Source organism: Ictidomys tridecemlineatus, chromosome 11, assembly GCF_052094955.1.
Source record: "Ictidomys tridecemlineatus isolate mIctTri1 chromosome 11, mIctTri1.hap1, whole genome shotgun sequence".
In the NCBI taxonomy this organism is placed as follows: domain Eukaryota; kingdom Metazoa; phylum Chordata; class Mammalia; order Rodentia; family Sciuridae; genus Ictidomys; species Ictidomys tridecemlineatus.
Genome location: NC_135487.1, coordinates 102,903,070 through 103,042,674, shown reverse-complemented (window position 1 = coordinate 103,042,674; position 139,605 = coordinate 102,903,070). Strand labels below are relative to the sequence as shown.

General features: G+C 47.8%; 6 protein-coding genes and 4 long non-coding RNA genes across 14 annotated transcripts; 3 read left to right on the top strand and 7 right to left on the bottom strand.

Annotated features, from left to right (window-relative positions):
- Positions 1 to 4,931: 4,931 nt before the first annotated feature.
- Positions 4,932 to 8,039, bottom strand: LOC144367761 (uncharacterized). Of its 2 annotated transcripts, none has more exons than XR_013427271.1 (2): positions 7,645 to 8,039; positions 4,932 to 5,607 (listed from the first exon to the last, which is right to left on the bottom strand). It is a non-coding gene; the product is annotated as an uncharacterized LOC144367761 (long non-coding RNA). The 2 variants fall into 2 exon arrangements; XR_013427272.1 differs by lacking the exon at positions 7,645 to 8,039 and adding an exon at positions 6,953 to 7,606.
- An 18,149-nt stretch (positions 8,040 to 26,188) lies between these two features.
- On the top strand, positions 26,189 to 29,362 carry LOC144368234 (uncharacterized). The gene is made up of 2 exons (XR_013428010.1): positions 26,189 to 27,083; positions 28,379 to 29,362. It is a non-coding gene; the product is annotated as an uncharacterized LOC144368234 (long non-coding RNA).
- Positions 29,363 to 38,676: 9,314 nt separating this feature from the next.
- On the bottom strand, positions 38,677 to 78,245 carry LOC120890537 (uncharacterized). 2 transcript variants are annotated; one of them, XR_013428008.1, is made up of 4 exons: positions 78,184 to 78,245; positions 73,766 to 73,901; positions 40,433 to 40,553; positions 38,677 to 38,802 (listed from the first exon to the last, which is right to left on the bottom strand). It is a non-coding gene; the product is annotated as an uncharacterized LOC120890537 (long non-coding RNA). The 2 variants fall into 2 exon arrangements; XR_013428009.1 differs by having other exon boundaries at positions 73,814 to 73,901.
- On the top strand, positions 61,395 to 74,179 carry Eps8l3 (EPS8 signaling adaptor L3). 2 transcript variants are annotated; one of them, XM_040287428.2, is made up of 19 exons: positions 61,395 to 61,558; positions 63,499 to 63,553; positions 63,685 to 63,749; positions 65,472 to 65,630; positions 65,886 to 66,035; positions 66,203 to 66,258; positions 66,352 to 66,491; positions 66,567 to 66,682; positions 66,840 to 66,963; positions 67,045 to 67,106; positions 67,321 to 67,395; positions 67,703 to 67,851; positions 71,185 to 71,266; positions 71,519 to 71,553; positions 72,070 to 72,259; positions 72,473 to 72,601; positions 72,907 to 72,980; positions 73,460 to 73,592; positions 73,851 to 74,179. In XM_040287428.2, the coding sequence occupies exons 2-19, from the start codon at positions 63,523 to 63,525 to the stop codon at positions 73,860 to 73,862; spliced, it is 1,782 nt and encodes a 593-aa protein (XP_040143362.1). In that variant the 5' UTR covers positions 61,395 to 61,558; positions 63,499 to 63,522; the 3' UTR covers positions 73,863 to 74,179. The 2 variants fall into 2 exon arrangements, with proteins under 2 accessions (XP_040143362.1, XP_040143361.1); XM_040287427.2 differs by having other exon boundaries at positions 61,396 to 61,558; positions 66,349 to 66,491.
- Positions 78,246 to 78,276: 31 nt separating the features above from the next.
- Gstm3 (glutathione S-transferase mu 3) lies at positions 78,277 to 81,269 on the top strand. Its single transcript, XM_005338107.4, has 8 exons — positions 78,277 to 78,436; positions 78,781 to 78,856; positions 79,207 to 79,271; positions 79,918 to 79,999; positions 80,085 to 80,185; positions 80,502 to 80,597; positions 80,689 to 80,799; positions 81,085 to 81,269. Exons 1-8 carry the CDS (start codon positions 78,389 to 78,391, stop codon positions 81,181 to 81,183), a joined length of 678 nt encoding a protein of 225 aa, XP_005338164.1. The 5' UTR covers positions 78,277 to 78,388; the 3' UTR covers positions 81,184 to 81,269.
- An 8,345-nt stretch (positions 81,270 to 89,614) lies between these two features.
- On the bottom strand, positions 89,615 to 95,554 carry LOC101960145 (glutathione S-transferase Mu 2). The gene is made up of 9 exons (XM_005338100.5): positions 95,398 to 95,554; positions 95,039 to 95,114; positions 94,829 to 94,927; positions 94,550 to 94,614; positions 94,181 to 94,262; positions 93,981 to 94,081; positions 92,955 to 93,050; positions 92,766 to 92,876; positions 89,615 to 90,818 (listed from the first exon to the last, which is right to left on the bottom strand). The coding sequence occupies exons 1-9, from the start codon at positions 95,431 to 95,433 to the stop codon at positions 90,729 to 90,731; spliced, it is 756 nt and encodes a 251-aa protein (XP_005338157.2). The 5' UTR covers positions 95,434 to 95,554; the 3' UTR covers positions 89,615 to 90,728.
- A 4,070-nt stretch (positions 95,555 to 99,624) lies between these two features.
- Positions 99,625 to 103,992, bottom strand: LOC101975766 (glutathione S-transferase Mu 2). 2 transcript variants are annotated; one of them, XM_078026958.1, is made up of 8 exons: positions 103,839 to 103,992; positions 103,447 to 103,522; positions 102,955 to 103,019; positions 102,599 to 102,680; positions 102,399 to 102,499; positions 101,373 to 101,468; positions 101,184 to 101,294; positions 99,625 to 100,091 (listed from the first exon to the last, which is right to left on the bottom strand). In XM_078026958.1, the coding sequence occupies exons 1-8, from the start codon at positions 103,872 to 103,874 to the stop codon at positions 100,002 to 100,004; spliced, it is 657 nt and encodes a 218-aa protein (XP_077883084.1). In that variant the 5' UTR covers positions 103,875 to 103,992; the 3' UTR covers positions 99,625 to 100,001. The 2 variants fall into 2 exon arrangements, with proteins under 2 accessions (XP_077883084.1, XP_077883085.1); XM_078026959.1 differs by having other exon boundaries at positions 103,899 to 103,922.
- A 5,212-nt stretch (positions 103,993 to 109,204) lies between these two features.
- LOC144368232 (uncharacterized) lies at positions 109,205 to 112,307 on the bottom strand. The gene is made up of 2 exons (XR_013428007.1): positions 111,764 to 112,307; positions 109,205 to 111,158 (listed from the first exon to the last, which is right to left on the bottom strand). It is a non-coding gene; the product is annotated as an uncharacterized LOC144368232 (long non-coding RNA).
- A 2,947-nt stretch (positions 112,308 to 115,254) lies between these two features.
- LOC101959378 (glutathione S-transferase Mu 2) lies at positions 115,255 to 121,061 on the bottom strand. Its single transcript, XM_005338097.5, has 9 exons — positions 120,912 to 121,061; positions 120,745 to 120,823; positions 120,378 to 120,453; positions 119,870 to 119,934; positions 119,453 to 119,534; positions 119,255 to 119,355; positions 118,253 to 118,348; positions 118,063 to 118,173; positions 115,255 to 115,732 (listed from the first exon to the last, which is right to left on the bottom strand). Exons 2-9 carry the CDS (start codon positions 120,778 to 120,780, stop codon positions 115,643 to 115,645), a joined length of 657 nt encoding a protein of 218 aa, XP_005338154.2. The 5' UTR covers positions 120,781 to 120,823; positions 120,912 to 121,061; the 3' UTR covers positions 115,255 to 115,642.
- Positions 121,062 to 127,562: 6,501 nt separating this feature from the next.
- On the bottom strand, positions 127,563 to 132,861 carry LOC101959659 (glutathione S-transferase Mu 1). Its single transcript, XM_005338098.5, has 8 exons — positions 132,704 to 132,861; positions 132,318 to 132,393; positions 131,793 to 131,857; positions 131,425 to 131,506; positions 131,225 to 131,325; positions 130,244 to 130,339; positions 130,054 to 130,164; positions 127,563 to 128,056 (listed from the first exon to the last, which is right to left on the bottom strand). The coding sequence occupies exons 1-8, from the start codon at positions 132,737 to 132,739 to the stop codon at positions 127,967 to 127,969; spliced, it is 657 nt and encodes a 218-aa protein (XP_005338155.2). The 5' UTR covers positions 132,740 to 132,861; the 3' UTR covers positions 127,563 to 127,966.
- Between the last annotated feature and the right edge of the window lie 6,744 nt (positions 132,862 to 139,605).

Genomic DNA, 139,605 nt, shown 5'->3' with positions numbered 1-139,605 from the left:
ATGCAAGCATTTTTTTTTTTTTTTTGCACCAGGGATTGAACTGAGAGGTGCTTTACCACTGAGCCACATCCTTAGCCCTTTTTTATATTTTATTAGAGACAGGGTCTCACTGAGTTGCTTAGGGCCTCACTAAGTTGCTGAGGCTGGCTTTGAACTTAAAGTTCTCCTGCTTCAGCCTCCCAAGCCACTGGGATTACCAGTGTGCACATGCCTGGCTCAAGCATCTTTTTTATTATTTTTATTATTTTTTTTTAATTTACTATGCACTCATTTCCACTGCTGCATTATCCACAGTAGACAAGAAGGGAATCGATGCAAATATGCCTGGAAGGAAGAATGCATAAACAAAAGTTGACATATACATACAAGAGAATATTATTATTGAGACTTTAAAAGGAAGGACATCCTGTCACACGCTACCATGTGGATGAACCTTGGGACATTATGCTAAGTGAAGCAAGCTAATCACAAAAAGACAAATATTGTAGGATTCCACTTAGATAAAGTGTCTACAGTAATTACACTCACAGAAGCAGAAGGTTGAATGGTGGTTGTCAGGGGAGGGAGAAATGGAAAGCTGTTACTCAATGACTATAGTCCCTGTTTTGCAAGATTGAGAAGTTCTAGAGACCTGTTGCACAATCATATGAATATACTTAACACTAATGAACTAGACACTTAAAATGACTAACATAATAAATTTTATATTATGTGTTTTTTTTTTGCCATAATTTAAAATAAACTGGAAAAGAAAAGATGCTACTTTGGAGTCACATCACTTAATAAAATTTGGGTGTCGGATTTGTTAGAGGTGGACATAAACCCCACTCTGCCCCTTCAGAGCTCTGCGACAGGGGTGAGCAGTTAAGTGCCTTTGACTGTAAATAGCTAGTTCTCAGTGCCATTAGGAGAGTCCAAGGAGTAGAGTGCCTGGCAGGAGTTGAGGCACATCCAAAAGGCTAGATCCACGGGTAGCACAGCTCTTCCCGTTGCTCTCCATCGGTCTGTCTCTCTTTTGTTCTGCGGACACCTGTTTGCAGAGCTGTGGCAGTACTGCCTGGAGCTCTCTGTCAATCACAGGGAATCCTCTGAAAGGACAGTCTCCCAGCCTCCTAAAGCTAAGAAGTTACCTCTGAAAACAGAACTTTCTGCTTTGGACACAATCACTGAAGTTCTAAGGGCTCCAGCCTTGGGGCTCCTCCTGAGGGTCTCTTAGCATATCTGTCTGGTGTCTAGATGGCTTCTGACTCATAGGAGGTGGCCAGAGGCCACTTGTGGGATTTTAAATATGTTTCTGTAGAACCAGTGGGGACTTTTTGTGCCCAGGAAAACTCCCTCGCCAGTGAGTCTTTGTCCCTTGGCTCAGGACTTTGCTCTCTCATAAAATACACACATTCCTGAGATGAGACTAATACTATTACAATTAAATAACTTTAGTTTCCTAAGAGCTTCCACCTAAAGAATATTGATCCAATCTTGGCACAGACTGTGAGATTATGATCTGTTTTGGAGATGAGAATTTTAATGAATTCTCTTAGTCAGCTTTTCACCACTGTGACAAAACACCTGAGGTGATCAGCTTATACAGAGGAAAGATTTATTCTGAAACATGTTTCAGAGATTTCAGTCCATGGACACTTGGCTCTTTTGGGTCCATGGCAAGGTAAAACATCCTGGAGAAGCTGAGGCTTAGCAGAGACTTGAACCCAGATCAGTCATTGGAAGAAAACTGCTCATGTCAAATGAGAGAAGGGGCTAGGCTCCCCTAATCCCTTCAAGGGCATGCCCCCCATGACCTCACTTCCTTCCACTAGGTGCCATCTCTTGAAGGTTATACCAGCTCTCAATAGTGCCATTAGTTGGGATCTAAGCCTTCAGCATATGAACCCCTGTGGGACATTTAAGATCCAAACTATAACAAGCACGAAATATATGTCAGGCACTGTTCTAGGTTCTTTTCCCCAAGTTATTTCCTTCCATTTACTGAGTGGCCCAGGGAGGACCAGGTCTTCTGGTGTGGTGCTCTTTCCAGAGAACCTTAGCGGCCTTCTGAATCATTTTTATCTCAGTGTGAATCATCAGTGTGAACCCTTTTAGAAAGCAGAGTTTCCTGGAGAAGAGGGCATTGCAGGAAGGCACCTAAGAGAGGTAGGCTTACCAAATGGAGAAGGATGCAACTGGGTGGCAGGGTGAGGCACCGTGGGAATCAGAAAGCCACACTACTGTGGTCTCTACTCCGGGTGGGCCTGCCTGCCTGTCCCAGTTTTCTTGTCTTTCTTGGACTCCCTTCAGATTCTCCATCTCTGATGTATTGCACAGATCACTGGCTTAGGAATCAGACCCATATGGGTTCAAGTCTCTGCTAAGCCTCAGCTTCCCCATCAATACAATGGGGGTAATGCTAACACCCACCCCTTATGTGGTGGTGGGGTACGACCTATGTAGAGTGCTCTGCATCACTTCTGGTATGTGCTAAGAACTCACAAAGGCCTCTATGCCACTTAGGTCCCCCCCCACCTCCGTGACCGAAATGGTCACTATTTCCAGTCCCACTGTACAGCTGTTTCTTCTTTTCTCATCTAATGCTGCTCCAGTTAAACCTCCACCCTTGGAAAAGCCATGGGGAATTGCATAAGAATCAGAGAGACAATTGGGACAGGAGAGGAGTGTGGCAGAAACAGGGAGTCCCCACCATCTCTTATTCCTCAAGGAGGACAGGCTGAACCCTCAGGCCCAGCCTCAGGAACTGAATTCAAACACTCTCTTTTCTGTTTGCACCTTCAGCACCCTGGTGTTTAATTAGGTCACAGTGAGGGGATCTGTGGCTCAGCCTCTGTCCTTAGAGGCACCAAAGGCTCACTAGTCTGGAGAGGCTAACTCAGAGCTGGCAGGCCAGGGGTAGTCTTGCCAGGCTCACGCTACCCCAAGAGCTCTCTGCAGCGGCTCAGTCTGCTGGATTTCCAACACACTCCTGCTGATGCTGGTTAGTGACATTCCAAAGGATGCCCCCAGTCCTTAGTAAACCTGCCTCTCCCTAACCTCGTACCCCAGAGTAGCCCCTCTCCACATTCCTTGGAATTTTCTCATGCTATGGGGGAATATCCCACATTTTGCTGTCATTCTCAAAGAAATTACTTAATTCATACAGCATTTAGGTCTCTTCAGCAAGAGACCTAAATGGCACTTCCCATGCCTTTCCTGTACAGTGACAGTGTCCTACTTTGATAGGAGCGTGATAATGATGTAAGGACCAAAGGCCTTGGAAGCAACAGAATGTGTTCAAGTCCTAACTATGCTACCTGCTAAGAGTTCCTTAACCCTGGGGAACTTCCCACCTAAAGTGAATTTTTAACCATATAAGGTTATGAGAGGGATTAAATAGTTCAACTTTGAAAGTTCTTGACACATTGGGCACATATAAAAGGTACAAGATAAATGTCATTTCCTCCCACTTCTGGGTGGAGGATCATGGGCCAGAGCTTAATTAACCAGCCAATGAATGCCTTGTTCCTTTCTGAGTACTATTTCGTGCCCTAAGAATTGACTAAAGGGATGAGGAGATACTGTCTGCCCTGGAGTAATTCCCAAAGGATAAGAATTCATAATATAAGCACTCTACCAGCAAACCAAGATGGCGACACCAGCATCTCCTTGGGATCTTGCAGACATCGAGAGGCTACTGCTAATCTCTCCAGTGGCCGGTGTGGCTACAAAAAAGGTGTGGCTGCAAGGAGTTTCTGATAGGTGGACGCTGCAATATTAATTTAAGGCACTCTGTTCTTTTGTTCATGAGAACTCTCCAGATGGGATTTTAATTACAAAAAGGCAAATCAAAGGCCCTCTCCTTAAGTGGAATTGTGACTCTCAAAAGCTCCTGGGTGTGTTTGTTGAAGACAGAGTAGCACTTCTGCAAACCAGGCTGCTGTGGTCAAAGTGTATCCTTGCAAAGGAAGGGACCCACTTATGGTGGGCTATTGAAGTGTTCCTTCTCATGGCGGTGGTCCTGGGCTTGGCCTAAGACCCCTGAGGTTAGCGGCCTCAAGGCCAGAACCTGATAACTACTTTGTGAGAGGCTTTCTGAGACTCTGGTCACAAGCACGGCCTCTATGGGACAGAGGTGACAAAGGCGTCCAGCGAAAAGCCAGCACCTCCGTTTGCTTGGATGACTGGATCTTTCCCTCCTAACATATTTTGTAAGAAGAAATTGCTGGCACACAGGCCAGCTCTTGACAGCAGAGTCACTAAACAAGTAGACACAGCAGCCAAACTGCCGGGGTCTTGTCCAAGCCTCTGAACTTCCCTGTGCCTTCCTTTCCTTGTCTACAAGACGAGGAGCAGGAGAGTGGTGGGGTAGGGACAAGGGAGGGCTTGCAGAGCATTTAGGACAGGGCCTGGACAAGCCATGTTCTACATAAGTGTCAGCTGTTATTTTGTAGCCAGTTAGAAACTCTTATGAGTTATATTTGCCTTTCAGTGAATTCTCTTGGGTTTCCTAGGTATGCAGTTGTATCACCAGTGAATAATAAAAGATTTGCCAATTCTTTTTCCCGTAAATCCTACTTCCTGTCTCTATATCCTGCCTTATCTCATTGGCTGTATGCTAGACCCTTTGGGGGGTCCATTGGGCTGGGGTGAACCCTGTTGAATTTTTGAACAACTATGGGAAGAATGGACGTGAAATAGAAGGGGCTGGAAGCAGAGCGAGAGCTCAGAAGTAATTTAGAGGTGATGTGACAATAGTGTGGCTGTGAACAGTAACTTAAAAAAACAGAAAGGAGTTGACTGGACATGGTGACGAAACTGACCATACAAACAAATAACGAATAGTGACCATCAAAACAATTTTAACTTATTCATCTGAAAAGGAGAGAAAGAAGGATAAGTTTTCATAATCCTAGCTTATGGTGAGTTTTGAAACAACAGATGCCTGATGAGTTTGCAAATACTTTTAATTATTTACTGACAGGAGTTGGCTATTTCGAAAATACTTTACAATTGATTAAATGTTTGCAAAAGTATTTCTCGTTTACAAAAGAACCTTATGTCTTTGGCCCTTATTTTGTCCTCATAAAATCTCTGATAGATTCCACTGAAGCACTGGATGTGAGGAACTGTCATGGTGGTTAAGAGCCTGGTTCTGGAGCCAGAAGGCCAAGGTTTGAAAGGTGGCCCTGACACTCATTTTGTGACATTTGGCAAGTCACATAACCTCTGAGTTGCCCGAGTTTCTGCAGGGTTCCACGATAGATTCTGCAGGAAAACCTCGGGCCTTGTTTTCCTCGGCCAGACCACTGTGACATGTTCAGGGGAAGGAAAAACAATGAGTACACAGAAGGCAGAGGTCAGGAAGTGCACTCCGGGTGTGGCTGACAGAGCTCTCAGGCAGACAAGGGAGGCCACTGCCGTCAGGGAAGAAGACTTCCAGGAGGCGAGGTGATCCGAGGCAATTTGAGGAGCAGTCTGAAGAGGTGTCTACGAGGAGGTAGTAGGGAAGAGAAGGAGCTGAGGAAACAGGGCAGGCTGTGGCAGGGCCAGGAACAACTGTTTGGCTGCGGTGGAAAATCCCAACCAGAGGCAAGAATTCCATTCAACAAATATTTATGACATCTATTCAGTGCAAAAAAAAGAGGGCCAGGTTGAGTCACGGCACACAGCCCTGTCCTGGCATCATGAGGTTGCTGACAGAGGGACCTTGAAGGACCCTGGAGTCGTGGAGGGGCCTGGAGAACATTCAGGAGCCAGACCAGGTGCTGAGGATCTCCTGGCCCCAATGGGATCAGGGCTCAGTAACCAACTCTGGGTCTCACTCTCTAGCAGAGATCTACTAAGTCACAGACCATCTGGGACGTGCCCAGGCAGAGGCAGGGTGACCCTGGGGGCCAAGGGAAACAGAATCTGCCACCTGGTCAGGGAGTGTGGGAGGCCAGGTTGCTAGAGAGGCTTTCCACCCTCCCTCCCCACCCCAAAGCTGAAGATGCTGAGATTGGGGAGAAGGTGGGCGGAGGCAAGATTGCCTTTCTGAGGTCAGATTGTTGGCTGTCTTCTTGGCTCTTTAATTTCCCACTCTGTCCTTTTTCTCCACGTCCTTACCCGCTGCCCCACTGGTCTGCTTTACCCCAGAGTTCTTGTCCCACTTGTGAGTATGCTGACCCTCCCCTCCTGTGTCCCACTGCCCATCTAGGCTCAGATCAGGCTTCATATCCCAACTCCACCCAGCAGACTCTGAGACTCTGACAACAGCTGGTCCCAAATAAAGTGACCCCACAGAAAAATATGGAAAAGGTCAAAAACATCACCCCCATGAGTGAAAACTGATGTGCCTGGGTGAGAGCAGCTTCACCCCCCCTCCCAGGAAATGGGGCCCCAAAAGGTCAGCACAGAAGTGGCTGTTGCTAGAGGTGACACTTGGATGATGTGAGTTTGCAGAGGCATTTACAGCTGCAAATCCCCGTCACATCTGACACTTACAGAAACCCCAGCATCACGGTGATTCCTGTTGCACAGATGAGAAGACTGAGGCTGGGGGTGGTAAGTGCCACCCCCATGGCTCAGCAGCTCCTCTTTGCTAGAACATGGATTCCAGCCCCACCTGCCTGAATCCAGGCCCCACGCTCTTGACATGAGTCCAAGACCCTCTCTCTCCCTCTTCACCCAACATCAAGTAGACTGGCAGATCCTCTGTGTCACAGCATGTAACCCATTCTCCAGGTCCTTTCTCTCTGGTGCCTCCTTTGCTCCTGGGATGTCACCTGCCCTTTGCCTGAACGTCCTTTCCTTGCAGACAGTTAGTGCTCTTTCTGCCAGAAATGCTGCCTCCTTTGTGACACCCTCCCTGTCACAACCCAGCAGAGCCAACCTCTCTCTCTGTGCCCTGTATCTCTCTGTCCCTGGACCTCTGCATGCCAGGACATGGCTAAATGGTAATTAAACATTTGTGCATCAGTGTCCCCACCTCTTAAGTACCCAGAGCACTGCTCCTCTTGCTCCTCAGGGGTTGTTAAATGAATGCATGAATGAAGTCCAAAGAGCCTGGACTTGGATCATCAAGAAGGAGCTTCCTTGGGAGAGCACTCTGTCATCTTGAAGACTGGAAATGCCAAGGCCAGGGGAGTGACTTCACTGGCCCCTGAGCTAAGGGGCATGCATCCTCCTCATTTTGGCTGTCCCCCCCCCCGAAAGGACATTACTCAGCCAGCCCTCAGCTCCACCCACCCTCAGAGCTTTACTCAAGGAAGGGACAGCTCATGGAGTCACCATTCCTGCCCGCCTTGGTCTTTTTTTTTCCCACCACCCATGGAATCTTTCTACAGGCACCTACCCCCTCACCCGTGTCCCTGCACCTGTGTCCCCAGGGAGGCTGCCTGGGCTCTCCCTCAGACATCCTCAGATGAAGCTGGGGAACAGCCACAGTGACGTACACTCTGACCTTTGGGCCCTGAGTCGGGTGAGGACAAAGGCCGCAGCAGCCCTCTCGTACTTCCTCCCTGAAGCTCAGGGCCAACCCTCAGCCCTCCCTCTGCAGAGCCAGCTCACAGGAATCCTTGGGATACCGCTGCAGGAAGCCCAGGAGAAGGCTCTCCCAGCCCGTCATCTGAACCTGCTGGGGCCAGAGCTGGGGTCTGAGACGCCTCCGGTGGTCCCCACCTGCACACTCGTGGCTGGCTTTCCCCTCCAGGCCAATCTTCTTTACTCCTTTGTCAAAGCTCCAGGCTTCACGAGAGGGCCTAGAGGACTTAGTGGGCTAATTACATCTCTCTGAGGAGCCAGTGGGCAGAGACGGATTCTCCTGGGGAGAGGGCACTGACTTCTGGGCAGGGCAGCAGGACCAAGAGTGGCCCCAGGATCTGCAGCCTTGCCTAGCGCTAGGACCTGGAGTAAGGGGGCAGGGGAGGGGCAGGGCATATCATGGTTGGCTCTGGAGGGGCTCACATGGACCCCCAGCCTCTGCCTAGAGAAGTGATCTCCAAGCTGTGCCTGTGGGTCTAAGCAGAGGCCGGAGTCAAAGCCGGCCTGGAGCTTCCTTGTGTGCAGCATCCCCAGGGCACTGCCCCTCCTGCTCCCCCACACCCCCACCCTTCCCTGAATCCTGGTCCCAATCCCAGGAAGCCGCCAGTGCTGGCACTGGGCACAGGCCACTGACTCATCAACGCGTCGACAGCCTCCTTGACCGCACTCACACTGACCACATGTGTTCCTCTTCACGCCTGCTCAATTCTTTGGCCAGTGGGCCCTGCTCCAGCTGCCGGGGAATGACTGTGTGGCCCTGGCTAGGACTGTTGCACCACAGGTCCCAGTTGCTCAGGATGCTCATCATAGAATTCCTCCACGAGGTGTTGGACACTGTGGTCCAACTGGCACCTCCTAGCTGCCCTTCCCACACTACTCTTGGAGCCAGGGCGAACATTTTTTTTTTTTTTTTTTTTTTTGGTACTGAGGATTGAATCCAGGGGTACTTTACCACTGAGCCATATCTCTAGCCATTATTATTATTATTATTATTATTATTATTATTATTATTATTATTATTATTATTGAGATAGGGTCTCAATAAGTTGCTTAGGGCCTAAGTTACCAAGGCTGGTCTCAAATTTGTGGTCCTCCTGCCTCAGCCTTCTGAGTTGCAGAGATTACTGGTAAGTACCATCCTACCCTACCAGGGTGAACTTTTCCAAAAAGCAAGCATGGCCATATGTCCCCTGCTTATCGCCCTTTGGTGCTCCCTGTGGCCCTGACATAGAGGCCTTGCTTTGCAGCCTGTATTCAGATGGTGGGGATGTGATCCACCTCTTCCCCACTTTTCCTCTGCTCTGTCTACCCAGAAGACTCACAAGAGCCTAAAAAGTTTCTGCCTTGCCCACACTTAGTCCATACTGTATTCACTCCCAGAAGGCTTTGTCCCTGTTTCCGGTCTGCCTTCTATATCCTTAAAGGATCTAGGCCCTCTCTGACCTTCTAAGAAGGCATTATGTTTCCCACCACCTCTTCAAAGTGTGGGGGACCACTCCTAGGTAGGTGGGGACCCTGCATCACGGCAGTTTTAGGAGCTGAGCAGGCTTTGCTACAGTCTGCAGGATCCCAGCAAACCACCAGGCCAGCTCTTGGTGGCCTGGGTGTGAAGTGACAAGGACGAGGTTAAGGGACGTTGTGAGGCATGATGGCTGAGTGACCACAGGACCCGAACATCCTGTAGGTTCCAAATGCTCCCCCTCCAGAAAAGCATGTGTCTGACCACCCTCACTCTCTGTGGCCCTGACTCACCCTTCCCTCTTCACCCATCCCTCCCCTGGTCAATATCACTAAATAGGAAACTCCTAGACGCCTCAGTCTAGAATGCAGACCTCCTCCATGCCCACCTAAGACGTTCCCCAAACCTCCCCATCCTTCCCCTGCCCCTCTTTCAAGAGGAGAAGGAGGCCCAGGCCAAATGCGGAGGGAGAAGTCCCTGGATCCTCGTGGACTAAAGCTCTGGCTTGGCTGTGGGAGGATCGCTGAGAAATAAGGGTGACAAAAGCAGCCCAGGGGTCTCCAAGGCCCCAAAGAGAGACCACCTAAATGTCTAGGGAGTGGGAAAGAAGGGAGGAAAGAACAAAGAACGGTGGTGTCGTCATAATAGGAGTTGGTTCTCTGGAGTCAGCCTGGCCTGGGTCAGCTCCTGACCTTGGCCCTGGGTAAGAACTTTCTGGGTCCAGTCTCTTTGTCTGTTAAGTGGGCTAACGATGGTATCCCCAAAGTGCTCAGCCCAGAACCAGGCAGAGGAAAGAGCTCAGTGAATGGCGCACCTCCTACTTGGTCTAGAAGACTCTGGGCAGATCCCTGCCCTGCTGTAGACTGCAGCCATCCAAGCTGTACAACAAGGATGAGTCCTCATACCCCACAAGGCTGTGGCAGGAATCAGTCTGTTCATAGGTAGAGTGTCCCCATGGTGCCCCACTGAGCCTCCATGCCCAGGCACATGTCCAGCCTCACTCCTGACCAGAGCCAAAGAGGAGAGAAAGGCCACCATGGCTCAGTGGCTCATCCCCTTGGGACTGCTCCCCACTGCCCAGATACCTAGGCTTCTAGCTCTTGACCCTCAGCCTCCTACCCAGCCCTCCCATGACTCCCCACGACTCGTGTCCCCAGAGGCTGGCCCCTTGCTCCCCTGCACATCTGCCCTGCTTTTACTTGCCCTGCCTGATGAGGCTGGTGCCATGGGGGCAGTGGGGCACTGCCAAGGTCATGATGACTCCATGTCCCTGTCTTCTGGTCTTACTTGCAAAGACCAAAGTGTTCCATGACAATTCAGGTTCCTCTGTAAGCAAGGTGTGGTGGTGCACGCCTGTAACCCCAGCATCTCAGGAGGCCGAGGCAAGAGGATTGCAAGCTCAAGGCCAGCCTGGCCAGCTTAGTCTGACCCTATCTCAAAATGCGGGAAAAAATGAGGGCTGGGTACATAGCTCAGTGGTCGAGTACTCCTGGGTTTAATCACTAGTACTGAGAAAGAAAGAAAAAAAAGAAAAATAAGCATCATCTAGGGTCCCAGAGGAGACTCTTTAGCCTGGGCTCTGTGTCACTCCCCCTCCCCCCTCCTCAGCTCCCATGATCCTTACTACAGAGGATGGGCTCAGGATGAGCCCAGGGGTTAACCTCTGCCCTATGTCTGAGGCTCAGATTGTCCACATCCAGCTGGGAAACCTCTGTAAAACGGTTACTATCCCCACCCTCAGGATGGATGCAGTGGTTCTGCCCCAAAAGCACAGGGCCCTGCATGGATAGGGAAGGCATATCTGTCACCCTTCTGGGGACTGTCAAGAAGCTTGAGCTCCTGTGTTCAGAACCAGCTGGCACTCCGCTGCCCAGCCTGCCTTCTAAAAGAACAGGCTAGAGCCAGGCAGCAGGGGACACAGGGCCCAGATGGAGGTCACAGGGTAAGGACAACACTGGGAACTCTTGCCCAACAGGCAGAGCCAAGAACATGATCTCTTCATGACATGCTCAGGTTCCCTGGGCTTCTGGCCAGGGTACATCCAGCCCGCCTCCACCTCAGGCCCAGCAGGCTTTGGGAAAAGAGGACAGAGGACCGGCCGCAGCAGACCCTGCCCTCATCTCTGGTGGGAGGGTTAGGAGCCGGGAGCAGAGGGGGGGATCATTTTGGAACTCCCCCATGGCACACCCGCTGGGCTCTGTCAAGCCCTGGATGGGACTGGGGAAGGGAGCAGGATCCATCCTGACCCCTGGAGTATCCAAACCTTCTGGTCAGATTCTCTGAAGGCAGAACCCAACCAGCTCATTGGCCGTGCCCTGCCCAAGACAATGGGAAGGGTAGTTTCATGGGTGACCAGAGAGCAGATCTCACCTTCTCTCATCCATGGCACTCAGGACATTTTTTTAAGTCTTCTATTTTTGATGGACAAAACCATGTGTGGGGCTGTCCATGCCACAACCGCCAGTTTGGGACTCTGCCACCTGGTCCCTCCCTGTCTCTCTGAAAGATCCCAGCATCCCTACTGGGAGGGAATCTGGGTGGCAGGGCCCTCTCTGATGAATTCCTCTGAGGCGGGGCTTGACCCTTTCAAGGAGGAGTTTTTTCCTAAAATCTCTTGAAGTCTCCTAAGGGGTGCATTTGGCTAGTGAGGGCCAGCGGGCTGACAGACAGGAGAGGGCTGGATCTGTTGCTTGGGACTTGCTGCCTCTCCAAGAGGAAACTCAGCCAATCAGGCTGGATCTGCGGGACAATTAGGAGTTTACAAATGGTTTTCACACACCAGAGCACACCCACTCTCTCAGTTCACAGAGAGGAATTCTGTAATATTGAGAACATGATGACCTCACCTCAAACCTGGAAGAAGGAAGACTAGAAGCCAGGTCTCTTGACCCCCAGTTCTCCATTCTGTTCACTTCAACAGCCCGGCCCAGGCCTGCACAGGGCAGCCAGTGGGGGCGCCTGTCCATTTCACCAGGGCTCTTGAGGCTGCTTTTCCTCCAGGCTCCTATCCCACAGCATCTTCCTCTCAAGGAGAGAGAGAGAGGAAGCGAAGCCTCTTGGCTGCCCTCTGGTCTCAATACCCGGGAGCCACCCTCAGCTGGCAGGGGCTATGGATCCACCCACCTGCTCAGTAGAGGCCAGCAGGGTGGAGCTAGGTTTGCCCCATGCCTGAGGACCTTACACTGCTTTTCCTGACGCCCATCCGAGTTCTATGCCTCGGAACTGAAGCCTGCTCACAGACACAATCTTGCAAAGGCCCCGGCAGGAAGGAAAGACAGACGGCACTGAGGTAGGATGTACGCAGTATGCTGCGGGCAGCCCTGACCTCAAGAGGGTGGAGGGCTGCCTGCTGCTGCTCCTTGCCTGGGACACTTCACTGTGGACAGAGAAAAGGCCTCAGCCAACTGCAGCCTCCTTACCCCGACTCCAGCCAGCTAATGCAGGGCAGGAGGTCAGAGCACTGACCCTGGAGCTCTTCTGCTGAGTTCACACCCCAGCTCAGCCACTTGGCAGCTGTGTATGGTTGGGCAAATTCTGAACCTCTCCGTGCCTCAGTTTCCCCATCTGTAATGCAAGGGCAACAGTAGTACCTAGGGCATAGAATAATCAGAAGTGTATGAGTTCCTATGTGTAAAGTGCTTGGGACGGTGCCTGACACATTATAAGAGCTACATAAGTAATTGGCCTATTATTATTGTTATTATTATTTCCTGAATCAAGAAAAACTATGGATATTAGAGCCGGCAAAGACCTCACAACCGGGGCTAGGCTGTAGCTCAGTGGTAGAGCGCCTGCCTAGCAAGTGTGAGGCTCTGGGTTTGAGCTTCAGCACCACATAAAAATAAATAAAGGTATTGTGTCCATTTACAATTTAAAAAACCCAAAACAAAAAAACCTCACAACCTTGAGAAGGGTCTGAGGAGAAGGAGGGGAAGCCCGTGGGGAAAGGGACCCTCAGTCTCCACGGGCAGATGATCCATCAAGAGGTTATAAGAGGTCTTAAGTGCCATTAATAGAAGTTCCCTCTCTGGTCTACAGAGCACAGGGAGTGGGAAATTTTACTATGGCCCAGTGAGAAATAGTACTACTGTGAATTCCATTTTTAGAACCCAGGAAGTTATTTTGAGAGGAGGTTGGGTGTTTTCCCTTTTTTTTTTTTAAATAGCCCCTGCACTTTAATAATTTGCTAGCCTGTGCCCTTCTAGGGAAAAACCAGGGCACAGTGGGGAGCCTCGCCAGGCTTCTGTGGTTGCTAGGCAACCCCTCCTACTCCACGGGGGGTCCAGTGGAGAGCCCAGCACAGGCTCTGCCCACCAGGTCATAGGTGCCAGAGCTCATTAGACATGATGAGCCCATCTCAAAGGTGTCCAGAGAAAGCAACCTCGGTTTCTTTTCAGCCTGAATGGTGTGGGTGTGTAATGCGGGAAGTAATCTGCAAGGAGAGGCTTTTGTACAGTTACAGGCCTGCCTCACTTTCCCAAGCTATATTCACTTCCTGTGGCTACTGTGACAAATCCTGATGACTTTGGTGGCTTACAGTAACAAATTCATGGTTGTGGAGAAAAGACTTTCAAAGTCAACATCACTGGGACCAAATCAGACAGGTAGGGGACAATCTGCACCTTGAGCTTCCGGCTCCTGGTGGCTGCTGGCATCCTTTGGCTTGTGGCCCCATCATTTTCCAATCAGTCTGTGGTCACATGGCCTTCTCTTCTGTGTCAGATTTCCCTCTGCCTCTCTCTGGTAAGGACACCCAGGATTGTATTAAGATCCTACTGGGAGAATCCAAAAGTATCTGTCCATCTCAAGATTCTTAGCTTATATCTGCTGTGGCCTTTTTTCCATATAAGGTAATTTCACAAATACCCAGAGATTAGGAACTGATATCTTTGGGGGTCATTATTCAGCCTACGGTCCATGCTGCTGTCTTCCTTTAACAGAGCCTATCAGTGTCATCACTCAGCTGCCAGGCACCATACGCCAGGGTCAGGATGACTGAGCACATGGCCCTGCCCCTGAGCCCCACCTGTCCTGAGAGTCAGCTTTCCCAGACATACCAACTGGCCAGGCCTGAACTTCCTGGAGCAGTGGGGTATGTTATTGCACACTCCACCGGTCAGAGTCCTCAGGCTTCCAGTTACCATCACTAAAGGAAGTAGGGAGCTCTGGGCCAGAGGCCAGGACTCTCAGAACTCTTAAAAAAAACTTTGTTTTAAAGTGACACTAAAAATTAAAAAAAAAAAAAAAAGAAAGAGAAAATGCAAATCCTTTTTGCATTCTAGCCTCCAGAGATTTTAAAAGAGAGAGAGAACTTGTATAAAGTGACCTTTCCTTCTACATCTTTTTTTTCTATTCAGAAAGGACCATAGATTTTCGTTTTGAAAATAGAAGTAGGGTTGGGTGGGTGGCGCAGGTCTGTAATCCCAGCAGCTCTGGAGGCTGAGGCAGGAGGATTGCGAGTTCAAAACCACCCTCAGCAAAACTGAGGTGCTAAGCAACCCAGTGAGACCCTGTCTCTAAACAAAATAGGGCTGGGGATGGGGCTCAGTGGTCTAGTGCCCCTGAATTCAATCCCCAGTACACCCCCTCCCCGTAAAAAAAATAATCTGGTGCGCTTGCAACCTCCTATAATCCCAGTAATTCAGGAGGTTGATGCAGGAGGATCACAAATTTGAGGCCAGCCAACTCAGGGGGATCCTCAAAATACAATACTAAGAGAGCTGGGGATGTAGCTCACTAATAAAGTGCCCCTGAAATCATTCCCTCATACCAAAAAAAAAAAAAAAAAAAAGAAGAAGAAGAAGAAGAAGAGGAGGAGGAGGATTCATAGTATACATTTTGTTCTTCAATCTGTTATTTCTTAATAAATAAACTGTTTCTTTGTGATACCTGGTAGTACACAGGGATTCGCTACAGAGGCTCCCCCTCCTCCATCATGTGGATGGATGATGACTAATTACCCTGTTGATAAGCATCTGGGTTGCTTCTGATTTTTCAGCTGAAACAAATGTGGTGAGATAATTCAGGGAAAAACTAATATCTGGCTTTTTCACTTCGCTACAGGAGGCTCACAAAGTAGGGGAGGTATTTTTCTAGTACTCTGCACCATCCCAACCCCCAAAGCAAGCGTAGGGTGAAGGAAGTCCGGGCTTCCCTGGCTCCCAAGAAGAATTAACAAGACTTTGTTCTCTGAGGCAGAGCCTCACTGAGACAAGGAACCAGATTGTCTGCTGGGGGAGGGGCTCTGTATTTGTGGAGCGGCTTCTACTACAAGCATACAAATCTCTCTCTCAAACTAGCTGAGGCAGTAGACGGAATGTATTGCCTGCTGCATGACAACAGCCCACAAGCAGCACGAAATTCAGGTGTGATTTGATCTGAGGTTTACAGTATCAGCAGGCTTTACTTTTTTTTTTTTTTTAATACTACATTTTTTTTTTTTCTGCAGCTCTCTTGGTTCAGTCTTGCTCTCTAGGTTAGTTTTGCCCTTAGATTCCTGTTCATCCTTGCAGTAAAAAGAGCTAAAGCACATCTATCCATGCCATCTAGAAAAAAAAAAAAATCTCTGACCTAGGACTTACAACAAAACTTATAACAAAACTCCTGAGATCCATCATGATTGAACCAGTTTAGGTCATGTGCCCACTACTGAGCCATTTGCTGCGGGGGTGGGGTGGGGGGATGCCGGCGGGGATGGAGTGCCCTGAAACACTTAGTTAAGTCAAGTCTCTCTCTAGGGTTGAGGTGGGATTTTTCCAACAAAAATCAGGGATTCATGAAAGCCTAGAAGGATGGATGGGTTAGAGAGAAAGAAGTGGGTTTTCTGGATAATGCAAACTCCATGCTCCAGGAACTGTAGAATCCCCAGAGGAAGAGCCCAAACACAACTGTATGACTCCCCCCAAATGCACAGTGGACATCCTGATGTGATAGTAGATATCCTTATTTTAAAATAAATTCCTGGGTATAGAATTGCTGGGTCAAAGGGTTCGTACATTCCAAACGGTTATCCTCCAAAGGTTTCATTAGTTTCTCCTCCCTTTGCAAATGCATCTTGTTGATGCTAAATCTTTATCTTTTTAATGTTTGTCACCCTGATAGATCTGATCTGATTTTTTTTTAATTACCGGGAAGATAAACATCTTTTCATACACTTATTAGCAAATCGTGATTTTTTTTCTATGCATTCCTTGCTCATGGCCTTTGTCCAGTTTTCTTTTGGATTGTTTATCTTTTTCTTGTTGACTTGTAAAAGCTCTTTGTAGCTTAGGGATACAAACCCTTTGTTTTATCTGTTGCTAATATTTCCCCCAGCTTGTCCTTTGTGTTTTGACTCTGCAGATAGAGCTTTTGTTATCCAGAACTTTTCAAATTTTATGTAGTTAAATGCATCAGGCTTTCCTGAAATTCTGCTCAGAAAAGTCCTTCCCACTTTAAAATTTGAAGGAAAAAAGAAAAGTCACCCCCATTTTCTTTCATGTTTTCTATAAATATCTGGAATTTATTTTATTGTACTATAGATGAGAGGCAGGGTTGACTTGTTTGTCTTTTAAAAATAACAGATTGCTGATTAGGATGCAAGAACTTTGTGAGGTTCCAGAACCTCTGTAGCTTTCCCGTGGTCTGAGTTTTGCTAACATCTTGTTTTCAGGAAGTGATTAGAGGGATTAGAAGGAAAGACAGTCCAATGAAAGAAAGGGATCGAGAAAAGGAAAGAAGGAAAGCTGGTGCTTGTCTTCAATTCAAGGACAGCCAGGAAATGGGGACCCAGTGAGAGTGGGATGCAATCTTCAGGTGATGTTGGGAAGAGGGCTGGGGTACCTAAGCAGATGCAGGTTGATCTCAGCACCAGAGGAAAAAAGGAGGACCAAGGGAGTTACCCTTCTCTCTGGAAGGATCCAAAGAGCAAGAGAGAAAGAACCTAGCAGCAGCACTCACCCCAAACTCAGTGCCAGAGGTTCTGTACTTCTACAGCTTATTTGCTGATATCTCAACCTAGCAAGGTGGCTTATTCGCCTGTGTTGCTTCCACAAGTATTTTTCTTTTGAGTACGTACTTTGAGTCCAAGAAAAGATCTCATATCCTGGTCAAGCAATAATGGAAGTTGGTGATAGTAACTCTGAGACAGAATGACCCTGGGTGGAGTCTGCTTGTGCTATTCGAGGCAGGAAGTCATTGTTCTAGAGAGATTTTATTCAGATGTGGCATTCAAAATTTTATTTTTCAAATCGGAGTGATTCCTGACTCCCAAGTGATAAATGAAAATGGATCTTATTAGAAGTTATGCTCTCCCCCCACAGACCTTCCCTAAGAGGAGCCTGTCTGGCTGGGCCACCTGTCTGGTTCTGGGGAAGTCCAGGGCACTCAGTCAGCAGCCTTCCTGCCCCCACAACAGAGGCTGGATGTGTGGGGGGCACAAAACACTCAGCCCCAGCAGCTTCCACACTGGCATGTGCATGTCTCTGCCTCTGTTAAGTCCACACTGTTCTGCAACCATCTTTAGGTGACCTTCCCCACTTGAAGCCTTGGTCATGCATCTTGGTGCTATAGGTGTTCCCCAAGAGTTGAATGACAGGGTATGGGTCAGGGTGTGGTCAGGGGCTGCAGGGCTGTCCTGGACCAAGTCTAGTTGGGGACCATATTGAGGCAGAGGCCCACAGCAAGTGAGGGATGCACACAGTCCTTTATATCTGCCTCCAGAAGTTTCTCTAAGAACAGAGGCTTTGCATACAGGATTAAGAAGCCATTCTCTCCCCCGGTTGGGTGACCTCCAGTGGACAGCCCCTCCAGTGATTGCAGACCCTGTGGTCACTCACTGCCTGGCATTCCTGAGCCCTTTCCTGCTGACTCACTGCAGCCTGGCTGATCCAAGCTTCCTGCTAGCAACTCAGCAGAGACCAGAGGGAGGAGGGAGGAGGCCCAGGAGACAGCATCAAGACCCAGGAATGCTGTGCTGGGCGAGAAAGGGGACAGCTGCCTTGTACTGCTTCTCTGAAGGGATGACCAGGAAGTGGACTGTCTGGTGGCCTGAGTGCACTCCTCTGTCTCCGACAATCACAGCCAGGTCTCCTCAGCCTCTTTTCAGAGAAGAAGAACCCCCAGCTCCCACCCCCTACTGTGTTCAAGAACCCTTCATGGCCTGCCTGTGACCGCCATCATAGTGGTTGTGTGTGACTGCTGACGAGGCTGTGTTGTTATGTGCTGATGAGTGTGGGTGAATATGATCGTGGTCGTGTAGAGTGGTTTGTGTCTGTGGGTGACTGTGTGTGATTCAGAGTCACTATGTAGCTGTGCCTCGTTGTGTACAATTACTGCAGATGAAATGGCTGAAGGTGATTGTGCACCATTAAGTCACTGTGCCCTGTGTAATTTTCTGTGACTGTGATGGCCTATGAATGCATAATTGCCTGTGGTCGTGTGCTGCTGAGTACAGTGTGTGCCGAGGGTGATTGTGGGTGGGTGGTTGGGGTTTTGGGTGATCCTTCATGACCACGTGTGTGTCCCATGGCCCAGGCCCGCTGCCTATATGCCATGGGAGAGTGAGTTAACGGGTGCCTGTCTCTTGTGTGCTTTCTTCTGTTCTAGGTTCTACCCACGAGCAGCTGTGGGGGGCTGCCATTTATGACAGGAGGTGGAGCAGCCTGCAGGATGCTCCTCCCCTTGGGTCACTAACCATTTTTAGAGTGATTTCTTGGAAGCCAGGCTGGGCTTCTGGGTAATGCCAGCCCATCCGGGCCCTTGCAGCAGTGGACTCCCAAGCTCCGCAGATCTCAGCACCTTCTGGTTCAGGTCCAGTCCCCCCTACCACCACCACCACCATCATGGCAGGGGCAAAGCCCCGGCCACCTGTGCCCATCCTCCCTGTACCTCCTCTGGGTACAGAAGGAACATAGGCTCCCAGCTCCCTTTCTTTTCTAACCCCGAAGACATTCTTTTCAAGGGTTTACCACTAACTCCTTCAGGGAAAGCAGATGAGGTAACAAAAACATCCCACACAAGGGATTGACAATGCTTCAGATGTTTACAGGCGTTTACGGCCCTGGCCATTGGGCTACCATGTCTAGGCTCCTGTCCTGCATTTCTCTACCTGAGGACAGTGAGTGAGTTTCTAGTCCCTCCCAGCCCAGGCAGGACCCCAGGACCCCCTTCTCAGCCCTGCCATAGCTGAGGCAGATTCACAGAAACCATCCCTGAGGACCAGAGTTGGGCAACAGCTACCCAGATGTGCAGGCCTCAAGCTGCTTCTGTCCCTGCTAGGAAAGAATGTCTACCCTCACCGTGTGGACAGTCTGTCTGGCTGGTACTGGACCAGGCTGAGTGGTGTGGTACAAGGTCAGCAGGAGGCTTGAGGACAAGGAGGGAAGAAAGTGCTGGAAAGAAGAACTTAAGGATGGGGAGTCAGCTCCCTGTGTGAGCAGCCAGGCTGAAGCCAAGGTGGGTGTGCCCTGCCAACACCCATAGGCCCACAGACATGGGTAGAGGGCTGTTAGGAGAAGAGGTCCTGGACCAGTGACTCAGGGTGTTTGGCCTCGGGTCCTCACTCTGCCCGCCCAGAGCTGTGTGACTAGGGAAAGTCACTTTCCTTCTCTGAGCTTCAGTTTCAATAACTTGAAGACAGATAAACGGCTAGAAATGAATCATAAAAAAAAAGTGCAGAGCCCTGGGAGACACAAACACTCATAGATCCTCAATGAACACGACTCCCATCTTGATCTTAGAGACGGTTGTTCACCTGGAGTCTCAGATCCTTCCAGCCTAGGAAGTCTATGTCTTTGGAAGGACCAGCTGTCTCTTCCCGTATTAGTAAGGTCAGGCCCCACAATACACAGAGACCCATGAGATCCTGCTCAGAGGCGGCAGGAAGGGAGGGGAGTTGAATGCAAGAAAGTCTGGGGAGGAGGGAGACACTGTCCTGGGCTGCCCACGGCAGGGCCTAGACACTGGCACCTGCCAAGACTCTTCCCGCTCCTCCCAGCACTGTTACCCAATTTATCCTTCCCACCCATGCCTGCCCTCCCCCAACCACCCCAGGTCCCCTGGGACCGCAGCTCTGAACTCAATTAAATCGCTCTGTGGGTGCTGTGAGTCAGCACTCATGAAGCATGCAAACTGACACCCTATCTCCTAAGCGTGACAAGCCAAGCACCAGAGTCCAGAAGCATTAGTAAGATGCGGGCCTTGTCCTTCTAGAACTTTTAATAACGAACACCTATTGAGCACACCGTTCATTACCATGTGGCAAATTCCACTGTCCTCAAGATCCAGAAAGGTGATAGAAATGACTGAAGCACCTTAGCAGAAGCAAGAGTAGGTCATGGTGGGACCTGAGGACCAACTGTGGACCGACATTTCGAAGTGAGACAAAGAAAAGACAGCTGCTTCTGTCTGGCTGCCTTTATGATATTTCCCCACTTCTTACTGAGGGCCAGGAACTGTGTAAGAACATTCTCCCACTTCACCTTCTCAAGAACCATAGGAGCTCGAGATTACATTTGTGTCTTTACCTTTTTTTTGTACCAGGGATTGAACTGAGGGGTACTTAATGACTGAGCCACATCCCCAACCCTTTTTTTGTATTTTATTTAGAGACAGGGCCTCACTGAGTTGCTTAGGGCCTTGCTAAGTTGCTGAGGCTGGCTTTGAACTCTCAATCCTCTTGCCTCAACTTCCTGAGCTGCTGAGATTACAGGTTTGTGCCACCGCACCCAGCTCTCCCGTCTCTACCTTTCTGTGACTTTGACTGTGGACAGGACCTGTGACTTGCCTGGAACTAATAGAATATGACAAGGTAAGGGGACATCACTATCAGGATTGTTACCTAAGACCTGGTCTTGCTGGCAAACTGGTCCTAGAGACTTTCTCCCTTACTGACTTTGAAGAAGTCAGTGGTAGTGATCTGTGAGGGCATATAGAGAAGTCTTCATGGCAAGGAACTATGGGAAACCTCTAGGAACTGGGAGCAGCCCCCAGACAACTGCCAGCAAGGAGACTTCAGTCCTGCAACCACAGGAGAATTCTGCCAACAACCTGCGTAAGCCTAGAAGTAGATCCATTCCCAGTCAAGCCTCCAGATGAGAGCCCAGCTCTGGCTGTAGCTTGACCAAAGCCTTGCAGAGCATGCAACTAAGCATGCCTGGACTCCTGGTCCATAGGAACTGTGGGAGAGCCAATGTATGCTGTCCTAAGTTTCTAAGTTTGTGTTAATTCATTATGAAGCAACAGAAAACCGATATAAGTCTGAGTTCCGTCTTACAGGTGAGGAACCAAAGCTCAGAGACTTTGATCACAGTTACATGCTTAGTAAGAGGCCTAGCAGGGGCCAGAGTCCAGGCCCCAGACTCCACAGGCTGATGCTCTCTCTACAACCCCTAGCTGGTCATTGTTCTTCAGTAGCTGCCTAGATATCAGCAGAGTATCCTGCACCATATTGATTGGAATGCCATTTCTCCACTTCATTTGAGGAAGTGCTGAGCTCCCGTAGCATGGTGTCAGGCAACAGGGGAGGCAATGAGATGTGCACCTGCTTCCAGGCAGCAGAGGGCCCAGGGGAGGACATGGACAGTGGCCAAGGGATCTCAGCGTGATGAGGGTTACAAAGAAAGGAGGAATGAGAAGCACTGGAGCCTGTGGCAGGGCAGCCAGCCTTGGTCCAGGGCCAGGGCCTCTCTGATAGAGTTATGCACAGGTCCCTTGTGGGTAGGCCTGGCCGGAAGCCAGCTCCTCTGCATTGTGAGTGAATGAGTAGATGAGTGAGTGAGCTTTACCGGTCAAGGGTCCCAGAGAAGAGGACTCTCCTGGCAATGTGAGTTCACCCTGCTTGTGAGGACTGACTTCTAGAACACCTGTTCCAAGCAGCCAGTGCCTCTGTGACTGCCCAGTGACTCCTCAGAGCCCATGGAGCATCACTTCCTGGATGCATCATGGGTGGCTGGGGTCAGGGAGGGCTGGCTTAGCGGGCACTGTCATCATCTAAACATCTCCAGACATCTGGCAGGGGGAGACTCGCAGGTAGAGGTAGGAGGCAAAGCAGGGAGATTGGGGAAGAGGATCTGGGGATGAGGCTACAAGCGGAGGCAGAGGAAAGAGTAGGAATTAGAAGGGGAGCCCCCCCCCCCGCCACAGTGGACTCAGACTGCAGCATGATGACTCAGCATCCCCACGGGTCCTCGTGGATGAGCTGGAAGGATGGTATGGACCGGGCTGAGTCTTGGCAGGAGGCAGACAGTACACACAGATCTGGTGATTCGACCATAAAGAGACTATTGTCAATGGCTCGGGCAGGGTTAGAAAGAATCTCAGGAGCCTGGACCAAGAGCAGCAGTCTGACCCACTGCTAGGCCTGATGGGCCAGGGAGGTTAGCAGAACTTCAGAGAGCTGGAACTGAGTGGAGAGGGTCCCCTGGCAGGACTGTGGCCACCCGCAGGAGGTGTAGACTCCCTGACCTCACCCTCCTCTCTGCCTCCCGTGTGGGTCAAGGCACAGGGTAAAGGCACCCATTGATGTGGTCCCCCACAGGGCAGCCTCCTGGGGAGCAGAGCAGGGTGGAGAGATTGAAGGATGACTGAAAATAAGAGACAAATCTTGATTCCCCCCTTCCCAGCTGGAGTCTAGACAAGTCACTCAACCTTCCTGAGCCTCCGTTTCCTTCTGTGAAAGGTGAGCATGGTCCCACCTGGAGCCCAGTGAGCTGCCAGCCTTGGTTTCTAGGAGACAGCAACAAGAACATAAAATTGGGCTACTGAGGAGCCAGATGCCAGCACCAGAACCCCTGGACCTGAGAACAGTGCGGGGATGAGGGCCTGACTAGCCAGGTGTTAGAGTCCTTGCCAACACTGGACCAGAGACCTTCTCTCCACACATGCCCCAGCCTGCAGCTGCAAGAGGGCAGCAGGATCAAATCTCTGAGCCCAGGACCTCCTCCGAGGACGTGTGAGGTGGATGGAGGGGCAGAGAGCTAGGCCAGGTGGAAGGACCCTTGACAGTACCGAGCCCCCCTCCCACAGCATGGGAGACCTCCCCTGCACCTTAGACTGCAGCATGTCATCGAGAAAGCTCCCAGCCTCCCAGGGCACCAGGACAGCTAGGCACTGATTATTAGAAAGCAGCCACCGGCCCTGGATGTCCAAGGAAATAGGGCCCAACAAGCCCTGGTCACAGTGTTCCCCTCAGAACCTCAAGGCCCCCAGAGCTTCTCCAGGCCCACCTGCCTGCCTCCAGTGCCCACAACAAAGGCCCCTGGTGAGACCCACAGGCCTCTGCCCTTTATTTCTTATCACCTGCATCAGAGTTCACAGGAAGAGGGTTTTAAAAGTGTCAGAGTCTGGTTTGCACTGAGTCAGTGTTTTTCAAAAGAAAGGAAACCAAAATGGCTCAAAGAAATGCAGGTGCAGCAGATTAAGGACCTGCCTGTGGTGAGAAGGGGTCCAGAAAAGGGTGTGACCAACTGGGGATGCCCTCTGGCAAGGGCAGGGGAAGGGGCAGAGAGGACAAAGAGCAGTAGGGAGCCTGATTCCCTCATGCTATAGAAGCAGCACCTGCCCTGCCCAGGGCTCCTCCTTGTTGGCCCCACGGCGCTCACAGTTAAGGTGCCCAGCCTCCCTGCCCACCACCCCCCGCCGCCCCCCCCCCGCCTCCCCCCACCTCTCTCCCCTCCCCCCCGCCTCCCCCCCCTCCTCTCCCCCCCTCCCCCACCCCAACTCTGGGCTCTGTTCTCCACCTCTGACTTACTGCACCCAAATCTTAGCTGCACTGTTGAATCACACTTTTTTAAGCAACAGTAGTCTCTCCCTTTCCATTTGAGGAGTATTTAGAGCTAAATATGGGAAACATGAGGTTTCCATATCTCCCAGGAGACTCTGATTAAATTTACTGAGTTGCTTGTAGGATGGTTATCTACCCAATGTGGTGTGCGGGATGTGAAGTCGTTTATTTTACTGGCGTGATTTTCCATTTGCATCATTTTTTCTGGTTTATTTTCCGTTTCTTTTTCTTTCTTTTTTTTATCTTGTTATATTGAATGAGTCTTTCTTAAAGAACTTTTTTTCAAGTTGGGGAATACAATTCGGAAAATCATAGGGAATTATATAATGTACTCATGAACAAGCTTTATCAGTTCTTAACTTGTTACCACATTTGCTTCAATTTCTTATTCTCTTTTCTTTTTCTTTCTTTTTTTAAGTAAAATAAACTATCATGAAATTTTACTGTTTGATCTGTTTCAATTTTCTTTTGAAACAACATATATATCATTGAAGCGCCTATGACCTCTCACTCCTTCCCTAAAGGGAACCAGCATTCTGAATGAATTCTCAGGTAGAAGTGATCAAAAGTGCATCGTAAAACACCTCTAGGGTAGAGAAGGGTGTAAAACAAAAAGCAAAAATCCTCCTGCTGCCCTCAGTTTACATTCACTCTCCCTGGGCTAATCACTCTTAAAACTTTTTAGACATTGTTCATGTTTGCCCAGCATGGTTGTGTGCACCTGTAATCCCAGCAGCTTGGGAGGCTGAGGCAGGAGGATCATCATGAGTTCAAAGCCAGCCTCAGCAGAAGTGAGGTGCTAAGCAACTCAGTGAGACCCTATCTCAAATAAAATACAAAATAGGGCTGGGGATGTGGCTCAGTGGTTGAATGCCCCTAAATTCAATTCCAGGTACAAAAGAAAGAAAGAAAGAAATTGTTCATATTTTTCTCCACCCAGGGTTCTACAATGAATCACAGCCCCAGTCCTTCAGATATATGTATGGAGTATATCAGCTTGTTTTATTTTTTTTTTTTTTTCAGTAATGGGGATTGAACCAGGGAGGTTCCACCACTGAGCCACATCCCCAGCCCTTTTTATTTTTTACTTTGAGACAGGGTCTCACTAAGTTGCTGAGGCTGGACTCAAATTTGGGATCCTCCTGTCTCAGCCTCTAGGCACTGGGGTTATAGGGGCTCATCATGCTGGCTCGCTTGTTTTGTTTCTTAACACAAATGGAATCACACGATACTACATACTATAGTGTCATTCTCCGCTTTGCCTTTTGGGGCGAGTTATCAGTATTCCGTGGACATTTCTCCATGTAAATACTAACAAATCCACCGTATTCCTTTTATCAGTTGCCTGGGATTCGACTTTATTTAATGTTTCCCATGGATGGACATTTAGGTGGTTTCCAGTTACAGTGCTATTCTAAACAAGCCTGCATTGAACACTCTTGCCATGAAGTTTTATTCACTTATCAGAATACTGTAAATCTGCAAAATAAATATGTAGAAGTGGAATTTCTGAATGAAAGGGTATAGATATTGGATATCTTGAAAGACTTGCCAACCCTCCCTCTAAAAGTGATCAACTTAAATACCTACCAAGAATGTAGGAGAGTTTCTGTCCCCCCATAGCCTCAAGAACACCTCTTCTTATATCCCCGTTGGCCTTTTGTTTATGTTCTTCTGTGAACCGACTCTATTTTTCTCCCCTTGCATTTGGTGGGTTTGTTCTTACATTTCAATCTCCATCTACCTAGAATCAATTTTGGATGCAGAGTGAATATCCAAAGTGAGATATTATCTTCGATTAACATTTATTGATATTTCCTATTCTGTCAATAGATCGAATTAATTACCAAGACAAAGGGAAAAAATAGGTTTCCTTCAACTCCTAAGATGCCATAATTACTGAGTTTGCCACAGGATCTGATGCAAACTGGGTGGACATGGAAGTGTCAACCCAAGGGAGTCATGATTGCTTTGAGACCAAAGGGGTGAGTAAAACTTAAGTAGAATAGGAAGGAGGGAAGAGAGGAAGGATGTTCTGCACCAGAGGGGAAGACAGCATGTGCAAAGGCTCTGAGGTTAACAATAGAACATTGCCTCTGCACACCCGACACTCTGCAAATATTCAGTTAGTTGTTCAACAAATATGTAGCTATGGACGCCTTCACTGAGACTTTGGGTTTTTCCCTGGATGAAGTGTATTGAATGTCTGGGAAGAGAGATACGAAGATATTTGATGGCCAGAGAAGTGACTGTGGCAGACGGCTAAGACTCCACCAAAAATCCATCCTCCCTTCTGTTGTAATGGAACCCAAGCTGGGTATATGGCTGCCAACCAGGGACAGCAATGCGCAGCTCTGTCATGTAGTGGAGGCTGTAAGGACTCCATTCTCGCTAGCAGAATGAGATTGAAGCTGGCACGTGAACTTTCAGCCTGTAACCGTTTGAAAATGTGATCACAAATTCTTCAACTCTTTTCTTGTCAAGGGACGGTGGTCTAGGACCCTTCCACTTGAACCTGGGCCGTCTTCAATCAAGAGTACTGTGAGAATACCGTGACTTTGGCGAGGCTAGGCCACAGAAGGCTATGCATGTCCCACCTTGTTCTCTGGGAAGACACACTCTTGGAGCACTGGACCACCATCAAAGCCCAGTTCCACTGAGGCCACCATGTTGCAGAAGCTGGATACCGGGGCTCTGTGCAGGCCCAGTGGAGCCCCGTCTCCCAGCCAAGTGCCGATGAATGACTCCGCTGCAACCACTCTGGGTCTTTATATCTGAGGTCCCAGCATGGTAAAGCAGAAAGACAAGCAGTCTTCTCTGTTTTGTTCAAATTCCCCAGAATTTCACACAGACCCATAGAATCTGTGAGGATGATCACATAAAATGGTTGATATTTTATGGCACTAAAATTTGGCTGGTCTGTTATTATTCAATAACAGGTAATTAGAATTAAACCAAGACCCAGAAAACCTGTCCCCCTTCCCGCTGGCTCCAACCTGAGGTGGCAATGACTACCAGTCTCAACTGTGTAGATGACAGCTCCTTGGGGACACAGCATGGAAAGGACCTGGGTCCCTAGCTAATCAAATGGAGCTGATGTGAAACACTCCCTCCGGAGGAATACATGTAAACATCTTTTTTTTCAGCAAGATGAATGGGATCCTGCCAGCTGAGCTTGTCTTTGGTTGGAAGGAAGGGGGAGGGGTAGCAACAGCCGATCAACAAACAAACAATGCCCAACCGGTTGTTTAATTTCGGTGTGCTCAGTTCTAAGCAGAGACACACGGGGAGCTGTAAAAGCAATCCACAGACGTTCTGACCCACTGAGGGAGCAGTGTTTGCTTTGAGGCCAGAAGGGTGAGTAAAAGTCAAATAGGATGGTCGGGAGGGAGGAGGGGAAGAATGTTCTGGCACCAGGGGGGGTGGAGCATGTACAAAGACTCTGAGTCCGGAGGAGGTGGTGAGTTTTAGAAACTGGAGGGTAAAAAGAAGGAAAAAAGAAGAAGTCGGTGTAGGCTGTCCTGAGGATTTCAGTATAATCTCTATGAAATAAGGACCCATGGGCCAATTCCAGCAGGAGTTGATAATGTCAGAATAGGGCAGGGAGCCATTAGGAGGCGGATGGAGACTCTCTCTGGGGTAGGGCTGTTTGGAGATAGAAATGATTAAGTTTGGAAGATATTTGGGAGGTGATTGGCAAGATTTTGGGGGCCAGGAGAACTTGGTGAGGGAGGGAATAGCCAAGGATGAAGCATCCGTGAGATGATGTCTAGTCTGGGAGAATATTCCGACGTCATGGCCAGAGGAAACCTGAACATGGCCAAGTTCAAAGACAGCTCAGAGCATAGAGAGGAGATTGGATTTGTTAGTGGGAGCCTTTGAGGATGTCACCATTCCCATTTTAATGTCTGTAATATGGAGGTAATCACAGCTCCATTTGCTACACCCGACTGTTTTAAGTCTATGGATGAAGGCTGCATTCATTCACCCAAACATGTTTGTTGAGTGGTTCCTTCGAAGTTTCATAAACAAGGTCAACACATAAAATATGCCGTGTGTTAGTGGAAGGTATTGAGGAGAAAAAAGAAATAAGGTAGGAAAATGGGATAGAAGAGAGTATAAATTTTCTAAATAAAGCTGGTAGGCTAGAAAGAGCAAGCATGGATTGACCTTGCGTCATCCATCTCACGTCCTTACACATTGTTTATAAGGACAGGATGCTCACGCTCACAAGCTCCAAGGAGCCTGGGGTTTATACAATTGGGGAGAGTTCTTTGTAAACAGAATATTTTAAAAAATCTTACTTTTTGCAAATTTTACAGAGCTGTGACCATCTGAATAGATTTTCAGGACCTTGGAAGGGGCTGGCTTGAGTATGGGACCCTACAACACAGGCTTCCAGAGGTTCTCAGTATACCCACCTCTGCTCATGAGCAACAGAGCTGTGGGAAGGGGAGGGAGGCCTGTGGGGCCTTCGAAACTTGAAGCAAGACAGCCAATCACGCCGACCCTCAACTTCCTGATCTGTAAACAGGGACCACATCACATCCTTATAAGATTTTAAGAAGTTAATAAGGGCATATAAGTAAAGTGCCTGGCTCTTCAATAAATAGTAACCATTTGTAAACATTTTTATTTCTACCCCCACACAGTTGGAGAACCACATTTTCAAACTCTGGATGGGACCAGAAAGAACAGGGATAAAAAGGGAATTGAAAACCACCGTCACAGGCAGGCCCCACACTGCCTGCAAGCGCTGACCTCAGTGGCGCCAGATGCATACACTGTTTGTATGACCTTTGACCTGTGGAATCGGTCTGTGGCAATGACCCTTATGTGCTCCGCCCTAGAGCAGAACCTTATGGAAATCAAACATCCCATGAACACCCAGCTGCCCCATAGGCGTGGATGTTTGAATGGACGGAGTAGAAAGAGGCTTCAAGTCCTGCTCAGCCCCTAATGGCCCACGAGAACAGCCAGCGATTCCACCTGCCGGAGCCGGAGCCACCACTCACTGCCTCTCCTGCAGCCTGCAGGGGAATGTTCTGTGTGGCACAGAGGATCCTGAGTATGCAGCAAGGTAACCAGAGCGCCAGGTGCACACAGAGAAGGAAGTCAAAGCTCCTCCCAGTTGGACACAAATTCTAGGATCCACATCCAGGAAAAAACAGGGCTGTGGCAGCCTGGGGCATTGGTAACTCTAAAAGTCCTGCAGCTCCTGGGGATGTGGCTGCCACAGCAAATGCTCTCAGGCATCTAACCAAGCAAGTTTGACCCATGGCAGATGCTGGTGACGTTCAATGACCTACGACAATGAAAGCCATAATCAGAGGGTGCTCTGACTTGGCTGCTGTGGCCTCCTTCGCCCACGGAGTCACAATCATTTGCTAGGATAATACACCAGCCGTTAGACCTCAAAGTCCTGTTGCTAAGAGATTACCAGCCAAATGATGTTTCCAAAAAGAAACCGCTACAGCATGTTCCAAAATAGAGCCATAATAATAGCCCAAACAGAAAGGACATACTATTATTGATAAATCCTTGTGAAATGTTGAGGAAGGGAAGTAGCCTGCCCCTACACATTACTGATTTGCCAAAGTTTTGAATCTAATAAAATGTCAGTGGTAAAATGTTAATAGATATAATAATGTCTTCATAATTCAGAGGTTCTTCAACCAACCAAAATGTATTCATTGGCGGGCGGGGGCTGGGGGTGTCTGCTTTTTCGTGCATGTTTACAACCATCCCAGCCACATTTAGTTGCAGGAATGACTAAGTCTAAAGTGGCTGTAACCACCCCTGTTTGGCACTGTGCCCGTTTTCTGCAATAATTAAGTGATTTAACAGTCATTCGCAGCCACCTCCGTTATTGCTCTGTTGCTAGGGCAACAGCAACCAGTCAACCAACAGAAGCCAGGTTAGAGCAGGACAGAAGGTGACAAACAGGGCACTTTCAGGGAACTGGCTGTCACCAGGCACCTGCCTAAAGCAGTTTGAGTGTGCAGTTTTCCTGGGAAGATACTCCATTCTGTTGTTCTGTGTCCTCACCAAAGACTCCTGGCATAATCCCAGGTGCTTGCACCAGGCAGGTCGTTAGTGCAAAAGAGTTGTCCCTTAATCTGTTAAATTAAAGGAAGTTCTGATCTTTGCTGGCCTCTGTGCCGACCTCTGATACTAGCAGCATGATGCAGCCACAGAGCCTCCCTTCCTGCCCACCTCCCATCACCCTTTTCTCCTCTCCATCTCTCCATCCTCTCATCCTCCTGCTACCTTCTGCTTTCTCTCTGGCGGGGCCCCGTGCTGCAGTGTTTGTGTGTCATTGCTGGAGCAGGTAATGGAGAGCCATCATGTTCTTTTTTTTCCCATTTTTCAGGTGTGAAAACCAAGGTCCAGGGAGACAGAGTGGGCTATCAAAGTCATGCAGTTATGAAGTCAAGAGATAAGCTCATCCTGTCTTTTAGCCACAGGTCCAAGGATGTTCACTGCTCACCAGCCCCAAGCAACCCGTGATGCGTTACACAGGAAATCACTGCATGTTGCAATGCTTCCTAGAAAGGGGTCAGTGTTTCCATGGGCCAACCCTAGTGGCCTTTGATCACTGTGTGGCACCCAGGGGAGGTAGAGCTGTAGGGACTCTACCCTTTTTTCCTTCTCCATTGGGTAGGGGTAAGGGGCATGTATCAAGCAGAGCATTTATGGCTGTAGATTTGGATTATTCTGCCACTGGGTAACCTTAAGCCAGCTACTTAACCTTCCGCAGTGCAGTTTCTTCTCTGTAAATTGAGGGCAAGATGAGTACCTGCCTATTTTGTAAGGTTGTTACAAGGAATGCTTAAAATCAAACAGGTAATGGTCATCAAGAGGGTATGGGGGGCACTCAATAGATGCCAGCAGCCGCTATGGCCCCAGCCATAAAAAGATAGTCATTTTCACACGGTCATCACCATCTGATTCTGCAAGTGGGCAGAAGGCTGGTATCAATTACAGGACAACCGTAGTCCCCAGTGGCCACTGGCCTGTGTCGTGAGGTTCCTCTTATGACAGATAGGTCCCAGGATCCTGAAATCCTTTTTTCAGAAGCTGCCCTGGAAGAACGGAGAAGCGGCTTTGTGGGTCTCCGAGCCTGTCTAAACACATGTGCTTCCAACTGGCTCGCCTGGCTGGAATTCCCCCTGTCCAGCCCAGGCCAGCTCCCCAGGGCCCCATCCATCCTCTCTAATCATACCAGCTCCCACCCTGGGCCAGGCCTGAAGGGTCTCCAGGGCTGCCTGCTTCTCCCTATTTACCAGTTCCACTCCTGGGAGTAGGAAAGAGCTGGCCAACGCCAGGCCCCCTCTTGCCTATGTTTGAAAGTTGGCGGATCAGACCAAAGGGTCTCAAAACCCCAGCCTGGAGGACAGCTTCTCGAGGAGGCAGAGGGTGGAGCTGAAGGCTGAGTTGGAGGGTCATCAATTCGCAGCCCTGCCATTTGGCACCAGCCCCAGTGTGGCGGCTCCAGTTATCCCGGGGCCAGGATGCTTTTTTCTGTCGAGTCATCCTTTCTTGCCCAGAGGGATCCTGGCCCAAAGCCACATTCTGGTGGGGTCTGAATGCCACAGAGAACGGAAGCTTCCTTTCTCACCAACCCCAGCTCGGGGGCCCTGCAGACTGGCTGGTCTCTCAGCAGCCTCTGCCGGCAGCAAGGTTTGCCTCCAGCTCTGTGTCCCGCAGACCTGGCTCTCTGTGGACCCTGAGCCCCTGGGGAGCTCCTGGAAGGAAGTTTGAGATGCCAGTGTTCCTAGAGGAGAGAATGGCCTAAGAGGAGGGGGCCAGAGGAAATGGAGGAACTGCTTAAAATTCCTGCCTGCCCACAGTCAGTGGGGGCCAGCAGCCCCATTGGGAAGAAGTCTACTGCTGGAGAGGCCTGGGGCAGGGGCCAGATCTGAGCCTTGGAGGCCTCAGTGCTTCCCCCCACTCATCAACTCTCTCATTCCCTTACTATGTGAACTGTCAGTGTCCCCACATCAGCAAGCTAGCCGTACCTTCTGCACGTCACACGTTTCAGGAATATGTCTGTACATGAGCACTGCCCTGCAGCGGGGGATGAGGCCGATGGGGCCAGTCCCAGATCCCCGCCTCCACTCCTGCTTGCATCCCAGACTACCTACGTTCAGGTCTTGGCTCCCCACTTCCAGCTATGTGACCTTGAGCAAGTTACTTTACCTCTCTCAGTCTCCATCGCTTCATCTGTAAAATAGAGCAAGGTAATATCTACCTCCTAGGGATGACAGAGAGGCAAGTGAGTTAATATATGTAAACATTAAGGACAACTCCCAGGCACAGAGAGCTGGCGGTGGGTGCAGGGAGGACTAACTCTGTGCCTTAGTTTTGGCTATTTTCCAGTGGGAATGCTTTTCTCTTCCTTTTCCAGGAACCTGTTACGCCCAAACTCTCAGAAGTTTCCAGAAGGTAGGACTACCAAGAGTAGGCCCAAGGTCAGATCACTGCCCTGTTAGGGGCTAGGGTGACCAACACTAGCAGAGTGTTTTCCTGTTTGCAGAGGGTCTCATAACAGCCCTGTGAAGTGGGTGAGGGAATGGGGCTCAGGGAGGACCTCGGGGTTGAGAGTGAAACTCGGGTCTCCCTACTGGAAGTAGCACAGTCCCTGCCCCACCCTGTGGTGCTGGTCCCCAGAGACAATCAGACATGCCGAGGCCATTAGCGGGGGCCTCAAGAGCTTCCCAGGCTAGCACTCAGAGCATGGGCCTTCCAGGCCCTCAGCCGCCTCTCAGAGCCAGATGGGACCCCCACAGCCTCCAGACAGGGGGCGCTGGCAAAGTCCCGAGGAAGCCCAGCAGGAAGACTCAGCCCAGGAAACTCTGAGCAACGCTGGCAGACCACAGGCCCCTGGGCTTCCTGCATGCTCCACACAGGCTGCCCATCAACGTCAACGGGCTTGTGAAACCCGGCCGGGTGGGCAGTGGGAACCCAAAGGCCTCCAGGGGTCACTGGCTGTGGTTGTCCTGTTCCCCTGCAGCCCTGGAGAAGGTGGCTCTCTAGACTGCTGTCTGCACTGTAATGAGATCCAGCTGCTGCAGGGGACAGGCACCTGATGGAGGCCCGGCCATCCCCTGACCTCAGGCTCCTCCGGCAGGCATGTATCTCCTAGGTTCCCCACAGACCCAGCAGTAGGATCTCTGGTTGAAGGACTTTGGAGGGTAAGACATGAGGGTTATTATCAGCCTGGTTCTTAGCTTAGCTGTGGGACTTTGGAAAAGGCAGTGAGCCTCTGTATGCCTCAGTTTTCTCATCTTTAAAATGGTGACAAAAGGCACCTACCTTGTTGTGAAGATTAAATACGATAATGTATATGGGAGGTTTGGTAAGGACCTGGCACCTAGTAAGCTCTGAGCAGTTGTCTTAGCAACCATGACGACAGCCAACAGAAATTTGAGGTGTAAATACCATTGCATTTCTTTGATTTTGTAATTTTAATTAAAACTATCCAGATTCAACCTATTACAGATGATCCTTAATTTACGATGGTTCAACTTATGATTTTTAGACTTTTCAATGTGCAAAAGCAATACATATTCAGTGGAAATGACATCTTGAATTTTAAATTTGGATCTTTTCCCATGCTAAGGATATCTGGTATAATGATCTCCCGTGATCCTGGGCAGCAGCAGCTCCCAGCCATCCGCTGGATCAGGAGGGAAACAATGGATTCTCCACAGTGTGCTCTGTTGCTAAGCGGTGATGCTCAGGAGGCCTGATGTACTAAATGCATTTTCGACTTCCGATGGTTTTAATTTATGATGGGTTTATTAGAATATAATCCCACAGAAAGTCAAAGAACATCTGTATAATTAAAAGAATAAACCTTCTTCTTGAAGATTCCTCTCCCTTTGATTGCCCCAGAACCCCAACGTCTTGTGACTCAAAAAGAGGGGGACAGAGGCTTCACTTTTCACACATCGTCCAGGAGAACTGGAACACTGATCAGTTCCCACTGAGGAGAGCCATGTGTCAGAGGAGGCAGCTGTTCCTGCACCAACTTGCACACAACGCAGGCCACAGGGACCTTCCAGAGGGAGGACTCCAAGGATGGCCAAGGATGACTGAGGGTTGCCATCTGCTCAGTGCACTGCAGGGCCACGGCCCACACTCACCGCTTGTTCACGCACATCTGTGGCCATCTCTCCAGCATTGAGTCCACCTTCAGACTGAATCAGAGCTTCAGTCCCCCTTCCTCAGGATCTAGGCTGGTTTGGGGGCTACTTCTCCTTTCCAAACCCCCAAACACAAATAGCTGTATTCTTCCTCTGCATCTTAAAGTCCCCAGAAAGACACACACACCTGCCATCACAGACCCCACCCGCAATGGGGTCAGCCTCAGTGCCGATTCACCTGCCCAAGGACTACCGAGGAAATTCTGGCCTAGAACAGACAACAAAGTGGTCTCCAGTGGGGTGACCTGCCATGTTTACTTTTTTCCTTCTCAGTAATTGGACAGTAGCAGGAAGACACAGCAGAGGCCAGGCTCTGCAGCGGGGGGCTCTGCCTTTTCTCTTACGCTCCAGGAGCCCCAGATGTGAGCTCCCAAACACAGGGCAGAGAGGGTCGCGGTTCTGTGAGAGTGGGGATGCCTACAAGTCCATGGGAGGGGACCTGGAGGAGCAGAGGAAAGAGGATGCATTTAAGCTGTCCCAAGAAGGAGGGACGGCTGTTAGAGAAGTGGCATTTAGGGCTGCTGAAGAATACAGGAGTTGTCTCTGTGAGGACCCGGAACCTTGCCAGACTCTGCAGGTACCTACTGGGACTTGAGGACATAAAAGCAGAGCTCAGTGGAGGCATAGCCCCAGCAGGGGGTATGTGGGAGATGGTCCCCAAGGGTATTCGGAGACAACCATCTGCAACATCCCTCTGTGAGGGGACCCCTGGGCATGATCCAAACAAAACCAAATGCAAGCACATCGTCCTCAACAGTGAACAGAGCCTAGGATTCTGCCTCCAGAGGCTTCTCTAACACCACTCTGTGCCCATTTTAGTGCCCTATGCCAAGATGTGTGCCCGTAGGGGTCTCTGGGAGCAACAGGTACAGGAGCAACCGCCAGAGCTCCACTGCATTTGACCATGGAGCCCAATAGCCTGGTCCAGATCCCAGTTCTGCTGCTACAGGCTGTGTGACACATGCCTTCTCTGAGCCTCCCCAACAGTTGGGCCTTAAGGAGCTGTTAGTGAGGATTAAATGGGAGGATACAAAATCCTTAACACAAAGCCTCTCACACATGGCAAGTAGGGTCCTGGTGGCCTCATCTGCACTGTGCTGATACAGGTGCGCTGAGGAACCAGGTGCAGGTGACAGAGACCTCTGCCAGTCTCAGGCCTTTCCAAGAACCTAGCTGGCATCTCTCCCTCCCCCAGCCAGGCTCCAGGCCGAGTTGGAGGAGGCTGTCCCTAGCCAGGGACTGTAGGAGGTTTCTCACCGTGGCAGGGAAATTGCTGGGTTGGAGGTGTGGGCAGCCACAGTGACCGTCTCTCTGCAGGACGGATGCGGCTTTGCTGACAGAGAGTCTGCGGCCTGGACATGCCAGTGGTGCAGGTCTGAGGTCAGCGTGGGGGAGCCAGGCCCTCCACGGCCTCACCACTCCCGGCAGGGCCCCACCAGGACATGGCATCTGCTTCCAATCAGCTGTCCCTCAGCCCAGGGACGGGGTGAGGGCCTAGACCTCCCCCGAGGCCTGACTTCTCAACATGCAAAATGGAGGCAGAAGGTAAAGAATGCACTGAGAAGCTGCAGGGACCAGGTCAAAGAGCAAAGTGCTAGAGAGAAAGGTCTGTTGTGGTCAAGTCACTTCAACTAAGTTCCTCTACAGCTCCCTTTTGCAAGGCCATACCCAATCCCAAATCCCTGTGTGTTAAATGCTTGGTCTCCAGGGGGCTGCTAGTGGGAGGTGGTGGAAGCTTTAAGAAGTGGGGTCTGGTGGGAGAGGTCTTAGGGTCACTGGGGACATGCCCTTGAAGGGGATTGTGCAACCCTGGCAATCTTCTTACTTTTTTTATTTTTGCTCCCTGGATTATGATGAGGTAAGCAGTTTCACTCCAGTACACACTCCCACCATGATATACTGCCTTACCACAGACAGTCCCAAAGCAATTAGGCCAACCGATCATAGGCTGCAATCTCCAAAAGGGAACTAAAATAAACCTTTCCACTTTACAAGGTGATTTTCTCAGGAATTTTGTTATAGTGACTACACAGCTCCAGTCAGACCCTCAGCCTCCCCTAGTTCCCGCTGCCCCATTACAACCCTTTGCCTTGTTCCCCTGCCCAATGATTGGCACTCACACCCTGGGACCTTCTTCCCTGCTCTGTACAGGTGACCCTCATCCTTCAGCTTAAATCCCACTTCCTCAGGAAAGCCTCAGGACCCCACGTTTGTTCCCTGTTAAATAATCTTGCTGGACTCAAGTCTGTTTTTTAATAATGGTATTTTTAATAGATGGTATTTAACCATCTGCCTCTGTGCCCAGACTGTAAGCTCTGTGCAGGTGGGAGCTGTGTCTGTCTTCCTTAGGACTGAACCTTAGAATCCAGGGCAGGGCTAGCCACAGAGTTCATACTCAAGAAATCTTGGTGGAATGAATGAAAAATTCATGCTTCATAATTTTTTAGCATCTTTCTTCTGTTAATCTTCAATTGTTTGATTTCCACGAGTTCCCTCTGGAATAGTCAATGTTTATAACCATTTTGCAGGCCCAGAGTCAAGGTCACAGATGAGTTAATGGACCCTGCCTGGTTCCAAATCGTTGCACATTCACTGCCTCAGGCTCTTCATCTAGGAGGAGGAGAAGGAGGGTTACACTGGAGAGGGGAGTCAGAGGCCAGAGAGGCTGGATGAGGCCAGAGGAGGGTGAGGTGGCTGCATGGCGTGCTCTAGCAGCCAGGTCCCTCACAATCATTTTGTCGAGGGCCAGCCATCCTGACGTCCCCAGGCAGACGTCATGGGGATATGCCCCAGCAGTTCCCCAACTCTCGTATCCCATTCAAGAAATGGACACACCCCAAAATGAAGAAGAAGAAGAAAGTGGAAGAAGGGGAATGGTCATCTCCACTACCACCTCAGACTGGGGCCCTCAGCCCAAATTGAATGGCCCTCATCCTCGACAGATGCCCCCGACTGTGATGGAAATGAGCTTTGCAGTCAACCAACCTGGGGCCAAACCCAAGTGCTGCTGACAGTTCTGCAAGCCTGGACTGACTGGTTATTCCACTCTGAGAACCTCAGTCTCATCTGGAAAATGGGACAATAACGGGGCTGAATTTGATAGGCTGTGGTGAGACTTCCATGAGGCTGTAAAGGGTAAGTGCCTAATGCCACATTCCCGAGGCCCCAGCAGACTCATGAGGACCAGCCTTTGGGCATTGAACGGCTTTTTGTGGTGGACAGGGCTCATTCCCTCCTACCTGGGAGAACCTCAAGGACAGGAACCCTTATACCTCCCAGTGCTTTGGGACTAGCCCAGGCCGGAGCTGGATGCTCAGCTAGATGCACAAATATGCAAATGTTTGCTCCGATCCAGAGGAAAACTCTGCTGATTTCCTGCTGATGACAAGACCTGGAAAGCTGAAGAAGGAAGTTCCTCTCCTGGAGGACGAGTGCTCAGTTGCAGAGCTGAGAAGGAGCAGTCAACTCCAAAAGAGGAGAGGAAGGGATGGGACCAGAGGGGACAAGCTGCAGGAGAGGATGTGCAGGGTTCCAGGCGCCCTGCAGAGAACAGATTTCTCCTGGGATGTGAAGTGTTGGCGTCAGACAGAGAAAGGACCGGATGCCAGGAAGGATCAACAGAATTAGTTGGAACTTGGCCTAGAGGTGGGGACAATGAGAATAAGCCTCCCACAATAGCACCTGGCTGGCACACAGAACATGCTCCATAAATACTTATTAAATCAATGGATCAAGAAGAATGAGATTTTCCTACTAGATTCTTAACTGATCTCGCTGCCTCTTTGGACTCTGGCCTCCCGTACAGCCATCCCCAGAATGCTAACACAGGGGTCAAACTCTGACACAGTCATTCCTGCTTGGGACCCTCGGGCACCTCTCTTCCTACAAGAGGCAGAGGTCACATGCTAGTGGCCAGATGGGGATTATAGACCTTTTCTGTTTGGCCTGAGCCTGTGTGTTTTGTTTTGTGGAATTTGTGGAATCTACATTTCAAAATGACAGTGCCACCTGAAAACCCAGATTTCCAACTTCTCTGAAAGAGTTAGTTGGGTGACATGGCTCTCTGTGTCTGCCCTCCCACGTGGGATAACAGCTGGAGCTGAGAGGACAACACTTGCCCTCCCTAGAGCAATGTCTTCCTAGGTGGGGTCTTCATGACCCCCTCCCAGCCTAGCCCCTGCCCATAGGCCAAAGTCCAGATTCCCCAGTTATGCCCTGAGTATTTGGGGATATGACCTTTGGGATGATCATCTCCACCTTGTCTGTCCTCTCTGTCCTTGTCTCCAATGGTCTGGCTACTCAGGGCCACATCTAGCACACTGCCTGTGTTCTGTCACAATTGTGAGTGCTTGTACACATAGGATTATGGCCTGGGTGACTGTCCCTGCCACAGGGCCTTGCACAGATATCTATCTGGTCTTTGGAGGAGGCACAAGCCCTCCTTGAAGTGGGGCTTCCTGCTGCCCACCCAGGCAGAGTAAAAGCAGCCCTCTGGCCCCCACAGCTTGCCAAATGCCACCACCCTGAACTCTGCACTGTGAGCCACGGGGCTGGGAGGGGCAGGGGCCGGCAGAATCACATCTCCTTCTTGCTTTATCTCTGGTGCCCAGCACAGGGCTGGTCTCTAGACCTACGTACAGTATTGTCTCCTGGCCTCGCTCAATATATCCCTTGAAGGAATCAATGAACTAGAAATCCTTGATTTCATAGATGACCGAGGCATAAAATAGCACCCAAACTGCACCCAAAAATGTAGAAGACTTTATTTTATGTAGGTAAAGCCATAGTTGGTCACATCTAACCCCAACACATATTCACCCCGTCCTGAAAGATTGAAGGCAGACCCTGCCTCAGTCAGTCCAGATCTAGAAAAAGAAGAAAATGGGACAAATGTTATTTTGAGTCTTTCTCTCTCTCTCTCTCTCTCTCTCTCTCTCTCTCTCTCTCTCTCTCTCTCTCCCTCTCTATCTCTCTCCCTCTCTCTCTCTCTCTCTCTCTCTCTCTCTCACACACACACACACACACACACACACACACACAGTGACACTGAGCATCTCCTCTCTCACCCCCAGCTAGAGTCTGGGCTCCCTTCATGTTCCAGGCCTTTCCTGACCTCTCTCACACCAAACAGCTGTGTCCTGAGTTCTTGGCCTAAGGCTCCTTGAATCCAGTCTGTTAAACTGATCATGGGACAGCCCAGGCCACAGCTAGTGATAGAGATCATCCTCAGACTTTGGGACTGAAAAAGGCTTCAAGACCTGAGCATTTTCTAGGAAAGAGAAGATCAGCCTAGAGCCCTGTCCAGGGGGCCTGGCGGAATCACTTCTGGAGAAGGAAGAAGAGCCAGAAGAAGGAGAGGGAGAACACAGGGACTCAATCACACTCCACTAGGGCCCTATGCAAAGCACTCACTTTCTGCTGTGACTCATTCCTCACAACAGACAGGGCAGGAGGGCACGGCCAGGTTCCTATTTACAGATGTGGGACCAACTCTTGAAGTCAGCTCCTGTGTGACAGGGCCTGACTTGTCCTTCATCTGCTTGGCTCCAATGCCACATTCTTTATCACCATGTTCCAAGTGTTAGACTGGGGTCCCCTCAGTCTGGCTGCGGTGGGGACTAGGATGAAGGGAATGGAAGCTAACCCACCGTGGAAGCTGCCTTGTGCTCAGGAATGCCCTTCCAATTCACTGTCAAGGTAGAGGGGTATATTTAGTGAGACCATTTTACTGCAAGAGCAGAGGTGTTTCTTTCTCACTCCCTTCTCAGAGAGGTTCATGAAGCCAATGAGATAACGTTTAATGAGAGTTGGAGCCTGGCACTGTCTATATGTTATCTCGCTGGCCATGCTTTAAGGGAAAGGCTCAGGCGTCACAGGGTGAGTCCCTTGCTGCCCAGGCATGTTTCTAGGGCACAGACCCAGGTGATTCTGTTTGGGATCCCAAACTTGGGTCTGCTCAGGTGGGTATTCTATGTCCCAAGGCAGAGAATGAGGCCTAACTCTGATGCCCACATGCCAACCCTGGGGGATATTAATGGGAAGAGACAAGGGAATATTTTCTTAGCCCAAGAGCTCATTGCCCACCCTGCAGAGGTAGGCATACTGGGGTGAGCTGAGGAGACACCTGGCAACCACACTGGAAGCTAGGGCTCCAATGGAGTCATCTTGGAGTTCTTTATTTTTTTTTTATTGGTTATTCAAAACATTACAAAGATTGCAGAATCACATCGGTTACACATCCACAATTTTACATAATGCCATAATAGTAATTGTTGTATTCTGCTACCTTTCCTATCCTCTACTATCCCCCCTCCCCTCCCCTCCCATCTTCTCTCTCTACCCCATCTACTGCAATTCATTTCTCTCATCTTGGAGTTCTTTTGACTTCCTCCGACTCCACCTCCTGCTGCCAACCCCATTAATCACCTTCCCTGCCAAACTCTGGAATGTGGCAGTCAATTAAAAGTCAGCCCTCGGTTAAACAAACAAACCAACCTGGAAGCTTCTAAGTCAGCTGCAGAGGCTTGGGCTGGTCAAGGATCAGAGGCAGATTTCTGGCAGATTTCTGCTCTTCCCCGACTCCTACAACTGTGAGCTCAGCGCCCCCACTCTAGAACTAAGAGGAAAGAGCCACATTAGTGACCATTTCCCTTTCGGGCCCATATTTGGTGTCCAGCACCCTGCTCTCTCATGTAAGGTTCTGCAAACCATCCCGGCCCATCTTTACCAGATGACCTTTCTCACTCTCTGCAACACAGAACATAGCCCTGGGGAAATTTCCCCCAAGGAAGTAGAGAAGCTAAGGATGGGCAGGAGGGTTTGGGGCCAGCTGGGAGGTTCTCAGGATGAGCCTCTTCCTGCCCCTTCCCACCTCCCTCTCTTCCTCAGCTCCCAAGGGTCAGCACAGATAAAGTCCCACTGGGCCTGGCCTGGGGCAGGTTCAGTCCAGCCTCAGCAACCTTCTGAGGGACCCACACCCATATGTGCCTATAAACAGAGGGGAAAATATGCAAACACTCAGCCCACTCACGAGAACAGAAGAATCCACAGCTGGACAGAGTGGTGCGTGCAGGTGCAGACCACACTGCTGGCTCTAGTGAACTGGGCTGGCCGAAGGAGACCTAGCTGAAAGGTCCAAATCCAAGGCTGTGGCTCCCACTGTTGGGCCCCAGACTTCAAGGGCTCCTCAAGCCACTTAAAATATCTCAGAAAGCCAATGACTATCCTTCAGTTAAACATGGTGGGGTTTCTGGGATTAATAAAAATTCCGGGCTTTGCTTTTGGCTGGAATTCTATCAACTCAACACAGAAACATTGACCATCTTGTGCTGATAAACATTTTGAGGATCAGTATACATGGGTCAGATAGGGAAAATGGAAGAACATGTAATAACTTAACAACTGCTGCTTACAAAATCTTTCTAAACATGGACTTTGTAATGAAGGAAATAATAAGATGAATCTTAGATGCTGGTTTCCTTAATATACAATTCCTACAAATCTGAATAGAGAAAGATTAGCCTTCCCCCAAATGGTCAAAGGCCAACGACATGGGGTTCATACACACACACACACACACACACACACACACACACACACACACAGGAGAAAAAGAAGCTCCAAAAGCCAACAAATACATTACTCCTTCCTTATCTGTGGTTTGGCTTTCCGAGGTTTCGGTTACCTGCGGTCCACCGCAAGTAAATGGAAAATTCCAGAAGTAAGCAATATCTAAGTTGAAAATTGTATGCTGTTCTGAGTAGTGTGATGAAATCTTACACCACCCAACTATCCTGCCTGGGATATGAATCATCCGTTTGTCCAGAGTATCCATGCTTTATATCCTATCTGCCCACTAGTTACTTAGCACCCATCTCAGTTATCATATCAATTGTTGTGGTACCACAGAGCTTGTGTTGAAGTGACCTTTACTTTACATAATAATGGCCCCAAAATACAAGGGTGGCAATGAGGCAATTTGGGTATGCCAAAGAGCAGCTTCCTTCAAGTGAAAAGGTAAAAATTCTCAATAAGGAAAGAAAAAAAAATCATATGCTAAGATTGCTAAATCAATGGTAAGAACAAATCTATCTGTGAAATTGTGATCAAGGAAAAGTAATTCATGTTAGTTTTGCTGTCACACCTCAAACTGCAAAAGTTGCATCCACAGTGCATTGTAAGTTATGGTGGAAAAGGCATTGAATTTGTATGTGTGTGTGTGTGTGTGTGTGTGTGTGCGCATAGAAGTCTGGGGCTCAACAATGGGAGCCACAGCCTTAAATTTCATCTACCTATCTATCTATCTATCTATCTATCTACATACAGACAAACAGACAGACATATTGGGTTCAATACAACCCTCAGTTTTAGGTATCCAATAAAGGTCTTTGAAAGTATCTCTAAAGGATAAGGAGGCAAATATGCTCAGCCTCACTCTTTTTTGAAGGGTGGGTGGGGGTATATCAGGGATTGAATCCAGGGACACATAACCACATTTTTTTTAATGTATTTTATTTAGAGACAGGGTCTTGCTAAGTTGCTTAGGGTCTCATTAAATTGCTGAGGCTGGCTTTGATCTCCCAATCCTTCAGTCTCCCAAACTGCTGGGATTACGGGCATGCACCACTGTGCCCACTTCAGCCTGACTTTTAAGGCATTTAAGTATTTAAAATTATATATCATTTTCATCCATCAAATTAGTAAAGATTTAAGTTTGATGATACCAGTATTCTTAATGGGCATTCTCATATACTATTACTGGAACCATAAATTATTAGAGTTATTGGAAGGTAATTCGGGAGCAAATATTCAAATTTTAAACACAAACATTACCAATCAGGTGGCAAGTAATATACAAGTACAATTGTTCATCTCAGCATTATTTTCAATGGCAAGACTGTAAGCAGCCTAAATATTTCTGAAAACAAACTGGTCACTCACATCTTTACAATGAACTTGCAGTAATTAAGAACAAAAGGTAGATCTATCAGTACTGGCATAAAAAGTGTCCAAGACCTGATATTAAATGAAATAAAAAGGAGCTGGACACAGTGGCACATGCCTGTTTTCCCAGCAACTTGGGAGGCTGAGGCAGGACAATTGAAAGTTCAAAGCCAGCCTCAACAACTTAAAGAGGCCCTAAGCAACTTAGCAAAATCCTGTCTTAAAATTTAAAAAAATAAAAATAGTTTGGGAATGTGGTTCAGTGGCCAAGCACCCCTGAATTCAATCTCTGGTCTCTCCCTCCCACACACACACAAAAGAAACAAGGAGAAAAAAACCAAGTTGTAAAACTCGATGTTTATGGTATAGCTGCGAGTGTGCGTGTGTGTGTGTGTGTGTGTGTGTGTGTGTGTGTGTGAGAGAGAGAGAGAGAGAGAGAGAGAGAGAGAGAGAGAGTTTTTGCAGTGTTGGGAATTGACCCCAGCATTTTATGCACGCTGGTCAAGTGCTGTACCACTGAGCTACCTCCCCAACCCTGTATATGTATTTTGAAGAGCACATATAATAACCTGTAGGTTGTGTATACAGAGATACATTTCTTATGGATAAATAATAAATTGTTAAGAGGATTTCCCTGTGGAATGGGATGAAACAAAGGGAAAGGGTGGGTACAACACTTTTAATTTTCATATACACTTCTTTGTTATTATATTATTTCCCTTAATTATTTTTTATTCTAATTTTTTATATATGACAGCAGAATGCATTACAGTTCATATTACACATACAGAGCACAATATTTCATACCTGGTTGTTTACAAAGTATATTCACACCATTCATGTCTTCGTACATGTACTTAGGGTAATGATGTCCATCTCATTCCACCATCTTTTCTACCTCCTTGCCCCCTCCCTTCCCCTGCCTTCCCTCTGCCCTATCTAGAGTTCATCTAATCCTCCCATGCTCCCCCTCCCAACCCCACTATGAATCAGCCTTTATTTCCCATAATTTCAAAATTAGTTCTTTAAAAGGTCCCTGGCAAGGAAAAGCTGAGTGTCCCCAATTTAGGAGGACTAGACAATTCATGAGAAAGGGTCTTCTATGGTATGAATGCTTGAATCCCCCAAAATTCACAAGTTAAAATCCTGACTCCAAGGTGACAGTATTAAGACTTGGGGTCTTTGTGAGTGATTACATTCCTTACAAAAGAAACCTCAAGAGAAAATTGTTCCCTTCTACCATGTGAGGACACAACCAGAAGGTGCCATTTATGAACCAGAGAGCAGGCCCCCACCAGACACTGACTTTTCCAGGACCTTGATTTTGAACTTCCTAGCCTCCAGGAATGTGAGAAGTAAGTTTCTGTTGTTTATAAACATTAACCTATATAGCCTTTTTTAAAAAAATAGTAGCCTGAACCGTCTAAAACAGAAAATTAGTATTAGGAGTGAGGTGCCGTGTAAAAATACCTAAAATGTGGCTTTGGAATTCTCTTAACCTGACAATATGGGGCTAGGGTTGTGGCTCAGTGGTAGAGCGCTCGCCTAGCATGCTCAAGGCTCTGGGTTCGATCCTCAGCACCATATAAATGTGAAATAAAGATATTGTGTCCACCTAAAACTTAGGAATAAATATTTTTTTTAAAATCCTGACAGTAAACTGCAAGAAGAGAGAAATGATTGAAAGATGAAATTTCAACCAGAATTTTAAAATTTGGGAAGTTCTCAGCCACCCTATATTGAAAGGAATGAGAAAGTGTGTTTGGGAAAGCTATGATTTGATTTGGAGATGAATATGGATAGACCATCTCAAAGGAAGCCAGATGCTATTCATCCAGGCAAATGAAAGAAAGTTGCTGAAAGCCTCTTGGAGATTATTTGGGCTGCCCCTTCCATTGGTAGGCCCAGAAGCCAAGGGCCTGAGGTGGAAAGCAGAGGGCAGAACAATTGTTCAAGTCTCCACTCCCCACATTCCTTGGCTATGCCAGGTATGGTTGCAGTGGCCCTGGTGCAGCATGGGCCATGGAGGCCACTCCTCTGAAGGGCCCAGGTGGTATACCTTGAAAGCCAGGTGAGGTGCCATCCCCACCAGCATGCTGAACATACCAGCTATGGGGTCATGGATACCTCCACCTAGATTTTGAAGATCAGAGCCATCAGGAGTCTCAGTTGTTTGACTCAGACCAAAAGCCACCGTGATGGTGAGGCCACCAAAGACAGTCACCACTAAGGGCAATGTCTCCAGAGGTTCTTGGGCTAGGGTCACCCCCAAGATCTCAGATATGAGACACCAACAGGCAATTCTAGACTGGGAGACTCACAGTCACCCAGAGCCACAGTCAACCCCTCTTCCAATGCGTCTAGGGACAGAAGAAGATTGTCTCAAATCTTAAGATTTAATGTTGTTTAAACTGTTGAGTTTCAGACTTACCTGGAACCTGTTGTCCTTTCTTCTTGCCCATTGCTCCCTTTTGGGATGGCAATGTATCCCGTGCCCGGCACAGAATTGTCTTTTGGAAGCACTGGACTAGTTTGATTTCACAGGCATGTACCTGGAGAGCAGCTGGTCTAGGGGATACACAGTACCTTGAATCTCACCTGTATATTAGATTTTGGACTTAGACTTTAAAGTTGATGCTGAGACAAGTTAAGATGTTTAGATTTATTGAGTGAAATGAATGCATTCTGCATGTGAGAATGACATGAATTTGGAAATGCCAGGAACAGAAAGAATATTTGCAATGCCCCAAATATGCTAAAATCCTAACCCCCAAGGTGGTGGTATTAGGAGATGGGATTTTTTGTGGGGTGATTTATGGCCTTGTAAAACAGATTACCACTCTTGTAAAAGAGACCCAAAGAGCTAGATCATCCCTTCCACCCTTTGAGGACTGTTAGAGGGCACCATCTTTGAACCAGAGAGCAGGCCCTTACCCAATGCCAATCTGCCGGCACCTTCCCAGTCTCCACAACAGTGAGAAATAAATTTCTCTTGTTTGCAGGTCATCCAGTCTATGGTATTTTGTTAGGGCAACCTGAACAGACTGAGAATAGGACCACTGAAAGGTATGGAGATGACCCTACAGAGCCCAGAAGGTACTGTGCAGAGGAGAGGAGCCCTGGAGAAGCAGCCTGTCTTTCATTTGGTAGAGGAAACCCATGTAGGGAGGTCTGTCCTCTCAGCAGCTCTGTCCCACCCAGACAGACAAGATAAATGGAGACTGAGGAGATGAGCCAGCCTTTAAATGCCACCACATGCCTTGCAGAGGCAGTCTGCTTGCCTTGAGGGTCTGGTGCAGCCCCTCCTCCTCTTGCTCCACCTCAGGGCTCCTCCTCTCTCCCTCTGACCCAGGCTCCACAAAATCTCTGACCCATAAAAATGGAATTTGCACAAGAACTTTTCTAAAAAGAAAAAGAAAAAGTGAAAAGGCAGCCTGATAGGTGGCTGTTTGAGAACAAGTTTCTGACCAGAAGATCTTCACAACGTGGCTGGAGATGCTAAAGTCAAGGGCCAAGGGCCTAGGGCCAAGGGTGAAGTCCTCTAGGAAAGAGGGACTTTTTCTGTTCTTTGTGCCACCCCCTCCCATACACCTCTGAACTCCAGTCCTATGGAAGCAGGTAGAGCCACATGGATCAGGACTGGAATGTCAGCTCCAGCATTCCTTACCAGGGCTGTCACTTTACCTCTCTAACCCTCTGACTCTTCGTCTATAAAGTAGGGATCATAGCATCCTCAGGGTGGATGTGAGAATTAGAAATAACTACTGTTGCACAAAGCTGGCCATATAGCAAGTGGTCATTAAGCAGCATGCACGGGGGTATCTTTCATCAGTATCCTCACCCCCAGGCCTTGGCTCCTGTTGGGGTACCCCTCCATCTCCATCTGGTAAAAATCCCACTCAAGTTTCAGGGTTTTCAAGCAAGGTCTCTTTGCTCCAGTCTCACCTCCTTTCTCAAATCTTCTGCAGCCCTGCCCAGCAGCAGCACTCTCTTCTCCTCAGGGCTTCCATAACACTGCGTACCTAGCTCCTTCCGCCCTTACCAAATGAGTCACAGAGCTGTTTACTCTGTGGATGGGGTGACGGTGGGGGTCCTGGGCGGGATGCCATTTCGTTTGGATGCATTTGCATCTTTGTGTCTCCATCTTTAGCCCAGAGGCCACTGGATAAATGTCTGTCAAATGCCCCATGTGCACATGGTCCTATCAGTGAGCAAGGGGTACAGTTTCTCCCCAGCTGCATTCCTGGATTTGGTTGGATTCCAAAGAAGCCATCATGTCCCTAGAGGCCCAATTCAGACACCTCACAATATGGAGTGTTCTCCTACTGGGAAGGAGGGATTACGAAAACTAAAGGCAAAGAGGCACAGCTGGGAAATTGGGCCACTGGTGGGGAGCAAATGCCCAGGAAGGTCAACCGACCTCCCTTCATTGGCCATAAACTGGCTGACCTCCAGCTGTGTGCAGCTGGCCTGTTTCCTCTGTGCCTGCGGAGCCTCTCCACTCCCAGAAGGGTTGCCCCACTCCAGTCCTCTCCCAGGACTCTGAATCCTAAACTAGACGGGTTCTGGGCTGAGGGAATGTGAGTTCATCCTGCCCCCTGCTGGTCACTTTGGGGAATGGCCCCTTAGCTGGCCAGGCGGGGAGTGTTTCAGAAAACCAATACCATCCCAGGACCAGCACCATGTCCTGGGGATCCTCTGGTTCAAATCCAAACCTCATGGTCTGGAAAATCCCTCCAGAATATGACTCCAATATCCCTTTCCTACCACTCTCTTGCAGAAACCCAGCTCCAGGTAAGGCAGCTGTTCTCTGTCTCTGGATTCACTGGCTTGGAGTGACCTGACCTCCCGTCTTTACGGAGGCTATCCCTTCTGCCACCAATGCCCTTGCCTTTCTTGTTTTGAGACCCAGCTTGTTCCTCTCTGACTGCCCCTGTTCTGGATTCTCATTCCACCATGGTCTCCACTAGATCAAAGGGTGGCCATTTTGGAACATGCACAAACTCAGGGTTCAGAGGAGGGCCCTGCATACAGTTAGTACATAAGCAGTGCTGGGTGCAAAAGAAGATCACATCCCACTCGTGTTTCCATTCCTCCCATCTGCCCTTGGATAGCGCCCTTGGGAAAACTGGCAGGATCCCTTGGGGAGGGAGATGGGATGGTCTCTGATCACCTCCAGGAGCAGCAGGAACAGGTGGAGAGTCCAGTGACATGCAGTCAGATATGGGAGAATTTTGTGTCCAAGGGACACTGACTTCCATTCAGAGCAGGGTTCTGGGCCACTCCTCTTCCCTGGTCACTGCTCTCCAAATTCCCTTTCTTCCTTTCTTCACTCAGAGATCACCCATTAGGTGCCAGGCCCTGACCTGACTGTGGGTATCACACAGAAATGATGCTGTCCTCAGGGTAACTCATGGTCTAGGAGAAGACAAAATTAAGATATTCACTCACATCCTAACATTAAGGTTTGGGACAGAAGAGGTGTGCTGCTTCACAACCCCTGATCCAGCTGAGGAGGCTTCCCTGAGATGATCAAGGTGCAATGGAAAGAGGAAACGGGCATTAGCCAGGCAAAGAAGGGTGGGGCCGAAGGGATACAAGGCGTCAGGGGGGACGGCCACACACACCTGCCAGGAGTTTCAGTTAATCTTTGCCACTGGGTTGTGGGGTGGAAAGGGTGTGAACTGACATGTGGGCAGAGGCAGATCTCAAGTGCTCTGGGCAAAATGAAGGTATTTGATATATAAATATATTTTTTTAAACAATGGGAACAACTGAAGGATTTATAAGCAGAAGAGTGACATGCTTAGACCGGAATTTTAGAAAGTTCTTTTGGGCAGGATGGGGAAGAATCAGAAGGAAGAATCTTCCAAAGAGAAGATGAAAGGGAGACTCTAGAGGCTGTGGTGGAATAAGGGGAGAGGATTATTACATTTAGGCAAAAAACAATGGGGAGGTAAAGCTGTGAGAAGATTCTGGAGTTTTAAGGAAGACAAATACAGATGTGGGGAGTGGATGGTGGGACCCTGGAATGAGAGTCATAGGTGGGGTGCTGTGGAGATGGTGGCCCCAGTTTTGGAGCATGGTGAGCTTGAAATGTCTGGGGACACTGACCCAAAGTGACCAAGAGATGCAGACAGGGATCCAGAGAGATGGGGACTGGAGTCATTGGCCAACATACCTTCAACTCACAGTGTGTGTCTGAAGCACCCTGCCCACAGACAGTAAGAAAGAAGGAGATTTTTGAAAAGGAGGACCCATTGTTTTTAGAGGCTCTGTGACTCATCACTGAGGGAACAAGGAGATAAGAACAAACACAAGGCAGGGCTAGTGGGAAGGTATTCACATCAGAGGACATGAGCTCATATCCCATTTTACCTAGATCCAGGACCATTGATTTACATCTCCAAGCCTCAGTTTCCCCATTCATGGAATGGACTTAAAAGACCTACTTTGTGATATTGTTGAAAGTAAAAGACATGATACCTATTAAGCACAACGCACAACTCCTTTCAGAGAGATGTTCAATCAATGAGAGCTACTACCATGAATAGAAAATAGAGAGAAGTTACAAAGTTTCCAGAATCTTCCAACTCTGGTAGTACTCCCCATTGGAAGCCCCCTTGGGCCTCTACCCACCCATTTCATCACCAACTACAGGAGCAAATCCAGTCAGGATCTAGATGTCCCTGCAGCCTGAGTCTCTTCAGCTTCCCTGAGCAGCACATGCCTTGAGAGACCCCAGCTCTGTGGGAGACTCCAGACCTCTGTCCTTCCCAGGGGTGGTACTCTCTATGTGGTCCTCACAACTCAGCCCTCCTGACCTCTGCCTCACCCTCAGGACCTTCCCTTGGAATCCAGCTCACCAGATGAAGTAAGGCCCTGGCAATATCTCCCCTGTGATGCTGGCTCCTGCCACTCCAGGGTGCAGTTCCAGAGAAGCCGGGAGGGATGTGTTCCCCAAAGGATTTGGGGGAGTCAGGAAACCCATTAGAACTGACTTGCTCGGCTCCCTGCTGTAGGGGGAGCGCCACAATCCAGAACCCACACAGGAAAATTTCAAGGAGGCCATTCTGTGAGGTGGCTGGCCTTGACCTCATTTTGCATATCTGTAGAATACCAGGCTGGGACCAAATCTCTTCTGCGGTCCCTCTCACCCTGACCATGGACAATTTCACCGTATTCTCGCCTGTCCTGACTGCAGTTCACCTATTGTCCAGCAGAGGAAGTCTGCACCTCTGCAGACAGCCTGGAGCCAGAGTCCTGCAGCTGACCAAGGGTCAGGAAATCTTAATAAATCACCACTATGCTGGGAGTATGACCTGTTTAGTGCAGAGTTTGGTCAGGGTATGCAATCAATAAATAATAGCTGTGGTTGTCTCCATTCCACAGATGAGGCAATTGGCGTTCCAAGAGTTCATTGGAACCAAGGCATTGTGGTTCTGATGATGCCCTGGGGATTCCTGGGAAGGCACAGTGCCATCTCGAAATATCTCAAGGGCTCACCTTTAAAGAGCAGCAGAGGGTGGATTTCCAGGAATTTAGGCCTAAGCTAAGCCTAATGAACACTGCTTTGCTTTCTCTCTCTCTCTCTCTCTCTCTCTCTCTCTCTCTCTCTCTCTCTCTCTCCCTCCCTCCTTCTCTCCCTCTCTTTCTCTCTCTCCCTCCCTCCCTTTCTTTCTGTTTTGTTTTTTGATACTGGAAATTGAACCCAGAGGCACTTAACCACTGAGCTACATCTCCAGCCCTTTTAAAATATTTTATTTAGAGACAGGGTCTCCCTGAGTTCCTTAGGGCCTTGCTAAGTTGCTGAGGCTGCCTTTGAACTCGTGATCCTCCAGCCTCAGCCTCCTGAGCTGTTGGGATTACAGGTGTGTGCCACCATGCCTGACAGGAGCACTGTTCTAATGGACAGAGCTTAAAGGTTGGGACAGAGCCTGCATTGGCTGGCTGTGAGCACCATGTATAAGAGAAACTTTCAGGAGTCAGGAATTAAGAGGTGGTCAGACTCCCTGAAGGTCCCTTCTATTCCAAGGAAGCCACATTCAGAGAGGACTGTGCCAAGCAGAGTGGGTGCCTGTCTTGAGTCACAGAGGCTGTGCCCCTTCTTCTGAGAGCTTGTCTCCATCCAGGACCTCATACTGACCACTCTTAGGGCTGGAGAGGTCTGGAATTTTCTCCAGAGGCCTCTGGATCCATCTTCAGACCCAGGGGCAGCCACCAGCTGCTGCACACTCCTATGGAGGGCTTGTTCTAGAATCCTGGGGAGGCCTTGCCGGACAGGATCTTTGGTAACCTGAGTTCTGGGCTCTGTTCACAGTGCTATGACCCCAGCCTGATGGGGAGGGCGGCAGAGTCACAGGTCATGCTCATCAGGCTCATCCTAGGAACTCTGCGAGGCCATCTGCCAATGTCTGTATGCAGGTGAGCATTCTGGGCACAAAGGCCAATAAGGTTCAGAGTCGGGGAGGCCCCAGCTTCCAGCCCCATCTGCTAACCAATTGCAGAGCATTCATAAGCCCAAGCACCCCCAGGGAGGTGTACCCAGGCAGCTGTGTGAGGAACACAGGAGGCAGCCAGGGGGACATCCTCTCAGATCAAAGCTGGTCGGGCTGTAGCTTGGCACTGATCACCTCTGGAGACACACTAAAGGCAGGACATTGCATGGTGGAGCCCTGGGAAAATTATAAAAATTTTGATTCTGAGACTCTTTCTTGAATCTCCTAAATCAGACTGTCAGTGTGTGGAGTCTACAGGTTTTTTCATTTCATGAAGCCTTCCAGGGATTTTTGTGGTGCCAAGCATTTGGGAAGCCACAATGGCAGCCATAATGGAAGCTTGCAGGGGTGTCCTGCAGGCAGCTAAAGGAGCTGAGGACAGCCTGTCTGCTGAGGAGGTGATGTGGAGGGTGAGGTGGGATCTGTTCTGGGTGGCTCACCAGGAGAGCAGGCAGCAGCAGGAAGGACTTATAGGGAGGCCAGCTTTGGAGACAGATTTATCCACCTCCCCACTCCCCCACACCCCAACTTCAGACAGGGGTTGTCTTGTGTAAACTTTGCAGTCAGCATCATCCCTTTTGACAAACAATGAACCTCACACTAAAAAAACTCAGATTCCAAGACTCACAGCTATGAGCCAGAAACAGGGTTCAAATAGAGTATTTCTAACATTGAGCCTCTTCCTCTGTACCATGAAGAGTGTCCCACATGGCCTCATTCATTGCCATAGTAAGGATCTCCTGGTCACCAGGAGTGCCGCAACCCACTCTTCTTTCTTCAAGCCATAGCAGTTAATTAGAGGGAGACTGGTTGTAGGGGAGCAAAAGATGGGGGATGAAGAAAAACACACACAGTCACACATAGAGAGAAAGCCCTGTGGGTGATCCAAGCCCTGATGAGGCTTGACTGACACCAAGCCAGCTCAGCACATTTATTATATAGGTTTCATCAAAAGGTTATTTGTTAAAAAAGGAGGGAATACTTCCAAACTCATTTTATGAGGCTAGTGGCGCCCTGATATCAAAACCAAAGACACACCAAGGAAAGAAAACTCAGACCAAATATCTTGATGAACATAGACACAAAAATTCTCAATAAAATTCTGGCAAATTGAATACAAAAACATATTTCAAAGCTAGTGTACTACAATCAGGTAGGGTTCATCCCAGGGATGCAAGATTGGTTCAACATACGGAAATCAATAAATGTAATTCATCACATCAATAGACTTAAAGATAAGAATCATATGATCATCTCAATATGTGCAGAAAAAAAGCATCTGACAAAATACAGCACCCTTCATGTTCAAAACACTAGAAAAACTAGGAATAGTAGGAACATATTTCAACATTGTAAAAGCTATCTATGCTAAGCCCAAGGCCAACATCATTCTAAATGGAGAAAAATGAAAGCATTCCCTCTAAAAACTGAAACAAGACAAGGATTCCCTCTTTCACCACTTCTTTTAATATTTTTTAGTTGTAGATGGACACAGTATCTTTATTTTATTTATTTATTTTTATGTGGTGCTGAGGATAGAACCCAGTGCCTCACACTTGCTAGGCAAGTGATCTGAGCCCTTCCCCACTTCTATTCAACATCATCTTTGAAACTCTAGCCAGAGCAATTAGACAGAAGAAAAAAAAATTAAAGGGATAAGAATAGGGGAAATAAGAACTCAAACTATCTCTATTTGCTGATGACATGATTCTATATTTAGAAGATCCAAAAAATTCCACCAGAAAACTTCTAGAACTAATAAATGAATTCAGCAAAGTAGCAGGATATAAAATTAACACTTATAAATCAAATGCATTCCTATATATCAGTGATGAATCCACTGAAAGAGAAATTAGGAAAACTACCCCATTCACAATAGCCTCAAAAAAAAATAAAATATTTTGGAATCAATCTAATAAAAGAGGTGAAAGCCCTCTACAATGAAAACTACAGAACACTAACAAAAAAAATTGAAGAAGACTTTAGAAGATGGAACGATCTCCCCTTGGATAGACAGAATTAACATTGTCAGAATGGCCACACTACCAAAAGATTTATAAAGATATAATGCAATTCCTATTAAAATCCCAATGACTTTCTTCATAGAAAGAGAAAAGGCATCATGAAATTCATTTGGAAAAATAAAAGACCCAGAATAGCCAAAGCAATCTTTGGCAAGAAGAGTGAGGCAGGAGGCATCACAATACCAGACCTTAAATTATACTACAAAGCCATAGTAACAAAAACGGCATGGTATTAGCACCAAAACAGATATGTAAACCAATGGTACAAAATAGAAGACACAGAGACAAACCCACATAAATACAGCTACCTCATACTAGACAAAGGTGCCAAAAATATACATTGGAGGAAAGATAGCCTGGTGCTGAGAAAACTGGAAATCCATACGTAGCAAAATGAAATTAAACACTTATCTCTTGCCTGGCACAAAAATCAAGTCAAAGTGGATCAAGGACTCAGGCACTAGAACAGATACCTTGTGCCTAATAGAAGAGAAAGTAGGCCCAAATCTCCACCTTGTTGGCTTAGGAACTGACTTCCTTAACAAGACTCCTAAAACACAAGAAGTAAAATCAAGAATCAATAAATAGGATGGAATCAAACTAAAAAGCTTCTTCACAGCAAAGGAAATAATCAAGAACATGAAGAGAGAGCCTACAGAATGTGAGAAAATCTTTATCACATGCACCTCAGATAGAGCATTAATCTCCAGGATATATAAAGAACTCAAAAAACTTAACACCAAAAAAAAAAAAAATACCCAATCAATAAATGGACTAAGGAACTAGATAGACACCTCACAGAAGAAGTAATACAATTGATCAACAAATATATGAAAAAATGTCCAACATCCTTAGCAATTAGAGAAGTGCAAATTAATACTGATATTCCATCTCACTCCAGTCAGAATGGCAATTATCAAGAATACAAGCAACAATAAATGTTGGCAAGGATGTGGGGGAAAAGGCACACTCATACATTCCTGGTAGGACTGATAATTGGTACAACCACTATGGAAAGCAGCACAGAGATTCCTCAGAAAACTTGGAATGGAACCACCATTTGATCTAGCTATCCCTCCCCTCAGTTTATACCCAAAGGACTTAAAATGAGCATACTACAGTGATGCAGCCACATCAATGTTTATAGCAGCTCAATTCACAATAGCTAAACAAACCTAGATGCCCTTCAACAGATGAATGGATAAAGAAATTGTAGTATATATACACAATGGAATATTAATCAGCCTTAAAGAAAAATGAAATCGTGGCATTTGTCGGTATATAGCTGGAACTGGAGAATATCATGCTAACCGAAATAAGCCAGTCCCAAAGAACCAAAGGCTGAATGTTTTCTCTGATATGTGGATGCTAATTTACAATGGGGACAGGAGGCTAGGGAAAAATAGAAGTACTTTGGAGTGAAGGGAAAGGAGGGGATAGAAGGATAGAAATGAATTGGACATTATTACCCTATATGCATATATGATTACACAACTGGTGTAATTCTACATCATGTAAAACCAGAAGAATGAAAAGTTATACTCCATCTATGGATGATGTGTCAAAATGCATTCTACTGTCATGTATAACTAATTAGAACAATTTTTTGTTAAAAAATAAAAAGGTTATTTGTGGGACAGTTTCAGCAAAGCAGGCAGTGTGAGGGACATAGGACAGGAGAGATACTAGGGTCATCTTGTTTTGCTCGGAAGTCTCTATTCCTGGGAAAAGGTGCTGAACTCAAAGGCCTCACTGATAACAGCTCTGCACTTTGGCCTGGAGCCTGCTCAGGCCAGCGTCACCATAGCAACTGGGGCATCTAGACCTTCGCCTTTGTGCAGACAGCTCCCAGGACAAACTTAGCCAGGAGAGAGACAAAAGCCAGGATTTTATTCATATCACTGCTCTGCACACAGGAGGGTCTCAGCAGCAGCTCAGGCTGCAGAGGAGAATCTTGTTTGGTGTGGGGGTGGGAATCCACATGGAGGTGTGGGGTCAAGAAGCCAGGAAAGGCTCCCAAACTCTTCTGTGTTGGCCATGCACTGCCCCCCGCCCATGGCCCTCCTTCCTGAAGCTCTGGGAAGGTGGCACCTGTCAAGGCCAATGAGGCTGAGGCCTGGCCCCAGCCCAAGAAGGAGGTGGCTTCAGTGGGGAGGCCTGAGATTCCTCAGGGACAGAGCCCTTGGGACCATCAAGGGCCACGTAGCAAAGGGGCTAGAGTCTCTCACCAGTCTTCCTAGCCCTCGGTCACTGACCTTGCCCTTCAAAACAACCACCCCTGGGTACAACAGAGGCCTGGTGCTACAGAAGGAGTACCATTTTTGCCTTATTTTGTTCCTTTTAGAATTGTTACCTATTTAACGGATGGAGTGGGAGCGAAGATGCCTTCATTACAAAAGTAATATGTTCTTTGGGAAAGAGTCAGACAATAAAGCACAAAGAAAGTAAACCATACAGAAGGTCCTCCCTGCACAAGCATATCTTGAGATAATTCTTTCAATGTCTCTTCAGCAAGTGCAACTGCTTAGGTCTGAATAGCATGCCTGCCTGGCTATGTGACATGGGACAAATCACTTAACTTCTCTGTGCCTCTTTCTACCTCAGTTTCTTCGTATGTAAATGAGAGATGAAAACCACAGTATCTATTTCAAAGAGTTGTGAGCTTTTGCTATAAAGCACTTAGATAGGTGCCTGTCACAGAAGTGTTGAACAAATACTTAGTTCACATGGTTATAATTTTTTCTGTTTATATTTTTCTCAGTATAGTTTTTGTTTTTTGGTTTTGTTGTTTGTTTTGTTTACAAAATTGAATTTTGCTATTTTGTAACAATCTTTTTTTTTTCTTCACCCACCTTGCTGAGAAGCTGCTTTCTTGGTTTCATACCTGGAAGCAGCCAGGAAAGTGACCTTCTCTGTTCCTCCATCTTGAACCAATCGATTTTGTAACAATCTTTTTTCACATTATATTACATCATGAACATTTTCTATGTTAGGTTTATGTAATGTTTATTGCAACGTTTTCTGCTTAGATTTATATTATTACAGATTTTACTGAGATTGTTTTTATGTCTCAGTTTGTGTGACTTCAATTTCCTTATTTATTTGTTTATGTGTATGTTTGTTTTGCAAAACTAGAACCTTAATTTGTATGACCTACCTTTTTCATTTAAGATTACATGGTGAACTTTGTACCACATCTTGAATATTCTTTTACCACATGGATTTGAATGGCTGTCTTATGTGGGGCTTGGGCCGTGGCTCGCAGTGTAAGTAGAAGCAGAAGTTGTGGGTGAAGGCACGGCCATGGCCAGACCCAGGGACAGGCCAGAGGCAGGCTACCTCAGGCCACCAAGTCCTAGACAGTTGGGCACTGTGCGCATAGTGATGGAACCAGCTCTCTCCGTCTCCACCCTGCCCCCACCTGACACCCAACACATGACACACGTAAGCTGGGCCCAGGCCAGGCCCCACCCTGCAGATCATCAAGGGCATTTACTTCCTGGAGGCTGACCTGTGGTTCTTCTTCAGCCCCACACTCCTGAGAAGCCTGCTGTGAATCACAGGTCAAGGTCCAGTGAAGGGCTTTCCAGATGTCTCTGAGAACCTTTCCTTTAGGGCTATCAGGGCAAAGGGAGCTGGGAAATCCAGGCCCATGACCATCTGCCTGGATGAGGGGTGAGATGCAGAGGGAAGAAAGGAGGAGGCATGTGCAAGAGTCCCAGGATGGGCCCAGGATGAGGAGGCCCAGAACTACGTGTGTAGTGTGGGGGCTGAGGAAAATCTAGATTGACATCTAGCTACCAGGGCAATTAGAAAAGGAAGGAGCCAGGCACAAACACACCTGTAACCCCTGCTAACTTGGGAGGCTGGGGCAGGAGGATCACAACCTTGAGGCCAACCTAGGCAATTTAGTGAAACCCTGCCTCAAAATAAAAAATAAATAAATAAATAAATAAATAAAGTAAAAAGGGCTGGGGATGTAGCTCAGTGGTAGAGCAACCCCTGGGTAAAATCTCCAGTACCACCAAAAAAGAAAAAGAAAAAAGGAGGAGAAATACTCCTTAGCACTGGCTTTGACTTTGGAGTTTAGGAGACTGAGGAACCCAGGGAACTCTAGGAAAACAGGGTGAGTCTGAGGTCCTGACCCCAATCTCCCGTTCCTGGACAGAGAGGCTTCCAGGAGCACCAAAGGCAAGTTAGTGAACACAAGTCCATCTACTAGCTGCTAAAAAGCAGTCCAGTGAATTAGGGACAAGTTGTTGAAACAAGGGAAAAGACTTAGTAAGCCTGCAAAACTAAGATGGAGACCAGCACCCTGAGGGACCATTAGGCCTAAGTTCCAAGCTCCTTTTACCCCTCGCAAGGGGCATGAAGTGGGGGTCGGGTTAAAAAGAACCGATGCTTGGAGACTTATAAGAGCCCATCCAGTGGTTGGGAGTGGGACACTGTGAACATGGTGGTCATAATCTGTTGACCAATGAAGCCCCTGTAAATATTTAAAAATAGTTTAGTTACTATTATGTTGGTGTCTTCAGCCTTCAAGGTGGAGGAGACAGAGATTAGGGAATTTTCAGGAAAATCAGCCTTTGAACTACCAGTTCTGGACCCACAGTTCCTAACAACTGATACATCTATGTACAGAGTGGAACAGGAACAGTCTAACCCAAAGGATAAGCCAGCCAAGGAGACAGATGGGATGTGAAGGCAGTCATGCTAAGCTTATGCCCTGTTAAGTCACCCGCTGGACATCTGCAGGCCCAAATAGAGCGTCAGTGGCCTTCAAGTCCCTGAAAAGTAACTTGGCAACCATTATCATAACCTCTCTGTCAGAGGTGTCATCTACAGCAAAGCCAGGGAAAGGCTAAAGATATTGCTCAGCTCTATAACCGCCAAAGTAGTGATTTTAAAAATAAACTAAAAGCAAGTGAAGCTAGAGGTTTTCCTTAGTTTTACCCTCAATTACAGGGCTGGCCTTCTCTCCTGAATATTCCCACACCACCCTGCCCTGAGAATTGGCCATCAGCCCTCAAGTCGTCCTCCCCCAGCCTTCTTCCTGCGCCTCTGCCTCTGTGTGGGAGGCATCACAGGAGCACAGCAGGAACCAACCAGGACAGGGTCAGACAGACCCAACTCCTCCTAGGCCTCCCAGAGGCTCCTCAACCCACACTCACCCATCACTCCTCCAGACCTGCTCTCATTGACCTCTCCACTGGCAAAATATCTCCCACCCTAGGCACATGGGAACAAGCGTCCACAGCACCCATACTAGCCAAGCCTCTTGCCTCTACAGTGCGTTCCTTCATCGTCTCACCGTCCCCACCTCCTCACACTCCACCCTGCAGCCCCCTCCTCGCTCTAGTCCCTACTACACCCCCAGGGGACTCTTTCTGGACCACCCATGACTGCCACATGGATAAATATACAGGTTCTGTTGTAGGTGTCCTCTTGAAACACTGTCCCCTCCACATTCTCCTGGGAGCTCGCTGCCTCTGCCCTCCTCTTACCTAGCAGTCTCCCCCTCACCAGCCTCTAGCCGTCTACCCATGGCACATTTGTCCTTCCTACAGGCAGCCTGTCTCCATCCTTGCTGCCCTCCTGCTGCCTAGGAGGGTGTCTTTTGTGACTGCCACAGCAGCTGCTCCTTAGGTTGCTTTGTCCACCCCCAACCCCACTATAATGCATCGACCCCCACAAGGCCTGAGAGACCCTCTAAAACAGATCAGCCCCCACGCTCCGTCACCTGAGACCTCTGTGTCCTCTGACTGCTCTAGAATGCAAGCTGGGCTCCTGGCCTGCAGGGCTCGTATGCTCTGACCGCTGCCCACAACTCAGGCCCCTCCCCCGCTCACTCCACCCCAGCCACCCTGGCCTCCTCCGCTGGGGGGCCTTTGTCTGGCTGCTCTCCTTGCCTGGCTCCTTCCCTGCCCTCTGACCCAGCTCCAGGCTCCCTCCTCAGAGGATCTCCTCCGACTCCTTACATCAAAGTCACCTCCCACGCCCACGCTCTCATCCGCATCCCCTTCTTTATTTCCTTCCTATCCCTTACAGGACCCTGATTATCTTTATATGTGTTTGTTTCTTTTGCCTCTGGAATGTAAGCCCCAAAGGGAGGGACCTTATCTCTCTCCTTGACTCCTCTGTCACACTCAGAGCAGCAGCTTGCCTCTGTGCCCTGGTCAGGGATGGCTTTTCCAATAGCCCCAGCGAAAGAATGAACAAGTTCCCCCCACTGTAGCCTCACAGCTTCCGGAAGACGCTCCCAGGTCCGACTTCTTTCTCTCCCACCAGGGTCCCAAATTCTGCCTCAGCCGGGAATGCTTGGGCACGGGGGGCTGTCTTTGGGCCCAGGTGGGTGGCCTGACCTCTCCATTCTTCCTAACACATCTTCCCCCAGGGAGGCTTCAGTCTGGCAAAGGTTCACAATACTTGTCCCCAAAGAAGCCCCAGTCGCAGCCTCCACACTAGCCACAAAGGGCTCCTCACTGAGGAAACCTGCAGGCTCCCAGAGCACCCCTAAAGAGCACTCTGCTCAAAGATGTCATGTGGAACTCCGCAACAGATTAAGTCCCATCTCAGCCTGTCCCCATGTCCCCCACAAGAGTCCCTGCTGTGTTCACACTGACATGGGAGAGTCCTGCAAGAGGTTGGGACCTGGTCTGAGCTGGTTAGGAATGAGGTCTTGACGGGGGCACCCAACTCGGGGCTAACAGTGGAATGTGACCTTGATGGAACTGGGGCTAGGACTGGAGGAAGCAAAAAGGCACAGATGACCCTGTCCTGAACGAGGCTGAAGGAGGTCCCAGAGGCTAAAACCCAGGGAATAAGACAGCCAAGGAGGTCAGGAGGGCTGGTTCCCATGCAGCCATGAAGAGGTGCTGGCCCAACAGGCACCTGACCCCAGGCCCCAGGACCCTCCCAGTGACCCTCACCAGTTCAGGTAGGGGAGGCCTCTCACTGGGATCCAGTCCCTGGACTCCAGGCCATCCAAGGTACTATTTGCCAGGGTAAGCGCAGGCCAGGATCTCCTGGGCTGATCCCAGGGAAGCCAAGGACAGGATGCAGGTTGCAGTTGGAGGCCACAGGACTCTGTCCCACAGATTCAACACCTGCAGGGCCCTAAGCCTCTGTCCCAGGAAAATCAGTTCCTACCTGGCATTTCCCCTCCTCTCTCTTACCCTCCTGCTTCTCTTTTGGTTTTTGTTTATGCCAAGCCTCCCTCACTGGGCTGTGAGTCCCCAGAAGATGGGGATCCTCATCTGCCCTGGGTGCCAAAGGAGATTTTTAAATACAACAACATCCAGGGACTGGGTAAGTCCTTGAGTAGTGACAGGGGGTATACCTCGGTTTTCTGCCTTTGCTAAAGCCCGCCAGAGATCTGCCCCAGGTCTGGGGACATGAGGTAGGATGGAAACGGAAAGAGAAGAACAACAACAAGAATGTGGGAGTGGGAGGGCTCCCTCCTGGGTGGACTGACCAAAGGAAGGAGGAACAAGGTGAGCCCTGCTGCCCAGTAATTTCAGCCCTCCATTAAAGTCCACAGTGTTCTAGTGCCTTTGTCCCTATCTTCTTTGACAGGTCCATGTCCTGTCCACAGGCACTACCTGGCCATACATGGTCACGTGCCCATGGATGGAGCACATGTGCAGACACAGCACACTCACCAGTCCACATCTCCCCACATGCCTGGGGCCCACTTCCAGGTGGCCTGTCCCCTGATCATAGAACACTCTGCAGGCCAAAATTCTCTTCCTTCTGCTCCTGGCCCCTGTGCCTGATGCTGACCTGGGCCCCAGACAAGGTACTCAAAAGGCAGAGGGACAAAGGTGTTACACCTTAGGCCAGAGGACAGCAAGGAGGAAGCTAGGAAGCAGAGGTCTCTGGCCAGGCTCAAGGCACCTGCCGGCACAGGTGTGTGTCCTATTCAGTGCTGGGTGGGCGGTGGCCTGAGAGGTTTCCCCACCTACCAGAGTCCAAAGAGCACAGGTGTGGCTGCCTCCATAGCCTTAACACCACGGGACTTACTGCTCACCTGGGGCCACCTGCACCAGCAGGGTGCTGCTTGAGGCAGCTAGCAGAGGACCAACTGCTGGGCACCAGATCAACTGCTCAAAAGCCAGACCCTTGGGCCATCAGTCACCAGAGGCATTGGCACCCAGGTAAGGGCCTATCCCCCAGGGAATATCAGGGCAGGACAGGTGGGGAAAACTCAGGACAGGAGCTTTTCCAGGCCAGAGCTTCTCTCCAGCCTATCTGGAGATGCAGGCAGGAGGTTCAGGCCCAGGGAGGGTAGGACTTAGCTGCTGACTGGCAGGCTAAGAAGCAGAGCAAGGGGCTCCAAAAGTCCCTCTGCAGGCTTCCCCCATTGTCTGTGATAGAGATACCTCTTCCCTGCTCCAAGCCCCTACATTTGGGGAAGAAATGGCAGAACAACACTGCCCAGCTTCCCACACCACAAGGGGCCAGGTAGGCCAAAGCCAGCCTCTCCTCCTGGGGTTGGGATCTTCAGAGCAGCTGTTTCCCTACCTCCACCCACCCACAGGGACCCTCAGGGACCCACAGGGACCATCCTGGTGTGGGGGAGCAGAGAGGGGCTGAGGAGGGAAGCACTCATTTCTCTTCTGGTCTAGAAACAGGAAGTGTGTCACAGCCTGAGAGAGGCAGGAGGAGGGGAAGAAGATTTCCAGCACCCCTTCTTTGCACAGGAAAAGGGGTCCTCCCAAACAAGGGAACAGAGACCTAGCCGCCTCCTGCAGTTTCATAATTATTCAATGACGATTCATTTTCCCATCACTGATTCATCTTATCGGAGCCTCTGTTATTTTCATAACAGTTGTAATAAATGGGTGTGGGTGCTCTCTTATACTTTGCCCAGGGTATTCCAGGCATACCACGCAGATGTGGAGACCCACAAAACCAACACCTATGCATGATGCATACACACCTCATTCAGATGACACCCACTCTTGACCCACTCATGACTAGCCCCCACCCCACCCTGCACATTCACACACCACATTTAATTTGGTTTTGTTTCAATGGATTGATGTTCTAGACCCCCTCTGGGCCAGCTCACCACCCAGTAACAGGGACACATAAACAACTAAAACATACAATCTGCAGCCAGACAGGTCTGGGTTCATTCTCTGTTAAATAATCACTGTAACCTCAGGCCTCAGTGTCAGAATCCTCATCCACTAAATGGGGATAAAAACAAAACCCACCTAGTAAGGTTGTTCTGAGGATTAAATGAGATATGGAGGATAAAGCCCATAGACCAGTGAGCAGCAGTTGGCACCAAGCCAGCATGAGCAGATGGTGGTGAAGACTGAATGTTCATGAGGGGTTTGGCAGCAGTCTCATGGTACTAACTACTCGGGCTACTGTGACTGCCACTATTGTCACAGAAGAATGTACAAAGCTCAACATGGCATTCAGGAGCAATCTGGAAATGGTGGTAGTCAAGGAGGAATTTGCCAGGGAGGTGATCCATGCGCTGGATTTAAATAGTTGAGGTGGGGAGGGGCTCTAGGAGAGGGTATGGAATACAGGGGGGCAAAAAGACAGGAGTATTGGTTAGATGTTCAGGGAAGTGCAGATCATTGATAAGTCCTACACCATGGTAGACAGGTACATGTAGGTGCGCACCCACACAGGTGCATACACTCCTGTTGAGAGGGTCTCCAGCTCATGGGATAATGTCAGCTTCCTCCTGGTCTGCAGAATTGAAACAGGACTGGACGAGAAGATTTGCTCTGGCAGGGAAGGCTGCTGAGCCCCCTGCCCTCCCTACAGAAATGGGTGCAGCTTACTTATCTGGCATCTTTCACATCCAGGCCCAGTCTAGAATCTGGTCCCAGATCCAAATAGTGGGAGCCTGGAGCCTGACCTAGGCTCTCCCTTTCCTAGTCTGGCCCTTCAGGGCCAACCAAGATGGAGGGCTCTTTAAGGGAGGACACTGACGGCAGATGGCTCTGGAAAGATCCCTGGAGCCAGGGCTTTGGTCTGCTCCCTGACAGTAGCAGCGCTCTGTCCTGACTGGGCCTGGTACTCCTCTTGCCAGCTCTCATGGCTGTCTCTGTTTCACTTGGGGTTCTAGGTAGCTGGCCTCAGCAGCACCACCATGTCCCGGCCCAGTAGCAGAGCCATTTACTGTAAGTTCTCTCTGAACCCTCTGCCCTGCTGAAGCCCCTATCCTCTGACCTTTCCCTTCTCACACCCTGCAATTGCCTGAGCCTCATCTCACTCTCCTGCCACCACCTGTCCCTGACTTTTTACTCTGCAGTGCACCGGAAAGAGTATTCCCAGAGCCTGGCCTCAGAGCTCACCCTCCTACAGCACAGGGTGGAGGTGAGTACTGCCAGAGCCCCAGGTGGTTTCAAACTAAAGACAAGTATGTCTGTGTGTCCAATGCCCTGCCAAAATAGAGATGCCTCAAATGTTCCTGCTGTGGAAGCTAACAGCCTGATTTGGCCTAATCCTGTGACTTGGATCCAACCAGCCTGCAGCCTAATGAAGCATCTGCTAAGTTCTGGGGAGGAGGGGGAATGGAGGTGGGCAGAGCAGGCCCAGATAGAGGTCTGATCCCCAGACAGTAAGAAGTAGGAAAGGGATTGGCCTAGAGGCACTGAGAACCTCCCCTGCCCAACCCCATTTGTTCCAGATGCACCCCTGGACCACACCCACTGCCAGGGAGTTGCTCTTTGCTCAGAATGGGCATGACTGGAGGAGGGAAAGTATGAGGTCTACAGCCCTCTCGGATTTAAGGAGCCATTAAGAGGGGAGTAGCTGAGTCTGAGTTCCTGGGGAGTGAGGTGACCCCCCTCCACTGATCTGCTGGAATGGTGTCTCTGCCATGCACACCCCCCAGGAGGGTAACTGCTACTTAAAGATCTAGTTACAGGAAGGGATGTCAGCACCACAGTGAAAGCATAGTGCAGGCTACAAGGGTGTTGTCAGACCAGCAGGCACTGCTGAGGACATGGGGAGGACATAGCGGTGAGGGAGAAACCACCCCCACCCCAGCAGTCTCATGTGTTAGGGATCTAATGCAGATAACAGGGAGCCACACTGGGGTGAGGGATAGACAACATCAAGGCAGAAAGGGCTGCCCTGTTAGCTGGGGAGAGGCAGGAGTATTCATCTTCTTTATGGGGAGGGGCTGGGAACTGGCTTCATAGGAATTAAGAGCAGGAGGAGACATATTCAGGATGACAGGGACACCAGGCCCATCCCCAGCCGTATTGCTTCTAAACGGTTCACATTGTCCCTAGAGGGTGCTATTGGGATCTGCCCTTCCCCCTCTGCTGCCTGAGCTGCTGGCAGGGTGAAGAGAGAGAGGAGCTGGACCCAGGAAGGGATGGGGAGCTGCCAGGGTAAGAGGGAGGGTCAAGGGGAAGGACAGACACCAGGTAGGGGAGAAGACTGGGAAAGGCAACATGCAGCTGGGAGAAGCAGGGTGAGGAGTTGGAGGTGTGGGCAGTTCTCCTGGAGGAAGTAGACAAGGGCAAAGACCCACCAATCATCAGGCTAGCAGCAGGTAAGGACTTTTGTGGAGACTAACATCACTATGGATCTCTTTGGGTAAGAATCAGGAAAGGTGGGCTTGACCCTCTTCCTGAGAGACGAGGTGCTAGGTTGGCAGAGGGTAGAAAGGCATCTGGGTATGAGGAACAGTATGAGCGAAGGCACAGCAACAGCAACCCAGGATCAGTGAGAAGACCAGGCTGGAGGGGTGGCATCCCAAATGCAGCAAAGGAAGCCAAGAACAGAGCCCAGGGGTCCTCTAGCCCACTCAGAAGTTCAGACAGTATATGTTGGGTGTTTGGAGCTCACATCCAGCAGGACACATCCGCCCCACAATTGTCATTCCTTTGGAGTCTTAAAATCCCTCATGAAGCCCTTTAGCCACAGACCTGGAGGCCCATTCCTAGGCCTACTGCTTCTACACAGTTTACATTGTCCCCAGAGGGTGCTATTGGGATCTGCCCTTCCCCCTCTGCTGCCTTCCTCTCCCACCACCACCCCCTTCAAAACTTCTCCTGGTTTGGCCCCTTTCCTCTCCCTTTATAGCATCTGATGACATGTAAGCTGGGGACACAGAGAGTCCGGGAACCCAAGGATGCACTGCAGAAGCTGCAGGACATGGACACACAGGGCCGAGTGTGGAGCCAAGACCTGATCCTGCAGGTCAGAGATGGCTGGCTCCAGCTGCTGGACATCGAGACCAAGGTCAGCCCTCCCACTGTCTAGCCCATGCTGGGGAAGAGCAAGTGCCAGGTGCCTCCAAGAGCAGCTACCTCCCATACTCAGCAGACACCCAGGCCTACGAAGAGATAGGAGATGAGGGTTGGGGATAGAGGCACAAGTCAGAGCAGATGACTCCCCAGATCCAGGCCACCAGAGGGCAGGGGCAAGCCTATCAGGAGTTTCTAGGAGCCAAACTTAGTTCTTAGGCCTCACAGTTGACTTCTTCACCTGGCCCAGGAGGAGCTGGACTCTTACCGCCTAGACAACATCAAGGCCATGGATGTGGCACTGAACACCTGCTCCTACAACTCCATCTTGTCCATCACTGTGCAGGAGTCTGGCTTGCCAAGCACTAGCACTCTGCTCTTCCAGTGCCATGAAGTAGGGGTGAGTGGCCAGGGGTGAGGTTCAAAAACCATAACCATTGTGTGTGCAGGTTGTGCAGGTGCATGCGTGCATCCTCACCCCACCACGTGCATGCGTGCGTATACACACACACACACACACACACACACACACACACACACAGCTTGCCTGATTGTTGCTTCCTCCAGGCAGAACGGCTGAGGACCAGCCTGCAGAAGGCCCTGGAGGAGGAGCTTGAGCAAAGGTAAGCAGTCTCTGCATAGCCAGCAGAAGTGTGGGCAAGGCTTCTGTCCCGAGAACCTTGTCAAAGACGTGCCCTTCACCATGTCTTCAGTAGACCTCAATTTGGAGGCCTTCACTCAGGCCAGAACAGATGGAGGGGACCATCTCTGGAAAGGTCACTTCCTTTGGAGCAGGCACCCTCTCTGGAGCGGGGGCCCCTTCCAGAGCAGCCCTACCAGATGACCCCAGAGCACAGTAAGTTTTGCGGACAGGGGCAGGTGGAAGAGAGTGTCAAAGGAGTTCTAGGCCCATAGTCCCATTACATCGCAGGCATCCCACCATCCCCAAGGCCCCTGTCACGCCACCCCAGTGCCAGAGAACCAAGTGCCTTCGCTCGGCCTCCTCCAAGACGGTCTCCATCCCCAGAGGATCTACAGAGAGATGAGGTAATTGAGGATGGTCTTGGGCTTGCTGAGGCTTCCCGGGCCCAGGGGAAGAGAGTACACCTGTTCTCCCCCTCACCCAGGAGCCCAGGGCCCCAGGGTGGTCAGGGCAGGACAGTCCTAACGGCCCACTCACGGTCATGGATTGTTTGGGACCCAGGAGGTGCTGAACCATGTCCTAGGGGACATTGAGCTGTTCATGGGAAAACTGAAGGAGGTTCAGGCAAAGACCAGCCTTAAGAAGAAGAGGAGACTTAGGAAAAAAAAGAACAAGGAGAATGAGGGTGAGTGCTGAGGGCCAGGGGAGAGGACTGGAGTTGTCCTGAGATGATCTGTGAATGCTGCCTTTGTCCCTGCTCCCACAGGAATAACCCGGGAACACTACATTGACTGCTTCCAGAAGATCAAGTACAGCTTCAACCTCCTGGTCTGTGGCTCCCCACCACTTCCCCAGCCTTCCTCCCCCCAACAACCCTACAGTCACTGGTCTCTGGACATTCTAAGTTTTTCCCTTCTTCAGTTGCTTCCCTTCTTGGGGCTTTTGGAGAGTCCCAGGCTCTTAGCTGAGGCATAAACAATTATGGGGAACGGAAGATATGGCAGGATGAAGTGTGGTGACAGACATTGCCCTGTGTCCCCAGGGAAATCTGGCCCTCAGGCTGGAGGAGACGAGTGCCCCTGAGTTTGTGCACATCCTCTTCAAAACTCTGGACTCTGTGAGTAGGGAGAGGACAGGGTGGAAGAGGGACAGGCTGAAGCCAGGCAGGAGCAGAGGGAGGAAAGGAGGCTGAGAGAGAGTAGAGGGAGGCCATGGGGATTCCCTTTGCTCTGCCCAGCACACCCACCTCCTTAACCCCAAGACCACATCCCTCATGGGACCAGCCCCCCCCCCCCCGAAGACTCTGTGAGCAGGGGTCAGACACGAGGACCCTAGGGTTCTGCAGGAGATGGGCAGCTGAGCAGGGCTGGAGAATCTGGGCCTTTCTGTCCTAGGCTTCCTGACACCTTCCATCACTCCCCCAGATCCTGGCCCAGTGCCCTGATGCTGACCTACCATCTCAAGTGGTCTCGCCCCTCCTCACTCCCAAAGCCATTGACCTGCTGCAGTCCTGTCTGAGCCCATCTGAAAGTAACCTCTGGAAGGGGTTGGGTGTGGCCTGGACCACCAGCCGGTGAGTGAAGACAAGACCTGAACTGAACTGGGGCTGAGGGGTGTTGGGGAAGGACCCGAGAGGTAGCCAGGCACTGTGTTGACACAAACCAGAAATATTTCAAAACAATTTGGGGACTCTACATGAAGTTCCCAGCTCTTTATTAAGGTAAGTGTGACCAATTAAAAAAATATATATTATCACCTTTACTCACTATGAAAGGAAAAGCCTTGTCTCAGAAAACAACAATTTTTCCCCAAAAGGAAAGATGCCAACCTCATTTTTGTCAAGGCCAAAACGAAAACTTTATCTTAATCCAGCCCAGAATTTCAGAATTACTGTCATAAGTGATGCTACAAATGTAACATCAGTAAAACTTGGCAACCATTTGGCAGGGCCCCAGTTAGGAGAGAAAGAGATGCCACAAGATCCCAAGCTGACATGAGCATTTGGCAGGAGGACAAACTGAAGAGAGCCTTGGGGGGTGGGGGAGGAAACTGGCTCCCCTGGCTGAGCTGAGGTGTCAGGGGAACAGTCCACAGAGGCAGGGCAGCTGCCCCAGGTGACATGTCTGGCCTGGCTGTGGTAGAACCTGACAAGGGGGGCCTCGGGGAAAGGCGAGCATGCCCGTGGGAGCCCCAGAACTCACTTTAATAAGCACAGTACTTTCTCTTCCACAAGGGAAGATGGCAGGACAGTGGGAAACTTACATGCAGGTTGCAAAAGGAAAAAGAAATCCCAGGGAGTTAAAAGAACCACAAGGACAGAGAAAATAAAAACCAAGAAAGAAGAGGGGATCAGAAAGACAGAGAAGTCAATGGGGAAATAAGCCAGTTTTCCTAGCATGCCTTTTGCCTAAAGACAGAATTTTTAATTCAGCCCCATTCAAAGGAGTTTTCATCTAGTTTGTTAAAGACATGAATCAATTAATGCAATGCATGTTTTTGACTGTGGTAGAATACACATAACAAAATTTACTATTGTAACTGCTCTAAGTGCATAATTCAGTGGCATTAATCACATTAATAATGATGCACAGGCAACACTATCTATTCCTAAAACTTTTTCATCATCTTAAACAAAAAGTCTATACCCACAAAACAATAATTCTGTATTCCCCCACCTCCCCAGCCTCTAGCACCTCTATTTTATTCTCTCTCTACATTTTCCTACTATGAGTATCTCATGTAAGCGGAACACATTCTTTATTCTTTTATGACTGGCTCATTTCACTTAGCATGTCCTCAAGGTTCATCCACATTATAGCATGGGTCAGAATTTCCTTATTTTTAGTGGCTGAATAATATTCCCTTGCGTGAACATGCCACATTTTTTTATTCATTCATTTGTCAACAGATACATTTGTCCAGAATATCATATGAGCTAGTCTCAGAGTCTGCTGGTTCCCATGGCTATGCTGGGCTCACATTGTCTGGGGAGAGAGCCCTGGCATCTAGCACCAGCAAGGAGGAAAGAGAGGTTCTGCAATGGACTCAAACCAAAAGACCTCAAGTAATTTTATTCAGCCACTTTAACATTGAGCAACCATGTTAAATATATAATTTTGTGTTTCAAAACCCAAGTTTATTTCAAGAATTTGAGGGCTGGGGTTGTAGCTCAGTAGTAGAGCACTTGCCCCTCACACGTGAGGCTCTGGGTTTGATTCTCAGCACCACATAAAAATAAATAAATAAATGAAAATAAATATAAAGATATTTTTAAAAATAAATAAAATACAATCCTTAAAAAAGGAGAATTTGAGACCCTAGAAAAATGGATCAGCAGATTTTTCTTTTTTTAGGGGGTACTGGGGATTGGACTCAGGAGCTTTAATGCAAAGCTACATCCCCAGCCCTATTTACTATTTTTTATTTAGAGACAGGGTCTTACTAAGTTGCTGAGGCTGGACTCAAACTTGCAATCCTCTTGCCTCAGCCTCCCAAATTGGTGGGATTACAGGTGTACACCACCATGCTGGACTGGATGTAATTTTTAAAAAAAAGTACCCTTAAAGATGCAAAATAACTCCAGTGTTCATAAACTGATATACACTTGTTAAATAATATATCAAGTCAGTTATTCCCCTAGAGGTTTTCTAATTTCCTAAAATAACCAGAAATTAATCATTGCAACAGAAACACAGAAAATAGAATAATTATAGAGATGTAAAAACTCTAAATAGAGTTGAATTTCTGACAAATTATATTTTGATGACTTGATTTTAGACAAAATGACCCAAAGCTATGGGTCATTGAATGCTGTGGTAATCCAGAAGGATGGAGAACATCTGAGGCCATTGATTTGACAGCCAGGAGATTATCAGGATTTTAAATAGTCTGGTTCCAATAAAGTAATGACAGAGAAAATCTGATGCTGGAGTAATGACAGGACCGAGGTGAGAATGTGTAGGTAGGGTATTTAGGTACATTCTCAGGAAATTTGCAAGGAGAGGGTTATAGGTCCACAGCTTACAAGGAGTTGTAAGTGGGTCAAGGGAAGACCTGAGCATCTTTCTAAGGCCAAGAAGAAATGACCAACGAAGAAGATCAGAAAAGGGAATAGTCTCTGTGGTCCACTGAATAAACATTTCTTAGCTGCAGCTTATGCACCAGCCACAGTCCTGGGGCGACAGCTCCCAAAGAGTTCAATATAGTAAAAAAACAAAACAACATAGACATGTAAAAAGCATGTGCAGTAGAGTGTGAAAGGAGCACTAATCCACAGGTACACCAAGTTCAGGGGAAATATTTACCTGGAGGAGGCAGGGAGAATAACTTCCCTAAGAGTCAAGGGAATTTCCCCTGCAGCCAGGTAGTGGTTGTCCATGCACAAAAAGCCTGGAAGCCACAGATGGCACACAGATGGGCCCTGTGTGGTGGGCGAGAGGGAGGCTAAGAGGCAAGAAACTGCCCCATCCTGGTGTCAGCTAGAACAGCCCTGCCATGATGGTCTAAAAATTAGAGTTCCACACACTATTTAGCTAGAGAGACCTACTGTGGGGACACTGAAAACAGGTTATAAAAACAGCAGGAAACCATAAGGGGGCCTTTAGGACCTACACTCTGATTTCTACCACTTTAATTCAAATGCCCCAGCAAAGCCACTGTTTCCCTAGGGGAGTGATACATCTGCACTTTGTGGGTGGTGGTAGGGCTGATCCACAGATCCTGCGCTGTGAAGTTTGCTCATCCTTAACCATTTGCTCCTCTGTGGGTGTTCTGAGGCCTTTCATCTGTGCACAATGGACTATGCCCCCCATTAAGATCCTGAGGTTAGGCCTTGTCATCTCCTCCCTCTCTACATCCCACAGCCTTGCACAGAGTGGACAAGGACTCTGATTTGTTCTCCCCCCAGGGCTGACTGGACAGGCAAAGAGCCTCCACACTACCAACCTACATTTTATGATGGCTGGCAACCTCCAGAGCCCTCTTCCTTGGTAAGAGATGCTGAGCACAGAGTCCTATCCAAAGCCCTGAGTTCTGGTTAGTTTCTACCATCCCCATGGTCACATGACCACTAGGCCATGTATGGGTTTATGTGAGGACCTGTGTCCATCACTGTGAGGGTGGCCAGGAAGGGAATGAGAGAAAGCTGTGAGAGTAAAAGGAGGGGCGTGTCTGACAGCCACTCCCTATCACCATGGTGGTTGCCTCCGGCTCTTACTCACTTTCCGTTTTGTTCCCTACAGGCACCCTTAGGATATCAGGACTCTATTGCTCTCCGGTATGGCTCAAGGCTATTAGGGACTGAATTGGGTGGGGAGGGAATGAAGGAACTAAGCCTTTTGATCTCTGGATCTCTATATCTCAAAGACCCTCTGAGCTCTCTTCTTAGTCAACAAGGACATACACAAACACATCCTCCCCTAGTTTGGATGTAAAAGCAGCTTTTGACCTTCTTAGGTTCCAATCCCTTCTTCTCAAGATACCATCCATACACATCTCTGGTTTCCCAGAGCTCAGATATAAAGTGCTCACAGCAAAGCTCAGATGTAGAAAATTCCACTGCTGTAAATGTCTTTAGAGATCAATGATATTTCAGACCTCTCTTGTCCTCAGAAACCTCTACCCCAAGCCCCACCTAAGACAGACCTCCTATTAAACTCTATGGAACCATAAAAGTCACCACCAAGCAAGCACCAGATGTAGCCAGGAGATATCTGGGGTTCTTGGTGGTTGGATAGGTGCTCAATTTCTGAGGCCCATCTCCAGCCATCCTCCCTCTTTCTTTTGGCAAAAGTGCTAGGTTAGGGAGTACCTCACGCTTTGCTCAGGAGGAGACCTACAACAATGGCCCTCAACCTGGGGATACCAGCATCCCACCCTCCAGCCCTAGACCTGTCAAATCAGTCCTGAAAATGCAAGTTCTGTATGAGTTTGAAGCAAGGAACCCACAGGAACTAACTGTGGTTCAGGGTGAGGTGCTGGAGGTAAGGTCTGGGCTTGATGCTAGAAAAGGAGGTAGGGGTTGGTGGAAGCTACAGTAGCCTGGACTGGGCAGTTTAGATTTGGAGCTGCCAGGGTGGGGGGCCTGGAGATGGAGAAGGAAAGTGGGAGAGGGATGGGAGGGAAAATAAAACCCTTGTGTGTTTTCCTGCTGCCTGGACAGAGGTTTGGGTGATTGAGATGGTGACTGTTGGCAGGTTCTGGACCACAGCAAGCGGTGGTGGCTGGTGAAGAATGAGGCAGGACAGAGTGGCTACATTCCCAGCAACATCCTGGAGCCCCTGCAGATGGGAGGCCCTGGGAGCCAGGGCCAGTCACCCACACGGGTACACTACCTGGCCTAAGCTATCCAAAAGGCTTAAGTCCTGAGTTGGAGGTCAGGGTGGGGAGGATTCAGTGACAAGCAGAAGAATTAGTTCTGGTTTTACTTAATCAGTTCTTACTGCATGTTAAGTTTGTTATTGGGTCAAAGTAAGTAATAAAACAGGGTTCCTATCAGACCATAAAATCATAGGCTGTTATAAGTGATCTGATGGAAGCCCAGAGAAGAAACCTAGGGTTGGGAGGTATGTGTGTTTGTGAGATGATCTCTGACCCCTTATTCCTCCACCCCCTCGCCCCACCAATCCAGGCTCCAATGCTTCGACTCAGTTCAAGGCCTGAGGAAGTCAAGGCTTGGCTGCAGGCAGAAAACTTTTCCACTGTGTAAGTGCCCAGTCTGAGGGGCATGGAGAGGGGACCTTAAAATGGGCTCTGATGAGGACTATGGAAACCCAGAGACCCAAATTTGCAACTGGCCTCCACCGTGCTTGTCAACTTCATCTCAGATACAGGTTCTGCTGAGTGAAAGAGATCAAAGGAAGGGGACTTGCCTAAACCTAGGTTAGGGTGTCAGGTGGGGTGCTCCTGCCATGGTGAAGGCAGCAAGCATCAAGATAGTGAACTTGGGAAAAAAAAAACTGACAGCTCAGCCATGCCTTCTTACAAGATACTTCAAACCTGGATGTTCTGACATCAGTTGGTGCCAAACCAATTGGCTTACACCAGCACTTTCAGATACCCCATTGCTACAAATCATCCTGGAACCCTAACCTCCAAACCTAAACAGCCCTTCTCTACCCAAATACTCAGGCCCAGCATCCTTCCACCTGACCCTTGGTGGCTTCTCCTGTTTTTGTTGACAGCACGGTGAAGACCCTAGGGTCCCTGATGGGGAACCAGCTACTTCACATGAGACCTGGGGAGCTACAGATGCTGTGTCCACAAGAGGCCCCACGAGTCCAGACACGGCTGGAGGCTGTCAGAAGGATGCTGGGGGTAAGAACACTCTGGGGTCCTGGCTCCTGCTGAGAGGGCCTGGTCCTCCCAACAACAGAGTCCGAGTGCTGGGGAGACAAGCCAGCAGCCCTAGCCCTGGGTGGAACTGAGCGTGGAAGGTACTGAGCATGAGATAGTCCTCCAAGGGTGTGGCTTAATGCATTCAGGCATACCTCGAGGCTCCAAGCTTATTGGTGGCAGGACCTCTGGGGCTCTCTCACCTGGCAGAGCCTCATCTGAATTCTTTTCTTCCCTCAGATGAGTCCTTAGGCACCAGCTCAAACACTTCCAAGACCAAGGATGTCTCTCCTATGCAAGATGGAGTATTTGATATTTTAGAACCCTGAGAATTCCTCTTCCAGCTCCTCAGTTTGCAGCAAACCACACAGCTGGAGAGCTCACACAGAAAAGAGGATTAATAGGCCCAGATGTTGTGGCAAATGGTACCCTTTCTTGCTGTGCTGGGATCATCCCCAATTACTACCTATTTATTTTACCTCTTTCCTAAGTCTGGCTCACTTATGACTAGGCCTGTCAGGAGTTGGTTTACTCCCTCATCTTCCCAATAAAAGCATCTTTAAGTCTGTCATATGTCTCCCTTGCTGCTTCTTCTGGGCCTTATGGGAGCCAAAGACTGTGAGGTAGGAAGATCTGGGGCATGAAACAGCAGCAACCTTACATTCGTCACCAGGTCAGATGATCTGAATGAGAGAAAGAATTCACACTACAACCTGGAACTGGGAATCAGAATTTGAGAGCTATGGTCCAAGTTTTTCTTTCTAAGCAAACATCAAAATGAAGCTATGGTCACCAGCCCCATCCTTTCGTGTATATGTCTCCTAGTAGAGACCAAGGCATCCAGCATGGCTGAGGACACAGAAGTAGTAAAGAGCACCAGGGTGTCAGCTGCAGGTTTTAACCAACATTGGCTGATGGTCCAGAGAAGCACTAACTAAAACAAGGCAGGTGTTCCAGGAAGTTGTTAACTTCCTCTTTCGATGCAACTTTGCCCCTGCTGTTAAATGAGCCAACCTTAAGTTCCCTCCCGTTTCTCTTTAGTGACAGAGCATAAGGAACACTGGACTGATAGGTAAAAGTCCCGCAGTCAGCAGTGTGAACTCTACCAAGTCATCCCACCTCTGGGTTCCTGTTCTAAGATTAGGTAAAGAGTGTGGATTGGCTGTAGCTTCCAATATCTTTTAGTGTAAGTAACCTACTTTAATTTCCAAACTGTCATGGTATGAACACTTATCTCCACATTTAATCCACAATTATGAATTCAAGTCTACCTTGAGGGTTTTTAAAGTGTTCCTTAGTCTCTCAGCTGAATTTGTCTATGACTTTAACATTGTCTGGGGCCCAAGTTGCCCTATTTTTAGACTGTCTAGGTCATTCCCTCAACTTTCCGGCCTCAGAAAATCATTCCTTGTAGGTGGTAACACAGAATAGGAAAGCAAAAAATTCCCTCACAAGAGAAAAAGGGCAAAATCCTTAGGGTCTGACTTGTCAAGGACAAACTTAGCCAAAAAAGTTAATTTCTTAGAATGAGTCAAGGCCCACTGCCCCTGAGGTCTCATAGAGTTGAAGGAGCACTGGCCACAGGGAAACCCTACAGGGCCTGAAAAAGGAATAGTATCTTAACACATTGTTCCCCAAGTTTCAGAGAAAAGACTGAGGTGAAATGATGGGCTGCCCCAATACAGTGGCACTACCACAAGTTAGTATTAGACATGAGTCTGAACCCCAGATCATCCTTGGGATCTTAAGCGACTCACCTAACCTCTCCAGGCCTCAGTTTACCTCCTATAAAATGAAAATAACACTTACTTTACAAAGTTGTTGTGATGCTTAGATTGGAATAAATTACCTAACATACATGAAACACCTGTGCTATTGCCTGGCATATCATAGCTATTAAAAAAAAATGCTAGTCTTATACCTCAAGTTAATTTGGGACTAGCCCCCTTGTTCTCTTGGGAAAAGAAATACAGGCATTGGGCTAGGGCTGTAGCTCAGTGGCAGAGCACTTGCCTAGCATGTGTGAGGCACTGGGTTTGATCCTCAGCACCACATTAAAAAATAAATAAAAAATAAATGCTGTCCATCTACAACTATTAAAAAACATTAAAAAAAGAAACACAGGCATTATAAATTCATGTGTCCCTATGTTTGCACCTTTCCCCCTTTTTAGCAAAATGACTTTTAAAAAGTCCTAAGTTTGCTTTAGCTGAACTAAAGGGTTGAGATAATGTGATCTCCCATACCCAGACTAGAGGAATAGTGGCTTGGACCTCTAGGTAGCCATGCTGTGCAGGCCGGACAGGAACCCTGAGAGCAGCTGTAGACTCCCCTTCTTCCACTCCTCCATAGTGTTCCCACAAATCCTCTCGCCTGCTCAACACTGACACTGTTACAAATCTCTACCCCTTTTACATTCTCATGAGCACTGCATAAACACAGAGGGTAGTTCTTCTCAAGACTGCAGGAACCTCCCACAGATCTCTTGCTGTATCAAGGTCCCCATGATACCCACATTGCTAAATCTAACTGTTACTTCTCAGTCTTCATTTTCCTTGACCGAGCAATCCCATTCATTTGACATAGTTGTTCATTTCCTCCTTCAAGGGTCTTCACTTGGTGTTCCACCTGCCTCCCTGGTCAGACTCCTTTCTATCATTCTCCAGCTTCTAAATGTTGTGCCACAGCAGAGCTCGTCTCTTCTCCACTGCTCTCACTTCCATGGCAATCTCTTCGGTCTCACTGTTTGAAATGCTGTGTGTACAATGATTCCCTGTACTTACCACTTCCTTCTGCCTGGAGATCTCCCCAGCCTGCTGCACCCACAGCCCCCACAGCATAGTAGCTTGATCTCACACCTGCTTCAGGTCTTTGCTTAAAGATTAACATCTCAGTGAGACCTACCAAAATTCGTTCTTCAAAAACACAAATCCCCTTCCTGCTGGGGTTCTCCTACCTTTCCCCACCACTATTCCTTCTTATTCTCCTCTGCCTTCTCTCTCTCTTTTCAGTACTGGGAGTTAACCCTTGGGGTACACTTACCACATCCCCAGTTCTTATTTTAATTTTACTTTGAGATAGGGTCTCGCTAAGTTGCCCAGGCTGGCCTCAAACTTTGGATCCTCCTGCTCAGCCTCCCAAGTCTCCAGGATTACAGGGATGTGCCACCACAACCAGCTTTAAAATATCCCCCACTGCCTGCCCTATCCATTGTTGGGAATCAAACCCAGCACCCACTGAATGCTAGAAAAACTCTCCCAGAGAGTTATCTCCCCAGCTGTATTCCTCTTTGTTTTCTCTCCATAGGACATGTACCACTATCTGACTTATTATATATTCACTAAGTATTTGGTTATTTCTGCCTCTCTCCATTAGAATGCAAGCTTTCAGAGGGAGGAATTTTTGCTAATTTTTTTGAGTTCTGTATCCCTAGCATCTAAAATGGTGCTGCCCATGATAGACATGTTAAAAAACATTGCTGGGTACATGAACGAGTGAATGCAAAAATTATAGTATCTTTCCTTCTCCAACCCACTCTACACAAAGAAGCTACATTAATTTCTCTAATGGACATTGGCAGTCTATCACTCACCTCAGCACAGCTTCCAAATCTGCACTGTTCAATAGAGCAGTCATGAGCCACATGTGGCTACTGAGCAGGTGAACGGTAGCTGGCTCAAATTGAGGCTAGTTTTAAGTGTAAGATACACACTGTGTATTGAAGACAATACAAAGAATAAAAATATTTCGATAATATTATACTAATTATATGCTGAAATTACAGTATTTTAATACATTGGGGCTAAATAAAATGTATTTATCCACTCACCTGTTTTTACCAGAAACAAATATTTTAAATCCTATGTGAGGCTTCCACTACATTTCTATTGGACAGTATGATCTAGATACTCCCCATAAACCAGAGGAAAAAAACTTTAAATTTCCCTTTCTCATAGTCACGGCCCTTTACAACCTAACCCCCACATGCTTTTCCCATCCTCCCTCTCTCTGTGCCTCCTCAACACCTCATAAACCAGCCTACCTCGACAGTACTTGCTGTTTCTTCTAACACACATGTATTTCCCACCTTCCCGTATTTATTCTGACCTACTGCTGCCTGGAGTGCCCTTTGTGGCAATGCCCACGGCCTATCCTTCCTTAATAACCTTGCTCAAATGCCCACCTCCTCTGTGAAGCCTTCCTAGAACCACCCTCTGTCCTGGCCTGAAGAGATCTCTCCCTCCAAACTATCTTAGGTGATGTCTTATGCCCTGAATCACTTCCTACTTGGCAGTTTCATGGATTTAAGTAATTAATGGGTTTAACATCAAGCACTCATTCCCCAGTCCTTCCCCGCTGCTTAACAGTGGAGCCAAAGATGGCGACTCAGCTGGGTGGTCAGAATCCGGTCCGATTATCACGAACTGTTCTAGTCCTCTACGGCACCCATGAATCTGACTCTCCCTGGGTAACTACTGCCTGGTTGCACTTCCCGCCTTGGCAATATTAACTACTGAAGTGCGGCACCCGCCCGTGGGGAAGCACAACTGCATTAAGCGAAGGTTTTGCACACCTGAGAGTCCCCTGCGAGACCGCGCGAGGGCCTACTGCCCGCTGAAGTCGCGCATGCGCATGATATTGTGGCCACGCGGAGGGCGGGAACGAGGGCGGGGGCGGAGTCGGGCGGCTCACGTTGGCCCCGCCCAGATACGTGGAATATAAAATCTCGCCGCTCGCGGTTTACCGCCAGTCTTCGAAAGCCCGCACGTTGCTTCACTATGTCGTCCACGTCGTCTATGGTTCTGGGTTATTGGGATATTCGCGGGGTGAGTGCTTTCGCAGTTGCCCAGCAGCTCCGTCAGAGACGGGAAGGTGGCCAGGGCTCTGGGGCAGCGGCTCTGTGAGAAGAAGCTGTAGGTGGGAGCCCTTTCGCCGCGACTACCATCATCTGAGCTGCCCAGCCTCAGACGCTGACGACCCCCGCCCGGCCTATGGGATCACTAGGCCCGGCGGGAAGGGCCCAACGGCCGCCAGTCTGTGGGGGTCGCTTAACAACCGCCCCCAGCCGGTTACAGGGTCTTTGGCAACCTTGTGCCGGGGGACGTTGGCGGGCGGTGGTTGGGCGCGGGTCGGACCCGCGCGAGCGCTGATCCGGGGCTGTCTCCTGCAGCTGGCGCATGCGATCCGCCTGCTTCTGGAGTTCACGGATACATCCTATGAGGAGAAACGGTACATTTGCGGGGAAGGTAATTTTCACTTTGGAACTCATACACCATTCCCCTAAGCCAAGCTGCCTCCACTGTCCTTGTCTTCCTGTGCCCAGAGTGGCATCACTCCACTCTGGTGGGACATCTGCCCCTATCACCAGGGAACTCCTTGCATTGCTGTGTGAGAAGTGCGTACTTTACATCGACCTGGGGATTCTCCTTACCTCCATGGCCCCAACCCTTCTTAATACTTAATCGAATGGTTCACAGAGACTGAAGTTTGGGGAGCTGGGTATTAGAAGTATTAGAACTAAGTCATTTCTAGATCTTTTCACTCTCTCATCAGGTGGGCTGTTAAAGATGTTGAGTCCCATTTCTCTTTCTCACAGCTCCTGACTATGATCGAAGCCAATGGCTGGATGTGAAGTTCAAGTTAGACCTGGACTTTCCTAATGTAGGTGTCCTAGGAAGAGGAGTGGGCAGAAGGGAAGGCCTTCAAGTATATCCATTTTACTGTTTCCTATTCTGATCTGAGAGGGTCTAGAATAGGGGTTCTTAACACGGATAGAAGAGATAAAAGGATCCTTGAACTAGAGAAAAAAAATTAATTTTATTTCTACTAACAAAAGTATTCCTCCATTGTGAAAAAGGGTAATAAGCAATGTGAGTTATTAGCTACATCTCTGACCTTATCATTAGTAAAAATCAGGTATTTTCATGCTCTAATAAATGTATTTTAGGTATCTCAAATGTTATATTCACTAAAATTACGGTGGTTATTACATCCCTTTGCTATTACATTAATAAGCACATATTACTTTAGCACAATTTTGCTGTAAAATGTTTTATAATTACCTAAATACATGCAATTTGCATTTTAAAACCTTATTCTGAAAAAGGTTTCATGGCATGCACATATGCACCCAATATACATAGACTTAAGAACCCTTGCTAGAATCAGGTGGAACCCATTACTACCTTCTACCTAATTTTTTAATTTCTCTTCACACAGCATCTTCTCTCTCTTGTTTACCACCTTGTCAGTCTCCTCTTCCCCGGAAGAAAGAGATTGTCCATTTGGCTTCTCCTTTTCCTTTCAGCTTCCCTATCTCATGGATGGGAACAACAAGATCACCCAGAGTAATGCCATCTTGCGCTACATCGCTCGCAAGCACAACATGTGTGAGTTGGGTAGGGCTGGTGAGAGAAATCTGTTTGCTTACAGTGGGGTATATGATTTCAAGGGTGGTGGTTATTTGGCCTACAGGTGGTGATACCGAAGAAGAAAAGATTCGAGTAGACATCATGGAGAACCAAATAATGGATTTCCGCATGCAACTGGTTCGCCTCTGCTACAACTCTGATCATGTGAGTTTTCTCAGCAGGCATCAGCTGAGCAAATTTCCTTTCTGCTGTTGTTCCCACCAACCCAATCTGTAAGAATAGGAAATAGAACTTTTTTGGGGGGGGGTCGGCGGGGGGGTGCATGTTTTTGTCATGATTCTGATATGGGTTCCTCCACTTTTCCAAACCTTTTCTTTCCATTCTGCCATCTTGAAGTGAAGACAGTGAGAAGGAAATCCCTGGAGAAGGGGCTACAAAGTGTCCTTTCTTAGCCTGTGCTCTAATATATCTATATAGATGCTGGTGGTGGCTATTCTCACTGTCTTTCCCTCTCTTCCAGGAAAAAATGAAGCCTCAGTACTTGGAACAGCTACCTGGACAACTGAAACTATTCTCCTTGTTCCTGGGGAAATACTCATGGTTTGCAGGGGAAAAGGTAGGAAGTAGAGGAAAGGAAAGGATAGCTTTCTGTTTCTGCAGGTGTTCGTGAACTCCCCACACCTAACCATCTTATTTTCTCCTTCTAGCTTACCTTTGTGGATTTTCTCACCTATGATGTCTTAGACCAGAACCGTATGTTCGAGCCTAAGTGCCTGGATGAGTTCCCAAATCTGAAGGCTTTCATGTGCCGCTTTGAGGTAATGCTGTCTATAACTTTCTTACAGAAACATTCACAGGCTCCTTAGGCCCTCAGGGTCCCACTACAGTAGATGCTTGTCCAATACCATCTTTTACCTGAAGAGGTTGATGGCTGTATACCTCTGTGCTTTCAAGTCTTGGGCAGGGTTTCTACACCCCAAAGTCATAGTCTACAAGAAATGGAGAAAAATTGGAGGCAGGCAGCATGTGGATTTTGTTGTTTTGGTTTGGGTCTGTTGGGCTAGGTAAGGGTCCTTATAAAGTTTGGTGTGCTTTCCCTTCAGGCCTTGGAGAAAATAGCTGCCTACTTGCAGTCTGACCGCTTCTTCAAGATGCCCATCAATAACAAGATGGCCAAGTGGGGCAACAAGTGTATATGCTGAGCAAGAGAAACAGCTTGATTTGTTCCATCCTATACCTAGGAGCCAACACTCTTCTCTGCTCTTTCCAATAAATAGCTCTTGGGTTACCGGTGTCCAGCTGAATTTCTCTTGGGTATAAAGGCCAAAGGAGAGTAAGGATCTGTGAGCAACAACCAAGATATAAATTTAGTCACTGCAACATTAATATTCCCTTACTCCCCAACTGAGTTCAAGGCCTAGAAATTAATCATCAAAACTTGAGAGCAAGTATTAGAAATGTACTGCACAGTTGGAGAAGTTATTTTAAATGGGTCTATTACAAGGACATCATATAAATACCCATTAATCCTGTAAAATACCATGTGGCAGTTAAAGAATGATACTGAAGTGTGTGAACTCACATGGAAGGATTTTCAAGACACATTGTTGAATTTCAAAATTAGTTTGCAAATTAATATATACAGCATGACATCTTTTATCATTTTTGAAAGTGAGAACGTGTGAGGTGTTTCCATATATACACAATGTAAGTGATTGAGCACTGGAGGGAAACAATGAAACTGATAACAAGGCTTACTTCAGACAAAGGGATGGAAGGCCCAGTCTTCAGGGTAGAACCTAAAGGGGAATTCTAAGATGCAGCCAAGTTTTCCTTTTTTTTTTTTTTTTTTTAACTAGGAGAATACATTCATGACCTACTTACATAATCAAAACTAGGCTTTTTTTTCCCTTTTTTTAAATATATTTTTATTTTTTAGTTTTCGGTGGACACAACATCTTTGTTTGTGGTTCTGAGGACGGAACCAGGGCTGCACACACGCCAGGCTAGCGCGCTACCACTTAAGCCACATCCCCAGCTCCTCAAAACTAGTTTTAAGGAAACAAAACCTAGGGTAACTGATTCCTGTGGAAATTGAATTGTCATCAACTATTCCATTACGTAGCAAAGTCAGAAGTCCTTACAAAGTCAGAAACTCTTACAGCCTTAGGAGTTACCTGTGGGCCAGATTGCTATCCCCTGTGGACCAGAAGCCAAGGATCTCTCTGTAGTGGGGGGGAAAGGGGCTTGATGACTATAAGACCCAACGATGTAAGGAGGTGGCCTCAAGATGGGTAACACAGACATGTTCAACTGCCACCCCTGCCAGCAATAGTTTGTCCAGGCCCAACTTTTTAGGAATGGGGAACATATTGCTATAAAAGGTGTAAAGACAAGAAGTTTCTCTTCAGTCTAATAACTGATATAAATTTGTAGTATATGAGGGAATGGTGTGCTGTAGGGAAATCTTTTGGACTTAAATGAAAAGAATTGAGCATGCCTTGGGAACTAAATAGATGACAACCAAAAGTGAAAAGGGGGTATTTTATTTGTTGTATAATGATATTACCACAAATTTAGCAGCTGACATTTTTCATCTCATAGTTTCTATGGGTCAGGAATCTGGCTCAGCTTTATTGGGTGCTTAGCTGTTTTCATCCCAAAGCTACACTCAAAATGTCAGTCAGGAATATGACATTAGCTCAAGGATCAGTTGGAGGAGGACCTCCTTCCAAGTTTATGTGATTGCTGATAGAATTCAGTTCTTTGTTGACTGCTGGACAGAGAACCTTAGTTTCTTGCTGGCTGCCAGCTAGAGACCAACTTCCCTTCCTTGCAAAAGGGGCTGCTCCCCATGGCCACTTATTTCATCAAAGCCAGTAAAGAAGTCTGGAAAGAAGGACACAGGATTCTTTGACATTACATCAATGACATTACATTGCTTTATCCTTTTCTATCAGAGGCAAGTCACAGGTCCTGTCCACAATCAAGGGGAGGGGATTGCACAGACATGAGTACCAGGAGGCAAGTTATGGGAACCATCTTACAATCTTCACCACAGGGTAAGAGACAAGGAAACAAGAAGTCAGTCCTGCAATCCTCTGTGTAAAGAATTCTGGAAAGAGCAGCATGGTAAGAGTTGAGCAGTCTCAAGTGAAAAGTTTAAAAAGCACAGGTCTGTGGTTAAAATGTATTTCACGTGCATTGCAGATAATAGACAAAGTACATCTTCTAATTTTTTTCTAGGTGTTAGGTTAGTGATTATCCACTTAACATTTACCCGTAACAAGCTTATTGACCCAGAAAGCTGGGAAGGTCACTGAAAGGCACAGATCCTTTCCACAAGAGAGGTTGTTTCCCAATCCCCAGTCAGCCCCTTAACTCTATTTGTAACACAGACCAAGAAAAGAATGCAATCACACTGGATGCATTCGAGCAAGGAACAGTTTTCAAGATGGGGAAAAGCCTATCATCCCACAGGCACACAGGTGAAAACATTGAGAAATTAGTGTACTGATTTATAAAAGCCTCATTAAGAAAAACACCTTGTGATGGGTGCATTAAATTTGGTGGAGCAGTTCCCCAAAAGTATTAGGGAAACTTGATTATATTCATTGTCAAAGGTTAAGCAACTGGGTTAAAGCATTTCAAGCCAGAAGGAAATAACTAATGTGATTTAAAAAAAATTAATTGCAGAAGTTATTTCACTGCCTCAATGAGCAGAGTGGGGATGCTGATACATACACGAATCTGCTTTAAAGTCATCTTTAGAGGGGTTTATGAGAACACCTGGTCTGTATATAGAAATATACATTCCTTACCCTTCAGCTGCAGGACAGGTGTCTCAAATGAACTGACGAAGAGGGACTTAGGGAGTTCAGATAGATAGTGAGGGGGAGGGGAGGGATTGAAAGTTAACCAGTGCTTTTTCTAATGTGAAGATTTTCTCATTCCCCTGCTTAAATACCATACATAACATCTGAGGCCTCAGTAAAATAACTGTTTCCCCCAATTTACCTTCATAATCTGACCTCTGCTTCCTTTACAGCTATATCTTTTGGCATGTGTCCTCTCCCCTGGCCCTGGAGTGCTGGGTTCAGAGAGTGACATAGTATGGATTGAGGAGCCAGGACTGCTGGCTATGCCACAACTCATCAGTGGCCTCCTGTGTACAGTATCTTCTCTGATAAGTGAGTCCTCCCCTATAAGTTGTGAGCACTAAGTCAATATTTCTAGAACATTTAGGAAAGATCAATGTTACATAAGTTTGTAAAACTAAATCATCCTGAAGCATCATGTTCTCTTTTGTATTTTCACACTTTTGTACTTTCTATCCCTTAAATCCTGCCCTCCATGCTCCACCCCTGGTCTTGCCTACTCATCTTCTAACCCAAGCCTAGAAATTACGTTTGAGAATCAAACCACTATGAAAGTGGTTAGTGATAGTCACCAATGATTCCTGATTGCTTTTCCTGTGGGAAAGCTTCAGATCCTCTTGAACTTCAGTGTAGCCTTGTGACTTGCTTTGGCCAATTATACATGAATAGAAATTATGCTCTTTTTCCAAGCAAAAACTAATGAGGAACCAATGTAAAAGTTGTCATGTCTGCCTCTTATTATGTGAGGCTACTATCCTAGCATCTTGTGTCAAGTTGAAGACATCATCAATCTTGGTGTCTAATTGACTAGGAAGAATAGGGATCCCTATAACCACAGTGGGGCATGAAAATTAAGGAATACACACATACTAAGCTACTGAGTTTTGCTTATTCTGATTGACATTCATTCTCCTCTCCCAGGCTAACTTAAATGCACTTATTTTAAATCTTTGCTCCCCTATAATTGTTTTCCTGTGTCAGCACTTAAAACATTGAATTCCAGTTGCTTTTTTAATATTTTTTTATTTGTTTTAATTAGTTGCACATGACATTATAAATCTCATCATATTTCAAATGAGAAGGGAACTGCAGGAATGTAGAAAATGTAGGGTGGCCGTTAATTCTCACATGTAGGACTTGCTTCAGTAAGGGATTTGGAGACTACCCCACGATGTAGACTTGGTTGCCAAAAGACAGATCTGATTGTAAGGAGTGTGAATTAGCATTAACAGGCAGAGTTTCTCTAAAATGCACCAGGATAGGCTCCTGTTGCTCTCTGATTCTAAGCCTTGAATTACAATGTGATAATGGCTGCCAGTTTCCATTTGTCTGTCATCAATAGAGATTTCACTTATCATACATGCCACATGAGTAAGGAAATGTAGACTAATAAAGTAGATAACACTGAACCTGAGAGGGAGGTCACCAGAGAGATGGAGACAAGAGCCAATCCAAGGAGTGACTTTCATTTGCTCATATCAATATTTAGTAAAAAAAGGTTTATAAGCAACATCTCTTTGGAATCTTCTAATCAAAGAAGGCCATTCTGCAAGCATTGTAAAGAAATGCAAAACAGCTCATTTGCAAATATGAGCACAATTTGTCTACTGCATTGGATGGCTCGCTGACTTTTCTGTTTCTGCCACTAAACTGTAAATCACCAGAGGGCAGGGACTAAATTTTTCTATTTAGTGCTTCCACTTCCTATTCCCTTACTATTTTATAAAGGGTGTATTACAAGTCATCAACATTATGCTTTGGTCTGTCATTTTCAAAATATCAACATTTGGGATTATTTCTGTTTGTTTACAATTATTCAAACTTTTATACAACTTTTATGCATCCTTCTTAATTAAAAAATTCTCATATTAGAAGGCCCCTGCCCCAAGGTAGGACACTGCTAGTTGACTCTCAATATCCATTCTCCCCATTTTCTTTTGTCATAGAATCTCCATCTTCCCAGGCAAAAGATGTCATTTCTGATATGATTAAGTTCTACAATGATAGCAGAAGTGTCATATGTCATTTCCAGGAAATTTCCTTAAAAGAGAGGGAACAATCCCCAATCTTCTTTCTCCTTCCTGCTGTTTGTAATGCAGATATAATGGATGGAAGTATAGCAGCTATTTGGGACTACGTGGTGACATAAAAAATGGAAACCATATGCTGAGCTATGACCCCAGCCCTGTTTTGTATTTTATTTAGAGACAGGGTCTCACTGAGTTGCATAGTGCCTCACTTTTGCTGAGGCTGATTTTGAACTCATGATCCTCCTGCCACAACCTCCAGAGTTGTTGGGATTACAGGCGTGCGCCACCATGCCCAGCTAGTTCACCTATTCTGATTACTAATACAGTTGGTTTCTAGTGTCTTACTTTAACTGTTAGGTAAGGTCATGTTTCCCTGAAAGTTTTTGATACATCTTGGTGTGTGGCATCATCTGGACATTAAAGGCTTAGGTATTTATTTTAGTCTTTTGTAATCTGGCTTTGAGCCTGTCTTTCCAGAAACCCTAAGCAGACTGCTTATTTTCTCTGTGCCCATAGTCACTTCCACTATTTCAGCACTGGATGGTGGCCTGAGTCTAAGTTTGCTGAGTCTACGGCTGGAGTTTTGTTGCTGTTTACCACTAGAGGGTGTTTGGAGCTCAGATTTGTCCCAAATACACAGGTGGTGTATTCAGCATGAAGCAGGGGAGTATCTAACAAAGAGTAATTCATCCCCTCAACCCTTCCCTGGGTCAGGCTCTGCCAACATGACTCATTCTCAACTTCTGGCCTGTGGTCCAGCACTACAAAATTCTGCCTAGTTCTGGCAGAATCATCATGGAGGGCCTAGCCTTATGCTTGTATGTAACACCTGTGGCCACCAATGACAGAATGCTATGTCACAACCTAAGCCCACTGCTCAACACAGGGGAAGGACCAAGGCCTACAATACCATGGGCTGCCTATGCTGCGGTGGACTCATGGCTCAGGATCACCACAGCCAGCCACCTGCAATGCTGATCAGGATAGAAGTCCAACTCTGCCTGACACAGGCTGGTTCAGAGGCCCATCCACGGGCACTTGCCTGTGGGTGGTGGCTTTTAGGATTTGCCCAGTGTTAGATTTCACCAGCACTGGGTTCCAGGCAAAGTCCTGTGCTTACCATTTATCTTACTCCAGCAACTGGAGTCTTATTTCATACTGTGGCCTGAGACTGAGACAGTGTTGATGAAGGTAGTCCCTTGGCCTCTGAAGTTGACACTAAGCTGGGTCACACCAGAATCTCACAGCATCAGAGAGTTACTAGTCTCAAGGAAGAATTTCTCCAGGCCCATTCCAAGACTGTCAGTGATCAAGGCCAAAACATGAGTCTGTCCCACCAACCATAGATCTCTACCTACTGGGAAAGATCAGAGGCTTTATCTGTGGTCTCTGTCCTGAGTATAGGGACCTTTGGGTTTTGTCTGCCATCACAACCCGTGATGAAATCAGACAGGGTCACTCCAGATGAATTGGGGTGGCACATAATAATCACACAGAGACAGAGAAAATATCTTTTTCTTGGGGTTCAGCGATGGCTCCTTATCCTCAGCTCCCACAAGGGAAGCAAGGTGGGGGGGGGGCGGGGAGAGAGAGAACACCAGAAGCCCTAATTATTGAGTGGAAGGCACTTGAGAAAGTTCCACCCAAATGAGGCAAGGGATTGGGTTTCGGGGGTGAAGCCCAGTCCCATTGGTCTCATTCCCCTGCAGAGCGGAGGTGGGGGTCCATCTGCTTCTGGAACAGGAAAGCCTTCTCCACACATCCATTGCTCAAGGCTAAGGGTCATGCTCAGCTCCTTTTCATGGCGGCTCTCGACAGTCTGCTGCTAGGTCTCATCACAACAGGATTGCACAGGCAAAGCCCTTTGCAGCTTTTCTACCCTACTCCCCAGTGAGTGGAATCTTGCTCACCCTCTGCTGCCCACAGTTGGAGGAGGGTTGAAGGAGGCAACCTTCAACCCTCCTCCAACTTTTATTTTGTTATTTATCTTTTTTGCAGTACTGAGGATTAAATCCATGGGTGCTCTACCACTGAGTTACATCCCCAGCCCTTTTTATTTTTTATTTTATTTTTTTTTTTTTGAGAGAGAGAATTTTTTAATATTTACTTTTTAGTTTTCGGTGAACACAACATTTTATTTTATTTTTATGTGGTGCTGAGGATCAAATGCAGCACCCCGTGCATGCCAGGCGAGCACGTTACGGCTTAAGCCATATCCCCAGCCCCCTTTTTATTTTTTATTTAGAGACAGGGATTCATCAAGTTGCTGCGGCTGGCCTTGAGCTTGTGGTCCTCCTGCCTCAGCCTCCTGAGTCATTGGGATTACATGCCCTGGTTCCCTTTTTATTTTCATCTGATCCATCTTCAAAATTCAATAAACTTTTGGCTTAACTAATTTTTTTTAGAGAGAATTTTTTAATATTTTTATTTTTTATTTTAGTTTTCAGTGGACACAATATTTTTTTTTAATGTGGTGCTGAGGATCGAACCCAGCGCCCTGCGCATTCCAGGCGAGCACACTACCGCTTGAGCCACATCCCCAGCCCTTAACTAATTTTTATCTTACCAGTTTCACAAACTTTTAGCTTCCCTTTCATCTTATCAGTTTTAACTTTTCAACTGATCATTTGATTCACAGTGACTATTGACATTTTGCCCATTGCTCCCTTGTTTCTTATGCAAGAGGCAACTGCAGACAGCGACCATCTGAACCAACGTCAACAGGACTCTCTTCTTACATCTGCTCCCTATTATGAGGTAATTCTTGGTTCTTTCTTACCAAGGCCCAACTCCTTCTCTCTAGCTTCTATTTTGGGAACCTGCTTATCAAGTGCTTCTCCAGTGAGTCCTGCTTCTTTGAGAGTGACCTGATATAAAATACAATAATTCTGACTACATACATTGCTTCAGTTGGTCTGGGGACCTAGGCCTTTATATCTCAGGTTACATTGTTCCAAGGACAGCTAGAACGTCTTCAGTGCTGAGGTAAAAGAGAGCTACTGGCTCAAACTCCAGTACCTGCATATATAAACTCTTCTGCATCTTATTCTACACCTTCATGGGCTAAAATAGCTGTTCCCAGAGCTGTAAATCCCAGTACTGGCTACGCAGGCAGGCCAAGGCTTCCTCAGAGATAATCCCTTCCAATTTCCAAATTTCCTGAGCATTGACCATCTACCAGACACTGCCAGACATATCAGAGATTAAAAAGTCCAACAAGCCCCTGCACCCTCTCCTCAATGAGCTTGTGACTGAGTGGGGTGACAACAGCCACAATACCCACTACAACACAGTGGAGTGTGTTCATGGAGAACGTCCTGGGAACACAGAGGAGGGCTGTCCAGACCAGGAACGCTTCCAGGAGAAGGGTCAGAAGATGGTCACCTGTGGGCTCCTTAGCCCCTTCCCATTAGCCCAGCACCTCTCTGAACCATGACACCCAGCTGCACATGGCCTATGGAGCCTTACTCCCTGCCACATGGATGAGGAACCCTGGCATGGAAGGAGCACCCTTCTATAGGAATCCCATGGTGAGGACCATAGGGACATGGAGAGGGGACAGCAACAACCTTAAATGACCTCATACCCTGTCTGACCACACAGAGTACCCATCCCCAACACCCCCCATGAATCCAGTTCCTGCTGTGGACAACAGAACAAAGAGGCTCTGACCACAGCTACACAGTGAGCCCCAAGAGTTAGAGGCAATGACACAGACACAGAGCAAGTGTGGTCCAGGCTTTATTAGGGTCAGACAGGGCTGGGCAGCTGCCATGCTGGGGACCAGAGCCAGCTCACCAGGTAGTACTGGAGTTTGGGGCAGTGCAGGGGAGCATGGACTCAGTTATGCTTCTCCAAGCGGAGCTGAGAGTTAGGTAGTAGACAGTAATGAGCAATGAAATGAATAGTAAGGTCAAAAGTATTGTTATTTTAGGTTCTTTTTGAACTACCTTCAAAGTGGCTGAGAAAGGAAAGGGTGGTAGTTCATTTGTAGAAAATAAACAGAAGCAAAGGAACTAATGGGAAAATATGTTTAAAAAAATAGAATCAATGGGACTAACTCCAATGAGGTTGGTGGGAAGCTGGGAAGTTTGGCTAAAGGTGTCTCTATTTGTCTGGGAAGGAAGATTGCTTTAGTAGTGCAGGTGCACTGAGGTAACTTCTGACCAGCTACTGACTCTAATGCCCACATTAACATGGAACTTGTAGATGACTTGCAGATGAAGACCCCCTAAATAGGATGACTACCATGACAGTTCAAAAACTCTACCACTCATCGTGAAGGAATTGAACACCTGATTGGCAAAGAGTGTAAAAGTTGGTCCCCATTTCTCTTGGTAAATAGCAAATAGTAATAAATTTGGAGACGACATTGTGTCCTTGGTCATCCTGTGCTCAGAGATGCCACCCCCTTCGGGTTCTCAGCTGGTGCCTTACTTTGCTTTTACTTCATTTTCATCTCTTTTCCACTCTATTGTCACTTATAATACAGTTCTCTTGCATGGCTTTTGGTGTCTGACTTTAAATTTTCTTTTGTCCAAATACAAGAACTGGGGTTTAGAGTTTCAGCTCCCTGCTTTCCTGTGACACTGAGAGGACTATCTGGATTCAGGGAAGAGAGGTGAAAGAGGAGGAGGGGACTTTGCTGAAAAAGGATAGAGAACTAAAGCTTGCAGAGGTCTGATTGGAGAAGGGCTTGGGTAGAAGAAAGGGAGCCAATGAGGTCTTGCAGAGGAGAAGGGAGTGAAAAGAAGGAGACAACTGGTGCCTTGAGGCAGTGCCCTAGCTGTGCTCCAGGTCCAGGATGGATCCCCTCCCCTGGTCCTGGCAGGCAGAGTCCTATTTGTTGCCCCATGCAGCCATCTTGGAATACACAGGTGTTGGGAGGAAGCGGCTGGACTTCATGTAGGCAGAGATCTTCTTCAGGCCCTGTGAATGGGAGAGAGGCAGGAGCTCAGGGCTGCTGCCCATCTGGAGTTAGAGCAGCCCACTCCAGGAGCAGCCTTTTAAGTGGGCTTACATGCTGAGCACAGACAGCAGTCAGTTTAGGTCCACAGCTCAGCTAAAGTCACTCATTGATTTCCTTTAACAAGTGCACTACTTTAATAAGGACTACCATTTGGGGTAGATGAACCTTTAGAGTACAATGTAGGTTCAAAAAATACACACAACAGCCCTGAAAGGTTGGTCCTACCATCACTGTCTATTAGGAGGGTACCTGAGGTGCAGAATGATTAGGCGATTTCCTCATGCTTACACAGCTAGTAAGTGGGACAAGCTGGATAAGGCCTGGCTCCATATCTCTAATCTTGTATTCTGTTTGTTGCATCCCCTCCTCCCCTACCCACAGAGGCCCCATCACTCTATCTGCAGAAATAGTCTCCTTTTTCTTCCACTCCTTGTTGCCTGAGTTTGCACACCGGAAGGATCTAGCAACACAAAGGTGAGGAGAACATACCAGAGCAGCTCTGCAGAGATCAAAGAGATATCATGCAGTGACTCAGCAAATCCCGGATGCCAGTATAAAAACAGAGGGAGGCCCACAAGAAAAGGCTGGGCAGGGATCTAATTAAAACTTGGTCATCAAAAAGTCCAAATTTCTCCCTGTGGTACTGAAGTTCAATCTCCCTGTGCACCAACCAACCTCACCTGCAGCCCTGATATAGGGAACCATAAGAAATGACATTTCAGATGTATTGTGTGCCTTCTTACCAAGAGTTGAGTTCCTAGATAATTCCTAAAGGACTCAAAGAGCAGGCTGCCTGTTCCCAACAATCCAGGCCATTCTGGCCTCTGGCTGCAACACTCCCTCCCTCACCCCATGGTCCTGCCAGCTCTTGCACAATCCTCAAGGCCACTTAGCCTGGGACCAGAACCAGCACTGATAAAAACAAGCTGAGAAGCAGATCACTTTCTGAGCTCAGTGGAAGTGGGAAGGGAACACAGATCTCAGGTTGAAAAACCTCTTGTACTAACATCTCAAACTCCCAAAGCTCTACTAAAGTAGTTTTGTTGGTGACAAGTGGACCTGGGTGACCTATAACTGACTGTAAGATGAAGTGCAAGCTGTGCTCCTCAGCAGCCAGATGGCACCATGGGTACCCTAGTCTGGTGCCTGCTGTTCCCTGCTACACTCAGTTCCAGGATGTGGACATCTCTACATGCACCACTGTGCTGAGAGCAAACCTCATATGGAGGAGACTATCCGTGAAACCAAATGAATAAGTATAAGACTCTACTACCCTGATGAAAAGCTGGGGTATTAGAAAATAACAGGTAGGGAGAGAGGAAGGGAAAGAACATCTTCCACCATAGAACAATGCAGACAAAAATCCCCTAAGGGTCCCCACATGTGTACTCATAAGCACCAGCCACCACCCTGGGGTCCCTGTGCTTACCCAGGTGGTACCCTGATGGAGCCAAGCCTATTGCAGAGCAGCTCTCAACACTGTCTGCGCCTTGCTCTGCCAGTCCCCCAGCCTCACCTCAGCCTCCCACCTCCAGCTGTACACACCCTGCCTCACTCTCCCCCTGCACAGCATCCTGGCCTGTGAAACCCAGGCTGCTCCTTCTGACAGAAGGCAGGAACAGCCACCCACCAGGGCCTTCAGTGGCACTGTGACCCTGAGCAAATGACTTATCCTCTACAGTCTCAGTTTCCATGTCTACCCAGTGGGACTCATAATTCCATCAGCCTCGTAGGAATATTGTAAAGATAACTTTGACGCCATAAATAGATGTGAGTGCAGGTCCTGGCATATAAAGACAGTGCTCAATAAATGCTGGTTACTCTTCCTTCACCTTCAGGACTAGGAAAGCATCAGAAAGGGAGAGGGAAAAAAGACATTCAAGAATGAGGAGGAGCAGGGGCATCACCTCAAAGCGGGACATGAAGTCCTTCAGGTTTGGGAATGCATCAAGGCACTTGGGTTCAAACAGACGGTGCTGGTCAAGGACATCATAAGCCATGAAATCCACAAAGGTGATCTGCAGAAAGACAAGAATGAATGGACACAAAATTCTGTATCCTGGAAAGAGTGATACCTAAAGATTTCTTTCTTTTACCTTGTCCCCTGCAAACCATGGGTGCTTCCCCAGGAACTGTGAGTAGAGCTTCATCTTCTCAGGCAGGGTCTTCAAGTACTCAGGCTTCTTTTTCTCCTGAAACAGAAATCAGCTGTCACCACCCTCAGAAAAGGGCTCCCTGACAGAGAGGCTAGTTTTGCCAGTGGTGTCCATGGCCCCAGCTGCCAAGGCCGAGCGGCAACTTCCCGCAGCCTGGGCCTGAGCCAATACCCATTCCCTGCATCACTATTTCTTAGACTCCTACTTGGTAGCATCCCCATCTCTCAGAGTGATACAAGTCAGACAGGAACTTGCAGGCCCTGAAACTGCACCACTCATCTTCACACCACTTCTCATGCATCACACCCAGGAGAATGGGAGTACCTGGCAGGCTCTGGAGTCAGATGTTGAATAGATTCAAAGAAGCAAAGTACTAAAAGATCTCAGAAGAAAAAAACAAAGTTCTACCTAGTGGGGTAAAAAGGTATAAAATGAGCATTTGAGTAGGGCATAAGGTTGGGAAGTATTTGAAGGAGGAAAAGGGACAGAAGGAAGGAAAAGGGTCAGCCCTGGCTGACCCTGAGCTGTGTATTAAGACAAGGCCCTGATTCATGCTGGTCTAGAGGATACAGCATGGGGGAAACATATGGCAGATGCCCAAAGACAAGGATGCATTACAATCCCCCACCTTGTGATTCTTTTTCTCATGGTTTTCATAGTGTTCTAGTAGCAGGCAGATAGTATGAACAGCTAGGAGAGAAAACCTATAGCTGGGATTAAAGGTCAGAGATTAAAAGGATCCTAAATACCAACTCTACGTTGAGGAACTGAATTTCCAACCTACAATACCCTAAGTTTGGTGGCAATTGACTCACAGTGTTTATTTGATAATATTTGGGAATTCTGGGGGTCAATTTGTTAAGACAAATAATTCCTTAGAGAATCAGTCTTGTGGACCAGTGTAGATGTGAACCAAAGAGATTAACTCCTATTCCAATGCAATGATCCATGCAATGGGTGACTCACAAAGTCAGGGCTGTAGCAGACCATGGCAAGCTGCATGCGAGTGTCCATAGCCTGGTTCTCCAAAATGTCCACACGAGTCTTCTCCTCTTCTGTCTCCCCACCTGTAGTCCATGCAACAGAGGTGCACCCTCAGCCTCCCACCCCAGCCATGCCAGGGACATGGCCACCATCCCCCACACCCTATAGCCAGCCCCACTCACACAGGTTATGCTTGCGGGCAATGTAGCGCAGGATGGCATTGCTTTGGGTGATCTTGTGAACTCCATCGATTAAGTAGGGCAGCTGGATGGACAACCGGGGAAGGTCAGGTGGAACACCTGGTCCCACAGTCTCTCTTCCCTGAGTTAGGTCCTGTGAGACCTGGCACTTGTTGTGTCTGGCCCATGGTAATCACTATGTCAGCATACCATAGAATGAACGAATGAGCTGAGACACAGCTGCCATAGAAAGTGTAGATACCCAGAATTGAAAGTAGCTGAGCAGAAGCACTGATCGTCACAACTAAGCAGGGCAACAAGATGAGGTAGGGATTCAATCACTTCCCCAACCACCCCATCCTCCACACCTACATTGGGAAAGTCCAGGCTCAGCTTGAATTTCTCACTCAGCCACTGGCTTCTGTCATAGTCTGGAGCTGTGGAGAAGATGATGTGAAACAAACCCCACTGAGTCCAACCCTCCTTCCCAGGACCCTCACAAGGAGGCAGGGGCAAGACCCCTAAGAAGTGGATCTGGAATCTAAGTCACTCACCTTCCAAGGTTAAAAGGTAAAAAAAGTTTCTAAGGGCCGTGAACCCAACATGACTGAGGCTTACAAAATGTTCAGGCAAGGGCTAAGGGGAACCTACCGAAATCACAAAGAAAAGAGGAGCCAGCACTCCACTCCCAGAGTCTTGTCTTGGAAGACCAAAATGCACCCTCACAGAAGTTTGAAGAATGGGCAGCCCCTGCATCCAGAGAAGGGAGGGCTGTTAAGGTGAAAAACAGTGGCCTGGCATAGATTGCTAGGCACCAATCAGCAGAAGCCAGGTGGGGTCTGAAGAGGAGGGTGCCATTACCGTCCCCCATGGTGTATCTCTTCTCCTCATAGCTTGAGTCTGTGTATTCCAGGAGCAGGCGGATGGGGTGAGCCAGCTGGGAGAGATGGCCATGGCAGAGGTCAAAGATGGAGGGACCCTGCCTGTATGATTTCCTCTCTTCCAAACAAACCCCACCCACCTTTACCCACTACACACACACACACACACACATACACACACACACACACATAAAGGGTGGCAAAGGCCTTCTGACACAGACAGGCAGAGAGCTCCAGCAGGTGCTGACAGGGATCTGTCTCCTAGAAGGAGACTCCCTACTGCTCAGCAAAGTGCCTGCCCCGTCCCCCTCTCACTGGCTAGACAGACCCTTAGCTCACCCCGCGGATGTCCCAGTATCCCAGTGTCATAGGCATGGTGCTGTGCACAGGCCTCTCTGCTAGGTTGGCTTTCAACTTCTGAGAGAGCCTGGGGTGCAGAAGGTGGAGCCTAGTTCTGGTCTGGTTTTAGGCCCTCCCCACCCCGCCCCCCATTCCCACCAACCCGAAGTCCTGAGTGCCAGCCAGAGCCCAGGGGAGGGAGGAGTAAGATCCAGTGCAGGGATGGTCCCAGAACCTGGGCTGGGTGCCCAGAAGCCAAAAGCCAGGCTCTGCTAGCCTTCTCCTTAGTCCGGCCAAAAGCTCCCTGTTCCCCTCTCCCCACCCGACTCACTTGCTGAGTCCACAGGCAGCTGCAGTGCTCTTGAAGACAGGCCAGACAGTGAAAGAGCAACACTGTTCTTTCCAACCTTGCATTGCTCAGCCGAGTTCGTGCGTGCTTAGGGAGGTTCAAGCAGTCAGGGCCAGGTGCTCCCAAACTGGGAGTTTCATTCAGCATCCATCACTGAACAATCTCAAAGTTCCTCAATGCTTTATAAGTGATAGCAGCCTCATGAATAAAGGAACAGTGTCAATGAAATAGGAAAGCCCCCCAGAAATATGTGGTCTCCCTGTTTTTCCATAGGGAATTTGGGGGATGTGGCCCTTCAGTCACCAGGCTAAGGAGTATACAAATTAGCCAATTACTATTTTGACCCTGTTTGTGTAAGTAAATTCAAGAACCAGACACAGAGGGGGACACTGAGGTACTGCCCAATTGCTGAGAATCTCTCACACTGAGCAGCAGAAGTGGCCACAACTGGGGTATGAGCTTGGGTGAAGATTCTATTCTCCAAAGAGCAGACACCTCTCCTGCTACCATGGAGAAACAGGAAGGGGCTCAGAGGGACCCTGGAGGACTCTGCACAGGACACAGGTAGGCCAGGGCCAGACCTCAGCTTTCCAGGTCCCTGTATTCCAGCCCTGGCCCTGGCTCCTGACCCATGCGTGTTCTTGGTATGAGAAGGAGTCTCAGATGGTCTTTGATGTCACTCTGGGATCTAGGACCTGGGGTGCAACCCTCACCAGGACAAGGTCCTATCCAAGTATGCTACAGGTAAAGAAAATATGTTTTGTAAAATTCAGTCCTCTGGAAAAGCAGAGAGGCATCAGCAGCATGTTCTCGAAGAGCCTCAGAGACCTGGCTCTCAGGTGCCATCTGCTGTCGGCAGCCTCCCGCCGCAGCATGGCTCTGCCTGGAGTGGCAGACACAGGGTCCCACGGCCACGTGGCTGTCCAGCAGGAGTGCCTCAGAACTGTAGCACCAGTACCTGTCAACACTGACCCCAAGGCCACCCGGCCTTCTTGAGGACAGCTGCCTTGCTGTGCTGGACTTTCTCATGTGGGTCTGGAGGTCAGGAGAAAGGTCCCCAGGGGAAAGGTGTAGGGAGACTGTTTCAAAAGGAAGAGAGGTAGGACAAATTGCTCTGATTGATTTTGAACTATGAAAAAGGATTTGATAAGACGTAACAAAAATTTGAAAACAGGTGAGTGGAACTAAAAATGAAATGGGTTTCTATGTTAAAGGGCAAGATCGTTGCTCTGTAGGAAGCAAAGTTTGGAAATTAGCTAAGACTTTGTTGAGACTGCAGGGTGTAAACCCAGCATATCAGTAAAGGTTTTCCCGACAGGAACAAGGTGTGAAGTGGGCATGAAGGAGCACAGATAAAGGTCATCTTATCCCGATTAATTCAAAGAAATGACACACCCTGCATGTCTCTGTAAAATGGAGGAGCTGACTGAGACCATGTCACTTGGAGTGCAGTCCCTGTTACAAATGATGCCTTCAGTCAGGTTCAATTCTCCCAACTCAAATCATCTGTGTCTAAGCTCTGGCTGCAGCCTCAGGCCCCAGAGTAAACCCCTATGTCGTTTTGCCTAAAGTGAGGTAAGAGCAGCACACCCACATACATGGGCCTCTGAATTATTAAGTTCTCATTATACATCAAGGTTTGTCATAATCAGTTTGATAAATCCTTAGCACAGACACATAAAATTTCTAGATCCAATTGAGGAAGTGATTTTTAAAACCAAAATTAATGAGATGAAAAATTTTGAAAGACAGAGGATGGATATTTTACATTGGTGTGCATCCCGTTGTTCCCTCCTTTTTGAAAATACACTTGTGGATGTGCCAACACAGAGACACTCCCATGACTGAGATCATCCTTCAAATTGCCTGCAGTTTGGCTCTTAAGGACTGAAGACAGGTGGGAACTACAGGGAAGAGCTTTTGGAAATAGGAGACATATCTTTGTGTTTTTCTACACTGAGCATAGCGGAGAGGGAGAGAAGTCAAGTGCAGGAAAAGGAGGCCATGTTGCCTAGGACAAGGACTCTGAGCATCTGGGAGGGTGGAGCCAGAGCACGGGGGCCCCCTCCAGAGGAAGAGAACAGCTCTGCAGAAGGAGGGGAAGAAGGAGATGAACAGGTTCGCCAAGGGGGATTCCAGGGTCCAGAAGGACCACCCAAATGGGTGACATGGTCTCTGAGAGGGACTAGGGAGCAGTGGGATTAGGGACAGTTAGATGTATGTGACCTCAAAGAAATTCACCCCGATATTGCCTGGTCTCCTGGATATCTATGTGCTCTGTCCCAACAGTACTGTGTGGACCACATTAGAGGAACACTATGGGATAATCAAATTATATGGGATGAAATTTGAGTAAGGGCCCATAGAGTGATCTCTGGACAAGATTCCATGACTCCTTCTAGGTCTGCGAGTGATATACTGACACTCTCAAGGTAAAAATCACAGAAATCCTACCTATAATGGCCTCAGAATTTTAAAGATATCACCATAGAAATAATACCAACAAATTAATTCAATAAGTTCTACTTCGTGGAAATTTTTTCAAATTCTCTTAAATATTGTTTTGGTAAATTCAGAAAATACAGTATATTTTCTTATCTCTGAAAAAATCAGATGAATATCACTATTTCCTAGATTTCCACCAGATGGAATGAGAAAAAGAGCATCCTACGTCCTGACCATATTAAGAAATGGTTAAGGGCTAAGGTACAGCTCAGTATGGGTCAGGCCATGGGTTTGATCCCCGTCACCACAAAAAAAAAAAAAAAAGAAGAAGAAGAAAAAGAACAATTAGGTTAAACATACTAGGGATTTTATTTTGACCAATAACAACACAGTTCAATTTTTTTTTTTCAAAAATTGTGTAAAACGAGATAAAACAAAGAAGAAAATTATTGAACTTTTATTAATATGCTTAGGAAACCAGTAATCAATTCTTCCTAAACATTAGCTAAATTTATTTATTTACTTACTTATTTTGGGGGGTGCTGGAGATTGAACCCAGGGCCTTGTGCAAGCGAGGCAAGCACTCCACCAGTTGAGCTATATCCCCAGCCCCTTTAGCTAAATTATAGAGCATTAGTCCAACAACAAAAACCCCAAAGAAAATTTCAAGTTAACAAACCTCAGGACTAAGAAAAAAAGACTTAAAAATTAGTACAAATTATTTCAAAATTGAGGAGACAACCAATTGGATAAATACAAATATATCAACATTTTTAAAAGAAATTAAGTTTGAATGAACTAATAATGCATAATAAAGAAAAATCATAAGCCAAAATACACTTGTTACTCAGGAATTGCTGTAAAGAATTTTGAAGTTCCCAAATTTCCTGACCATTGACTATATACAAGACACTGCCAGACATATCAGAGATAAAAAGTCCGACAAGCCCTGCGCCCTCTCTTCAATGAGCTTGTGACTGAGTGGGGTGACAACAGCCACAACACCCACTACAACACAGTGGGGTGTGTTCATGGAGAATGTCCTGGGAACACAGAGGAGGGCTGTCCAGACCAGGAACACTTCTAGGAGAAGGGTCAGAATGTGGTCACCTGTGGGCTCCTTAGCCCCTTCCCATCAGCCCAGCACCTCTCTGAACCATGACACCCAGCTGCACATGGCCTATGGACCCTTACACTCTCCCACATGGATGAGGAACCCTGGCATGGAAGGAGCACCCTTCTATAGGAATCCCATGGTAAGGACCACAGGGACACGAACAGGGGACAGTGACAACCTTAAGTGACCTCATACCCTGTCTGACCACACAGAGCACCCAACCCACACCCCCATGCACCCAGTTCCTGCTGTGGACAACAGACCACAGCCACACAGTGAGCCCCGAGGGTAAGAGGCAATGACACAGACACAGAGCAAGTGTGGTCCAGGCTTTATTGGGGTCAGACAGGGCTGGGCAGCTGCCATGCTGGGGACCAGAGCCAGCTCACCAGGTAGTACTGGAGTTGGGGCAGTGCAGGGGACTCAGTCATGCTCCTAAAAGCAGAGCTGAGGACTGTCTGGTTGGATTTAGGATAGGGATAAGGAAGGGGAGCTGTAACGTACAGTGGATTTACTAGACAAGGGGTTGATTAGGAGAAAAGGAAGGCAATGAGGCCTTGCAGAGGAGAAGGTTGTGGAAAGAAGAAGGGAATGAGAAGACAGATGCCAGGATGCTGAGAGTTAGTTGTGCCCGAGGACCCGGAACAGCAGGGGCAACCTTGGATCCCCATTTAATCTTGTCATGACAGTTTACTATTTTTTATTCCAATGGGCCATCTTTGCAAAAATAGGCCTGGGGAGGAAGCGGCTGGACTTCATGTAGTCAGAGATCTTCTTCAGGCCCTGTGAATGGGAGAGAGAAAGCGGGAGCTCAGGGCTACTGCCCCATTCCAGGAGCAGTCTTGCCAGGAGGGTTCAAGGGCTGAGCACAGAACAGTTGGCTCACGTTTGAGCTCTGGAAGGAAACCAATTTCCTGGGACTTAGGGGACACTGAATGCAATGTTGAGGGTTTTATTTCATTGGAAGTTATACTCAATTACACTCAATGATCCCACAAGATTAGTTGTGCAGAATTTATCTGGAAGGAATCCAAGGTGCAGAGAAGTTAAGGGACTTCCTCATGCTCACAGAGCTGGTACATGGGAAAGGGCTGGATGGAGCCTGGCCCTGTCTCTCTAATTCTGTGGCCTCTCTGATACAATCTCTTTTCCCCTTTTCACAAGAGGCCCTGACACTCTTTGTCTGCACAAATCTTGCATAGCCAGGCTCCTTCTTGCCTCTATTTGCCCAAAATCTAGTAGAACAAAGGGGTTGGCAACATGCCTATACAGTTTAATAGACAGAAAAGTGGCCCAGTGACTCAGCAAATCCTGGGTATAGGTAAACAAGGAGAGGTGAACCACCAAGAGAAGTGCTGATCAGCTTTCATCATTCAACCAGAGCAAAAACCCCAAACTCTGAAACCTGGTACCTGACTGAGCCCGATTCACCATGTGCCTACCTACCTCATCTTTGTCCCTGCTAGAGGAGACTGTGTTGAATGACACTTGGGTGTGCTGTGCACTATCTTTTTAGGATTCAGTGCCCACAAAATGTGAATGGATTTAATATCCTGGGCTACCTCCACAGGAAAAAGCTAGCAGTCCTCAGGTTTCGGCCCTCTCATGTCCTCTACCCAGACCACCCTACCCCACCCCAACAGTCCTGTCAGTCCTTGCACAATCCCAGAAGCTACTCACTCTGACTCAGCCTTGTAGGAATATTGTAAAGATAACTTTGATGCCATAAATAGAAGATGTGAGTGCAGGTCCTGGCATATAAAGACAGTGCTCAATAAATGCTGGTTACTCTTCCTTCACCTTCAGGACTAGGAAAGCATCAGAAAGGGAGAAGGAAAAAAGACATTCAAGAATGAGGAGGAGCAGGGGCATCACCTCAAAGCGGGACATGAAGTCCTTCAGGTTTGGGAATGCATCAAGGCACTTGGGTTCAAACAGACGGTGCTGGTCAAGGACATCATAAACGAGGAAATCCACAAAGGTGATCTGCAGAAAGACAAGAATGAATGGACACAAAATTCTGTATCCTGGAAAGAGTGATACCTAAAGATTTCTTTCTTTTACCTTGTCCCCTGCAAACCATGGGTGCTTCCCCAGGAACTGTGAGTAGAGCTTCATCTTCTCAGGCAGGGTCTCCAAGTACTCAGGCTTCTTTTTCTCCTGAAACAGAAATCAGCTGTCACCACCCTCAGAAAAGGGCTCCCTGACAGAGAGGCTAGTTTTGCCAGTGGTGTCCATGGCCCCAGCTGCCAAGGCCGAGCGGCAACTTCCCACAGCCTGGGCCTGAGCCAACACCCATTCCCTGCATCACTATTTCTTAGACTCCTACTTGGTAGCATCCCCATCTCTCAGAGTGATACAAGTCAGACAGGAACTTGCAGGCCCTGAAACTGCACCACTCATCTTCACACCACTTCCCATGCATCAGACCCAGGAGAATGGGAGTACCTGGCAGGCTCTGGAGTCAGATGTTGAATAGATTCAAAGAAGCAAAGTACTAAAAGATCTCAGAAGAAAAAAACAAAGTTCTACCTAGTGGGGTAAAAAGGTATAAAATGAATATTTGAGTAGGGCATAAGGTTGGGAAGTATTTGAAGGAGGAAAAGGGACAGAAGGAAGGAAAAGGGTCAGCCCTGGCTGACCCTGAGCTGTGTATTAAGACAAGGTCTTGATTCATGCTGGTCTAGAGGACACAGCATGGGGGAAACATATGGCAGATGCCCAAAGACAAGGATGCATTACAATCCCCCACCTTGTGATTTTTTTTCTCATGGTTTTCATAGTGTTCTAGTAGCAGGCAGATAGTATGAACAGCTAGGAGAGAAAACCTATAGCAGGGATTAAAGGTCAGAGATTAAAAGGATCCTAAATACCAACTCTACGTTGAGGAACTGAACTTCCAATCTATAATACCCTAAGTTTGGTGGCAATTGACTCACAGTGTTTATTTGATAATATTTGGGAATTCTGGGGGTCAATTTGTTAAGACAAATAATTCCTTAGAGAATCAGTCTTGTGGACCAGTGTAGATGTGAACCAAAGAGATTAACTCCTATTCCAATGCAATGATCTATGCAATGGGTGACTCACAAAGTCAGGGCTGTAGCAGATCATGGCAAGCTGTATGCGAGTGTCCATAGCCTGATTCTCCAAAATGTCCACACGAGTCTTCTCCTCTTCTGTCTCCCCACCTGCAGTCCACACAACAGAGGTACACCCTCAGCCTCCAACCCCAACCAAGCCAGGGACATGGCCACCCTCCCCCACACCCTACAGCCAGCCCCACTCACACAGGTTGTGCTTGCGGGCAATGTAGCGCAGGATGGCGTTGCTCTGGGTGATCCTGTGAGGCCCGTCAATCAAGTAGGGCAGCTGAATGGACAACCAGGGAAGGTCAGGTGGAACGACCATTTCCCAGTCCCCCACCTGAGACCTGGCACTTGTTGTGTCTGGCCCATGGTAATCACTATGTCAGCATACCATAGAATAAATGAATGAGCTGGGACACAGCTGCCATAGAAAGACAGTGTAGATACCCAGAATTGAGGTTAGCTGAGCAGAAGCACTGATCCTCACAACTAAGCAGGGCAACGACATGAGGTAGGGATTCAATCACTTCCCCAACCACCCCATCCTCCACACCTACATTGGGAAAGTCCAGGCTCAGCTTGAATTTCTCATCCAGCCACTGGCTTCTGTCATAGTCTGGAGCTGTGGAGGAGAAGATGATGTGAAACAAACCCCACTGAGTCCAGCCCTTGTTCCCCAGCACCCTCCCAAAGAATCAGAGGTAAGAACCCTGAAAGAGTGGATCTGGAATCTGAGTCTTTCAGCCTCATATTCCAAGGTTACAGGAGTAAAGAATGTTTATAAGGGCTGTGGACCCTATATGAGGCTTAAAAAGGGTTTAGGCAGGGGCTAAGGGGAACCCATTCTCATTACACATACAGAAGGCCACAGCAATCCCCTCTCAGATCTTGCATTGAAAGGCCAAAATATACTGTCAAAGAGGTTTCTGGGAGGGCCAGGCTTTAGGTGCAGCAGGCCTGCAGACCCGAGCAACAGATGGTCTGGGCATGAGTGCTAGGCAACAACCAACAAGAGGCAGGCTGGTGTTTGAACAGGAGGGTGACATTACCATCTCCCATGGTGTATCTCTTCTCCTCATAGCTTGAGTCTGTGTATTCCAGGAGCAGGCGGATGGCATGAGCCAGCTGGGAGAGAGGGCCATGGCAGAGGTCAGAGATGGAGGTACCCTAACTGTGCGACTTCAATTCCTCCAAGGGAACACCACTCACCCTCTACACTTATCCTATACACACACACACACACACACACACACACAGAGAGAGAGAGAGAGAGAGAGAGAGAGAGAGAGAGAGAGAGAGAGAGGGGCAAAACTCTCTTGAACAATCAGAGAGCTCCAGTAAGGACTGAAGAGGACCCATCTTCTAGAACCAAGCCCCCAGCCACTCCTCAGGTCCCAGTGCCACGTCCCCATCCCACCTGCCATGCCGTCCCCTAGCTCACCCCGCGGATGTCCCAGTATCCTAGTGTCATAGGCATGGTGGGCTAAGCTGACTGACAAACCTCTGCCAGGCTGGCCTCCAACTTCCAGTCTGAGGCGGCGGCACAGAGGGGTGGAGCCTGGTTTGGGTTGGGTCTGTGGCCCGCCCAGCCCCGCCCAGCCCCGCCCCGGATTCCCTCCAGCCCTAAGGCGAGCCTGGACCCTGGGAGGGAGGAGTCTCCGTCAGCGGCTTCCCGCCCCACTCCGCTGGGTGTGCAGGAGTGGCTGTGCACTTCAAGACAGGTCCCTGGGTGACAGAGCAAGGTCCTTGTTCCTCCTTCCCCTCCTCACATTACTCAGTCTTGGCTCCTGGGCGAAACCCCTTCTGGCTCTGAAGACTCAGCCTGCCAGGCCACGTCAAAATGGAATCATTCAACCTGAGAGATTAATGCTCCTCTTCGTCCACAGTAATTCCTAAAAATCAAGTGGTCTACACGTCTCGACCAAGGTGTCTATTCAGAGATCATGTCTCTGGGGTTAGCAGAGTGCAGTCTCTGTTAGAGATCTCCCATTCAAACAGGACCAAACCTCCCAGCTCAGATCCCAAGAACATCCAGACTCAAGAAGCAACCTCTGGCCTCAAAGTGAATTACCCTAAAGGCAGGAGGCCCCTGGTGGTTACCGTTCTAGTACCTTACCTGTTTCTCGCTTTGGGTTTTACACATCTTCCATTTCAAAAGAAAATATTTCTAAATCCCACTGTGGAGATGATTTCTTGAAAAACCGTTAACCAGAATGATAAATGAGTAAACGAAATGATTAACATGAATTAGAATAATGATTTTGAAAGACACAGGACAGATGTTATACACTGATGTTCAACTATCTGGTCTCTATCCACCGGAAAAGCATTTGTGGAGATCCCACCACACACGTGATAGAAGGCAGTTCATGTGAATGCAGTTTAGCTATTAAGGACCAAAATTCAGTGCACATTACCTGGGAGGATTTTGGAAATATGGCACATACTTAGTGAGCATAGTGGAGAGGGAAAGAGGTCAAGTGCAGGAGGAGGTCATGCTGCCCAGGACAAGGACTCTGAGCAGCTGGGAAGGTGGGGCCAGAACGCAGAGGCCCCTTCAGAGGAGGAAGCTCTATAGAAGGAGGGGAAGAAGGAGACCAGCAGTTCTCCAAAGTGAGCCCCAGGGCCCAGGAGGAGGATCATCCAAAAGGGTGACTTGGGTCTCTGAAAGGCACCAGGGAGCTGTGGGGAGTAGGATACTTGAAAGTGGTCTGAAACAAGGGACTGTGCCTACCTGACCTCTCAGAAAGTCCCACCCCAAAGTTGCTTTTTCCACGGAACATCTACATGCTCTGATGGTACTGTGTGGACCAGTTCTAAATGTTTAGAGGAACACACTGGGATAATCAAAATATATGGATGAAATTTAGCCAAACCCCTACAAAGTGGCTTCTGGACTAGATTTCAAAAGTCCTTCCAGGTCTGTGGGTGACATGCAGTCACCATCATGGAAAATTCATAGAAATCCAACATAAAATTAAGTACAAAATAATTTTTTTAGTAGAAATAAATATCAACAACTGGATCTAGTGGCACATGCCTGTAATCCCAGTGACTCCGGAGTCTGAGGCAGAAGATCACACATTCAGGCCGACCTCGGCAACTTTGTGAGACTCTGGGGATGCAACTCAGTGGAAAAGCACCCTGGATTCAATCTCCCAATCCTGGGGGGGGGAGGGGAAAGTAAGACAAAAGAAAGAGAGAGAGGGAGGAAGGAAGAGAGAAAGAAGAATCGAAGGAAGGAAGTGGGGAAAGGAAGGAAAGAAGAGATCAACAGACAAATTTTTTAAGAAATTAAATCTGTTAAATATCATCTAGGTAAACTTAGAACATCCAGAATAGAAAGAACATGCTCTTAAATCTGAAAAGAAGAAAATGAAAATCACCGTTTATAAGATGCTGCCAAATTGGAATTAAGGAAAAAAAAATTCCCTACATGTCTGAGATGTCAAGAATAAGGCAATTTAGGGATTTTAGAAAGTTAGCAACAATGTTTAAGGTTAGGAAACTATGGAAAATAATAAAGAATGCCAAGGAGAAAAATATTGAAACTTTCATCCATAACCCTTAAGAAACCAATAGTTGATTCTCTAAAACCTTTAAATTCGTAAAGCATTTGTCCAATGACAAAAATTAGAAGGGAAATAATAAGTTCATAACAGGATGAAGAAAAAAGCAACAGAAATAATTTCTCAAGTTAGGGAAGCATTTTTTTTCTCAGCAACATATTCATCTTACAGCTAAGTAGAACAAACTCAAGCATGTTAAAATTTGTTAAAAGAAATGAAGATCTGAATGGAGTCATAATGCACCGTAAAGAAAAATGATACCACAAAATTACACTTGTTCTTCAGGAATTTGTGGCGTGAATTTTCAAAGCTTTCCAAAGAAGAAGGTGTGACATGAATTGTCATAAACTCCACCCCTCTATGGCATGAGAGACCTGCCCTGGGAAGAAAGCACGGTGGGGCGTAAGGGGTCATGGGTCTGGGTCCACTATCAGGTGCTGGTATCTTAGAGAAAGAACATGGTGTTGTGGTCAAGAGCGCCCTGTGCTCCTGACCAGTATGCTGGGGAGGGTCAGACAGAGAGAGGAGGGTGTGGAGGAGGGAGAGGGGACACAGTGAACAGCTGGGGTACAAAGAGTTCTTTGTGCTCTTTTTTGCAAATTTTCTCAATGTCTGATACTGTATCAAAATAGAAAGTTAAAAAATACATTCATACATGATCCATGATACATATAAATATATTATTAGTTGAAATAAAAGCTTCATCACACAAGACTTGCTTTAACTACAAAGAATTGCATCCTGAAATTGCTTTATTCTATTTTTTCACATTTTAAAGTTCACATGTTATTAAAGTTTTATTTGCAATTGACACATAATAATTGTGCATATTTATGGGGCATAATGTGATGTTTTGATACATAAAAATGTTATGTAATAATCAAATCAGGGTATTTAGCATATCCATCACCTCAAGTATCCATCATTTCTTAGTGAAGAGAACATCCAAGCCAGGTGCAGTGGCACACACCTGTAATCCCAGCGGCTCAGGAGACTGAGGCAGGAGGATCCCAAGTTCAAAGCCAGCAACAGCAAAATCCAGGCACTAAGCAACTCAGTGAGACCCTGTCTATAAATAAACTACAAAATAGGGCTGGGGATGTGGCTCAGCAGTCGAGTGCCCCTGGATTCAATCCCCAGTATCCCCCCAGAATAATAACAATAATTAACAAAGGGTCAAGGTAACACACTTCATGGTATTATTTTAAACCAATAAAAGTACTGTAGGAAAAAAACATTAGGCCCCTAAGTGTCTCAGGTGATGCAAAATCAGATCCATAGCGTTCTTCATGGCACCTTAAATAAGTCTATGCTCCCTGGAGAGCACTCAAATCATCTGTTATAATAATATCAACCATGTTATCCTTTCCTCATAGTGTCTGCTTTGGGGATCATGCCTGGTAAAAAAACCAGAATTAGAAGAAGAAATTGTTTTAAAGACAGAGTATTATATACAACATAGGCCAAAATCAGAAAAATCCACTTGTCCAATAGCATGAGACAACTATGCAAACTATACCTACAGAAAAATGCCAGAGATCCATTCATTATGAGGTGTATGCACACATGTGGACTGCCAATAAGTGCAGATTTTTAAGTGAAATGTGAATGAGAAGAGGAGCAGAGCCTGAGAATGTATTATACATGACAATCTCACCCACTTAAAACATAGACATCAAGAAAAATCAAGAGAATTTGGAGGTCTATCAGAAAAGATAGAAAATATTTTGCTTAATAATTATTCATTGAGCACACACTAATAGTATCGGGGGCTCTTGTAGATATGATATAGATACCTATAACCTCAAGGAACAAACAGAAACCAAAACATGTACCCCCTGCTATTGGCATCCTAAGTGGGGAAAGTAGATAATAAAGACATGGGTTTTTGGAGCTGGGGCTGTAGCTCAGTGGTAGAGCACTTGCCTAGCATGTGTGAGGCAGTGGGTTTGATTCTCAGCACTACATATAAATAAATGAACAAAATAAAGGCCCATCAATGTCTAAAAAATATTTTTTAAAAAAGACATGGATTTTGGCATTTGTAAATTTTGTGTAATCACATCAAGTATACATTACCTGCACCCGACAGGTCCCTTCAATAGGAACTTTCCACCTCTATCATGCACTTACTATCACCGTGGAGTTATTTTCATGAACATGGAATGATACAGTATGCACTTGCGTCTTTGTTCTTCTACTTCATGTAACTTCATGTCTGGGAGGCTTATTCATATTGTTGTAGGTAGCATTAGCACATGATTTTTGTTGCATTATAGTATTGTTATATGAATTATGGAATTATGTTAACAAAACACATTTTTTGCCCTTCTGTTGGTGGAATTTGTGGGGCTGCAAGTTATTGGCTGTTTAAAATAAAACTGTTCAATCTCATTGCATGTGACTCTAGGAAGACATAAGTACTCATTCTGGTTGGGTGGGGATCCGGGACTATAGGCTCTTGCATGTTTAGCTCTGCTTGATATTGCTAGCATTCCAAAGTGGTTGCCCAATGTATGAGACTAATGTGTGAGAGTTCTACTTACTCCATAAATTCACCAACTACTGTTGGTTCTAGTAATATCAACTATCGTAGTAGACATATACTAGGATCTTATGGAATTTATAACCACTCTGCTGTCTAATGCTCTTTATCGTGTTTTCATGTGCTTATTGGCCATTTAGATGTACAATTATGGGCCACGCATGTACAGGGCTTGACCCATATTTTTTTATTTTTATTGGGGTATGGGTACCAGGGATTGAACTCAGGGGCACTCAACCACTGAATCATATCCCCAGCCCTTTTTTGTAGTTTATTTAAAGACAGGGTATCACTGAGTTGCTTAGTACCTCGCCATTGCTGAGGCTGGCTTTGAACCTGAGATTCTCCTTCCTCAGCCTCCGAGCCACTGGGATTACAGGCATGCACCACTGCACCCGGCAACCCATATTTAATGTATGTATTTCTGAATATATAGTTTTTGGATAAGCAATCTTGTTGATTTGCAATGTTTTCTTCTAGCTTGGCTTTGCCTGAATATTTGACCTACAATACCAGCATGTCTTTCTGGATAATCTGTTTTAAGCCCTGATAATTATTAGAAATTTTGTGTTATTGGAGATTGAGGGTCAATTGTAGGGCCATATTTTGTTTCTTGATCCTTGTGTTTATCTGTAAGATTAAATAATTACCCTGGTGCAGATATATAAGTATATAATGAGGCAAAGACAGCAATTAGGGGAGCTTCTTTTATTTCAAGGTGAGGAAAACACAAGAAAAAATGAGATACACCCTAGTGATTGAGGTAGGCAGATTGGCTATGATCCAAAATCCACCAAAATAATTAAGCTTCAGCCTTTTGTTAAGGTAGTGGGTAGGAACTTGCTGTGGCTCTAAAACCATGAGCCAAAATGAACCTTTTGTCTTCATAAGTTCATTATCTCAGGTATTTTGCTATAGTAATGGAAAGCTGACAAACACACCTACATACAAAGTATAACAACTCATTCTGGTACCACGGATGGAAATTGCTGAGTGACTAGAAACTTCTTTTGAAGTTTCCTCATAAGTTCCCTGTATAGTGAAATTAAAATTATTTCAGGAGGATGGGATGCAGATAAAGGAATGGTGATTAAGGAATCTGAGGGAATAAGCCTCTTCTAGGAATGTTTGGGAAAGAGGGTCAAGTAGTATAATGTCAGCCTGTAGATCCCCATGATACTGGGGGTTAAACCCAGGGGCATTAAACACTGAGCCATTTTTTTAATTTTGATTTTGAAACAGGGTCTTGCTAAGGACCCCACTAAATTGCTGAAAAAAGCTGGCTTTGAACTTGCAATCCTCCTGCCTCAGCCTCCCTCGTTCTGGGATTACAAACATGTGCCATCCCTTAGAGATTTAGAGACCTCAGGATGAAGGAGACGGAGTGAAGGATCAAAGCAGACCATCCACACAGAGACTCCAGTGAGTCGTTGCCCTTCTCATCAGATGTGCTTATTACAGAAGGAGTCAGTAAGTCCATCCGAAGACTCAAGGTCCACCCTACTGGTCTAATTTTCTCATTCAGAGAAAATTAACGACACCGGTACCAGGATAAGACATTTACAGTTTTCACCGGGGCCCAAGGAGGTGAAGGATTGACCAAGAAAGAAGGTCTCCTTTCCAGTTGTGTGGGAAGCCATGAGAGGACACCTTGAAGTCATCTAGAAAAGTAAGTAGAGCCAGGATCCTGAGAGATTAACTAGGGACCAAAATCCACCAAAATGATTAAGCTCTGGCCTTTTGTTAGGTTGGGGGGTGAGAACTTATAGTGGCTCACAACTTTGGCCATGCCTCTGTGTATAGCTGTTGGAACACAACTGTCCATCTGGATACAGATGGGGCACCGCCAAACAGGAAGGCAGGAAGCGTCCTGGCTGTCCCAGCTGGGGACTCCACTACCCTGGTCCTTGCTCACTCACACTCGCAGGCCTGCTTCCCCTTGGGAAGGCTCTGGGATGCTCAGGAGGAAGGGAGATTCCTGACAGAAAGGACTCCTCCATTTTCTAGACAGTCAGTCTCCTGGGCCACTGTCAAAAATGGGACCAGGAAGTCTCAAAATTCCTTCTGACCCCCACCAGAATCCCCATGAACCAGTGCCCGGGTCAGAGTCAGTCCCTTGGAAGTAGCAGTGAAAGGCTGTGAGTGCAGGGAGCCAGAGGCAACAGGACAAGTGAAGAACACGTGGGGTTCAGGTTTGATGGGCAGCAGGCCAGGGCTACTGCAGGGTCCTTCCTGGGGACCAGGGTGAGCAGCTGGCAATAGTGGGTAACACTGGGCAGCACAGGGCCTAGCTCCAGAGGGAGGGGACAGTCAAAGCTGGCACAGCCGCTGGACTTTGGGTTGGTCTAATTCAGGACACTGAAAGGTTAGGATGGGGAAAATGAGGAGCCAAGGTTTAAAGTCCTGAATGGGACTGGGGTTGGTGGGAGAAAAGGGGGCTGATAGGCCTCGGGCGTGAGAAGGGAATGAAAAGAAGGGGAAGGAACGAGAAGGTGCGGGGGTCTGGCTGCTCCTCAGGACCTGGGTGGCAGGAAGGAGACAGGCTCCTCACACCCTGCTCCTGCCCTCCCCGAGGCCCTACCTGTGCCCATCTCTGTGAACACAGGTGTTGGGAGAAAGCGGCTGGACTTCATGTCTTCTTCAGGCCCTGTGAGTGGCGAGAGGAAGCAGGAGCTCAGGGCTGCTGCCCCACTGGGCTGGAGCAGCCCCAGTGCAGGAGCAGCCCTGCCAGGAGAGCTCCAGTGCTGAGCAGTGCACAGTCACCACAGTTTCTGGGGTCTGGAAAGGACACCCTTCAATTTCCCGTGAATGGACCCTATGCAAGGCGTTTTACACCCACTAGAAATTACAATGTAGGTTTAGAAAATCCACTCAGCAATCCTGCAAGGTTAAGTTCTATATTCAGCATTTATCAACAGGGAAGCCGACGGGCAGAGAGGTTAAGGAACTTCCTCATGCCCACACTCGAAGGTCCTTGCTTAGCATCTGGACGGCCATCTTAAGTGACAGCCGCCATTTTAAGGAAAAAGTTTTGCTTTCTGGCCCGTGGGCGTTTCTGAGTAAGGCTCACCACTCCCCCATACCAACCCGACCCTTCACTGCCCATGAGGACCCTCCGGGCTCTGGTTCCTGAGCCTCCCCCATAAGCCCAGAACTCAGGCCTGGGTTGCCTCTCTCTCCTACAGAGAGATGGCCTTCATTTGTCTCTCGTGTGTATCTCTGCCTGGTCCCCGTCTTTCATTTCTTGCTTACCTGTCCCTCGGTCCTCACTTTCCCTTCCCACACAGCTCACAGTGAGTTGGACGGGCTGGATGGAACCTGGCTCTGTCTCTCCAGTTCTGAGTTCTCTGCCGCACTTTCCCCTGGTCCTCTCCGTTAGGGAGCCCTGTCCCTCTCTGTCTGCACAAACCTTCTCCTTTTTCATGGGGAGGCTTCTGGTATGTCTGGCTTAAAACAAGAAGATGGCTCTAGCAGGATGAAGGGGCTCAGAAAATAGCTGTGCAACTTACAAGCGAGCCCAGGTCTCACCCAGTGACTCAGCAAATCCTGGGTGAAATTGGACAGGGGCAGTGAGCAAACTTGAAAGGCCAAGCCACCTTTAATCATTCCCCTGAAGCAGAACAGAAAATTCAGACTGAGTGAAAGCAGTGTCACTGTACCCCAACCTAACCTCATCTCCAGCCCTGCTACAGACCAGGCCCTAGGACTTCTGTTGTATCCTGTGTCTTCTACCCACCCCCCAGGAAAGTGAGTGCCTAGATCATTTCAGAGGGGTCAGAGGCCTCAGGCTGCAGCCCTCCCCTCTCCTCTACCCAACCTCCCTGCCTCACCCCCACAGTCCTGCCAGCCCTTGCACAATCCCCAAGGCCACTCAGCCTGGAACACATCCAGAGCTGAGGAGAACTTGCTGAGAAAGCAGATCCTCAGACAGGGAGTGGGAAAGGAAAACAGATCCCAGGCTGAATCACTGTCCCCTCAGATCCTCATATCTCTACTAAAAGTTTGTTTGTGACAAAAAAATTGGACTTTGGGCTGGGGTTATGTAGCTCAGTGGTAGAGGGCTTGCCTAGCACGTGTGAGGCACTGGGTTGGATTCTCAGCACCACATATAAATAAATAAAATAAAGGTTCATTGACAACTAAATATATATATATATTTAAAGCAAAACAAGTAGATTTGGGGTGACTTGTGATTGACAATGAGTGAGCTTGCAGGCTGTGATCCCCAGCACCCAGGTGTACCACAGGCACCTTGTAGTTAGGTGTCTGCTATTTCCTGCTGCACTCAGTCCTAGGATAGGGGCATCTTTGCATGTCCCACTGAGCCTGACAGCTAACCTTATACAGTGAAGATCAGTGAATGTGAGTGAAAATACGTGTATGACCCCATGTCACAGATATAAAGCTGAGGGTATTGAGGGGAAGGAGGAAAAGAGGAACAGTGAAGGTTGTCCCGCTGTAGAACACCCCTGTATAAAAAAAATCCTCCCTCAGGGGCCCACATAATTCACCTTCAGCCCCATTCACGGCCCAGGGTCTCGGTGCGTCCCCAGTGGAGCACCTGATTGAGCCAAGCCTGGTCCAGATCAGGTATGGCTTTTCCTTTAAACAGAAATCAGGGAGGGGCCCTTAGAAGCCAGGGGCTAACAGGGAGCCCAGCACAGCCTCCACTGGCCCTGGGACCTTGAGCAAGTGACTTAAAATGTAAAATAAAATTTCAAATCTAATAAGCAGATTAATATACTTTTTGTTTTTGTTTGTTTTTCCTGATACTGGAGATTGAACCCAGGGATACTCTACCACTGATCTACACCCCCAAACCTTTCTAAAAAATTTATTTTAAGAGGAGGGTCTCACTAAGTTATTGAAGCTGGCCTTAAACTTTCAATCCTCCCGCCTCAGCCTTCTGAGTACTTGGGATTAGAGATGAGCACCACCACACCTGGCTTATCTTGTTCTTTTAATTTGAGCTTCTAGATCAGGGATCAGGAAAGAACAGCCACGTGTTGTTGTCTGCTTTGTCTCATTATTCATTCATTGTATTTATAAGTCATAGTGTAAATTTAGCATTTTGCCCATTTGAACGGTTCAGTAATTATTATGTGCATTCCTAACATTGTGCACCCATCACCACCACCCATCTCCCAAACTCTTTTCATCTTGTGAAAATGGAAGTTTTACCCACTAAACAATAGCTCCCCATTCCCTTCTCTCCCTAGCCCCTGGAAACCACCATTTTACTTTCCATATCCCACACTGTGACTATCCTGCCTCCCTCAAAGAAGTGGAATCCTGAAGGTTTGGAATGTTTGTGACTGCTTCATTTCAATTAGCATAATGCACTCAAGGTTTATCCATATTTTATCATGTGTCAAATTTTCTTTCAATACTGAATAATATCCCTTTGTATTTAAAGATCATATTTTGTTTATCCATTCATTGGTAGGTGGACTCATGGTTTGCATCCATATTTTACTGTTATAAATAATGCCACTATAGATATGGGTATACTAATACATATTTGGAAATATGTATTTGAAAAGTTGCTTTGACTTCTTTCGAGTATATACCCAGAAACGGAATTGGTACATTACAGAGTGCTTCTATTTTTTATGTTTATTTATTTTTTTTTGAGGTACCATCGTATTGATTTCTACAGTAGCTATACCATTTTACTTTCCCTCCAAAAGGGAAAAGTTTTCCAATCACTCTGCAAAATTACCAAACTTATGGCTGTCGTCGCCATCCTAATGTGTGTAAGGGAGACGATCATTGTAGTTTTGACTTACATTTCTCCAATGATTCGCAAAGTTGAACAATATTTCACGTATTTATTGGCATTTGTGTGTCTTCTCTGGAGAAACATCTATTCGAGTCCTTTGCCCATGTTTGAATTGGCTCTTGGTTTTCTATCTGCTGCAGTCACCTGAGTTACTAAAGTTCCGTGGGATGCTGCTCTACCTAGTAATTATGTATGGTCTGACCACATGCTTGCTGCTTCACAACCCAGGAAACTAGGCCTGTGCATCTCAGGTCACATTGTTCCAAGGACAGCTAGAACGTCTTCAATGCTGAAATGGGAGAGAGCTACTGGCTCGTACTATAATACCTGCAGAGCTGTAATTCCCAGTACTGGCTACGCAGGCAGGCCAAGGCTTCCTCAGAGATAATCCTTTCCAATTTCCAAATTTCCTGAGCGTTGACCATCTACCAGACACTGCCAGACATATCAGAGATTAAAAAGTCCAACAAGCCCCTGCGCCCTCTCCTCAATGAGCTTGTGACTGAGTGGGGTGACAACAGCCACAACACCCACTACAACACAGTGGGGTGTGTTCATGGAGAACGTCCTGGGAACACAGAGGAGGGCTGTCCAGACCAGGAACGCTTCCAGGAGAAGGGTCAGAATGTGGTCACCTGTGGGCTCCTTAGCCCCTTCCCATCAGCCCAGCACCTCTCTGAACCATGACACCCAGCTGCACATGGCCTATGGTGCCTTACACTCTACCACGTGGATGAGGAACCCTGGCATGGAAGGAGCACCCTTCTATAGGAATCCCATGGTGAGGACCACAGGGACATGGACAGGGGACAGTGACAACCTTAAGTGACCTCATACCCTTTCTGACCACACAGAGCACCCACCCCACACCCCCATGCACCCAGTTCCTGCTGTGGACAACAGACCACAGCCACACAGTGAGCCCCGAGGGTAAGAGGCAATGACACAGACACAGAGAAAGTGTGGTCCAGGCTTTATTGGGGTCAGACAGGGCTGGGCAGCTGCCATGCTGGGGACCAGAGCCAGCTCACCAGGTAGTACTGGAGTCTGGGGCAGTGCAGGGGTGCACAGGGTCAGTCATGCTCCTCCAAGCAGAGCTGAGGACTGTCTGGTTGGATTCAGGGCAGGGATGAGGAAGGGGAAGAGGGGCTTTCCTAAAGAAAAGGGGGAACTGTAGCTTACAATGGATTTACTGGGGGAGAAGTTGGGCAGAAGAAAGGGATCTGACTAGGGCTTGCAGAGGAAAAGGGAGCTGGAAGGGAAAAGGAAGAAGATCGAAGCTAGGGGTGCCAGGAATATCAGGGCCAGCAGATGCACTGGTGGATTCCACCTCTTCAAATGACAGGGTCCTACTTATTGCTCCACCGGGCCACTTTTAAATACAGAGGAGTGCGAAGGAATTGGCTGGACTTCATGTAGGTAGATATCTTCTTCAGTCCCTGGGAGTGGGAAAGAAAAGGCAGGATTGGAGATCTGCTGCCTCTTTGGGTTCCAGCAGTCCCAGTCTAGGAACAGGCACTTGAGTTTGTAATGTGGATACCGAAAATCCACCAAGGATCTGAGGTGCAAACAGGGAAAGCAACTTCCTCATTCTCCCAGGGCTACTGGGTGGGGTTGGGCTGAACCCAGCCTGGCTTTGGGCTCTGGCTGCACTCCTCCCTCCCCCACAACCCCCCCACTGAGGCCCTGGCACTCCCTATCCGAACAAACATTCTCCTTTTTTCACCTTTGAGCCTCCTGGCATTTGGGTAATGATAAGGAGGAAGGATCTAGCAGAACAAAGGGACTGAGAACAAGCCTGTGCAGCATGGCAGAGCCCAGACGTCACCCAGTGACTCAGCAAATCCAGGACGAAGAACGCTAGAGGATCCATTGATAACCGCCCCCCAAGACAGTGTGTGACTCCGGAGGAGGAGGGTGGGAGAGGGAAGCTGAACCTTGGATCCTTCTGATAAATAAATCGTTTCTCAGTGACATGTCAGTGAAACTTCACATTGATCTTCCCGGTGGCAATACAATGACCCCTGGAGGTCAGGTGAGCACTGGACTCTGAGCCTGGAACCTTCCATCCTGCCCTCTAAAAACACTGCTTAATTAAAAACTGTGCCCAAAAGGAGCAAGTTCCAGGTGTTTGCGATATTTTGCCCACCTGTGGTTAAAGTCTGCAAGGACTAAGACATCCCCCAATGTAACCTATATAAACCATACCTCCCCTGTCTTCAGAGCCATTTTCTACCCAGATAGTGAGCCATCTAGTGCCTAACTCGGCTGCTAAAGAAAAGGCATAGCTGAACCATGAATTCTGGTCCTGTCCCGGTTATTTGTACTTTTCATCACGGTGCAGAGACTTTTTTGGTTATTTTAGCCTACACCCACGAAGAAAGGACTAGCCAGCTGTAACCATTCACCACCTGGATCAGAAAAGCTCAAACTTCTCCAGCTAATACCTGAGCCTGTTTTCACTGTGCCCCAAACTACCCCATCTCCTGCCACAGCAAAACAGGTTGAATGATACTCGGGTGTGCTGTGCACCCACCTTACCAGGAAAAATACCCAGATCACATCTGAAGGATTCCTAGTGTCAGGGCTGCCTGCACACAAGCCAGGCCCAGCAAGCCTCAGGCTGTAGCCCTCTGCTACCCCCCTCACCGTTTGACCCTACAGTTGTGCCAGCTCTTACACAAGCTCCAAGGCCACTCCCAGGAACAGAGCCAGAGCTAATGAGAAACAGCTGGGAAGCAAAGTACATTCTCAGCTGAAGTGGGAGGAGAGAGGAACACAGATCCCAGGATGAAAAACCAGTTGAACTAATGCCTCAAATTCTCAAATCTTTAAAATCTCTAAAAAAAAAAAAAAAAAAAAAGGCTTTGTGGATGACAAACAAGTAGACTCAGGGTGACCCCAATTAGCTGTGGAGTGAGGTCCAGACCACATTCCCTAGCACCCAGCTAGCACCAGAGGCATCTCCTAGTCTGGTGCTTGACATTCCCTGCAGGACTTGGTCCCAGTATGGGGTCATCTTTACAGTCCTACTCTCCAGACATAGCATTAGATACAAAGGAGAATGCCCAGAGAATAAGAGGTAAAGTGAGAGGATGGCACCATTTAAAATAGAACATGCGGGATAATGAAGAGGAAGAAATGATGAAAAGGAGGGCATAGAATACCCACATGGAACAACTGAGGACAAAATCCCCAAAGTCCCCCACATGTACTCACCCAGCACTGGTGCTTCCCCAGGTGGCATCTGATGGCGCCAAGTCTGCTGCAGAGCAGCTCTCAACACTGTCTGGGCCTTGCTCTGCCAGTCCCCCAGACTCACCTCAACCTCCCACCTCCAGCTGCACACACCCTGCCTTGCTCTCCCCCTGCACAGCATCCTGGGCTGTGAAACCCAGGCTGCATGAGGGCCTGAGGTTGCTCCTTCTGACAGAAGGCAGGACAGACACCCACCAGGGCCTTAGGAGCCAAGGCTGACAGAGCCCAGCACAGCCTCCACTGGAACTGGGACCTTGAGCAAAAGACTTCCCCTCTACAGTCCCAGTTTCCATCTCTGTCCAGTGTGCCTGGTAATTCTATCTAAAGCCTCGCAGGTTGCTATGTCAATAAATTAGTCAAGGTAGATGTAACTTTTGAGCACAGGTCCTGGAAAAAATCCAGGCCTCAAAACGTGCTAGTTGTTCCTTTTGTAACCTCTGAGATATGGAAAGTCTCATGGAAAACAGGAAGGAAAAGAGGCATTGAAGGGTGAGGAAGAACAGAGCATCACCTCAAAGCGGGACATGAAGTCCTTCAGGTTTGGGAATGCCTCCAGGCACTTGGGTTCAAATAGAAGGTGCTGGTCCAGGACATCATAAGTGATGAAATCCACGTAGGTGATCTGCAGAAAGCTCAGGATGAGTGGGCATGAAAATCTCTACCCTGGAAAGAGTGACACCTCCAGACTCCTTCCCTTTTACCTTGTCCCCTGCAAACCAGGGCCGCTTCCCCAGGAACTGTGAGTAGAGCTTCATCTTCTCAGGCAGGGTCTCCAAGAACTCAGGCTTCTTTTTCTCCTGAAACAGAAATCAGCTGTCACCAGCCTCAGACAGGAGCTCCCTGCCTGAGGGGCTGGCATCAGCAGTGGTGTGCATGGCCCCACCTGCCAGGGCTGAGCACCTGCCATGCACCTGAGCCTGTGTCAGGGTGAGGTTTTCATTCCCTGCAACACCACTGCTTAGACTTCTATCTGGTAGCATTCCGATCTCTCAGAGTGATGCAAAGTCAGACAGGAACACAACATGGTCCCTGAAACTGTCACCACTCGTGGGTCTAGTACATATCCCGTGAGTCAGACTCAGGAGTATATGGCAGGCTATGGACTTGAAGAAGCAAAGTATTAAAAGAGCTCTGAAGATATAACAAAGTTCTACCCAACAGGAGGTTAAAGGATGAAATGCATATCTGAGTAACATGCATAATGTTAGGAGTGTATGATGTTGCAAGGAAAGTTCGATGGATGACTCTGAGCTGCTTATTGGGAAAGGTTCTGACACCTGCTGGTGTCAAGGACAACACACGGGGGAAACATGTCTGAAGAGAAGAGTGCATTACATTCCCCTGTCTATTACTTCTTGAGTTTTCAATCTCTGTATTCCAGGAGCAGGGAGGTAGTGTGAAGCTGTGGGAGACAGTGGCCACAGCAGAGGTCAAGGTGGAGAGAATCTGAATGCCTCACTCTACTGTATAGAAACTGGATGTCCTATTGGAGTCTGGACTGTACCCCAAGAGGGGTAAGAATTGATCCACCAGTGTTTCTATGACAAGATTTCATAGGTTATGAGAGTCAGTCTGTTGGCAAGATAAGAAAGCTTGGAGAAGGAGTACCACTAAGGAATCCAAATGTTGAACTGGACCAATAGAGATGTGAAAGCACAGGTTTAAATCCCCTAAATCCTGTCTGCTCCAGAACTGTGACTCACAAAGTCAGGGCTGTAGCAGATCACGGCAAGTTGTACACGAGTGTCCATAGCCTGGTTCTCCAAAATGTCCACACGAATCATCTCCTCTTCTGTCTCCCCACCTATGGCCCACACAAGAGGGACACACCTTCAGCCTCCCACCCAGCCAAGTCAGGGACACGGCCACCTCCCCCACACCCTGCAGCCAGCCCCACTCACACAGGTTGTGCTTTCGGGCAAGATAGCGCAGGATGGCGTTGCTCTGGGTGATCCTGTGAGGCCCGTCGATCAAGTAGGGCAGCTGGATGGACAACCAGGGATGGTCAGGTGAGCCACCTAATCCCAGTCCCCCTTCCCTGATTTAGGGCACATGTGAGACCTGGCATTAGTGTGTCTGGCCCATGGTAATCACTACACAAACACACTGTGGAATAAGTGCATGATCTGGGACACAGACCATCACTCAAAGACAGTGTAGACACCCATCCATCAGAGGTGATGTTGGGGCAAAGAGTAACACACACAGCAATGAGGTCAGTTGAGGAGAAGCTCTGGCCCTAGAAACTCTACCCTGGACCAAGGAGATGAGACAAAGATGGCTTCACTTTCCCCAACCACCCCGTCCTCCGAACCTACATTGGGAAAGTCCAGGCCCAGCTTGAATTTCTCATCCAGCCACTGGCTTCTGTCGTAGTCGGGAGCTGTGGAGAAGATGATGTGAAAGCAAACCTCCCCTGAGTCCAACCCCCCTTCCCCAGCATCCTCCCAAGGGATCAGGGATAAGAACCCTGAGAAGGTGAATGTGAAATCTGAGTCACTCAGCCTCACATTCCTAGATTTGGGTGGGTATAGAGAGGACAATGCTCATAATTACTGTTGGATCCTAAACGACTAAGGCTTAGGAAAGGTTCAGGCAAGTCTTAAGGGGAATCCAACCCAGTTGCTCTTGGAGAGGGATCTGGGACTCTGCTGCCAACATCATGCCTTTTCAGACCAAGATGTATCCTCAAATTCAGGAAGCATCAAGCCCTAGGTCCAGCAGGAGGAGGGCTGTAGGCCTGAGCACAAAGTGGCCAGGCATGGTCTCATTGCACCAATCAGCAGGAGGAGCTGGGCAGGGGTCTGAACAGGAGGGTGCCATTACCGTCCCCCATGGTGTATCTCTTCTCCTCATAGCTTGTGTCTGTGTATTGCAGGAGCAGGCGGATGGGGTTAGTAAGCTGGGAGAGAGGGCCATGGCAGAGGTTAGAGACAGAAGAACTCATTAACTGCAGGTGAGCCCTCTCCCTACCACCCTCCACCTATCACCAGCACTCATGCCAGTGGGGAGACACACACACACACACACGCACACACACACACAGAGTCTGGCACAGGCCTCCTGTCAGGGACAGGCCGGGGACTCCAGAAAATCCTAAAGAGGATTCATGTTCTAGAACCCACCACCCCAAGCTGATCTGCACAGCCTAGTCCCTCATCCCCATCCCACCTGCCAAAGGACCTTTGCTTACCCCACGGACGTCCCAATAACCCAGTATCATAGGCATGGTGCTGTGTACTGAGCAGGATGGCCTTCAGTTCTGAGAGCCTCTGGCGAGCAGAAAAGTGGGGACTTGTTATGATCAGTGTTTCTGTTGGTCCGGCCCTACCCCACCTCCTGAATCCTCCAATCACAGACCCCTGAGAGTAAACTGTGGCCCAGCGGAGGGACAACTAGGATCTAACACCACCCCAGCTACAAAGGTCCGGGGACCGGTCTGGACGCGCAGAAATCAAAAGCAGTGTTCTGCTGGCCTGCTGCCCATCCCCACCAGCGGCTCTCTTCTACCCCCTCTGCTGGGTGCACAGGGAGTGGCAGTGTGCTTGGAGACAGACCAGTCAGTGCACTCACGGTGCACTCACAATAGTCACAAGTGCAGTGGTCACAAGTGCTGTGGTGAGAGCCGGGTGGAAGGTCACGTTCTCCAAGGAGCAGACAGCTCTCCTGCTTCCTAATGGAAACAGGAGGGGTCCATAGGAGACTCTGGAGGACTCCACACAGGACACAGGTAGGCCAGGGCCAGACCTCAGGTGTCCAGGTCCCTATATTCTGGCTCTGTCCCTGGCTCCTGACTCATGTGTGCTCTTGGTATAAGAGGTGTCTCAAATGGCCTTTGATGTAACTCTGGGATCTGGGACCTGTGGAGCAACTCTTACCAGGACAAGGTCCTATACAAGAACACTCTTCTTCCTCCCAACTTTTCTTCCTTGAAGGCAAGAGACTGTTTCTAAATGAAGAAAAGTGGGACAAATTGCTCTGTGGTCAGTTTTGCCCTGTGTAAAGGATTTCATAAGACACAACAAGAGGATGAAAACAGGAGAGTGCAGCTACAAATGAAATGGGATTGCGTGTTCAAGGGCAAGATTGTCATTCTGCCGGAAATAAAATTTCTAAATTAGCTAACACTTTGCTGGGATGGCAGGGAGTGACCCCAGCATGTCAGGAAAGGCTTCCCTGACCAAGACAAAGTATGCATTAGGAGTGGAGAAGCTCAGACAGAGGTCGTCTGGATGTCACATGCTCCGCAGGTCTCTGTGAAGAGGGGAGCTCTGAGGCTACCTTACTGGGCTGGCAGAGAGCAAAGCCTGTTGCAAGTGCTGCCTTCACATTCAGGCAGGTTTAGTTCTCCCCTCTCAATCATCAGACTGTGTTCAGACTCAGGATGCAGTGGCAGGCCCCAAAATGAATTGCCGTGAGGCAGGCCCAGAGTAGGACCATCCCACCAAGTGCAAGTGGACACGTGCATATGCCTGTGCCTACATGTGCCTTTGCCTGTATGTGCACTCATGTAGGCGCGCACACACACACGCACACACACACGCACACACACACACACACACACACACACACACACACACACAGTGCCTGGCATTGGGATCTGCTGTATCTCATGACACTTTAAAGGTTTTTACTTTCTCAGTGTTCTACATCTTGACCTATCACTTATCTTGAGATAAAATTCTACAAAAATCCCTGAGAAAATAACTTTTAAATGCTAACATTGATTAGAACCATAATTCCGAAAGACGTGGGATAGACACTGTGCATTAGCGTTCATCCATTGGGACCCTCCTTTTTGAAAATGCGCTCGTGGAGATGCCAACACAGAGACGCCGCAGCACTAAGGCCATCCGTAAAGTCGACTGCAGTTTGGCTCTTAAGGACTGAAAAGCAGGAGGGAACTGCAGGGGGCCGATTTTGGAAATATAAGACACATTCTAGCATTTTTAAACACTGAGCATAGTGGAGAGGGAGAGAGGTCAAGTGCAGGAGAAGGAGGCCAGGCTGCGGAGGACAGGATTCTGAGGAGCTGAGAAGGTGGAGTCAGAGCACTGGGGCCCTTCAGAGCAGGACAGCTCTGCAGAAGGAGGAGAAGGAGGCCAGCAGGCTCCCCAAAGTGGGCCCCAGGGGCCAGGAAGATCATCCCAAGAGGTGGCATGGGTCTCTGAATGGCACTAGGGAGCAGTGGGGATTAGGGACTCTGGAAAGTCATCAGAAGCAAGGATTGTTAGTGGATATGACCTTACAGAAATTCACCCCAATGTTGCCTGGTCCCTTATATGTCCACGTGCTCTGACTGTACAGTGTAGAACAGTTCTAATTGATTAGAGGAACACCGTGGGATAATCAAAGTCCATGGGATGAGGCTGGGCATGTTTGTGCATGCCTCTAATCCAAGTAGCTTAGGAGGCTGAGGCAGAAGTATCACAAGTTTAAGACTAGCCTCAGCAACTTGGCGAATCCCTAGCAACTTACCAAATCCCTAGCAACTTAGCAAAACCCCTTCTCAAATTTAAAAAAATAAAAAGGGCTAGGGATATGTCTCAGTGGTTGAGGGCTTTCGGGCTCAATCCCTGGTATTAAAAATATAAACTTATAAACAAATTAATTATGACATTATTAATGACAAAATTTTTAAGACTTTTTTCTAATGTCTATGTAAACTTACATAATACAGAAAATACATCGTATTTTCTTATCCCAGAAATATAAATAAATATTACCATTCTCAAGATGCTGCCAAATTAGAATCGAGGAGAATTTCCATTTCTAAGATAACAATAATTAGCTTAAACACACTCAGATATTAAGAAGAAGGAATTAAAACATGATTTAACATAAAAACTGTCAAAAACAAGAAACAATACCAAAGAGAAAAATATTGAAAACTTCATCAATATGCTTAGAAAATCAACAGTTGACATTCAAAATGATTAGAATCATTGATAGAGCATTCTTCTAACAAAAACAAAAAGAAAATTTCTAGTTAGTAGATATCAGGGCTAAGAAAACATTTAAAAATTAATACAAATGACTTCTAAAATTGGTGAAGCATGCTTTCTCTTCTACTCATGAATATTACAAATAAGTAAAACCAATACAAACATAACCAAGTATGGGCTAAAAGTAAAATGATCTCAATGAAATGATGGTGCATAAGAAAGAAAAATAACCAGGCAAAAGCACATAATATCTAGGAACTCCAATATGAATGCACAATCTTCCTAAAAGGAAACGTGATCCATGAATTGTCACAAACTCCACCCTTGTATGGCATGAGAGACCTGCCCTGGGGTGGTTGCAAAGCCCTGTCCCTCAGTGGTCTGGGTCCACTATCAGGCACTGGCATCTTAGAGAAAGAACATGATGTTGTGGTCAAGAGCACCCTGTGCCCCTCCCAGCATGCCAGAGAGGGTCACACAGAAAGAAGAAGGTGGGGAGGAGGGAGAGGGGACACAGTGAACAGCTGGGGGACACAGAGTTCTTTGTGTTCTTTTGCAAATTTTCTCAAGTCTGAGACTACATCAAAATAAAAATTTTTAAAAAATTCACCAGGGGATCCATGACACACATACTAATTGAAATAAAAGTTATGTCAAAAAAGGCTCATGTTAGCCAGAAATGGTGGCACATGCCTTTAATCCCAGTGACTCAGGAGACTCCTTCAGAAGGACCAAAGTTCAAGCCAACTTAGCAAGAGCCTAAAGCCTGTATCCTAAAAAAAAAAAAAAAAAAAGTGAAAGATTTGGCTCAGTACAGAAGCACCTCTGGCCTCAATTCACAGTACAATTTAAAAAAAAAAAAAAAAGGCTCCTCTTGCCTGCAAAAGTGGAATACTGAATTTTTTTAAAAATCTATTTAATTCTTTATTAAAAATGCATTCTCCATCCACCACATCACTGCTCTGTAACAAGAGGTGACTATCCCCCCCCACGGAATTCATGGAGGCTCAAAGATTTCTTCAATTGTCCCAACTAAGAAGCCCTCATAGCCTCTCAAGGTCAGATGTGTAGTTAACACCCTGCAATGCACAGCACAGCACAGAGCCCACGACAAAGAATTATGTGGTTCACACTGGCAGTTGTGCCCAGCTCGAGAAACCCTGGATCAAAAGCCACAACTAGAACAGGGCCCTAGAAATGCTGGCAAGCAGGAAGGAGGCCTGAGTGGCCCTCCTTGGACACCAGCTACAGGATGCTGCCTGCAGGGAGGAAGTAGGAACAATCTGACCCAGGGACAGCCCTGTGGCCTCAGGCTGCACATCAGGCCAGAGACAAGGAGGGGGGCGGGGCAGAGAACTGGGACTAGCAGCTGGAGAGACAGGGCAGCTGCACTTCCAGGGTTCAGGGTAGAGAGGTGCTCTGGACAGCACCCTGTCCCAGAGCCAGGCAGCCTGAACCCAGCTCCACAGTGGTCATTCCTCCAGAGCTGCTGGCCCAGGGCCAGACAGGAAGAACTCAGCTCTTTTCAAGACATGTCCACCATGTCTGAGAAGAGTGTGCAGAAAGCTCCTGCCAGTCACTTCCAATTCTCAATGGCATAACTGAGACCCTCCCTGCAATTAATACCAGAGCAGGGGACACCAAATCTTGAATATATAAGCTTCTCATGACATTCACAGCCATAGAAATCCAGGTTTGAAGTCACCTAGCCAGCAGGTCCTTTCCCATGTTCACCCTCCCTTAAGAACTGACAAAGACCTGGGTTCTTGTCCCCAACGCAATCATCTGACCAGAGACAGATGATTTTCCTCTTAATGCCCTTGAAATTCCGGTGATGAATGGGAACGTTTATTGTAACAGGGGCCACTTTGCGCTATGAACGTGACCCTGATGTGGACTTTCTGGGTTTTTTTTTTTTCCTTTCTTATCTCCTTCTCCGCCTTCCTAACCTTGAGAAGCCATATTACCCTTCTTCCACACCTAGGCCAAGTTACTTGTCTGTAACACACACACACCACAAGGATGAAGTGTGTCCATCATAGAGGAGTGGCACCACAAGAACTAAGAAACAGCCATCTTTCAAGGCTACAGCTGAATCATGACCCCTGATGGGGCACCCCTGGAAGGTAGCCTTTGGATCACCTTTAAAGTCCTCTGTTCCCCTGATGCACCTGGGACAAGGGTCCCTGGAGTTTCTCCTGGGCCAGCAAAGCAAGAAAATTTATTTTTCCTTTTTCTCAAACCCTTGTCCTCATTTTTGGGTTAGTATTCGGGACAAGAACCCAGCTGTCTGTAGCATTACCAGGAGAAAGGTATGTACCTTATCTCCACAAGAAGATAGTTTCCCTCCAAGCCCCCTGAGTGCTGAGCTTTCAGACACCTCTGCGAGTCCATGACAAATAGAAAAAGCCCCTAAATAAACGAGCATGCTCTAGTGTTTGGGGCAATGTGTGACTACACCAAACTGGTCACTGATGTTTGTGACCAATGTGTGCATTTGTTTGCTGTGTGTACGACTCACAGTTATTTGAGAAACGGAATCAATAAAAGGTATAGACATATTGTTTTATGTGATATGCATGCATGCCTTATTTATTATGGGAACTGGCTCATGCAATCATGGAGGTGTATGGATCCCATGATCTCCCCTCTACCAGCGGATGAAGACAGGAAGCCTGTGGTGTATTCGGTCCCAGGCTACAGACCTGAGTGCCGGGCTGATTGGAGGCAGGTGCTGGGGTGCATCCCAGTTCAAGTCTAAAATTCCAAGAACAAGGAGCACAGATGGCCCAGAGCAGATGAGGGATGTCACAGGCATGACGATGGCGAAGTCACATGTCCTCTCACTATTTGTTCCATCCAGGGTCTTCTCTGTTTGGAGATAGCCTCCTCCAATAGTGAGAAGAGTCTTCTCTGCTCAACCTACTGACTCAAGATGCCCATGTCTTCTGGAAACATGGCGGCAGACACCCCAAACAAAACGTTTTACTAGCTCTCAGGGCAGCCCTCAGCACAGCTCCTTGGACACCAAGAAACCAGCACCACGTGAGGTGATGGAATTCACAATATCCTGAGGCAAACAAAGGCTGGGTCTGCCACAAGCTCAGCCTTGACCTGTTTTCCAGGAATTGCCTGAGTCACAGGCTGAGATGGTCAACTGAGCTGAACACAGGGAGATTCACTGACACAGAGAGTCATCCACAGTGATTCTTCCCATGGAGGAAACACAGGGAGTAACAAGTAACAAAGAGTGAGCACAGAGATCAATATACCAAGCTTGTAGGCTAAGAGGGACTAACCAAGAAAGATGGTCCCATGCCAGGTGTGGAGGAAGCCCGGGAGGATACCTTGAAGGCATCTAGAAAACTGAGTAGAGCCAGGATGCTGGACACTTAAGAGATGGGCGGCAAGAAGGGTCCTGGTCTCCCTGCTGGGGACCCACCACCCTGGTATCTACTCACTGTGAGCCACGGCCCTATTGTCCTGTGGAAGGATTCCATGACCACAGGAGGAAGCAAGATTGCATGCATAAAGGGGTCCTTTATTCTCTAGACAGCCTCCTAGGCTGCCTGCTCTGAGGGTGTCAGAAATGGGACCAGAAAGTCTCAGACCCCTTCAGACCCCACAAGCATCCTGGTAACCTAACCTTTACCAGGAACATGAGTCAGTCCCTCAGGAGTAGCTGGGAAAGGTGGCGAGTACAGGGAGCCAAAGGCTGAGCAAGTGGGGTCGAGTCTTCACTGAGGACCAGGCAAGGCTGTTTGGCAGGGACTCAAAGGGAAACAGGGGTGAGCACCAGGCAAGAGGGGTCTTTTGCAGGGACATAGAACAATGAACTGAGATCCAAGGAAGACAGTCACACCATCTTCAAATGCTCTAAAGAGCCTCCTGAGGCCACCAGCTTTGAGGGTATTAGAAACAGAAACCAGGACAATCAAACTCCCTCCATCCTGCCAGAATCCTTGTGAACCCTCCAGCCATTTCTAGTATCAAATCCCACGGGAATGGCAGTGACACTTGGCAAATCCAGGGAGGACAACTTGGAATGAAACAAAATGCCAGCAGGTGTGTTTCAGGCTTTATTGGGATCAGACCAGGCCTGGGCAGCTGCCGCTCTGGGGTCTGAGCTGCACACAGGGAATACTGGATTTTCAGACAGTTCTCAGGAGCAGGGGTGCAGTCAGCTCTGCAAATCAGAGCCAAGGATTCATGGTTGAATTACACAGAGAAGCAAGAGGGAAGGGACATTGCTGAAGAAGACTGAGAAATGAAGCAGGCAGAGGTTCCAAAGGAGGAGGGATTGAGTGGAAGACAGGGAGCCAAGGAGGCCTTGCAGAGGAGGAGGGAGTGGAAAGAGGAGCAAGGACTGAGAAGACTGGTGCCTGGGTGCAGAGAGCCAGCTGTGTGAGGAACCCGGGGCCAGCAGGGCCAAGGACGGCTCCTTCCTCTCAGTTTGGGTGTTACAGCCTCTTACTTGTTGCCCCATGTGGCCATCTTGGAATACAGAGGCGTTGGGAGGAAGCGGTTGGACTTCATGTAGGCAGAGATCTTCTTCAGGCCCTGTGAGTGGTGAGAGGAAGCAGGAGCTCAGGGCTGCTGCCCCACTGGGCTGGAGCAGCCCCAGTGCAGGAACAGCCCTGCCAGGAGAGCTCCAGTGCTGAGTAGCACACAGTCACCAAAGTTTCTGGGGTCTGGAAGGACACCCTTCAGGGACATTCTTCAATTTGCAGTGACTGACTAGAGTATGCAATGCAAAATGCATTATATGCAGTAGAAATTGCAATGCAGCTTAGAAAACCCACTCAACAACCCAGCAAGATTGATCATGTATCACCATCTATCAGGAGGGAACCTGAGGTGCAGGGAGAGGGTTTAGGGAACTTCCTCATGCTCACACAGCTAGAAAGTGGGAGGGGCTGGAGACAGCCTGGCTCTTGCCTTTCCAGTTCTGTGCTCTCTGTTCCACTCCCTTCCTGTGCCCCGACAGGAGGCCCTATCACTCCCCCTTTGCAAAAACATTGTCCTTTAGGCATTAAGAATTATTCATGCCTGTATTTCACACAGAGATGGATCTACCAGGACAAAGGAGCAGAGAACAATCCGTTGCCTGTTGGAAGAGTAAAGACCTCACGGAGTGACTCACAACATAATTTCACGAGAATTTTTTGGATGATCAGAGACACAGGGAAGAGCCACAAAGAACTGCTGGGCAACAATCTAATCTGTTTCCTGAGAATAGAAAGTCCAAATGTCTCCACCTGGTACTGGATCCCAAGCTACTAAGCCCAAACTAGCTCATTTCCAACTCTTCCACTACCCAGGCCATCTCGCTCTTAGTTATATCGTGCCTTCCTATCAGGAGAATATCTGTGGAGATCACATTCAAGGAGATGCAGGGCTGCCTCTAGCCAACAAGTCAGGCTCAGGAGGTCTCAGGCTGAAGCTCTCCAGTCCCCGCCCCTCCAGTGCTTCCTTCCCACAGTCCTGCCAGCTCTTGGATAAACCCAAAGGCCACTCAGCAGGGACCAGGGCCAGAGCTGAGGAGAAGTAGCTGAGGAAGTGCATCGTGACATGAGGATTGGGAAGAGAAGGGAGCTCGCTGGCCCTCTTCAGATCAGCACCAAAGTAGGTTTTGCTGGTGACAAAAAGTGGACCTGGGGAGATCTTTTGAGTTTTTCTGAGGTGATGTGCAGGTTGTCCTCCTCAGCAACGATGTGGCACCACTGGCAACTCTTGGTCAGGTGCCTGCTGTGCCCTGCTGCACTCAGTCCCAAGATGGGGCCTCCATACATGTCCACTAGGCCTGACACCAAAGCTCATGTGGAGGAGACACTGAATAAGAGTGAATATCAGTGTACGACCCCAGCTCACACAGAGAACGCTTGAGATATTCAAGAGGAGAGAGGATGACGGCTGAAAACAAGATCCCAACCATCCAAAGAGCCATAATAAAGTCCCCAAGGGTCTCCACATGTGTACTCATAAGCACCAGCCACCATCCTGGGGTCCCTGTGCTTCCTTGGGTGGCATCTGATGGCACCAAGCCTGCTGCAGAGCAGCTCTCAACACTGTCTGGGCCTTGCTCTGCCAGTCCCCCAGCCTCACCTCAGCCTCCCACCTCCAGCTGCACACAACTAGCCTCACTCTCCCCCTGCACAGCATCCTGGGCTGTGAAACCCAGGCTGGATGAGGGCCTTGAGGTTGCTCCTTCTGACAGAAGGCAGGACAGACACCTACCAGGGCCTTAGAAGCCAAGGCTGACAGAGAGCTCAGCACAGCGTCCACTGGACCTGGGACCTTGAACAAATGACTTCCCCTCTACAGTCCCAGTTTCCATCTCTGTCCAACGTGCCTGATAATTCTATCTAAAGCCTTGCAGGTTGTTGTGTCAATAAATTTGTCACAGTGGAGACAACATGTGGCCAAGGGTCCTAACAGAAATCCAGAACTCAAAATGTACTCCTTGTTCTTTTTGTAACCTATGGGATTCAAAAATACTTCCCGGAAAGCAGAAAGGAAAAAGGGCATTGAAGAGTGAAAAAGAGCAGGAGCATCACCTCAAAGCGGGACATGAAGTCCTTCAGGTTTGGGAATGCCTCCAGGCACTTGGGTTCAAATACACGGTGCTGGTCCAGGACATCATAAGTGATGAAATCCACATAGGTGATCTGCAGAAAGCTCAGGATGAGTGGGCATGAAAATCTCTACCCTGGAAAGAGTGACACCTCCAGACTCCTCCCCTTTTACCTTGTCCCCTGCAAACCAGGGCCGCTTCCCCAGGAACTGTGAGAACAGCTTCATCTTCTCAGGCAGGGTCTCCAAGTACTCAGGCTTCTTTTTCTCCTGAGGCAGAAATTAGCTGTCACCACCCTCAGACAGGAGCTCCCTGCCTGAGGGGCTGGCATCAGCAGTGGTGTGCATGGCCCCACCTGCCAGGGCTCGGCTGCCAACTTCCCTCAGCCTGTGTCAGGGTGAGGTTTTCATTCCCTGCAACACCACTGCTTAGACTCCTATCTGGTAGCATCTCCCATCTCTCAGAGTGATGCAAAGTCAGACAGGAATACAACATGGTCCCTGAAACTGTCTCTCACCACTCATGGGTCCAAACCACCTCCTGGGAGTCAGACTCAGTATCTGGCAGGTACCCAGGAAAACAGACAACGTTCTACCTAGCGGGGTGGCAGAAGTTCCGAATAGACATTTGAATAGTGTGCATAAAGCTGAGATGTGTTTGATATTGAAAGGAGGAAGGGAAAGGACAGAGCTTCTCTGGAGGACTCTGAGCTGCCCCTTAGGAAAAGTCCTCATTCATGCTGGAGTCAAGGACGCCACTGTGCAGACATCTGAAGACCAGGCCACATTCCACTCCCCTAACCTGTACTTTCCTTTGTCATGGGTTGAGTCTCTGTGCTCCAGCAGGAGGCACATGATGTGAAGGGCCGTGGAAGAGGTCAGGGACAGGAATGAAAGGAGTTTTAAAGTACACATGAATGTCTATGAAGAGACTGTTTAAGCTGGGGAGTCCGAACCCTATCATAAGAATGGTGGGGATTGTTTCAAGTCTGTTTGTCAAGATGCTGTTTTATGAATGTCACTCTGTTGGTAGAACAGGAAAGCATGGAGAATCCCTACTACTACTTAATGCAAATAGCATATCGGTCCACTGAAGATGCGAATGGAAAACTTTAACTCTCTAACCATGTCTGGTCCACACAGTGGGAGACTCACAAAGTCAGGGTTGTAGCAGAGCATGATGAAATGCATGCGGACGTCCACAACCTGGTTCTCCAAAATGTCCACACGAATCTTCTCCTCTTCTGTCTCCCCACCTGTACTCCATGCAACAGAGGTGCACCCTCAGCCTCCCACCCCAGCCAAGTCAGGGACACAGCAACCATCCCCCACACCCTGCAGCGAGCCCCACTCACACAGGTTGTGCTTGCGGGCAAGGTAGCGCAGGATGGCGTTGCTCTGGGTGATCTTGTGAGGCCCATCGATCAAGTAGGGCAGCTGGATGGACAATCAAGGAAAATCAAGAGAGACACCAGGTCTCAGTCCCCTCTCCCTAATTTAGGGATATAAGATATTTGGCACTCACTGTAACTGTCCTTAGGAATCCCTATGTAAATACACTGTTCAATGAATGAATGACCTGGGACACAGATCATCCCAGAAACACAGTATGGAGCCAGGAATGAGAGTAGCAGATGCACTGAGCCCAGAAACTCTAAGCAGGGCATGTAGATAAGGAAGGGATTCAATCACTTTCCCCAACCACCCCATCCCCCACACCTACATTGGGAAAGTCCAGGCCCAGCTTGAATTTCTCATTCAGCCACTGGCTTCTGTCATAGTCCGGAGCTGTGGGGGAGAAGATGATGTGAAAACAAACCTCTCCTGAGTCCAACTTCCCTTTCCCAGGATGCTCCCAATGGGTCAGGGACAAGACCCTGGAGATGGTGAATCTGGAATCTGAGCCACTATCTTAGATCCCAAGGTTTGGGAGGAGGAGGGTGGAGGAGAAATCTGTAGTAGGGGTCCTGGACCTACATGACTAAGGGGCTTTCACATGGTTTTGACAAGCCTTAATAGGGATCCCAAGCCAAACATAAACAGAGGGATAACTAGAAACTCCACTCCCCAAATCCTGTGTTACAAGATCACGTTGCACCCTCCCCAGTCATTTTGGGAAAGAGTCCAGCAGAAGGAGTTTCCAGAGAACTCAACACCAGTTCTGTGTAGTCAGAATAGCAGAGCTTGAGTTGCTGGGCACTAATCAACAGAAGCCCGGAAGGGACCTGAACCTGAGGGGTGCCATTACCGTCCCCCATGGTGTATTTCTTCTCCTCATAGCTTGAGTCTGTGTATTCCAGGAGCAGGCGAATGGGGTGAGCCAGCTGGGAGAGAGGGCCCAAGGTGCAGGTCAGAGATTTAGAGACCCCTGCTGTATGACTTCATCTCCTCCGGGTGACTACCCCCCTCCCCGCCCCTGTGGCCACCAATTCCCAAGCACGCACACTCACGTGCAAGCAAGCTAATGCGTAAACACGTACACGTTCTCAGAAGCTTGAGAGCTGAGCGCTGAGACCCCCTGCCGGCTAATCCAGCAAATCCAGAACTGGATCCACCGGTGCAACTGCACCCCATCTGCTCCACTGGTCCCCGCCTCGCCTCCCCTTCCAGGCGCCAGGAAAAACCCTCGCTCACCCCGCGGATGTTCCAGTAACCCAGTGTCATAGGCATGGTGCTGGCGCTCGTGAACAGAGCCGGCTGGCCTCGGTGGGACTGTGCCCGGGCTTTATCACAGCGCTCAGAGAAAGCAGGGGCGGGACCGGGTGGTCAGTCCCGCCCTGCCCCTCTTATGCACCGCCCTCCCCTGAGAGACTTTCCGGAAACCTGAAGCTTAGCTCCATTCGTCCCTAAGGGGAGACAGGATTAAGATCCTATCCAGCCTCAGCCCCATAGGGCAAGGAGAAAATCTGTGGGCCCTGAAGCCGAAGGCAAGGCTCTGTCTTCCAGCAGCTTTCCACCCACCAATAAACCCCCACGGGGTCCACCAGGAGCTGGCAGTGCACTTGGAGACCAGACATATGGTGACAAGAGCAAGGGTTTTCTCTCTTCCCAACATCCTCCCATCGCTCAGCCCAGTTCCCTGGGGTTCAAAGGGCTCATGCCGCCATAGGCAACTCCCCTGTTAGAAGGGAGATAGGAGGAGGTTCAGGGAGGACCCTAGAGGACATCAAAAAGGACAGAGCTGGGCCAGGGCCAATCCTCAACTGTTCAGGTCCCTGTATTTTAGCCTGACCCTGACTCCTGACCTATGTGTACTCTTGGTATCAGAGGGTGACTCAAATGGCTTTTGAGGCCACTCTGGGATCTGCATCCTGCAACCCTCATCAGGATAACATCCTACCCAAATAGATTGCCAGCTTTTTTCCTGAGTAGCCAGGGACCATTTCAAAACAAAGAGAGGTGAGATAAATTGTATCGTTGTTGATTGTACCTGTATAAAGGATCTTAAAAGACATAATGGAAATATGAAAATAGGTGAGTGGAACTAAAAATGAAATGGGTTTACATGTTAAAGGGCAAGATTGTTGCTCTGCAGGAAGTAAAGTTTGGAAATTAGCTAAGACTTTGTTGGGACTGCAGGGTGTGAACCCAGCATGTCTATAAATGTTTCCCACCACTGGGACAAGATATTGGGTGGGGGTGGAGCAGCACAGGCAAAGGTCACCTCATCCCTATCAAGTCAGAGAAGTCACATATTCTGCAAGTCATTGTGAATATGGGGAGCTCTGAGGCCACACCACTTGGGCTTGCAGAATGCATTCCCTGTTGCAAATGCTGCCTCCAAGTTCAGATAGGGTTCATGCACACAGCTCAGGTTCCTGGACCTTGTTCAGTTAGGTTACAGCCTTAGGCCTCCATGTGAATTGCCCTGCAGGTTTGTCCAGAGCAAGACCATCTCACCAGGTGCACACAAACAAACACATGTGCGTGCAGTACCTCCCCTGGGATCTGCTATTGTTCTCATGACACTTTAAAGATTTGTCATTCTCAGTTTTCTACATCTGGAGCTAAAATTTTATCTTCAGATAAAATTCTACAGAAATTACAGGAAAAAATCATTTTTATATGCTAACATTAAATAGAATCATAATTCTGAAAGGCATAGGATGGATATTGTATGTTGGTGTTTATCCATCTGGTCGGTCCCTTCCTTTTTTTAAAATTTTTTTTAGTTGTAGATGAATACAGTATCTTTGTTTTATTTATTTATTTTTTGTATGTGGTGCCGAGGATCAAACCCAGTGCCTCACGCACGTGAGGCAAATGCTCAACCACTGAGCCACAGCCACAGCCCCATGGTCCCTTCCTTTTTGAAAATACACTTGTGAATATGCTAACACAGAGATACCCCTTGACTAAGACTGTCTATAAGCTTAATTACAGTTTGACTATTAAGAACTGGAAGTCAGATGGGAGCTACAAGGGAGATATTTTGGAAATATGAGACGTATGTAGTGTTTTTATTTTTTATTTATTTTTTATTTATTTTTTACATACATGACAATAGTGGAATGCTTTAACATTCATAATTATCCACTCACAGCACAATTTTTCGTAACTCTGTATATAAAGTATATTCATGCCAGATTATGCCATTATACATGAACTCTCTTTTTGCATTACAATTCTTAATACACCTTTATACCACAATTTATCATATCTCTGTTTGTATATAAGGTATTGTTGACACCAAATTCACATCTTCATACAGGTATTTTGTATAATGAAAAAAACACTGAGCAGAGTGGAGAGGAAGAGAGGTTGAACATACAAGGAGGCCTTGCTGCCCAGGACAAAGACTCTGAGCCGGAAGATGGAGCCAGAGCACAGGAACCCTTCGGAGTAGGACCTCTCTGCAGAAGGAGGGGAAGAAGGAGTCCAGCAGGCTCTGCAAGGTGGGTCCCAGGGGCTAGGAGGAGCATACCAAGGGATAGCATGGTAAATATAGAGTTTGAGACAAAACTCAATTTTCTGCTTTTGCCGATGGGTGGGGACTGTGTAAGTTGCAAGCTACCACAGCCAAGAAACCCCATTTTAGCCTTAGCAGCTAATCACAGCAAGGGATGCCTGCTGGCCTCATCTCCAAGGGTCTCAGCAGGCAAAGCCAGATTCTCCACTACCATGGAAGAGGATGCTCCAGCTCTTAATGGCAGACCCAGGAAGCTCACCACCAATTTCTTTCTGTGTTCTTATCTTGCAAATTTGAAGAATGAATCCAATCCGTGGGCAACAACAGAAGTCAAGAGTGAAAGAAATAGGATTCATTTAAATAGAAGAAACAGATCTCTGGCAAGGTGACAGGGGGCCTGACAGCAGTTTTTCCACTTAGATATATTAGCCCAGGGGTTTATATGGCAATTTGGGGGGTCAAAATAAACACTCAGAGACTAATCAGCTCTGTGGATAGGGTAAGAATTTTACTTCCATGGGCAGAAGGGGTGCATAGCCACCAAAGCCAAAAGCAGTCGCACTGAGCAAGCAATCTGTTCAGCATTTATTGCTGACACAGGCACTGGGTTGTTGCCCACTGCTGGAGCTGACCTCACAATCTTTGGCATGAATAGCTTTTGAGGAAAGAGGGTACTTAATCATTACCCTCTTACCAATTTAAAAAACAAGCCAATCTGTCTTTTCTGTCAACCCTACAGTGGTAGGGCCCACTGTACTATTTCCTATTGGATTATTTAAAGAAATACCTTTTAGTTGTCCCCACCTCCCTTTGTTCCCTTGTGGTGGGAAATTTCCCCTGGGGTGAGTGCCTCTGGGCATGTGCACAGGTACTGGGGAAGTGAAGAGGGAGGGGAGTGAAGATGTTTTATAGACAGTTATTGTAAGAAGATGGCCTTCAGGAAGCAAGGGGATTTAGAACAGAGCTTCTCTGGGTTGACAGAAAAGACAGATTGGCTTGTTTTTTAAATTAGTAGGAGCACTTATTTAAAAAAAAACAAACTATGCTGCACTAGTATTGGGAAAATATGAGTTCTCTTGGTTGCTCTTGAGTCTCAGGTCTGTCCTGCCTCCCTATTTCCATCATCCTGGAACAAATGAGTTGGCTGGAATGTTTAGAGTGTTTCTACAGGTCAACCTCATAGACTTTACATTAAAAAAAAAAAAAAAAAAAACTTCAATCGGGACACATTATCCTATCTTATGCATTTCCCTCTGAAAACATGTCCCTAGCTGTCCTTAGGAAAAAAGGGCAATGACTACTCTGGTACTTTAGACTGAAAAAGGGATGTTCAAAGCAGAACAGCAGTCAGGTCCTGCTACAGAGGCCTATATATGAATTCTCAGGAGAAGGGATTTTTGGATTTTATCTATAAGGTCATTGTCAGATCAGCTGAGGCAGGCAGCGGCCAAAGGAGGCAGATTTAAAAGGGCCGCTGAACAGGCTTTATTGAGATATCACTCTGGGGCAGAACTCAGTCAGACCCACAGAAGGGACAGGGGAAGGGTCTGAGGAGAAACCGCGTGGAAGCTTGACCAGACTGGACTTTTATGGGGCTTACAGCAGGAAGGGAAGGGCTTGGGACAGGAAAAGGTGTTTTTAGGGTCCTTTGCCCCCTTGGAGTTGGTCAGGGGAGTTGGTTGAACTCCAGGATTGACCAGGGGGTCCTGATGATTGACAGACGTTAGTCAGGAGATCTGGCTGATTGACAGGCGTTTCCGTCGGCATCTGATTAATGTTCTTTTCCCATGCGGGCTGCTTTGTTCTAAGTTGCCTCTAAGTCGCCACCAAGTCGCCGCCACCGACCTAACAGTCATTTATAGCTTGGGCACCTCACACATCAGGGCAGTCCAGAGGTCTCTGGTGGCAGTTGGATGAGGCCCACAAGGGCAGGGATCATGATAAGACAAATAACATACAAGATAGCAAAGCATGATTTTTTTTTTTTTTTGTAAACAATCAGCAGAAAAGCAATCAGTACTATCAGCCATCCCCTGAAAACTGCAAAGACAGAGACTCATTGAGAGTGGGGTCTAACATGCCACTGATTTGTGAGTGGCAGACCATTCAGAATCGTTAGAAACGTATACACAACTTTAAGTTTTTATAATGGCTTAGGCATCTTCTTGAGCTGTAGTTAAGGTAGCTAATGCCGTCTGAGTTCTCAGCTTTTTCATTAGTGTTACCTCCATTTGGCAGAAGGATCCCCTTTAGCTATATCATGCAGAACTCTAACATAAAAGTTACTTAGGGCTTCCATGTGTCACATATCTTTTAGAAGTATAAATATTGGGGCTAAATAATCATACCAGTGAAAAAATGATCAAGCTTAGCTATATATTTATAGGAGGTTAGGAAGATGTATAGGTCTCAAATTGACTTGGAACAAACTGTGGACTCTGGCGGAGCCTTTTAGGATAGTTATCAGGCACTCCTGTATAAGAACTCTCCCTTTATTTAGAGAGAATGGACACAAGCGTGCATCTCATATTTTATATGTATATATATATATATATATTTGTCTCTTCTTCTAAATGTCCACATACGACTGTGTTTCGGTTGTACTCTCCTGCCAGGTGTTTAGCACCTAAAAAAAAAAAAAATGACCTTGTTCCTATCTATTGTTAATAGTCAGCTGACCTTTGTCAAGGGTCACTCTTGGGACCTTGTGAGAAGCCTCTTGTCTCCCTTCCTTTATCAGTCATACCATCTGCCAGGATGGATCAGAGTCTTGCTGACCTGACCACCTGTGGTTTCTTTGGAAGCATCAGGGACATTTCCCTCTTCAAGGACCCTTCCCTTTACACAATGTGCGCTGGTTGGCTTCCTGTCCTCTAGTATCCTATCAGTCCCCCAGTCAGGAGATCAGGTGACTCACTGGCATGGCAAAGCCCTTAGTGGGGACCCATTTTTCCATGTGTTTTGGCTAACCTAAGAGGCAAGGACCAAAATATTGGCCATTTTTTCCTGAGCCTTTTAAACTTTCTTGCATTTAGGCTTCAAATTTTGGTTTCAAAACATCCACGAGGCCAGTCTCGTCAGTCTTTAAGTGGGAGTAATGGGTCTTAACTTTAATGTCTGTAATTTTACAGTTTTCTCTTTTGTTTAATTAGCATCAATATAAGTACTAGAAATTAGCATTGTACTATATCTATCCTGCTCAAGATGGTGGCAGACCTTGGCTTCAACCACGTGGGCTGGTTTGGCAGACTGCAGGATGCTGGAGTTAGGGGTTCATCGAGGCATCCACCAAGATTTCAAAGGAAGGCCTGGGAGGCCAGGCAAAGTGCAACAGGCTTGTCGTACCTGTGGGCTCCCCCTGAGAGGGCAAAGTGTGGAGATGTGAGGAGGAAGTCAAAGTTGCAGTGGAGACTCCCAAGAGTAAGAAATGCCAGTAATGTGGGACATCATCCTAGGAAAGCTGCAGGTATTGAGTAGAGGCAAGTCAACGGAAAGGCTGCTCAGGATGCAACCAACAATGTAAACAAAAATAATCAAAATGGTTTTGGCCCCATAATGAAAGCACAAATAACCAGGACAGGAGCAGACTTCATGGATCAGCTGTGCCTTTTATTTAGCACCAGAGTCAGCCATCAGAGGGGCTCATTTTCTGGGTAGAAAATGGCCCCCAGTTACAGAAAGTTTATGGGTTTATATAGGTTACATTGGGAAGTGACTCAGCCCTTAAAGACTTTAACAGGACGTGAGTAAAAGGTTGCAAACATTTGGAACTTGTTTTTTACTGGATACTGTTTTTACTAGGCTGAGTATTTACAGTGCAAGGTGGAGGGTTCAGAGCTCAGTGTTCAATTTTTAATCTTGTTCTCCAGAGTTCATTGTATTGTCACAGAGACAGGATTAAGGTGTCATTTCACTGTTATTAAATTTTACCTTGGAAAGGATCAATACTTGCCCTCTTCCCAGCAACTGATGGTTATCTCCTTCTCAGGGGAAGGATCAATGTTTTGGCTTCTCCCTCCCACTCTCCTCCCAGGCCACACACTGTCTTGGGGAGTTGTCATTTCAGGCTGTCATTTCCATATCCTTCAACCAAGGCCACAGATCTGGAGCTACACAAGCCCTTTGGAAAAAAAAAAACATCAAGATGCCATGTACCCCAGATGCCAGACATGGAGCTATAGCACTTGTTTGCACAGATGGATTTCAGTCTTGCTTTGGTCCTATCTCTTCTTTCTACATCCCTTATTTGTGAATGGAAATGTTTACTCTGTACCTTTATATACTGGATACTTGTAAATTGCTTTTAATTTTATAGGAGCTCACCATGCAAGATTGCCTTGAGCCTCAGAGAAGACTTAGGACTTGAACTTTGAGCAATCTCGGAACTATTGAGACTATCGGGGACTCTTGGGAATGAACTAACTGTATTTTGCATTGTCAGATGAGTGTGGGATTTTGGGGGCCAGGATGGAATTTTATGGTTTACATGTGGTGTCCCCCAAAAGCTCACATGTAAGACAATGAGAGAAGGTTCAGAGGAGAAATGATTGGGTTGTGAGAGTCTTAACACAATGAATGAATTAATCCCCTGATAGAGATTAACTGAGTAGGAAGTGAAGTGGTGGGG

What these genes read in the sequence shown, in the direction of transcription:
- LOC101960145 (XM_005338100.5), bottom strand. Translation starts at nt 95,433, where the DNA reads ATGCCTATGACACTGGGATACTGGGACATCCGCGGG. An exon ending in GATACTGGGACATCCGCGGG is followed by an intron (nt 95,115 to 95,397) that starts GTGAGCTAAGGG and finishes CATCTCTCCCAG; the next exon opens with CTGGCTCACCCCATCCGCCT. An exon ending in TGCCCGCAAGCATAACCTGT is followed by an intron (nt 94,082 to 94,180) that starts GTGAGTGGGGCT and finishes CATGGACTACAG; the next exon opens with GTGGGGAGACAGAAGAGGAG.
- Gstm3 (XM_005338107.4), top strand. Translation starts at nt 78,389, where the DNA reads ATGTCGTCCACGTCGTCTATGGTTCTGGGTTATTGGGATATTCGCGGG. An exon ending in TCTGCTACAACTCTGATCAT is followed by an intron (nt 80,186 to 80,501) that starts GTGAGTTTTCTC and finishes CCTCTCTTCCAG; the next exon opens with GAAAAAATGAAGCCTCAGTA. An exon ending in CTTTCATGTGCCGCTTTGAG is followed by an intron (nt 80,800 to 81,084) that starts GTAATGCTGTCT and finishes CTTTCCCTTCAG; the next exon opens with GCCTTGGAGAAAATAGCTGC.
- LOC101959659 (XM_005338098.5), bottom strand. Translation starts at nt 132,739, where the DNA reads ATGCCTATGACACTGGGTTACTGGAACATCCGCGGG. An exon ending in GTTACTGGAACATCCGCGGG is followed by an intron (nt 132,394 to 132,703) that starts GTGAGCGAGGGT and finishes CCTCTCTCCCAG; the next exon opens with CTGGCTCACCCCATTCGCCT. An exon ending in ACTTCATGTCCCGCTTTGAG is followed by an intron (nt 128,057 to 130,053) that starts GTGATGCTCCTG and finishes CACCACTCACAG; the next exon opens with GGCCTGAAGAAGATCTCTGC.
- Eps8l3 (XM_040287427.2), top strand. Translation starts at nt 63,523, where the DNA reads ATGTCCCGGCCCAGTAGCAGAGCCATTTACT. An exon ending in TGCTGGACATCGAGACCAAG is followed by an intron (nt 65,631 to 65,885) that starts GTCAGCCCTCCC and finishes CACCTGGCCCAG; the next exon opens with GAGGAGCTGGACTCTTACCG. An exon ending in AGGATCTACAGAGAGATGAG is followed by an intron (nt 66,683 to 66,839) that starts GTAATTGAGGAT and finishes TTTGGGACCCAG; the next exon opens with GAGGTGCTGAACCATGTCCT.
- LOC101959378 (XM_005338097.5), bottom strand. Translation starts at nt 120,780, where the DNA reads ATGCCTATGATACTGGGTTATTGGGACGTCCGTGGG. An exon ending in GTTATTGGGACGTCCGTGGG is followed by an intron (nt 120,454 to 120,744) that starts GTAAGCAAAGGT and finishes CCTCTCTCCCAG; the next exon opens with CTTACTAACCCCATCCGCCT. An exon ending in GAGATACACCATGGGGGACG is followed by an intron (nt 119,935 to 120,377) that starts GTAATGGCACCC and finishes TCTTCTCCACAG; the next exon opens with CTCCCGACTACGACAGAAGC.
- LOC101975766 (XM_078026958.1), bottom strand. Translation starts at nt 103,874, where the DNA reads ATGCCTATGACACTAGGATACTGGGACATCCGCGGG. An exon ending in TGCCCGCAAGCACAACCTGT is followed by an intron (nt 102,500 to 102,598) that starts GTGAGTGGGGCT and finishes TGTGGACTGCAG; the next exon opens with GTGGGGAGACAGAAGAGGAG. An exon ending in ACTTCATGTCCCGCTTTGAG is followed by an intron (nt 100,092 to 101,183) that starts GTGATGCCCCTG and finishes TCCCATTCACAG; the next exon opens with GGCCTGAAGAAGATCTCTGA.